Source organism: Fistularia commersonii, chromosome 34, assembly GCF_037954325.1.
Source record: "Fistularia commersonii isolate RoL2024-O1a breed Wild chromosome 34, RoL_Fcom_v1.0, whole genome shotgun sequence".
Classification (NCBI taxonomy): domain Eukaryota; kingdom Metazoa; phylum Chordata; class Actinopteri; order Syngnathiformes; family Fistulariidae; genus Fistularia; species Fistularia commersonii.
In genome coordinates, this window is record NC_141317.1 from 8,002,178 (window position 1) to 8,107,911 (window position 105,734).

Sequence of the window (105,734 nt, forward strand, 5' to 3'; positions counted from 1 at the left end):
ATGGTTTCATGATGCCCTTTCCTTCACCGGGTTCAACTGGGTATTTATAAGTGATTATTTCTGTTAATATTGACCCTTTCTGAGGCATCTTCTAGTGCTCATGGAGAAGAAAATCCAAACACAATGAGAAGGTTGGTGGTTCGATTCACAGCTCCTTTTGTCTGCATGCCGAAGTTTCCTTGGGCAAGACATTGAGCCACAAATTGCTGCTAATGGCCTGGTTAGCACTTTGCAAGACTGCCCTACAGCCATCAATGTGTGTAGGTGTGTGTGTGTGTGTGTGTGTGTGTGTGTGTGTGTGTGTGTGTGTGTGTGTTTGCGCGTGTGTGTGAATGCAATCTAGTGCAAAGTGTTCTCAATCTCAGTGTTCTTTTTTTATTTAGTTTTATGTTGCGAGGGCCACACATTGTAAGAAAATGTAATGTGATTATGAATTTTACACACCCCTCAGGATTTCATAGCAAAACTTATCTTAAATTAAGATGGAAAATATAAGTGTCAATATTAAAAGTTGAGACAGGAGACCTTAGAAGAGGTAATTAAATTCTAACATAATATGGCTGGGTTTCATCCCCTGAGATGAAGTGCGCCCATACATCAATTATTTTCAATCATGTTAAACCTCACCCATCCACACTCAAAGCCTTCAACCAGGCATTTACATTTTTCTTCATTTGCAAGGCCTTGAGGGCAGACATTATCCCACTCCTGGGAAAAGATGCTATGATGAAAATGGACTGTCAGACACATTAGAAGATATATAGCTTGTACAGATGAGAATCAATTTAACACGATGCAAAACTCAAGCCTCCAGGTTGTCTACTTATTGCTTGGTCTTTATATGTGATTAGCTTAATGATCATTTGATCTTGGTCAAATCATTTGTTATGGCAATATAGAGCAAAACTTTATTTTATACAGTATATTGCATTCATGTGACAGTAATGGGAGGGTTTACAAAACAAAAAGAAAAAAAAAGAAACAGCTGACAGATGAATAAAGGATCCAGGTCAGTCTAATTGGGGCAACATGAAGCGGTCGTGATACTTAGCAATTTAAGCAATGATAAAATCCTTAAGATCGCCGTCCAAGTCTCCCTCACATCCGCACACAAGTACAAATTAATCCATCTCTGATGAGACTAATAGATGAGCAGAATAATGTCATGAATTCCAAAAGACTTTGAAAACTGCGGACATTGTTGCTTTTTTTGGACTAATGCGCTTCCTTTGTATAAATACATTCAACAGGGATCCTACACGATTCTGCGTTCTGGAATTTTGGGACGTAATGGGTGACTGAGCAGAAGTAGTCCCACCAAAGAGCATACTATCCTCATTCTCTTTGATGTGCTCCCATAAAATATTTGGCAGAGCTGCTTGTAAATGCAGCTGTGAGCTGGAAACAGTGTGTAGAACAAAAATACAAAAATAATGTTCCTATCCAAATTTGGACCATAGACAACACGATGGCAGCGTTCCTTTGAAAATAAAGTGTCATCATCATATCAATACGAGCATAATTGCCTTCCTAACCTGATAAAAATCACATCATGATAACCCTCATTTTGTGAATGATTATCAAATCTGTGTTTGGATGCGACTGCATTAAACTGGTGCAATAAACCAATTTATAACTGTCACACAGCTGTGACGCGGTTTTCGCCGCCGCAGAGGCACAGTATCCTGCATGTTTGTTCATGTTTACCCAGTCATGTGTGTGCCCGTTTGCATGGATGCATTTAATCTGTTTTTTCAGTGCGTGTGACACGGGGATGAAGGGGAGGACCACTGGACTATCTGCCACAGCAGATGTCCAGATTGTGGTCATGTACACACGATTGTAGCCAGAGCCCCGTAGAAGGAACGGCGACAGCCTCTACGAAATCACTGAGATGTAGATTATTTCCATACATATGTCATAATATTCCAATTATAGTTCACTGATTGATGGAAAGCTGCGACAAAGAGACGAAATAAAGAGACGTGCGAAGATGGCAGGTTTACTGACACACTTTCGTACAGCAGCCACTTGCAAGGCACTCCATATACAGACACATACGTGCATCATTCATAATGTCAGAGCAGCATTGTAAGTTAATTTTAGCTCATTAAACCGAACCAAAGAATGTTGCAAAAGAGGACATGGAAATGATCATTTTTCACAGTTAAACACACACGTTGAACTCAATCACCGTCTCTGAGATAAAGGGCGAGTCTCGATGCACAAATGCTGGAATTCATACATAGAATAACGCTCCGCGGATTCATCATTTACTTAATTTTGATTTCTAACCACCCAATATCCACTAACAAACAAAAGTGTCCTTGCAAAAGGACAGCAGTGAATTGCCGATATTAACTCACTTTAGGCATAATCAGAGCCATTTTCGTGCAACAGTTACTCGCGTGGAATTATCGATCCGCCGAGCTTAGCGTGGCAACAAAGTTTGAAAGGACAGCACGGTAATTAGTCTGCTGAATAAACCTGAGACTGTAGAAAAGGAGAAAAAAAACATAATTTGCGTGTTTTGAATACTAATGCACGGACAAAGGTGACATATGTGCAATCGCGGGTCAATCATATTGGATATGATTCATTAGGCTAATTGCCATGTGAGGAAAACAAGCCCCTCCCTTCTCCGGGAACAGGAAGGTCACCTTGAGCCGTAAGGTAGACGGCTGTTTCAAGACAACAACAGATGCACCTAATTGTCACAAAATATGAGTTGTTTTCGACAGCAAACCCCTCCAAATAATATGGTATTATATCACGTGATCACCGGAATGGTTGACGCATTCCAGTGCGCGGAAAAATGTGCTTTCCATTTCATTTTGCAGTCACAGAATCAACTTCCACACGTTACATTTCTTCTTGTAAGCATTCAGTTTTTACACACCGCAATCGACAAAAGGAGAAAGTGAACGAAGCACAGATTCAGTAAAAGGTTTTCGTACATTTTAGATTTAAAGTCTGCCAGCTTCCATGATCCAAAATTGAGTTGATTTGTTTTCCTGATGGCTGAGCAGATAAATTGGATTATTGACTGAGGCGGTTCTCATGACCCGGTATTTGACTGAGGCTGGTATTTAGCTGTGTTATTCCGACACAATGGATCTGACTATGGCGCCCTGTATATTTGCACCCTGACTTTTCAGAGAGGAGGGAATTAAACTGCACGAATTTTGACAGATATTGACAGGAAAACCATAAATACTTAGAAGAGAGAGAGAGAGAGAGAGAGAGAGAAAGAGAGAGAATGTGAAAAGTTGGCAGGAAAAAGTGGGAGAAAAGGAAATAATCTAAATATCCTTCCAATGTTTGGTCTCACAAGAGTGGACTAAATTTGATGCTCTTCAATTAAAACCATTCCTGGGGGCACAAACACAAACACTGCTTCCTTACCTCCCTTGTCATTCTGGATAAAGTCAAATGCGGTAAAGTTTCGAATGATCGAGTTAATGGGTTTCTGTGCGGTTTTCGGGCTCTTGCCAGACAGTCGCCCTGAGAAGAAAACTTAAGATATTGTTGGGAAGATTATAAAATGGGATCTTTTTTTTCCCTCCCAAGGCATCGGCCTTCAATGGGGCGGCTGTGACTCGGTTGGTAGAGATCGGTGGTTCGATTCCTCCTGTCTGCATGCCGAAGCGTCTTCGGGCGAGACACTGAATTTTAAGTTGTTCCCGATATACTGCTTAGTATATTTGGACAAATATCTAACAATCTGGAAACCAAGGCACTGTGTTTGGACTGTTGCACTTCTCCTAGACAGAACGCTATACTTTTAATCGATCATCCATCAACACAGACTTTAGTTCACCCTATTTTGTGACACTTACACCCATAATTGGCTATTTTCTATCACTTAAGTGAAATACAAAATCAACTCACACATTGCCCACCTCTCCTCAAGGGCACATGAATTGAACAGTCACAGCACTTTAAGTTAAAGCATACGGCGTCCCTATTCTGAGAACTTTAAATTTCCCCCTTTCAAAAAAAGCCAGTTCTTTTGATGATGACTCAAAAAAAAAAAAGAGTGATCTTCTTTCCAGTGTTTGCTTCTGTCTTTTTCCAGACACTCGGGTTTTCAAACATCACCCATGCAACGCAAGTCACACCCAGCGAATTTGGTGTTGTGCTACGGTATCAAAGGAATCGATGACATTCAGCCCAAGGCGCAGGATGACATTAGCCGTTGTTCAGTTTACGAAGTCATCGCTTTGTAGGGGAGGAAGATCAGGGACGTGCAAAAAAAAAAAAAAAAAAAAAGGCAAGACTGTCATAAACTCTGACTTCGACCTCAACATCAGAAAGTGGTAGGAATTGAAATAGCATCCTGGTTCCACATCCCTCCCCGCATGCAGAAAACACGCTCTCATACAAAAATGTAAATATATATATAGGGACCAGAGCGGGAGATGTAAAGCGATGATCAGCAAGTACCAAGGGAAATGTATCTCTCAGATAGGCTCTCTCTGTCATCTTTTGTCCCATATTCTGAACAGATGAGGGCCGAAACTGCAATTTTTCTTTCTTTTTAAAAGAGTTCTCTTAACAATATGTGCACAAAATTACAAAACCCACCCCCCGGACACTGATTATGAAAACAGCTCAGGGCCACAACTTAACACTATAAAGTGGATTCCTCTCTATCATCCTCGCTGATCTCCGTGGAGTAAATAGCGTCCTGTGGGAATTCATTAGATTGCTTTCACTTTCACCTGAAAAGAGCCCTCCCTTTCACAACAGATTAAACACTGGGAGAGGAAGAGAACCCTCACGTTTAGCCGAGAGCCAACATCTTTGAATGTCCTCTGCTTTTCAGTCGCCGGGCATATAGATGCACCCGGGGTCGATCTCGTCTCTTCCCAACTGCTGTTTTCTTTTCAGTTCCTGTCCTTTTCGGGCACCATTATTTGTCAATCGTAACCAATGGAGCCCAATTCACTAGTGCAGCCAGCTTTGGCAAGGCTGATGCCACACTCCAGCATCAATAGCTTCTCTATGTCTCTTGAGAAAGCCCCCCTCTCTCTTTCTCTCTCTCTCTCTCTTTCTCTGTCCCTCTTCTCACTCGCTCCCGCTCTTTCTCCGTCTTTGAACAGAGCTCTCGTAGCTCTCAATGAGCTTCTTTCTCTTACCCCATCAGCGAAAATCTGCTATCTGAAGTACAAACATGCAGTTTCATGTGCAAAACAGCATGATCTGAGAGTGTTTGCGGGAACTCACACACACACAAACATATGCACACACACACACACACACACACGAGCGTGCATGTGTACATATATAGTACGTGTATATTTATCTTACATGTTTTTCTGGCACTATCATATAAAAAAGCTCCAGGCACAAGGAGGGCAGAGCATATGTGATGGCACTGGAGTGAAAGTAGTTGATGAATGTTTAATTACATCATCTGTTTGTTCAGAATCCACAGACTCGCGCTTTCTTCCCCTCTCCCCTCCATCGCCTTAATGAACTCGGGAAATTAAAAAATCAGTTTTAACCAAACTGGTTTGGTTAACTGACGGAGTGAAGAGCGAATATCACAGCGGTGAAGACTCAAGAGAAACAGCACCATTTTCTATCCCCCTCAGCATCGATTCCCCCTTGATTATCTGTGTTGAGCCGCTCTAGACTTTCCAAAGATTTCTCTCGCAGAGAAGTTGTTCTTATTTTTGCCTTTGCATTTCTGCCATCTTCCACTGCGAAGAGTGATGCGCAGAGTTCCCTTGATATGTCTCTGTAGGAGCTGGTCTATTCATTATTCACTGCATTAACCATCCTCTGGATTGAAATTACAAGCTTCAACCGCTCCGTTTTTGTATCTTTGCAAGCACAATCGTAATTTTGAGGACTGTGTGTGTGTTTTATTGTGTCTGTGTGTTGATGGGGCGTTGAGAAAGACAGTGATGGTTAATGCAATCAGCAATAGTGCTTTGTTATTCTTCTCTGATTCCCAAATTTCGGGACGGACCCCGGAGGACTCGCACAGAGCGATGGACTTCCTCGAGTTCCCCCCGGGACACGTTTTCTCTCCCGTTCCACAAAAGTGCACCGGAGCTGAGCGGTTTTCATGCATCTGAACGCCGGCAGAATCAATTGGCTGAGGATGTGGTCGGATTACGCCGACAGAGACGTGCTCCCGGTTTGTCCCAAAACTGCGCTCTTTGCAGGAGAATCGAGCTGTTTTGGGGCAAATAGTAGAAAAGCTTCAATCTCACGAGCCCGTCTTTTTTCATGCAAAAACTGCATGCAGGTGGAATGTCCTCCAAATACTCCCTGACCCTTTGAGGGTTTCTCCGGTCTTTTTGAAAAACTTGCTGATTTGTCATGGAGAGTGCAGCTCAGCACTAAAATGTATTTCGTACTTCTAGATGCAGCTTTCTATAGGGAGCATGACATCACTGGGTCATTGCAAGTTGGGAATGTGAAATTATTGGCCGGGGAATAGAGGTGGGAAAGGCCGTTTGAAAGATGATCATATCACTGTCAAACGTATATGCCGGATTCTATTCTTGCATTCCCACACACACACATACTGAGCTGTGTGTGCGTGTGTGTGCTGTTGTGTTTGGACAAATCAGGAATCGAACCGCAAATCTTCGAAGCGGAGACTCTCCGAAACTGTGATTTTGGTCTTTTATTAATGGAAGACAAAAAACAAGAAACAACAGTTATTCACTTCTGACAGAAAAGCTGTGTTTTGTGATCTTACCTAACCAGAGTCAATAGATATTTTGATTTTAATTTTTTTTGATTACATTTTTTTTATACACAGATAAAGAAAACAAGTATCACTTGGATAAATCACAATGTGTCTGTGATTTAACTGCTATGTTAAGTATATATTTTGCTATCTTCTAATTGTCTGTTTATATTTACATTCATATTTATTAACACTATAACTGCCACGCTGCTTTGACAAAAGAATTTCCCCTCTGGATACCAGTAAAGTTTATCTCATCTTATATTTTCCTCAGCTTCTCCTCCTTCTTTAGGAAAAAAAAGTGCAAAGTGAAGGGATGGTTTTTGTCCTGCAAAGAGAGAGAGAGAGAAAGAGAGAAAGAGAGAGAGAGGGAGGGAGAGAGAAAGAGAGAGAGAGAGAGGTGTCTTGATCCAGTAACAGCTGCCGTCGGGGCGCAATGACCTTTTGTCTCCCGGCGGTCAGGTGCGGAGGAAAGGGGCGGAGACTCGGCGCCCAAACGGCCGCTTCGCACCGGACCGGTCCCGGGCGACAAATGGCAGCGAGGCGGGGAGGGGAGAGCGTGTAGCCCGGGCTCGGTGTCCTCAGACGCGGCGAGAGCCGGCTCCATGCCCGCCTAAGAGCTCCGCAAGGTGTGGGGGCGGACAAGACGCGCTCTTCATCCGGACGCTGCGCGCTTTTCACCCGTGTGCAGGAGGAATGGGGGAACCCCGCTGACACCACGGAGGGATCCACGCCGAGACCGACCATGGCTGTGGACGGTGAGAGCGCTTCCACTTCCACTTCCACGGCGGCGTCCTCGCCTACCCACTCCGCGTGATAACGGGCACTTTACGGCGAGTTTACGGCGCTTTGCGTTTTTTTTTTTTTTTTTTTTTAGTCCGAGGTTGTGCGCCCCCCCCTCCCCCCCGCCGCCTATCCACCCACGGTGAATTCCACGGGAAAATATGCGCTATTATTGCAGAATTATTGTATGTGCTTCAACAACATTAATTGGAATAAAACTATTCAAAGCTCCACGTTGCTAAATTTGCACATTTTCCTGTAACTGGGGACAGCAATGGATGCATTTTTAGAATGTCACAATATGTGGAAAAAAAATTAAATGCAAGTTGCGTGTTTATTTGCATACTTTTACCTGCCAACCACTATCAATCAATATTGGTTTGATATCAGATGGTGCCTTTAAATCGCTGGCATTCAATGATGGACTCAAATCAGACCCATTGTGCTTTTATATCTGATGATAGACTCTTGTTTAAGCACGTGTTGCTATTAGAAACTATATTTTTCATGTCAATAATGAAATAATGGAACCAAATTTGACTTTTTCCAGAAGTCCAGCTTGTTTGCCAGACCTTTAACCCTGATTTTATTTCTTGCATATTTAAATGGCTGTGACAACATTCGAGTAGCATTACTTCAAATGTAACGTTCTTTGGCCAGATCTGGACTGGCTCCACACAGCTTTGGTAAAAAATGACTGATTTTTTTTTTTTTTTTTGGGGGACATTAGAAGTATCTTGGATCTCATATAGCTTTTGGGAACACAACTGTCCTGACATAGATGTGTGATAGGGGGGAAAAATATAGCAATTTGGAGTTGTTTGTACAGTTTTTGCCATTTTTCGTGTCCTCCTCTTGTGCTCGGATGATCGATGTTTGCTTCGGGTCAGCCGAACTCTCTAGTCTCTGCTCAAGGACAGCAATGTGCGAGTGCAACAGCGCAGAGCCAACTGTGTTTTCCATCTGTCTGCTGTCTACCGAGGCAGGTTAGAGCTTCATTAGGAAGGCTGCAGGTAGCACACCCATTCAGATATGCATGTGTTTCGAGGGCCACTTTGGACTTTTATTCATCCTTTAGTTTACTTATGTATTCACGATGCAGTCATTGTCTGGGTCAGCAAGGCAACAACAAAAGCCTCTATTATAATAAGCTACAGAATCAGCATTATCTTTGTCATTCAGCTCAGGTGTGAATAGCAAATTGTTTTTATGAAAAAAAAAAAAAAAAAAAATCAAAATCCTTTTCTTCATCCTCCCACTGAAAGTGCATCTTTTGACATGTAATAGCAGAGCTGATTGGCCGTACTTGCGCTGATTACCAATTGTCCGGGGATTGCTGCTTCATCGTCAGTTGGTCTTTCAGCTGCAATCCAATGACATTCATCTACACGCGTCAGGCTCCACTTTGTACCAGACCTTTTGGTCTCGTCGCATGCGAGATATAAATTTTCGTTAATGTTTCCAACTGCGCGGCAAGTCGTGCCTCGTAATTATGATCCCCGAGTGTTGGCGAGTTTATCAAATGCATCGTGCATTTGCGTTGATAGCTCAGGACATCTGGCAGTGTTTTCTATGTGAAAATGAGCTGCCGTACAAACGACGCACATCATTTAGAATCAAGGATATTTCCCAGAGGAGGGAGAAGCATGGCTCATCTCATATTCACACAAGGGAAAGCCATTAAGGCAACCAAGAGTGGTGTGTTTGCCCAATTTGGGCAGGCTTGGCTATCTTCAGCATGCAGGACATCCAAGGTTTTTAGCTTGTGCATGGAATTCCATAGAAGGAAGGCCACTTCTGTATCCCCCGAGACACGTGTAGAACAGACACACACACACATGCATACACTTCCACAAGAATTGCCCTATGGATCTGCCCGTGTGTGGAAAATAGGGGGGTATCGAATATGTGACAGGGTTCGGAGGGTCTGGGTGCATTTTATCACTAGTTCTTTAGTTACACCAGTGCTGTGCGCCACGGCGTCTTGATAAATTTCAAATAATCTGTGGTTTAGCGTGACACACACCTAGTGTGTGAAATGTTCACTACCTGTCATGATAACGCACACCTCGAAAAGGTTTCAGCAGTGGTGTAAGGTCCACTCCTCAACATCGAATTTCCTCCGATATTTTTCAGACCCGCTCCTCTAAAATGAGATATTTTCTGTTTCACAGCGAACGTTATACACGGTTCCTAACTGAAATGTCATTTCAGAAAATACGATGTTGCTCGGTATTAATCAGCTTCCAGACAATCTCCATTTAAGGTGGCATAGTTGTGAAATACGATCTAAATGCTGTGACATGAGAAGCCCGCTGCCGGCTTGTGTTTGGGCGATGTGATTGCGGTGAAATACAGCCGTATCGCAGCGAAACCGTAGTAAATGCTCACGGCGCTTGCCGTGGCGATGAGGTAGGGTCTTTGTTAAGGCGATGCAGCGTTATAAATCACACTGGATCCGTATGCTCTCCGGTTGCAATGTAAACGGTCCCCGACGTTAACCCTGCTTTATCGGCCGGTATTCTGCAAATGCAATCACGCTTTCAGATTTCACAAGCGAACATCTTGCTAACCACTCGAGATCGAGACCCTTTCATGCAGAAGTACAAATTTTAAGAAAATTCATATTTCCTTATTGTTCACATACGGCCTCCTACAGTCATGTCCTGAATAGTTTCTACATCACCGTGTGGGGTAAATAGCGGCCAGTTTAAAATAGCATATCATCCCAAAGTAAAACAGAACAAAACAGTGATGTCATCAAATAGCATTATTTACGTATCGTAAATCAGCCTTTACTTTATTTACTTGTTCAAAATGATTTCATCCAGGCTGTTGGCCTTGGGTGTTTTTTATTGAGTTAAAGCTAATAAAGGTTTACACTCTCGACTGTTGTTAACCCATTCTTGAAAACCCTCACCGTACTAATGCATCCAGTCATGTCTGGCAGTCTTGTACTCATTCAGCTGTGAAATAATTTCCCCCCTTCCAGTCGTGCACTCCTGCCGTGCCACAGGACTCCAAGCGTTATGTGTGTGTGTGTGTGAGAGTGTGTGTGTTGTTCTGCCCTTTTTTTTGGTTGGTATTTGTTTCGGCCTTGTGTGCTCAAACATCCATATGAGGCAGGAGAGCAGCCAGGCCACATGGGGTGAGACGGCGAGCAAATGGGGGTGTTGAGTGTTGCCTTTACACAGACAAACACCCTTTGTCGTCACCTCAGTGTGGCGTATGTCTCCTGCTGGCGACGGCGTCCATTTGGTGGATTCGAGGCTTGAAGCAAACTGGCTTTTGGCCCGCGATCGCTTATCGCGGTAATAATTGGTTGACCTTCAGTTACTGTGACACGGTGTGATTCCCGAGCAGTGTGTTAATGTTAGCATGTCAACAAGATGTTGAGCGTTTTCCCTCGTCCCCGATCCATTTCCTTCATTACAGCCGGCAGCGTGTCACCCGGTGTTTGCTACGGGGAATCCACTTCAACGCGCGTAACCCCGTCTCATCCATCACTAACTCTCTGATCCCCACCAGCTCTACAGCTGCACCTGGACTAAAAGCATATGGGTTCTAGAGAGAGAGAGAGAGAAATAAAGACAACGTGAGCGGAGTAAGAGAGCAGACCGAAAGCCTCCATAAGCTGGCTTGATGTGCAACAACTTTGACAACTGCCCATAATTTGCTTAAAGGATTTACTATGCTTGCCAAACCTAAGGTCATATTTTGATGGTTTCGGCCACCAGTTATGATAACATCCATAAAAGAAGACAGCGACACTACGGGGGGGATTGACCCCCTCCCCCCCCGGCCTGGTTTCTCATGCAATTGCAGCTCAAATACAATGAACTGCTTTGTGGTTCATCTCTTGTCGAAATGAGAAAAGATAGGATAGTGCTCATAAATTAGCTCACAAGATAATAACATTGTTTTGTTTTGGTTTTTTAAATCCAATGTTCAGAAAATGCACTGTGTCGCTGATATATCTTACCAGGGATATGAAATTACCCATGTTGAGGTCGAGGAGTTGCTCCGTATCCTCGATAAGCCCGGAGTCCTTATCGAGGAAATATCAATATTACAGCGGCAGAGATAGTAAGGAAACTTAAATATATAAATGACCAGAGAGTTTATCGAGGCGGGCTGGATGGGTGCACGGTAGTTGTTGCAAAAGCACCTTTCAAAGTACCCGTTCAATCACGAGACTGTCGCCGAACACGATGACGTCGAAGCGAACCTCGAGCCTGATTCGGAGCATCGGTAACAGAAAATCAGTCTGTAAACTCCCGTTGGTGTTTATGGACGAGGGTTTCAGTTGTAATTTAAATTTTTCACATTACTCGCTATTGCTTTCTTACTCTCAGGCGGTGAAGACATTATTATGACTATAACAATGAAAAAGGACCCAAGTTGCAATAAACAGGAATTGCCTCTAAAGGAGCTCATGCATTATAGCATATTTCACTTAAACTACTCTGTGAGAGGCTAATGCAAAGGTCAGTTTCATTTAGACTGAAACATCCATTACTCGGCCGATGTCGATGGAAAAACATTTCGCGTCGTTATTGACACAATGGATTTGTGACACGGCCTTCTCCGTCCGGGGCAAATCTTTTGACCGCCTACCGGAGCGCGGGGGGGGGATTTGCAGTCGAGCACGTACAGCCGATAGAGAGCGATGAAGGGGTGAAGGATGAGAGCAAAGTTCGGTATAAATCAACGGATTAACGTTAGTTTGGATTCTGTCTCGTCCCGTCAGTCCTCACCTTTGCACCTTTTTTGTATTTCCAAAAGCGATAAAGCCGCGCCGTACTTTACCGGCGCCCTTGTATCAGGTCCGACTACTTTCACCCCCCCCAGTGAATTAGAGTGTGCACGGGCCCATATCCAATTTCTCTCCTTTTAATTAGCCTTCTACACAGGAAGAAGGATCAGGCGAAAATGGCTGAAAGGGTGTGGAGAGATGAAGAGGAGAGATGTAATATTATTGAAGGATTGCACTAATTAGATATAATTTCATGCAGGGCTTGTAACCCTCATGTACCACCGTGTTGTTGGTGGTGGCTTAATACACATAAAGTCAATCTCACTTTCCTCCCCGCTGTATTGCTTCTACAGCTGCACCCTAAATCACTTTAACCAATGCGCTTGGTCTTAAAGATGAAGAATATATGTAGTTTATTTGAACCATAATAATGTTATTGAAATTGCAATGACTTAATTTGCCACTTGTAAATCTTATTCATCGACTCTCCCCCCCTATAACCATCTGTCGTGTGGAGATGGGAGTATAAAACGTGACAAGACCATGTTCCGCTAATATGTCGGTGCACCCCTATGCTCGCGCGATCTCGTCCTTGACCAGATGTCTCTCAGTCTGCTGTGTCAAGGAGAGGAGTCAAAGTCGGCCGCCGCCGCCGCTGCCGCCGTTCGCGATGCTTCCATTAGAAGCCTGTTAAACAAACAGTCTAATTAAGTGTGGCCTTGTGTGAGAGTGTAATCTTGGAGCTTTTCACTCTTTGTTAAAAGGCCGGCCTTCTCCTCCTTACAAAGTGCTCGGAGTCAGTCCGGTCTGCAGCGCAGATTGCCCATTAAACCAAATGGCCATTGGCTCCGGCCATGGCAGACGGAGTCGGGACTCGGAGAGCACAAGTCATGTTAATGCCCGCGAAAAGCAATTACATCGCCGCTCGCAGTCTAGTTGTGTGATCCTCCTGTCTAATCCGAACGTGAGCGACTGGATATTTGCGCGTGTGCTGATGATGTCGCGCGTGTCGCAGACTCGTCCCGTTCAATCGCGCCGATAGTTATTCCTTTCGCTTTCTCGTCCTCCCCGCTCCCGATCCCCGTCTCGCTCGTCTTATCTGACCCCGTGTCGCGTCGCATATTTTTAAACTGCCCTCCACGCAGGTCATTGTCTCCGTTCAATTTGCACATTACTTTTCTTTGTTACCTTCCTCATCCTGTGTTGTGTATTAGTTGTGCATTGTGGATCCACCACAACGGTAGGGTGCCGCACTGCACCCTCAATTAACTGTATCAGTAGACTTGAATAGGTGGAAAGAAAGGGTCGTTTGAATACAGACTTCTGCTCCTTTTGATAAATACTCTTTTAAACTTCCGGCACGATTTATTCCCCCCACTTTAGCGCAACTTCTCACGTCTTCGCAGCAGATGTCGTTCAGACATTTTCATTATTCCACGCTTTGCATGTGAAAATGGGTTGGCAATTACAGGGACGAAACTGATTTATGTCTTGAGAAGAAAAGTTCATCTGCGTTCGCGCAGAGGTGTCTTAACTTTTTCTCAGTATCGAGATGTGGGATTGATAGGTTTTTTTTTTTCGGTGTTTTCATCCCGAACACCTCCCACTAGAGCCGACTTAAAAAGAACCGCAAAACAAAGCTTTGAAAAACATTAGATAATCCAAAACACGTTCAATACCAAAAGTTTTTGGATTTCGTAACATCAGGTTGCTTCATCGCGTCAGTTTCCTCGGTTTGTGCTACATAAAGGTGAACAACGGAGTGCGAACATCGGTTGCAAATGTTTTTGCAAAATTAATTGAATATTTTAGGTTGACATGCTGTTTTGCTGCCAATGTAGAAAAACGTAACTTACCCGCTTCCGAAAGCAGGCACTCCAACAGAGTCCAACAGACTCTAATTTTTATGCAAATGGCTTTTTTTTGGCTTAATTTCCTTGTATTAAATGTTGTTTTCGTTTGTTATGTGTTTTCACCTAATTCCGTGTCGTCTTACGACACAGCGTTTTATCGTGACGCACTCACTCTAGAATAATATTTGCTTTTCTTCACCCTTTCGACACGATTTTTGCGTGAATCCTGTGAGATATGTGGCTGTTGTACCTTATCCTTAGATTAGGAGGGATTTGCCTGATAAGAGTAGGAAATCGAGGCGGTGGATTTGTATCGCCAAAGTATTGTATTGGACACGAAACCGGGACTGAAAAACAGAAAAGTCCTGTAGTGATACATTTACAAGCATGTCTTTCAGAGTCTGTACAAGCACCTGGGGCATTGTGAGACTTTACAGATCTTGACAGTTGCTTTAAAAAGTAAGGAGCTCTCAAACCATCTATTCCCTCTCATCCAGTTCTGCCTCGTCCTCCAATCCGGTTGTCACGTACGCTAAGGGACTTTGCCTCAGAAACAATTTGCCGTATTGAGATATAAATGACAGATTCCAAAGTGGGAGCCAGACTGAAATATCGTTGTGGGACGCAGCTGATGCTCGTGGGCTGTCAGTCAGGGTTAGTTGTGGGCGGGGTCTCCGCCATCGTCCCCGCATTTCAGCCTCGTCCTACATATTAGGTCACTGGTGCACTGCAGGCTTTAGGATTTAGCCGGCACAAACACACACACAGACATACTTGTACACTCACAGCCGCCGACCGTGACACTGAGAAAGATTTTCATCCGGGAATGAAATCTGACACGTCGTGCATTACATTTGCGAGAAGGTCTGTCTGTTGAATATGTTTTTTTTTTTTTTTTTTTGGGATGAGGGAGGCTTTTAAAACGGATAACAAAAGATGACACATATTCTCTTGAACTATAAAAACAGATTTTGAGGCTGCGGTGAAAAGGATAGTCGCCGCACTAAAAGACGCGAGTTTTGATGGACTAGATCAAGGGTTTTCTAACAAAGCTCTTCCCACTTGCACTCTCCTATCAAAAGAGAAAATGTGCGAAAATAAGCCATTGCATTAATATAATAAAGGCAATGGCACGGGAATGGAATAAGATGTTAAGATGTGAGATATTGAAAAGAGAATAAACACACTCACACACACACTAGTTTGGATAGCCTGAGTTCACTAATACTGGTGTGAGTGTTATTTTTGTGACGTGTGAGCTGCTGGGTGAGAATAAGGAAAAGGTCCAGTGGCGTGCAATTGAAGTGACAGCGATGATGAAAGTTGGTTTTGGCGTGGCAGCGTTTGAAGAGAATAACTCGTAAAATAGCGACAAACGTAATTAAAAGTGACAGTTTTAGCCGACACACAGCGGAAAACACACACACACACGCATACATCACACTTGATTAGTTGGTGGATTTGGAGGGAGAGGCCAGCTCGTGCTGCCTCCACGTCAATCTGCTGCTTAGGAAACATCTGGTATCATCAGAATCCAATGCCAGGAGAGGTCAGAATAAAGAGCAAATATGATGTGAAAACTTGTGTATTTCTTGGTGAGGATTCCGAAGCCCTAAATAACATAGCATTTGGTGTAAACCGCTGATGTTTTGATAGCACATAGTCTTTAAGTGAGTTTTTTCCGCCGCTCCATAACCACCTCTTTCTTGCTCAACCGTCCTCCCACCTTAATGTAGGTATCAAAAATATTGATATAGTTACGAAGGGAACTACTGCTGCAAAGGTCACCTGTCCAGTTGACTAAGATCAGGCACGCAGTTACCTCAACTTGAATTTCACCACATTTATCTGCATTTTGCAGCCATATGAACCGCACAGTTAGAATTGTGCAACGCTTTTACCACAAACCCCCCCCCCCCGGAATATCAAACAGTGTTACTCGCAGGCTCTGCAGTCGCACTACGAATTACCGCGAGGAAAGATCTTCAAATGGGCGCCTTAATTCACTTTCTTTATTCTGGCAGTTGTTTGAGATTCATTATGTAGACTGATGCTTGTCAGATGGTTTGTTTTGCAGAGAACCAGGCAGGCTCTTTCCTTGAGCCTTGTGTTTTTATGATAGATTTTAGGCCATAATGCTAAGAGACTGAACATTAGAATGGTATTGATCTTTTCATTTGCAAGTGATGGTGTTTAGCTTTTATGTGTGTGTGTACGTGCATTACAACAACACACTGCTTTTCCTTGCTACTTTATCCAAACCAGACTGTCTTTTTTTTTTTACCAGCAGCTGTCTGCTATTCAGCCTGACAGCTCGCCCTCAGGACACCGTGTGTGTGCAAGTCAGTTAATTGGCATGTCCATCGGACTGAAAGACCTGGACGGAGCGATAGCTCAGGAGTAGAGCTGATAATGTTGCAATTAGGGCTGCGAGAGACAGGCCTCCAATCAGCTTCGTTGTCGACTCGCAAACCCGAGACACCGGTAGGACTGCGAGTTGTAGAGAGACGGGAAGAGTGATAGATCTCCAAGTCAGAGCTCATTTCTTTCTGAAACGAGAGTTTCTGGAGCTGTAAGATGTGGTTCCCATGTATTTTTCCCCCTAATGAAGCAGCTTTTAATGAACATTTCTGTCAAACTGCACACAAAGAAGTGGAGAACTGGTAATGTTGCAAATGTGAGGCATCAGTCAGGTGCATGTTGGAATAATCTTACGATTACGGAGGATTTTATTTTCTGCGTCTGTGGCCGCAGTCCAATGCTTCAGTCGCTCGTCGCAGCTCTAGTACCAAAGCCTACTCCGTGGCCCGCTGCCACAAACATTGCATTTTCTACCTACCTTTCTTCCTCCCGGTTCCCGTGGAAAAGATTATAAGTAGCCTCCCGGATCACATCACACGGGACGACAACAAACGTTAAGAGCGTTAGCCGCCAGAAGTAGTAGCCCCGCATCACGGCGACCACTCCTGCTGCCCTTCATCATTCACGCGGCTTACAAATCTGCCTTTTACCATTCATTTTTATCATCTTCTCTGCTGGTCCTCGCGTGGAGGCAGGGATATTGTTAAGCAGATTATCTGCAAACTCTTCACAATGGTCTTCCCTGCACCTTTTTGTTTGCAAAGTGTGCGTTTTCGTGTGCGCGTTGGTGCGTTTTACAACATGTATGCATGAACAAAGTAGGGTGCATTTGTGCTAGTCAAAGCTTTGGACCGTCAATAGAGTATTGACCCCCCCCTACATACACACTCTACATCCCTTTTCTCTCATCAGATCACAGCGTGAGCTCAGCGCATCGATCTACAGACCACATGTGGCAATCACAGCTGTCGTCCGTTTCCACTTCGGACTGACCCGCCAATGTGAGAACATGTTTTCATTCAACCCCTACATTGGAGATTCAGCCGCTTTTATCACGCAAGACTGGTGACAAGGAATATGAACACATGAAAAAGACAAAAACAAAGCAAACCATGCTGAACCAGCAGAACGTGGTGGAGCCCTGCCGGATAGCTATGCATGCTATTGCAGAAGGTATTTGCATCGTGAATGCGATTATCCAGAATGTTACGCTTCTACGAAATGAACTTTCAAAACCTTTTTGTCTTTCTAGATAAATGCCCAAAGCCATTATTTATACATATATATATATCGCGGACATAATTTCGTATTAACCTGCTGATAATTCGTTCTTTAGCTTTCTGCAGCGTTTCCGTCTAAAATGGAGTACACACCCGAGTTTTTAGTACATTTTATCTCAGCATTTGTTAATCTACTCAGACTACTTTGACACTCGAGGGAGCATCTGTAAACAAACACTAAATATTTAAAGAGCCGTCTTGTCCAAGCTGGGAAGATATGTGATTCTGCTGCTTGAATATCCTGCATTGTTTTGGATTATTACAACGTGAGCACAAAAGATGGTCTGCATAGACGAGCAGCCGAGACGTTTTGGATCTATTCTCTTGAACTTTGAATTTGATGCATTTCATTCTGAGCTTAGCTTATCACTTATTTGATAGTTGTCTCGCCATCTATGCGTTACTGTAGAACTGCTGTATTGTGGCGATATCAATCACCTCCGTATGTTGTGCCGATACCTGCGCCGTAACAAAGTAAAACACAATGAACGTGTTGAGTTACGCCGCGCTAGCTGCGACCTTTGAATATAATTTTCCCCAATTTCATGCTCTGCCCCATCTGATGCCTCGAGCCATTTGGGATTGCTAGCCAGGCTCATTTAGACGGATTCGTTGAAGATGTTGTAAAAATAAATCGGCGCAGTGTTAACAATGGCAACCTCATCATTCGATTATCAAGGCCGACTTGCCGAATGACAATTAAATATATCGTAACTCAGATTGTGCAAACTTAAACAGGGAGTGCTTGTCCTTGAAAATCTGTCACCGTCACTCCTCCATCAGACAAAAACATTGATTTTGTAATCTTTTATTGCGAATTTTAATATGCAAAGGCATTTCGGCGCGCGTTGCTCTCCCATAAAGACCGCAGCAAAGTGATTAAATCACATTATGTTGCAGAGAAGCATCGCTGTTCGTGTACCCCTCATTATTGATTAAGCTCTATTGTGTTAGAGAATATATTAAAAAGAAGAGAAACAATATCTTTTTTTTTTTGCTTTTGAAATGGCCTGAATCTGTGGCTGGGAGTAGGATTCTTTGATTTGCCTCTGTCTGGTCCATTTCAGTGGAGGGTGGAGACAAGATGGATTGCACAACCTTGACAAGTGGTTGGCTGCTCCGCTGGCTCCACCTTATATTCAGTATAACCCTCCACTATATGTCTATATATATATATTTCTACATATATTTATACATATGAGATGATTAGAAGGAAGCCCCATCAGTTGACCCCAAGTTGCTTGGAAGAAAAGGAATGGAAGTCAAGTGATGTTTCAAACAATGAGAAGTCTTGGATCGGACGTGACTCCGAACATCCTCCCGTGGAGACGGCTTCGACCGTCTCCCTCTCCCCTCCTCTCATCTGACATTCATTCTAAATTATTGATCGTCCGAGAGATTTAATCTCTTGTACCATGTCATCATTCAGGGGCTTGGCTGTGAGGCGGAGAAACCGCAGACAATCCTCTGATCTCCCTAAACTCATCTGATCAGCATTTCTCTCCCTCCGTTTCCTCCTTCATTTGCACTTGCGATAAATATTAATACACTGCTCTGAATCTCAAATTTCAGCCTATTCTTTTTTTTTTTTTTTTTTTTTTTTGGGAGTTGCCATCTTGCCAATTTCTCTGTCTTTCTTCGCCCTCGTTCCCCCGGCCCATTCCCCCCCCCCATCTCCCTAAGAGGTCACGACCAAACCACACCCGATATCCCATCTTTTCCTCCCTGTCATTTCACCTCTTCCCTTATTTGTGTTGAACAAAAGCCCGGTTGAGTTTCTTTGAGCGGGAGTAGATATGACGGCCGGTGGCATCCACTTGAGGAGTTAGGTGGCCGGTGTGTGTGCGTGTGTGTGAGTGTGTGTGAGAGATAGAGGGAGGAAGCATGGCTGTGTTAGTATCCAAAGTGATCTGTAATTGCGTGTTCACTATCTTAGTGATAGATAATCAATAATCTGGGTTCTATGGAAGTGCAGTGGAGCTTAGGAAAGGAGAGTTGGAGATTAAAAGTCACTCTGCCCTCAAGGCTGGAACTGCCACTTGCCTTAAATACAGGGAGCACAGGTTGACCTAGAGCTTCTCTTTCGGAGCTGTGGATTTCCGCTGCTGTTTTCTCCGAGGCTGCGGATGTCCAGCGGAATCGTGGCTGAAACGCCGCCTTCCCCGACCTGTGCTCACCGCTCCGACTCGCCCTGCAGTTTGCGTGCAGATTTCGGTCCCCGTCCACGTTTTTGCATTTACGCCCTTCGTCGCTCTATTCGGATTTAATGGTCCACATAAAACGGGGGACGAGGATTATACATATCTGCGGATGTGCGGTTCCTCATACTGGCATCGTCGTATGTACGAGCGTGCCGGATTTCAGTAACGCATGCATTCATACTCAGAGACTTAGATGGCATTTCCCTTGTCCGGGTCCTTGATGGGAGTTGGTTTGCTGTTATCTTCAATCAGCCCGCGCCGTGGATGTCCATTGTTTACCCCCATTTCCCTATATGCGTTTCCCCGTGACAGTGATAGCTTGTGAAAGGTAAACCTCAGCCCCAGCCTTCGAAACAATGTCTCATGTCGGAGTGGATAATAGACTGCAATGCATCATAGTAAAAAAAAAAAAAGAAATAAATAAACAACCTGGATTGTGGGCTTTATATGTATCCTTCCAACAGCTCTTTCAAAAAAGGAGTCATTTCATGGCTCATTCCTGGGGTTGGGGCGAGGTCTGGTGATGTGGAAGAGTTGCAAATAGCCCGCTGCTTCACTTTCAACATGCTGAGAAACCAACAAACCTGGAGAACTAGTAGATGTACTGGATGAATTGATGTTGGCAGAATTAGTGGGTTTGGTTCTATATTTAGAACCCAGGTTTAATGTGTTATACAGGCATGAAATCACCTCGTGATGAAGTTTCACACTCTCGGAGATTACAGGGGAATGAACTTGAATTGGATTTTTTTTTTTTTTTTTTTTTTCTTACAAAACTTGGATGTCATATAGAAAAGACGTGTCGCGGCAGACGCGGGCAAACACCGTTCTGCGGAAATAAATTAGCGCATCCGTTTCTTATTCTTTCATACATTGGTAATCAAGCCCGCATTTTGGGAAAATCAGATTTCCACTAAAAAGCGACAACGTCTGACTGACCGAATTAGACATCCGCCCTTTTTTTTTTCATTTCAAGCAAACAAGATCTGTCCGGTAATGTCTCGTCGTGCTGATCCACCGTGGGATTTGGCTTGGAAGGACCTTCCACGGCGCTGCGCCGAAGAGCCTAATTACCTTTTCAAAAACCGAATACCTCCGAGACCCGGCGGCCTCTCTGCGCCGCAGATATGCTGCTCTGTCAAGGGGAGTTGATATGAGGTCACACTTCACTGGGCTGAGTTGTATTGACCTATCTACCCTCTGAGCCCACACACACACACACACACACACACCTGTCTAACAATTTGCCCTTGATTTTGGCACTCTTTACCTCTAACTCCAGCAGTTCTCTCTCCTTACCCACAACCTTTTCTCTCCCTACAAGACTGCGGTTAACGTTTATGTCCTCTGCCGTGTTGATTTGTTTTCTAAAATAGTCACTGTTACAAGACTTTTAACTTTTGTTCTGCTCGCCCTCATTTTCGGATAAAGTTACTTCGTCAAGTGACAAACAGGACGGTGGAGATTCGTTAAATGTCCTGGCTGATCAAATAAACGTCGAGACAGAAAAGTGACCGATTAAACCTCCGGCTGAATTTCCCAAGATGGGGCTTACTTGAGCACGCCGGACTCCGTAAAGATCCTCTCTGCCGGTCTCATTCAAAACGTATTTGCTCTTTCTTAAGGATTTGCAAATCTATAAGGAGCATCAAGCAGAATTAAAAGCTGCAAGGTCATCTCGAATGGGGTATCCCATTTGATGGTATGGATATTTAATCGCTTTGGCTGACCGTAAATCCCCGGCCGTTTTCCGAGCCGCGAGGTGAAGCTCGACGCTCTATTAATGCCTGCGGAACGAGTGCTTCGTCTTTGTTTTACGACGTGCGGAGTTGGTAAGGAGTGGCTGGATGGCAGAGATTGAGACATCAGTGGGGTTGAGAATTGCTGCAATTTTTCATCTTAAAAGTGATGTCTATGAAGTGCAGAGCAATGCCCGTGTAATAACTAGAAAGTTCTGTCTTTAACGCCTTGTGAAATGAAGTGATTTCATGGTTTATTAATGTGTCCATGCTATGCTCTTTTACCTTGGCACGGTCCGCTGCTAGTTTGCATGAATCAGGTTCTAAGTTACATCATCTCTCTCTCTATCTTTTTTTTTTTTTTCCCACTCTCTTCCACGCTCTCTTTTTCTGTTACTTGTGTGCTTTTTTTTTTTTTTTTCTCGTCTGCTTCTGTAGGATTGGCAGGTCTTTAGGGTTGCAAGGCGCTTAGCTTCCCACGATCCCTCCTCGTGTCTCCTCCCCCTCAGTCTGAGTGGCAGTAATTACATTTGGGCGAGGCTTGGTTTGACCCAAAAGATCCGCCGGCGCGGACGAGGCCAGACAGAAGCACCGAGGGGAAACAAGGGCGGCACAGCTGTATAAGATGATGTTAAATAGCAACACGTAAAAATGTGAAAAACAGGAAGGAGATGACTGACAAGAGAGCAGAGAATGTGGCATCCAAGGGGGAGAAGTGGCAGAAAAATGCGCACGTCCGTTATCACTCCCAGGACTTCTTTCTCATTCCCAGCCGTCTTTTGCATTCCTCCATCATAGCTATCTGAACTCGTTTGCTAGAAGGAGAATTTATGGTTCCCACAAGCCTCTGCTGCCACACCGCAAGCCTGACTGGCACAATTCTGAAATGGGAGGACACAACGGACTGGATTTCCCTTGTAGTTGGACAGAGTGATATATATGTGTATGTATGTATATATATATGTGTATATATATGTGTGTGTGTGTGTATATATGTATGTGTATATGTGTGTATATATGTGTATGTATATATGTGTATATATATGCATGTATATATATGTGCATGTATATATATGTGTGTACATATGTGTATATATGTATATATGTGTATATATATATACACTTATATGTATATGTATACATATATACACACATATATGTATGTGTATGTATATACATACATACATACATACATACATACATACATACATACATACATATATGTATGTTTTATTGTTATTATTTTTGTATTTTCTACTTTCAAATGTATTCATATTATACTGCTTTTGTAATAAACCACTACTCATTCACATGTCTGCACAACTACAGGTCTCCAATGAACGTACTGCATGTTTTTGTACTGTGGACCTTCTTGCTAGTGTGCTAATCACTTCACCACCTTTTATATTTATTATATGTTTCCAATAAAAAGGCAAAACACGGCAAAAACAAACAGACTGAAAAACAGTTTTTACCCCAGAGTGGTCATCGGTAAATTCGGCACAACCCTGATACCCCACATACAGTACAGTGCAATAAACCCCTTTTTTTCCGACTTTTTACTTTTTTTCTTTCTACATATTTATCTATTTATTCTTGTAGTTAATTATATTTTTTGATGTTTTTTTTTTTTTCAATATTTTTGGTCTTATATCTCCAATGGGAGGTGCTGCTATCATTGTATTATTGTGCTGTGTCTTGCTTTTTAAGGTTGTTTTTTTTTTTTTATTCCACTGAACGTGAGAGCTGCTATCTCTAAATTTCATTGCATTCTGTGTAATGACAAGAAAAGTCTTGAATCCGTGAAATAACTCCAAGTTTTGAAGCCTCCACAAATGCAGGCTCTCTGTTTTAAGAGCTAGAAAGGAAAGGGTGTTGGATCAAAAAAACTTTGTAGAGTTTTGAAAAAATCTGCGTTCCAAAAATGTTCCAAAAATGTTCCAAAAAGAAAAGATGATTTATTTTACATATAGCACAAAAATCTTGTTCTTGCAAGCATGATGTTTCAAGCAAAAACCTGGCTGAGAGATGTGTAAGTATCTTGTTTTTGCTCGAAACGTCATGCTTGCGAGAATATGTTTTTTGTTGCAGTATGTAAAATAAATATTCTTTTTGGAGCATTTTTGGTGTGTGCATTTTCATCAAAAGTAGTTGCTCTGTGGGGTTTTCAACATTGTTTAAGGGTGAGAACCTCAAACCGATGGAGAGAAGAAGTAGGGAGACCCTGCTTTATTGTATGAAATTACATTTCGTATCAAACTGATCCTATTCAAATAAAACACAGATTCATATATCCGTGTTTTTTATTATAAATATGTGCATGGTACGCTGAGCACGGTGGTTTTAACGCTGCCATTTATAAACACATTGATACCAATGCCATTTTCCACACTGTACACAGTGGCTATTTAAAGTGACATTTTTATTTCGGATATAAATGTGGAAAGCGAAAATAATTGAGGGCCTATTAGTGCCATGGCTATGTATAAACATACCCGTTATCTTGCATACAATACTGAGCTATTAAAATGATAAATATATTCAATTTTTTTGTTTGTTAAAGGCTATTCCGAAGCTATGAGTGAACTGGTGCCCAGTTCCTGTGTGTCGCTGAACGCTTGCATTTCAACCCAACAGATAATATCTTCTGACTCCCATTTATCCATTTGCTGCAATATGTTGGATTTATGTTAATTTTGTATTAAAAAAACATTTACATTTGGAGGGGACCCAAAATCACATTAGAAAATACACCTAACATGATCAGCAATATGACATTTTCATTTCCATTAAGATAAAATATAAGGAATAAGAAAATAGCATAGTTATGGTTCCATGTCTTGTTTGTTTTGTTTTTTGTTTTTTTCCAACTTACTGCAACTACAACTGTGACTCGAGCTCGCCACTAATATTGTATTTTCTTAATCCTGAAACTGTTCCCAGCGATGCGAAATCATGGACATATAATTGGCACTAAACTAAATGTAATCATCACCATCTGTGATATCATTTCACCGTGTGTGTGTGCGAGCGTGCGCAGAATATTGTTTTTTAGCATTCCTCTGAGCGTCGAAAATAGGGCGTAGCACCCTGCTGTGTGTGCCTCTGATGGACACTTCAGATGCTCTACTTAATCGTGCACAGGCCAGTATTTATACTGCGATCATCATGAGGGTTCACGTCAAGTAAACCAAAAAAAAGGGCGTTGCAGTTTTCCGTAGCGATTTCATGTAGCAATGCACGGCGTGTAGAGTTTGTAATAGCGGTTGAAAATACTACCGTGTTCTTTAAAATGTCAAACTCAAGATGTCTCCTGGAAAAGCTGTTGCGTCAAGTATTTTTAGATGGAAAGTGACGGATCAACGGAAGGATGAAGGAGTCGGGGAGTCATAATGTGCTAAGTGATCCAGGGCATCACAATGCATCAAGTCGCTGTTGTCTGTGGAGCGTCACTTAGAAATACTGATATTAAAAAAAGACCAGCGATGTTGTTGGGGAAATGCAGCTTGCAGCCAGCTGTGCATAGCAGAGCAGCGGCCCGGCCAGCGTTGTTGTCAATCACCCATAGACTCACAAAGGGCGGAGGAAGCAGCCCTGCTAGCTGCTATTTAGAAGTCATGTTTAGACAAAATGCGTTGGTGTTTTTGAGTTTCTCTAGCACCGACAGCGTGTTTTCAACCGTACCCACTGTAGATGTTATTTATAGAAAAAAAAAACGCTTATTTGCAGGAAGGGAGGTCAATGCAGGCCTTGTGGGTTGACAAGGCGGAAAACCCTGATATTAGTGTCTTGTAAGGTTTATTTTTAACCCAAGTCCAGACAGTCATTGTGTACAAGAGATCATTATAAAAGGAAACCTTATTAAATGGAACAGGAACCAGTTTACCTACTGTAAGTGCTTCTGGAAGAGTGATCTCCCATGAATCCAGAGCCTTCGTAACACTTGTATTGCGCCTTTTCTAAATAAACATATGCCTAAAGATTGATCAAAAGGCTACAGATACAGTAGATGCTCTTTGTGAGCCGCACTTTGTGTTTGAACTGGCAAGTGGTCTGCATGGAAATGAGAGAAAGATAGACAGAAGGTAGGGAGGAATAAAAAAATCAAATGATCACGCTGCAGATTTTGATTAATTTAACCTGAGACTAATCTGGCAGGAGAGAAACCTCCCAAAAAATCATGTGCTGTGTCTGTGAATACACTCAGCATAATTGGACGTCGCATTGGACTAGCGCGGCTACCCTCCGCCGCCCCCAAAACAGCCATCTGTTTCTGTTTGTATGAGAGTCAGTACACAAAGCATGTAATCTGGGGTGAATGTAGCCTGTTAAGCTCTTAGAGGATTATCAATCATTTATTTTGTTGTTTTTGCTGCTCCTGTTGCTTAGAGTAAACTATATTAAAAAAAAGAAAAAAAAAATCCTGCTTATCTCTTCCCGATTATTCTCTTCTGCTCCTCTCAGCGGCGTCCAACTTCAGTTTCTGCCGTGTCTCCCTGGAGCACACGATGTCTGCAGAGGAACTGAACTACCAGCTGCCGCGTCGGTCTGGAGGCAGCAACCTGACCTGGCACGACGGCCGCAGCCAGAAGACAACACACACGCGCACCGTAAAACTGCTGCAGCAGCCCGGCACCGAGGGCATCCAGGTATGAAGACGCGAACCGGAACCAGACTCTGAATTCGACGGCGTGGGTTTCCTCCGGGTGCTCCTGTTGCATCCCACAGTCCAAAAACATGCAGAATAATAAAAAAAAAATAAAAATTGCCCAGATGTGTGAGTGAATAAGACTGAATTGTTGTTTGTCTCTGGTCTGCAATTGGCTGGTGAACGGTCAAGGGTGAACGCCGACTCTCACCCAATGACAGCACAGATAGGCAGAATCCCTGTTACCTTAAGTGCAGGATAAGCGGTAGATAATGGATATATATATCCATCCATCTTCCACCGCTTATCCTGCACTCAGGGTCGCGGGGGATGCTGGAGCCTATCACAGCTGTCGTCGGGCGAGAGGCGGGGTTCACCCCGGACTGGTCGCCAGTAGATTGCAGGGCCACATATAGAGGTGGACAACATTCATTCAACTCACTCATTCGGGGCGATTGCCGCATGTTTTTGGACTATGGGGAGAAACTGGAGAACGCGGAAAAAACCCCAGACAGACACCGGGAGGCGTGGCGCAGCAGGTCAAGCAATAGCAGTCTTTGGAACCGAACATTCGATTCGTGGCTCTTCCTTGTGTGTGTTGTTGAGCGAGACGCTGAACCCCTAACTGCTACCCCTTGTGCCAGTGGACGGCAGCCTACTGCTCATGGTTCATCCATGATGGGTTAGTTGCAGAGATTAATAAAAGATAAATTATTATTAACGTGCAAACTCCACACAGAAAGCTACCCTTGTTGGAATCGAACGAGAGACGAGTCCTCTGTGCTGTGAGGCTGAAGTGCTGACCACTGTGCCACCCTGTGTGTGTGTGTGTGTGTGTGTGCGCGCTTTGTCTGAGTGCGTATACCATGTTCCGGTATCTGCTTGGGTTTCCTCCCAGAGACCCTGCAGCAGAAGCAGAATAGATAATGAATAAATGAATGAGGAAAAAAAAAAAAATTATTATATATATATATATATATATATATATATATATATATAATTTTTTGTCTTATGATATATATATATGTGTGTGTGTATCTGTGTGTATACCATGTTCCGGCATCTGCTCGGGTTTCCTCCCAGCAACCCTGAGTGCAGTAGAAGCGGAATAGATAATGAATAAATGAATGAGGAAAAAAAAAAAAATTATATATATATATATATGTGTGTGTGTGTGTGTACATACATATAGTTGGACTTTTAGTTTTATATCTATATATATATATATATATATATATATATACTGCTCAACAAAATAAAGGGAACACTTGAACAACACAATGTAACTCTAAGTCAATCACACTTGTGTGAAATCATAGTGTCCACTCAGGAAGCAACACAGATTCATTTTGACTTGTTTTAAGGACATTACATCAAAGTTGGATCAGCCTGGAGTTTGTTTTTACACTTTATTTTTGAGTGTGATTCCTAATCCAGACCTCCATGGGTTGATACAATTGATTTCCATTGATCATTTTTGTGTGATTTTGTTGTCAGCACATTCAACCGTGTAAAGAGCAAAGTATTTCATAAGAATATTTCATTCATTTAGATCTAGGATGTGTTTTTTAAGTGTTCCCTTTATTTTTTTGAGCAGTGTATATACTAACACACACAAACACACACATATGACTAGAAGTCCAACAATCAGTTAGATTTTAAAACAGTGTTTTGTTATGTCAAGGTATAAATTATCACTAATGCATGTAAATGCCTCAAAGAAAATGTTTTCCCCCTTGAGAGTGAGATAATTAAATCATCCAGAGTGAATTCACGCGTTGCTCATTAAAAAATTACAGTCAGTGTAGCCACTCTTTGCACATATGTGACAGGGACGTAAAGTGGTTCTGACGCGGGAGGGGAAACCACAACGGGGCGGACGAAAATAATAATAGTGCAGGCAGAGCGCGTTGCTACAAGGAAGCTAATTGTTTTTTCTTGTACATCTGGCCTCACCTGAGATTGCCGGAAATGTAGCCATAGAGGAGGCTTTTCGAGCCGTAGTGCGCCGCTCGTGGCATAACGGTGCTCGGATATTACAAGGAAGCACATATTGTGCACACGTAAATGTATGGTTCTCAGTTCGTTTTAGTCGAGCAAATAGTATGTGTCCGAATAATGCTTTTAGGAAACCATTCCTGCCGGCAGCCATCGGGCTGTAGAACTCTTCACTCTGAGTATCAGTTGGCTGTCGGTGGAGTCATAGTGTGCAATAATTCTCCGTATGTGCAATGGATCCATCGGCTTCTGTGCAATCTTTTTTTTTTTTTACAGTACAACAACCCCTACTGATACACAAAATTACCCCGTGTAATCATATATGTGTACTTGTAAATAAATATTTTGTTATTTATTTATTTTGATTTTTACTGTTTTTTTTTTAATTTTTTTTATTTTTATTATTATTCGCTTTTTTTTATTCTTTATTTTTATATCGAGTTCTATTTTGATTCTTCTCCACTTGACTCAGAAGCAGACGCTTTTATTGAAAAGCAATTTCCCCCTGGGGGGATCAATAAAATATTCTGATTTTGACTGTGGGTTTTTTTCCACGAAGCTTCAGTAGCCGGTACAAAACGGACACGCGTGAAATCTGTCAGGTGGGTTGGTGTGTCAACCGTGTAAACCTACGGCAAATCATGTTTACGTCCATATATTACGCTCGCGCAGCATCTGTGCCAAAAAAAGAGAAGCCAAAAAAAAAAGGGAATAAAATCTAGATTTAGTCCCCCTCCTGTGTTGGGCCAAAAAAGAAGTCCTCCAGGCACTCCAGTATCTTTTCCTTGTAACAGAAGAGATAAGACTGCCCAGCGGAGGTCATTCGTGTTGGACTCCCAACTGCCTTTAAGAAAGTTTGCAAAATTGGAGCTTTATGATGTGCATTTGCTCAGCGAGATTGTTCAATAATTCATAAAAGGGTGCCCCCTCAGCTACAATGGCTATAAAAGACTTTAATCAAAGACGAGTGGGAAGCTGTTTCCATGTGATTACGCAGAGGATGGATAATTAAACCTTCTCTATACTATGAGAAGTAAGGCTTATCATGTCTTTGTGGCAACAACCCTCTTCATACATTATTCAGAAACGGGGAGGGCCGTCCAGATCTCTCTCGTGTGTGTGTCCTTCTGTACGTTTGTTTATTCACACACGTGTAATTTACACAACCTGTGTTTTATGATCGTGCGAGTGTATATCGCGCATGTTACCGCGTGTTTGGCTCTCACCGGAGTGATGATTAGATTTGTCTCATTACATCGGTCACACAAAGGCTCCGATAGGTGGCCGGGAAAAATAAAACACGGCTCCTCGTCGGCCGTTCGACGAACCTAATGAAGCGCATTAAGCATTCCTATACATGTGCTTGTCTTGCACACACACAGTCACGGGTCAATGCGTCTGGGACCGTCGGGGGAGATTAGAATGAGGGACGGGGTTTGCAGGGCATCGGGGACGTCTCAGACGGATGTTCATTTTAATCACGAATATTTGCCGCGATGTATTTAGCGCCGACAGATGTGGAACTCAGAAATGCATGAAAAGGTACTCGTTGTAATTGTGGCATTATTTTCCTCATAATGGTTTTGCGAAAAAAAAAAAAAAAAAAAGAAAAGCGCCAACGGAAGACTTCAGTTCATTCCCCACGCAGTTTCTCATTTCTTCTCGGAATGAGATTGGCTGCCGTGGACGCAAAGTTCTGCTGTAAACACTTTTCTAAAGTTAAAAATTGAAATGATCCGTCTGGAAAAATACGATTCTCTTTGAAGTTTCACGCCAGTTAAGAAAACAAGACCGGAAACTTAATTGCAGGACTAAAATCATAACTGAACTAAAATGTTATATTTGTGCAAACTTTAACTGTAGAGGTGGAGAATCCGAGAAACCTCGCCTCAATCATTTTCGGGTCATTGTGCGAGGCAATGATAATTTATTATTGTGTCACTGTGACAATAGTTGCACCAGATCTGAAAAGACAGGAAACATTATCTTGGTGACTGATGACGGCACTTTTGTAGTGACGCCGCGGTGGAGATTAAAAGGCAGGGTTTGAAAGAGACAAAAATAACAGCTTCTCAGCAACAATGCAGAAAAGCCTCGGCCCTTTTCCTGCCACTCACTGATGTGCCGCTTTGTCTGAGACACATGTTTGACTCGCGGTGAATCGATAGGTTTATGAAAATCTCATACGCTCCTTTGTCCTTATTCATGGTGTCTCTGAGTTTTGAAGTACAGGCCCGCACTTCAATTTCAACTCGCCACTTCCAGATTCCCTCGGTCGTTTTTTCGAACAATCGCAAAGCCGACGCGTCCACGCGGGGCCCGGCGGAACAGATGGAGACCGGGAGGCGGCTTTATGGTGCAAGAGAAACTGCCTGTGACAAAAGAGGATTTGGTGTTAACAAGAGAGGAAGACGCGATCAAATAAAAGAGAGAGGTGTGAGGATCATGTGTCACGATCTGTCAGCGCCCGCGATTGGAGTGACGGTCTGAGGATCTGATGGCAAAGAAAGAGATGGAGGGGTACAGAATTAATGAAAATAATCGAGTCAGACAGGATGGCATGCAGGCGGTATATAGGAGATGTTAGGCTCCTGAGGGATGGAGTGAAAGCTAAAGGAGATGCGGAGAGGAGGAGGACAGGTGGGAGCTGCGGTACATGACCAGCATACTTAATAATCAGCTTCCATCGCCGATCAGGAGCCGTCTTATCGGTCACAAATGAATTTAAAGGAAGCCTTACGCTCGCTTCTGTTTTGGCTCTTTCCTGATACAGCTGCATAGAGCGGTGCAGCGTGCTCTCTCGCAAGCGTTGGAAAAAATATATCTAAAAAAAAAAAAAAAAAGCGCAAAAATTAAAGCGAGAGTCGAGGCAGATGCCGGATTGAAAAGGTGAAAACAGATGGAAAAGCGGAGGGAGCGTGAGCATCTGTCAGGAGGGCAGAAGATAAAATTCATGAGGAGCCGGTACATGGGTTTGACAGGCATGACAGAGCCGAGTCAGCAGGAATGGACAAATAAGCTGTTTGACGCCTTAAAAGTGATGAAGGAATGCATTGTGCGCTCCGTTTGCGGCCTGTCATCGCTATCGCTTTGTGCATCCCAGAATAGTAGGAAATTTGTATTGTCTTGCATCTCAAAGGGCAACACAGAAAAGAAAAACAATTCTGATTTCTCTTAAATATGTACTTGAAATAGTCATAGGTTGGCTTGGTTATGTATGAAAAAGATGCATTAGATCATAGTTACTGAATTTCAATAGAGTTTAAACATTTCATTCAGTCATTATTAACTTGCTGCGGAGCTCAAACATTCTTTGCCTCATTTCGGATTTCGGAGCGTTTGTGGCGGCAACGTGATGAAAACCTTGAGGATTGAGGAAGATGCATATTGTCATCGTGGCCAAACATTCAGCATTGCAAGAGCCGGTAAATCGGTGAACATGGCACAAGAAAGAAGATTCGGGTGAAGTGAATCCAGAGAGATACACATGACCGATGATAACCGGTTAACTGACGGGCGACACCGCGGCGCTTTCGGTCCCCGGTTGGATTCTGACTGATGGCCGTTCTGCATGGAGTCTCAATGTCCTCCCCCTGCCTGCACGGGTTTCCTCCCGCAGTCCAAAAGCGTGCAGGAGGTTCACCGGAGACCCTAAATTGCCAGAACGTGTGAATGATCGTCTGTCTGTATGTGGACGTTTGAATGACAGTGAATGGTTGTTTGTCTCTGTACGCGGCACGTGATGGACCGGCAGCCGGTTCCGGGCGAACCCGCCTCTCGCCCATCGACAGCTAAAATCGGCCCCGGCCCCCGCGGTAATGAATGATTGAATGGAAAAGTGACGCGAGCACGAATTTTGTTTATTTCCCCTTTGATCGGAGCCTCTGTACTCTAAATCATACCGATGTAAACCGACAGGCTGCTGGCCGTATTCGTTTTTAACGCGCCGCCTCATAAATGAAAAGGAATTTGTTTTCTCCTTTTTTAAAAAAAAAAAATCAATATTTAAGTTATTAAACAGATTTCAAGTTATTAAGGACTCAAAAAAAGGCTCACTCCCCCTGCCTTGCTTGTATACTACACGTCCCCACTTCCCCCTTTTCTAATCTTCCACTCTATCTCCCATCTATCCCATTATACTTCTGCTCCACATACAGCCTCCACTTTGCTTTTGCACCCCCCTTCATTCTGTATGTAATGAATGAGGGAGCTCCTCCCGCTGGACAGAAGTAGGTCTCGGCGGAGTGGGGGAGTTGTTAAAGAGTGAACGGGGTCGACAGAACTGGCCAGAGGAGATACCGTGATGGATAGATGTAAAACCGAGCCAGAGGAGCCAGGAATGAAAAGAAAGGAGGATGATGAGGAGCCATCATTCAAGCTTACTTCTCCTGATGAAGACCATAATTCACGAATCCCCCCCCGCCACACCTTCCTTAGATAATGTCTCCCTTCTTTCTTTGTCATTCTTGTCTTTGCACAGACCTCTCCATCAATCTTGCACTTTTTCATTTGTCTTCTCTGCTGTTAACCCATATATATTTTTTTTTTTTTGGCAGATACTTTAAATATGCTTTTAAAGTGCAGGAAGTCTGCAATACAGCTATTATTTGCAGCAAGATATTAATCATTTCACAAATTTGTTTTGGGATCCTATTATCAGCTGGAAGTTTTGTATCTGCCTTGTGTGACCGCAGTGATCACGTACACCTACATCCTTTATATATCGACCAAAGTCAATTTCCCCGGTTTAGAACGGCTCCAAGTGGTCCTGCAGAATGTGCTGATCCTCCGTTCTCCACATAGCTGCACCGAAATGTAAGATGTAGACCGATGCGTCTGCTCCTTGGTCAGCGGGACACAACCGCTCGCTCCGCTCTCGAACGATATTCTGCACGCATGAAACAGTCCTGCCTGTTTCCACCCTGATTTAGGACATAAATAACAACAGAAGCGATGATACTAAAAAAAAAACGAAAGCAGACCTACTTTTTCCACACCAGAAAATGACCGGAAATGTAATGTATTTTTCATAACTTGCCATTTATTTAGTAATGTAAATAGGGCCCTGGATTGTCATAAAGGCTGAATGCGCGATCTTGGATTATTAGGATTGTAGTGCAGATTTATTATTAATTCTATGCAAGCAAATGGATGAACCAACCTCTGTGTGCTTCACTTTGAAGTGCCAACACATTTGAAGTTGTGTTCGCGCCCCTGCCGGTCCCAGATGCACACCGGAGGAAAAAGAAAGAAAGCAATCACAATGCAATAAAAATAATAAATGCATGTTATAGTCACAGAGGACAATTCGGTGATAAAACTGCCAATCATCGATTCCGCGCGGCTTCATTTAGAAAGACAGGTTGCGGCACATTTATATCTCTTGTACCTATGAGTTTAAGCGGTTGACAAAATAACACAAAGGAATTGTTTTATAATCTACATACATATATTCTTCATAATCTGGTTTTCACGATAAGAATGTTATAATAACCACGGAGAAGCGCAAGCCAAAATACCCGCACCCAAGAAGCACTCTATTTATTAATTATCCGAGGCTGTTTCACTTTCTCGTGCTATATTTTTCAAAATAATATATATAGACAAGAACTGAAGCGTTCGTCGCATCCTCATTAGCAGATGTGCCGGTAAAGTACTATATATGTGATATTATGCTATTTCTTCTTGCTCCTACGAGAGCAAACGTTAGCTTCTGCGCGTCCCCACCTGCTCTCTCGATCTATTTACCTTGTTAAATCTACCTCTGTCAGTGATTATCCGAGGCTTGCGTCTCCCGCACCCCGGTAATTACTACGCGTAAATCAATATGATGATTGTAAAGACAATGGTGATTAAAACGGCACGTTTGGAGCCTCGTTGCAAGCGGAAGCAGCGGCCATTCAGAGATGAGGGAACTTTTTACATCATGGAGTGAGAGCCTCCATAGCCCGAGCGACAGATTCTTTAAAAATCTTGGCGTGAGCAGTATTTTGGGGTTATTCTAGTGCCTTCAGTGCAGCCCCAACAAATGCGAACTATGTGCATATTTACTAATTCAGCAATCACACCAGAGAATATAAATAGACTTGTTTTAATGAAGACCTTCAAGGCAGAGTACGCTCAGGAGGTGGACCAGGCACATCTTAGGATGAGGTCGAATGGTGATGAAATTGATTGCATTAAAGGAAGTGGATATAAAATTAGGTACTACTTGTGAATTTAAGTCTGGTCTTTGTATCCTCAATGGGGAAAAAAAAAAAAAAAAAGCGTGTTTTGAGTAACCGGTGTGTGTGTATTTACACGTACGGCATTCCCTTTTTCATAATCCCCTTTGAATGCTGAGAATTTGACAGCAGTCCTATTTTTTCGGTGTCGAAAGTTTGTCGAATCTCTTGTTGTGGAGTTGGCTCCGTGCAATGATTAAATGTGAGAACACAAACGCCAGCTAGACACAATGAACCGAGGAGATAATTGTGTGTTCTGTCGTTACTTGGCCGAAACTCTATCAGTATCCAAAGGCTTGCCTCGCATCTGACAGCTTGTCGGGTGCGAATTGGAGAGGAGAGCAAGGAATACACATGAGGATATTTGGTATCTTTGCAAGTAACTGAAATATAAGGAATCCTAAATGCGTCTAATGCTGTGCTGACAGAATAATGCTGCGGTCGGGGAAAATCGGGACCCCCCACCGGTCGCAACACTACCAGACCCTGTCAGTACCCACCAGGCTTGAAATAAGATATGTTTTAACAGTCGAGGGACTCCGAGAAAATTGCGCCTTTTTGAATTCTTTCAAAATTAGGTTTGAAAGGTTATTAGTACCGGGCGGCACGGGGCGCTTGGCAGTTAGAAAGTCCCCGGCGGTTTTCCTCCGGGATCCCCGTTTTCCTCCCGCGGTCCAAAAACATTCGGCAGGTTCGTCGGAGACCCCAAATTGCCCGGACGTGTGAACGAGAGAGTGAGCGGTCGTACGTCTCCGTATGTGGTGCCGCGATCGACCGGTCCCGCCTCTCGCTCGACAGCTGGGATTGGTTCCAACACCCGCAAGACCCCGAAGGTCTCAAATATCATCTATCCTACTTGAATGGATAAAAACAGATGATTTTGAAAATTCTTTTTTCCTCCTGTCCTCGTTTGAAAAAGTAATATGTGCATTTCCTTTGTGAAGCGTACAATTATTGAGACGTCGGAGACGCCGACGTTCAAACAAAGGGTTTTTCTCACATTATTTTCATGTCGAAGTGACAGGATGGAGTCTCATATGGAATGCACACTTGTTTTCCTCTCATTTGTTTCAGCTGCATCCAGGTGAAGCCTTTGCTGTTTATCACACCAGTCCGACGTTATCCAGTCTATCCAAGCCGGTGGTGCTGTGGACTCAGCAAGACGTGTGCAAGTGGCTTAAGAAACACTGCCCTCACAACTACTTGACTTATGTAGAAGCCTTCTCTCATCACGCAATCACAGGTACCATTCCTAGTAGCAATATTTGCTAAGTAAAGTGATATTTCACAGCGTCTCATTTCAAGGACTTCCATCTCGTGCTTCACTCTTAAGTAGAAATACAGTGGCGTGCTAGATGTTACGTGAGGAGAAAAAGCAAACCAAAAACCGATCTGGATTTTTCCCGAGGTGATTCTATGTACGCGTCTCGAACAACATGCATCATCTGAAAAGATTCTCCTTGTGTGATAGATTTTTGTGCGCAAGTTGCATCAGTCTGATGTATTACAGATATAGTTCTAATTAATCAGGATATTCATGAGTTTATATCTGTTTCACTGCATCGGTGGTGGTACCATCTGATAATCCTGTAAAATGGACCATCTGGCATAATGTGTTTGTATTAGGGCTTTTAAAAGTAACGTTTCTCTAGATAAATTAATCTGCATGATTAATTTGATTTAAAGATTTTAACGTAATTGCTAGAAACAACATGTTGGCTTCTCAATGGGAAGTTCGAGTGCAAAGACGGGAATGTTGAGTGAAAGGAAATAGTTGTCACTCTGATGGAAGGAGCGCTTCCTTAACGTTTGTATTAGGGCTTATAAAATTCTTAACAAGATGAATTAATCTGCATGAGTCATTTAAAAATTTTAACGTAATTGCAGAAACAATGCCAACTTCCCCCTCTTGATGTGAAGTTTGAGCGAGAAGACAGGATGGTCCAGTAACAGGAAGTAGCTTCTCAGTCTCTGCAGGAAGGAGTTTTCTTTTTCCCCAAGCGCTTCCTTAATGTTTGTATTTGGGCTTTTAAAAGTACCGCTTATCTAGATTAATAAATCTGCATGATTAATTTGACTTAAACAAAATTATCCAAAACAGCATTTAGGTGTCTCGATGGGAAGTGTAAGTGTGAAAACGGGACTGTCCAGTGACAGAAAGTAGTTGTTACTCTCTGGAGGAAGGAGTTTTGTTTTCACCCAAGCACTCCCCTAACGTTTCTATTGGGGCTTTTAAAAATACCGCTTATCTAGATTAATAAATCTGCATGATTAATTTGACTTAAACGTAATTACCCGAAACAGCATATCGGCGTTTCGATGAGAAGTTTAAGTGTGAAGACGGGACTGACGAGTGACAGGTAGTTGTGACTCTGCAGGAGGGAGTTTTCATTTTACCCCAGCACTTTCTTAATGTTTGTATTAGGGCTTTTAAAAGTAACATTTATCTAGATTAATTAATCTGCATGATTAATTTAGACTTAAACGTAATCACCCGAAACAGCATATCGGCGTCTCGATGGGAAGTTATAAGTGTGAAGACGGGACTGACGAGTGAGGAGTTTTCTTTGTATCCCAGAACTTCCTTAATGTTTGTATTAGAGCTTTTAAAAGTCACATTTATCTAGATCAATTAATCTGCATGATAAATTTGATTTCAACATTTTAACTTAATTACTCCAAACAACGTATCAGCCTCTTGATGAGAAATTTTAAGTGCGACGACAGGATGGTCGAGTAACAGGAAATAGCTGTCACTCTCTGGAGGAGGGAGTTTTCTTTTCACCCAAGCATTGTATTGGGGCCTTCAAAAGTAAAGCTTAATTAGATTAATTAATCTGCACGATTAATTTCATTGACACATTTTAACATAATTACTCGAAACAGCATATCGGCGTCTCGATGGGAAGTTTAAGTGTGAAGACGGGACTGTCCGGTGACAGAAAGTAGCTGTTACTCTCTGGAGAGAGGAGTTTTGTTTTCACCCAAGCACTTCCTGCCTGGAATAGGTGCGTGCGGCGTGGCTCGGTCGGTAGAGCTGGCGTCCGGCGTGTCCTGGGCCCGGCAGCTCCTGATGGTCAGGTTGGCACCCTGCACGGCAGCTCTGCAGCCCATCGAGCGTAAAGCGCTTGGAAACCGCTTTATAAGTAGAGACTATTTCCTCAAATTGTGAGCACTATACTTACAAATGATCAGTGCTTCCTCTGATCATATCTTTCAATTTCTGGCAATTCTGTCCACGGTGCTGTTTTTAATAAGCACAAAAGTGATGCTCCCCTGGAGTAACATATTTCAAACCATTGGCATAAAATGCTCACCAATTCTCACTCAAGTTTAATTTTAGGTCTGTGGTTCCACAGCTTAGCTTTTTCAACTGGAAACAGGTTTATACCCAAATCTCTCCAAAGGAGATTTAAAAAGCATCCATGTGTGGTAACGAAAGCACATCCTATTTTTGGTGAAGAAAAGCAAATCTGCGGAAAAAATGGTGGGTTATCACGTTTCAAGTTCAAACAACAGCCCTCTCCCACACAAAGAGACACACATGCGTGCTATCGCGCATACACCCCGCCAACCGCTAATGCAACGCGCAGACACGAGCATATTCTCACACAAAATCGCGCATGTTTCCTGGCACGTCCCGAGTCCTGACAGACAAGACAGTTGAGCGTCTCCTTTTTTTTTTTTTTTTTTTTTTTTTTTGTGTCAGGCGGCGAACAGATTGCTGTTCTGCGCGGCGTCGGGTCAACCGCTGTTCGTTCGCATTTGCATACACACTGAGAAATACATACACATTAGCTCCGGGGTTGACACGATTATAATTACAGCTTCTGTGATCAGATTTTTTTCATTTATGTATTCTAAAACTGGAAAAGAGAGAGGGAGGCTTAGATCCAATTATCTCTATGTATTCACTTGCAGATGTCCAGCTGGATTTCTTTTTGCTTAGGTTATTTGCTCCAGCCTTATTGTTTTATTTTATTTTTTATGAAAATGTTGCTGGAATATATCCTGTTGTTGTTGTTGTTGTTGTTGATATATGTGACGGAAATCAGAGAAAATAGATAAACGACATCCATAGACATTTTCCTGCCTTATGCACGTACGGACACATGTCGGGGTCTGAAATAGATTCTCCGTCTGTATCGTCTTTTTCCGGTGACCCAAAAGTAATCATGTCTCTCGCTGCCTCTCTGTCAGGGCATCATTCCGGTGAACAGGCTGCCTACGGGGATCAGAATAATTTGAGTGAAAAGGTTCACGCTATGATTTTGTACTTTAGTCATTTTTTTTTTTTTTTTGTTACCATAACACAGCATCCCAAAGGTATTAGATCAAATAGAAGGAAAAATGATATTCATACATTAACAATATGAACGATAAGTTCATCATCAATTATTAGTCGAATACCGGGAATAGTGCGTGTTGTGTAATTATAATCCCGTGTACAGATTATGGTTTTACATGATTAATGTTGCAATTTGTTCTACTTCTTGGAATTACGTTGTGGGCTCACAGCACTTTTTAAGTTAAATGCGCGTGGCATGTTATGAAAAGACTCATTCAAGCTTAATGATAAATGGGTTGTATTTATTCAGCTAATGCATCAAACTTTGTTTATAATCTCCAGAGGACGCACAAATTGCACAACGTGCGCTGATAATGGAGATCTCTGCAATGTAAAGCTCCTGCCTGCTTACCAGGAGGCGGTACGATGCTCGGAAAGAGACCAGTAACCTCTCGGCTCTCACACTGCATCAGCCATGACCCGGGGCTGACCATGTGTGTTTACGCTTCATTTTAGCGATGCTACCCAAAACAGATACGTTTCCAACTGTAATAGTGGGTGATGATAGTGAGTCATGGTAATACACACAAAACGCTGATCCAATTTCCGCAGTTTGCGATGTTACTCCCGAGAATCTGGTTTTCAGTTGCACCAGGTGTCCTTATGCATTTTGATGATATACATGCTTTCTGAGTTGTGATTGAAATTTTCAATAGTAGATTGAAGATTTAGGCTGCCGGGCGGTTGATACGCTGTCACCTGCTGTCCTCGGTTCAGTTGCAGATGTATCCCCACCAAGGCAAGTTAAACTGATTTCATTTCCCCGGTCGGATCTGATCATGAGGTAAAGAAAGCCAGACCGGCTCCTGATGTGATCCTGCAGACGGGATTGCGCTCCAGCTGTTTCTGCCAGAACTCCCCCACTTTGTTATCTAAACGGCACTATTCTGAATCCCATTTTAAAAATCAACATGAAAATAGAGAATAAACCATATGGACCACATGGTGAAATCAGGCGTCTTTTAATACAAAAATACGGAACGATACAAAAACACGTCAGAATGTGTTATTAGCATTAATCCATTTAAAAAGTGTTCTTGTCTACCTCCTCTCTGGAATGCCTCTCGGATTGTTTTACGAGTCATTATTGTCCCAGCCAGGACAGAAGTGCTTCCTATTTGCCAACAGACATTGTTAATAAGCAATTTATTTTGAAGCCAAATTGAGAGAGGCGATCTCCATTGAAGCAGCTTTTGTTTTTGTGTCTCTTTTCTTCCTTTGACAGCACTACTTTCCCTTTTCTGCAGGCAATTATTAAGAGCTGTATTACGTCTGTCTGTGGGGAATTGATTTGAACGCCATTCATCTGCTCTGTCTCGTTTACACACACACACACACACACACACACACAAAACACGGCAAGGGCATTGTTTAGCTAGGACGAACTTGTACTGCAGTTGGTAAGCACACATAGGAAAGAAAAGATGGAAAGAAAAGACTAGCAATGGGTGTATATATTCTTATATTCTGTCACAGGTGTGTATGTGTGCTAGTGATTTGTATGTGTAAAAAATTAAGAAATGACATATAGTGGTGAGGAGGTGGTGGTGGTTGGGGGGGGGGGTCAATGTCGGATTACTGTCGTAACATTTCCTTTAGTTGCTAGTTTCTGCATTAGTCCATTGGGTTGCACAGCAAGGAAAAGCAAATAGCTTTATTTTACCTCTCACGCTTTCGGCGCTCTATAATTTCTCACAATGCGATAAAAGAAAAAAAAAAAAAAACAATTTCTTCTTCCTGACTCGATTAAAATAAATTTCACAAAGAACTAGGAACCGTAAGTATCTCTATTTGTGGGGACACGGTCAAATATGGTCAAAGTACAGGTCAGCGGCGTCCCGATGTGTCAGACTTTGACGTTGATTTCAAAACAACCCGGGAGGTCGATGTCAGCACTGCGGACCGTATGAAATCCTTACATTAAATATATTCCATAGGCTCGAGGACGTACGCAGACACAGTCGAGTGGCAAATGAGAAAAACATCGGAACGGACAGAGCTGCATTTTAATTTGCGCGTGTGCTTTGGTCAGCGGATGACTCAAGTGAAACAAAGAGGTCAAACATCTGGAGGCCGCGGAGTCGTCCCACTCCGTAAAACTTCTGCAGGGAATTTTTAGACACATGAATAAATAAGGGGTGAAAATAAAGAGCAAATGAAGATGATTTTTTTTTAGAACCATTTGGAAAACTCCACTGTTTCACTGACTACTGGACATTTATATTTCATGGGCTTTAAAAAAAGGACAGAGCACATTGTACTTCTATTTTTTTTTAATTTTTCCTGCATTACCCTAGTTTCATTTTCCTTTTTGATTCTGTTATGTGCATTTTTTTTTTTTTCTACCGCTATCTTCCTACAGAATGTTAAAATACAACTATTTTAAGGTCCTATTATGTAAATCCTCACATAGTTAGGGTAGGAATTTGTTAAGGCTACGGAAAGGTTACATGATGTTTTCATTCAGGCAAAGCAGTGGTTTGGTTTTCATAAGAGAAAGGAAGAAATGAGAGTTGCAGCGTACGTGCACGCATTATTACAGCACCTTGTAGCACATTTACATACAATAGGATGGAGAGAGGAGGTGCAGGTGGTGCGTTGGTGAGCCGAGGGAGGAGATGGGAGTGGATTGAATGATTTGGGGGATGAATTGTATGAGTAATGAGTCTAATTATGATTTGGGCATCGCACAGAGCTGCTGCAGGTATGATGGATTCCTCCTCCTCCGCCGCGAAGGACGTAACTCCACCGTGTAGTAACGTGGATGTGTGAACGTTATTTCACCACGGCGTCGCTTATGTAGCCGCCGTATGGCCGTGAACGAGGGCGGCTGGAAATGCTGTTTGGTGCGGTTAATGGGACGTTAAATGTGTTTGTGTTCGTCCCCGATGTTGAATCTTGAGTAAAACCCAGCCACAGAAACGGATGGAGAAGAAGTGTGGCTCTACAAGCTTAAAGTACTAAATTATTCCACTGTTTTTAAACTGAATCTCATGTTGAAATACATTTTTCAACATTTAAATAGTCACTCTGGTAAATAGCCACAGTGCCATACTAACTTAAAAAAAATGGTTTATTATAATAATAATTATAATTATAATAATAATGACATGGGCGGAGAGGGGGATCGTGTTGATTATATCAGAATGGTGCATTGACTTGGATATATATTTTCATTTTTGCTATAATTGTCTCAAAAATGTGTAAAGCTATTTCTTATCCAGCTGCCTCTTAAACAAATGAATGCTCTTTCTTTTTTTTTTGTAAATAAGCAATCTTCTAACTGAGCTTCCAAACAAGGATTCTTTTTTTTTTCTTCAGAAATTCTTATCTGTAAGCTCAGAACTTCTGACTTGTGTGTACTTTAGTCATGGTTTTTTTTTTTTTTTTTTTTTTTTTTTTTATACGAATCAGTACTATTATCAGATAACATTACCAATGTTAAAGATGTGATACCAATCCTGTGTAAAGAGACAGTAAGTGATTTAAGGTCCTGACCCATCCACGGCTGCTCCCGACAGGACGGGCGCTGCTGCGTTTGAACGGGGAGAAGCTGCAAAGAATGGGAATCGTCCAGGAGACGCTGAGACAAGAGGTCCTTCAGCAAGTTCTCCAGCTGCAGGTTAGAGAAGAGGTCCGCAACCTGCAGCTTCTTAGCAGAAGTAAGTCACAGTGCTTGTGCGTTTATTTTGATATTTTTCTCGGTTTTGCGTATTTTTGTAGTTATTTATACAAAACTGAAATAGATGAGAAGATGCACCCGCTCTGAGGATGTTGGGGAAACCTCAGGGTAAATTGTTGCGAGGCAGTCGGAGACCACGTTCGCCTGCTGCGACATACATGAAGACGAACATCGTAGTGCAATTGTTTGTGGCTGTGGGTGATTTTCCCCGACGGGAGTTGTAAACGCGCTGCCCTTCCTCTGAATCATGGCCGCAGTAAACACTTTTATTATCCGGCCGTCAATAAACCGGCTCGGTCAATCACAGCTGGCATACATTGTTCGCTTGCGGTGGCGTGGCCTCTCAAGAAGCTGTTTTGGCTTCTGCGCGTAGTTGTTTTCCTGATGGGTTCAAAAGAAACATTCAGAGATTCCTTTATTTCCGTCGAACTGGCATAGAAATCTTCACCAGAGATTGTTGCAATACAGAGACTATTCCGAACAATTGTCCAAAGTCATTCGCAATTCTAGAGTTGCACATGCTCAATTCTCTGACCCTTTTTTTTTAAATTGAGTTTTCAGTCAAATAAAAGGAGCTTTGCAGCATTTTAAAGCAATTCAGCACGCTCTTCCCCAAGTTTCCGAGTCATTTCGCTCTTACGGAGCATTTCCAACAGCAGAGCCCAACATGTCTGAACTTTTAGTCCAAATTGGTCTCATTTACTTTCAAGCGCTTTGGACAGAAAGGCCATTTTGTTTTAGGCAGGGCAATTAGACATGCAATTAATTTGCTTTTAATGTCAGCTCATGATAGAAACAGATGCTACAAGTCATTTAATTTCTTTTACGTGAAGAGTTCACTTCACACACACCTGTCAACTCGTGACAGTGGCTTCGGGCGCGCTGTCCATTTTGAGCTGCTTTCAGTCCAGGGAATGTTTTGCTGGGCTTATGAAAGTAGATTTTCCAAGCTCTCAAACATGACACAGCAATATCTGCTGAAGATATGGCGTCGAAGGAGTGGATGGGGTCGTGTTAAAGCGCCCCTGAATAGGCCAGTCACATTTGTGTATGTTTTCAGATACTGATGCTAAAAGTAAACACAGTAATACCAGCTAAGGGTTTTTCCTGATCTACACTTTAACCCTGAAGGAACATTCTGTCGCCTCAGGACATTCGATTTCTATCCTGTGAATATGAGTGCGAAAGGGTGAATGAGATGCAGCGGGCTCTCTCATCTCCGTAATTTGTATCTCCCCTCGCCTCCGTCCCCGTGCCTCTGACCTGGAAATTGAACTCGCTGTGCCATCTGGAAGGATGTCTCATTTTCTAAAACGCATCTGGACAGTCGAGGGGCGAGGGGAAAAACGCTGGCGCGCTGGAGAATCTAGAAGCGAGGGTACACCGGTGAATCCGTCGCGGAGTTTATTTTAACGCACATCCCATTTTTATTCACACTTAATAAAAGCCTTAAAGTGTCGAGATGCCGATTTTTGATGAATTGACTGTATATAACGCCGCCAGTCGCTCATGTGCATAGCCTCGCTACAAAAGGCCTATTGTTGTCGGTAATCGACACGCTTGCGCGGAAACCTTGACAGGTGCTTGTGTGTACATAGAAACATCCCCCTTGTATTCATCAGCTCTGTTTGTGACTCAAATTAATCCAATACATGCACTGTCGCGCCGCCCCCTCACAGTTTGAGGGTTTCAGACTGCGTCCCTTAACGCCTTCCATTGTCATACGTGCAGAGATGTCACAATCACCTGACAGGAATATGAAATCACATAGCTTGGAATGAAAATTAAAAATGTAATTTATTCTCTTAATTATTATCTAAACCTTTTAAAAATAAGACTAACTTTTCTTTCATGACAGGTGCACAAAGTGCTCTTGTTAACTTAGATTGAACCGATTTGAAGTCTTTAAATTAGCCGAAAGAGCAGATATATAATTAAATTGCTGTCGTACATTTTTTTTTTTTATTTTCTAATACAGGAATGCAAAAGCAATTTGCCAGTTCAGCAACTTCTCAAAGCTGTAAGAACCAGCTAATTTGGTGGCCTTTTTTTAAAACACCTGAGGTTTGCAAGGTTTGTGGAATATTTTAGAGTTGAGGGAGGTCGGGCACGTTGAACGTATTTGAGGTAATAATGGGAGTTTATAATGTGATAGCCGAGGGGCGAGGAGACGAAAGCCCGCTGTTAAAACCGAACGGAAAAATAACCATTCATGCAACACATCTTTGCCGTCTCTCAGAAATTAATGTCTGTTAGACCGAGAATGTAAAGAACGTCACCGCGCCGCCACTTTTATCAATTGCCAGTATATAAGCGATCTCAGCCAACAGGTTAACCCTCGCGGTTCGGGGTGAAATGTCTCGCCGTTTACTGTCGGACCATCGTCCTCTCATCGGCGCCATCTCAGAATTTGCAAAACACATGTCAGTGTTCTGGTTTACTTCCAAACACCTGCAGAACGGATGTAATTCTCTGCTGTCTTGCTGTTGAATGAACGGTGCAGGAGTAAGTGAGGATGTGTGTGTGTGTGTGTGTGTGTGTGTGTGGGTGAAAGGATGAACCCGGTGAGAAAAATAAAGAGTTTAGCTTGTTTATGCACCTTCAGGCTGGGGTAACGCACATTTTCACAGATAAAGAGTTTGGAACGTCAACAGAAACTGCTTCTAATGGATGGAAAAAAGTCCTTGGATGATAAGGCATTACCTGTGTCTCAAAATAATGTGAATGTTTTTCAGAAATTAATAAGAGGCTCTGATATTTTCCGCACAATAATTAATTATCTCAATAAAAAGCAATTTTATGTTTTCAAATGACTGAGAAACCCACAAAACGGAATGACTCCTGTCCTGATACGACGTCACTCTTTAAAATGTCGCCCAGCATTGGAAGCTGTTGGCGTGAAGGAGAATGGGAAGAATCGGTGTGCTGCTCTCGGCCCCCAGAGGCCTCTCCTCCTCGTACCTGATATAACTCCTCTACGCTTCCATATACGGACAGAACCTTGGCTGAATATCTGAGATATCTGAGATCTCTGCCCCCGGCGTGAAACAACCAACGGCCATCAGCCTGTTGGATGGGCAAAGTCTGAATAGCCGTGGAAAAACCCACGCTCCTTGGCTATAAAATACACTTTCCTGTTTGAGACAAGACTTTCTGATTCCATGAGATAAGGTTTGTTTTCTTGTCTTCTGAGTTTGTCATAACAAATATACATTCTATTTACTGTTATAGGTTTACGCTACTTGTGACTTTGTGTTTCTTTGCTTCGTGCTCCATAGATAATCTTGGATGCCACTTTCCTCTATCCGTCTGCCAAAGCGGGGTTTATTTACCTACCTTAACTCTGATTTCCCGGGATTCCTATCGAGCTATTGTAATCTCAGGGTTTAAAATATGCCCCTGAAGCCGCCTTCAATACAATATCCAATTGAATCTACTTGAATCTCTTTTTGTTGCTGTGACTTTTTAGCCACAGGCAAATTTAGGAAAAAGTCACTTCTCTATCGTAAGATGATCTTTGTAGTCAGTATTTTGAGACATTTCTCTGTACAATGACTTACATTAACTGTTGGAATCGGTCGGGGGGAGAGAAAAAAAAAAAACACAACTTATCACACACTTATAGTTTTTTAACTTAAACTTTAGTTTTTTTCCCTCCACGCACGATTCTCCCGACACAATGGTGTCATGTCATCTCGCCTGTCTGGTCTGTTTTATCTCAAACACCGTCACTAAAAATGAAATATTGATTGCACGCTCGGTTTTGTAAAGAAGATGCGCTCAGATGATGTCTCTTTACCTCAGGCGTGAGCCTGAGGGGCGTACTTTGAATACAGAGAGCGGAGCGAATTCAGAAAAGATGGTAATAAAATAAGAGGACGGGGAGGCTGTGATTGCAGGTGAGATGCATTAACAGACGACCACATGCAGGGGACGAATGCAACCGATAACACGAGAGAAGAGGTTAATGGAAGAATACGGATAATAAAATGTTTGTCTGATCGAAGTGATACATGGCGGCTGTGTGACTTCACGCTCCATGCTATCCACATTGATCTCCGTGGCAGAAAGACCACGGATATCATTTTACACTCAAGGAAACACAGCCTCTGCTACCTCTGTTAAACTCCACTACTCTGTTAAAACTCTTCTATGAAAAAAAAGGGGAACGAAGTGAAAAAAGAAAATAAGAAAATGAAGAAAGAAAGTATTTTTCTCTGCGTTTTACAGGCTCAATAGAAAATGTGCACATGAATACAATGTGATATGTGATATGAGTGACTTTACTGTATATTACAATAGAATAGAATAAACCAGGGGTCAGGAACCTTTTTGACTGGGAGAGCCATAAAAGCCAAATATTTAGACAAATATAGAGACATATACTATTTTTAACGTATAATGAATCAAATCGGACTAACCTTTAATGCGACCTCTGGTGCTGCATGGATTTGTTCGAAGTGCCGATTTATGTTTGACCGTTTCATCTTCTCATTGCATATTAGACATAGCGCAGATCCAAATGCAAATTCCTCGGTCCACGCTGCCTGGAATGTGCGGTAATCATCGTCTTTTTTCTTTTTGCCATCTTTTCCGTTACAAGGGCTGACGCAGATAAAATAGTTGGCTCTCTGATAAAATTGATTTTACATCTTAACAATGACCCAGATGTGCCTGGAAGCCATTGGTTCCCGTCAAAACTAATTTCTGTTTACTATAAAATGACACAGTATTATGAAGAAAAATCACAAGTATTTTAAAATCAGTTCCAAACGGATTTTTTTTTTTTTTTTTTTCCCAAACTCAAAATTGTCTGGGAGCCATATGCCGTCACCGGAGGAGCCATAGGTTCCCGACCCCCTCGAATAGACGATACACTTTGACGCAGTTTCATTACGAAGAATGCAAAGTTTTGTCTCTTGTCTCTAGCTGGGCTTTTTAATTAACACTACACAACGTAACATCATTTCAATGATCAACATGCAAACAGAATACAGTAAAATGTGATAAAAAATACATATACGTGTTATATACGCCATGTGTGAGCATTTTATTCTGCCCCCTCCTGGTTTATTGCACATCAGTTGAAATGTATTGAAGACTTAAAAATACATCTTTCTTAATGAATCCTATAAGCAGCCCAAATATATTGGATTCTCTTAGAGGTTGAAGAATACACACAAAGTACATAATAGTCAGGTTCCAGCGTGTAATGAGATGAAGGCGAGATTTATGTGATTGATTATGACTTGACCATTATTATGGAAATTTTTTTCACAGAAAATCATGAAAGAACAAATTGACATAATGTCAATAAAAGCGATATCTTGCAGTAAAATCTACTCCCTCCATATCATTTTTCCCATAATATAAATGCATTTTACAGGCGCTGCTGTAAAAGCGCTATGGTTTGGTGCATTGTGAGGAAAAAAGGTTTTGAACAGTGGTAACACAGTCGTGGTGCCTCTGGGAAGAGTTTCAAACCGGGGCAAAGTAACACACCGCATTTGTATTTATAAGTTGTGAGCGGCCACAGAATTTGGGTCGGGGGTGGAGGGGTTATCTTTCTTTAAATTAAAGCATCGCACTTGGATGCAAAAATCCCGCTTGTATACACAGAGCCCCGTCACTTGTGTTTATATTTTATGGCACTTCACCTTCCATAGTTTGTGTATTTCTCATCAAGGCACGTAGTCGGTGTCGGGGAAAAGTTAGGGAACAAGTCTTCCGGAGCCCAAAGCCGTATAGCTTCTCGGGATGCAGGGGTTGCCGTAACATCTGGAAAGCTTTGAGGAGGGGGACTCAGATCAGAGCCAAGTGGGGGATCTAGGCTCATTATTATTTTCAGCCTGTGGCTGTTGGTTTATCTTTATAATGAATTGACAGCGCCTCCCTCCTTCTGAACACATCAAATTTTCATCAAAGTCAGTGTATGCTTTTGTGTGTAGCCATCTGCTAGTGGTATTTAGCGGAAACCAGATGACTGCGAATAGCCCCAGTGCAACCCTTCGCCCCCTGCCCGCCACAAAAGAACTGTTGTAAGAAAGCACCTTGTTTGTGTAGGAAGCAGCTTGATTACCTTGTAGCTCCGGTCATCCCGCCTATCCTGACCAGGCTTGACGCCATGTGGCGCCTACCAGCTGAACCGTGGATATGAATGGAGCGCCCTGCAACATACAGTGGTGAGATAAAGGAGCGTCATGTAATTCCTTGGTAGGACACGTTTTGCGCGCAACCGTTCCTCCACTTCCCGCCCTCCTCCGCTGCGTGTAGGCCGCGATGGCTCCCCTGGGAGCTCATTTAAAACGATTTCAATCAGAGAGACTTTCTGTGTGTCTGAACAAGCCTCGAGATATATTTTTTTTTTTTTTGCCTTTCCATCCCTCTACCTTCTAAGTTCCTTTTCACCCCCGGTGGCTCGGCACGTCTGTCTGAGGCTGCAGACAGGTGGCACGTCACCCTTCGCTATCAGCTCTGAGCTGAAATGCCAGGCAAGAAAAGTCTTCTCTCCCAGCTAGACTTGGTGCCGATTGAGGATGGAACAAATTGTGTAGCCATCAGGGAAACCACCTGGTTGCATCTGTGAAAAAAAGTATTTTTATTGCAAGCTGTCTCACTTTATTTTTATAGTTTATGTCCTTGGTCGTAAAACCATGGGTGTTTTCGGTGCTACATAAATGCCATGATATATAGCAACAGGTCCGTATAATAACATTCATAACCATAAACATGTTGCTGTAATGCTTATTTATGGACGTCAGCTGCCATGAGGTCCACAGAAGGATGTTCAAAGTGTTTTTATTTAAATCTGTGTGTTCCGTCACAAATCCATTCCACGAAGTACCTTTAATATGAGTTACCTTTCTAACGGCACGCATTGCGGAAATCTTAGTATTTTTAGTTAATCGGTAAATCCGATGACGTGCCGATTGAGTACAACATGTTACAGCACAAGTGACCAGTCTTGCTAGCTTTTCTGCAATCGAGGGAGTGCAGTTATGCATTGATTCAGACGCAATACAACTAACAGAGAGATTGCAATAAAGAAAGGTATGCTTGGCCAAACAAGAATTACTGGGGGCATTTTGAATAAAACTGCTGCTACGTTTTATTGTCTTTGTGTTTTTGGTTTGGTTTGTTTTTCTTTCACTTTGAATGAATCGTAATTGTATAATGTCTTTCCCCCCCTTTCTCTCTTTTCAGCCTCCTTTGGAAATTTCTCTTAGCTTCACCCCAGGGCCCATTTGGCAGCATCTTTTCTCATCCCCCATTACAATACATCTCCATGGAAGAGCTGCCGTCTTCAGATATGCCGGCCCAGAATGAGCGAGTGAAAGGGTTGGAGACAGGCCGACAGACGCGATGTCAACCGGTCTGGAGGATTCCCATTCAACGCGGCCTGTCTGTTATAAAGACTCTAGGACAGAGGCAAAGCCCCACTCAGGGCAGGGATGCCAACTGTAACATAATAATAGGATGCGAAATTCACAACCAGAGTGAAGATGTAGATCTGTCACTGAGATTTGCAATAGAAGAGGAAATGTCCCTTTGGATATCTGCCTCTTTTGGATTGGACTGATGTTGCCATTTAAACAAACTCTGTGGCTTGTACTCTATGTTTAACATAACCTTTACATGTACAATCTCTCTTTCTTGTGCTTAAGGTCAGTATATGAATAATTCTCAGCATAGTTTGTATCACCTGAATCTTTGAACCCAGAGATATTCAAACAGACACAGACGCGCATTTAAATCCTAGCGAGAACTATGGTAATGATAATGTGCCGAACAATGTTGTTCTGGAAACTAAATGTATTTTATCAATGCTCACACAATAGTCAATTCTGGTCAGGGGTGTTTCCCTCTCAGGTCCATAGTTCTGGCATTCTTGCTATGATGAATAGGGGGAAAAAAAAATTAAAAGTTGCATGTTATTGCCATAATCAGATCTTCAGTTTGGCAAGTCATCTGCATAATGTTGTGTGCATGTGTATTTGAGAGAGGAGGGTTTACACATTCACACACACACACTACACACACAATGCAAGAAATGTTGAATAAGATGCACTGTAAGTCTATTTGACATTCACACACATTTGCCAGTGTGTACCATGCGACTGTTGTATAAAGCAATACTTTTAAAAGAATTGCATTACAAAAAGGGGCAGTTAGAGATGAATAAGTAACACTAAAATGAGTTTAGAGATATGAATATGATTTGAAACCTGCATAATGATTGTCTGCTGAGGAAAATACACCTAGAGTGGCAGTACCCACCAGCCTCACCCTTTTTATTTGTGCATGTTATTACTAGATGTCATCCGCACATTACAAAGGAGAAGGGTGAACCTCGAAAGTATTCTACCCGGTACCTGTCCCTGGTGTGACACAGATTTCAAATGCTCCCAAATCCAACTGCAACGACAGCTATTCCAGTACAACGTTCCCAGCATGACTGATGCAAACACCGTTGACATCGCTGTAGAATGCCGCAGACAGCTATTCAAGAAAATAATTTTAAGGTTCCCCACAACATCCTTGTAGCTTTCCTCCAATGGTGATATGTTGACGGTTAAAAGAGAGAAAGTACATTGCTATTTTTGGATTCCCTGATGTGTTGTATACTGTAAATACACCTGGGGCTTGTTTTGTCCGATGATCGGTTGAACGTTTGTAATGCAAAAGGGGAAAAATGCTCCGTAGATTTATGGTGTGGAACATGATGAAAACTGGATTTTTAGAATAAACTAAATGAGTTGAAGCTATTTCATGATTTTTACATTTTGTTGCTTCACACGAAAAAATGTACTCTAAAATAGCGAAGTCTTCAAAAGTGTTTTGCCTCAAATTTTCCCTCAAAAGGAATCCAAAGTGTTCTTGGGGAACAACTGAGGCATAATTGTTTCAGACACCGGCTCATTTCCCACATCTTTTACACTGTTCATTACAGCTGCTTAGCAAACTACTTACAGACACCAAAATGCACAATGTGCTTGTCCTTCGCTTCAAGAGTCTAATAGGCATACTCACCGTTTATGATCTGTGATAGTCCCGGTCTTCCGCTGTTTGTACAGAATGTGATAACCTGCTTTCGCTGTGCATCTCAGAGGACATTAAAACCCCAAGCCAAAAAAGAAAAAAAAATGCTCTCAAAACAATTAGAAACTAATTCATTCACCACCAAAACGCCACTAAAATTAAAACCAACGAAACCAAAACTAAGAAAGGAAATGATTGAAGACTGTCTTATGTGTGGACCCCAGCCAACAGTGAGTATGCCTGCCTTAATTCAGAGGTTCCTGAAATATGAGGTCAGGCAACGCTGTCCAGTAAACAAAACACAGAGATGCTGCTGTCCAGCTCCATTGAAGTCAGCAGACGCATGCAAGAAAAACCTGACACTTGGATTTGTTTTTTTTACCTTTTCCCCTCTATTATATTATGCTTAAATTGCTCCTTGCCCAGAGATCCCACCTCTGTTTTTATATACAAAAATATCCGAAACCAATGCGCAAAAAAAAAACATCCTGAGAAAGTAAAAACAAAGCTAAGCTAAGTATAAATATACAATTTGAAGGTATTTCACATTAGCATAAATGCTCTGACCTATCATGTGGGACCATAACTCAATTTCTGGGAATGCAAATAAATTATGCATCCATTAAAGAGGGGCTCCATCTCTGGCGCACTCAAATAGCCGCACACCGGCTTCCAATTACCGCAAGACGCGAAGCATCTCACCTGTTAATAACAAGGCACATGTATGATAAACAGATCCAGTCAACATTGGCCCTCTCAACCCTGGCGGAGCATCAATCCGAGCAGCCTATGGTTGGCTAGAGCAGCAAATTAGGTGCTGCCTACCGTTGAGTGTCATCTCTTTCTTTCTGTGACATTTGGAACTTCTATTGAAAGCTTTTGTTTTGTCATTATGTGCTAAAACACCGAAACATGTCTCTTTCCAATCTGTTTTATCCCTATCTACTTGTGACTTTGATCAGCTGAATCTTGGCCCTCCATCGCTTGCTTTTGAGCAGCCCCCACGCAGCTGCTCCTCCGGAATAAACAATGTTGTGGCCAGTATCTAAGTGGTAATGTACAATATGAGGCTGCATCATTAGTCGATGTGCCTGTAGCGCTTGCTCACACAACACTGGAAAGATCTGAAGACAACAAATTCAAAGCATTTTTTTCAAGGATGCAGATATCTTCATGTGTCCAGTTTTTTGTTTGTCCAGTAAAATCATTTGGCAGCCCGTTTGCTCATCCAGTGGCAGATGTGTGAGGATATAAAACACTGGATAATGGATTAGTCATGGGTCAGACACTTCAGTTAATCAGGCGCCACTAAAGGGAAGGGGAGTGCAGACATCAACTATCAACTGGACAGACTTCGCAGGAAAGTGGTGGCTGTCAGTCTCCCACGGAAATACTCGGCATCCCTTTGCGTCTGAACCAGAATCAAGTCCCAATATGTGTTTAGTACCAACACATATGGCCTTCATATGTAAACCACCAACACACTGGAGAGTGACAAAGATGCAGCGAGGGCCCGCTTCGCCATGTGCAGGCGTGGATTGCATGAATGGCGTGACAACACTGTCCCCTACTGGCTCCTCGTGGATGACAAACCCAAGCTTAAAGGAAAGCGATTCCTGACAGCTAGACCAGACATTAACTGTTTACTGTGATAGATCTGTAAAATCACTATTTGTGGCATGGCATTTCTATCTTCGGTTGTAACCGTACATGTCTCTGTGGTTTAGATATTTCTGAAACAACGCTTGACTCTAACAAACAGTTTATGAATTGGGCCGATGAGCGCTTTGGTCAATCATGGTCTATCGATTACAGGGATGGCTTCTGCCCTGCTTTAAGCAAGACTAATAATCATTGCGATCAGCCATTGATTTACACATTTTGTCTCTTTTAGAGTCAAAATATACAGTAAGTTATCCCGTTTCAGCAACTGGTCGCCGAGCAAAGATGAGGCTCTCCTGCCCTCCGCTGGCAATAAAAGAAACATATTTACACCTCGATTACATCATGGTTTTTTAGGATAATTTCCACTAATAGGAAATATTGGGTCACGATGACTGGCACCAATGAAAGACTGAGACGAACCCACTTCAGTGGGCTGGCAAATGCTGTGAATGATTCGCGCAAGACGTGGGTTAAAACCAAATGCTTAGCATTTATTTTTAGCCGGGGGTTAACAGTGCACATAGCTTGGAGGTTGAAATAACAATTAAGCTAAGTGACGTTCGGCTGCCATTAAAACCAATTTGATTATTTAATGTCTCAATATTGACCTTGACTCCAGAGGATTATTGTTTGGGTTATTTTGAACGTTCACAATTTTTTTTAATTATTATTATTTTGGCAAAAATACTGATTTCAAAGAGAGTGATTGGCTGAAAGCATCGGGCTCCGTGAAGGTACCGGCGAGCAGGGTAGCCCGCTACAACCGGGACTAGAATCATTTTCTGGGTCTGATTCGGTCGCGTTAGCCGGTCCCCACCTACCGCCACCGCCAGGAGAGCCCGGCGAAATCACATTTATCACCAACCAGACCGAGATACTTCGAGGGGGCTGATTTTTTTTTTTTTTTAAAGGAAATCCCTGCGCCGTTTTCTCGCAACAGCGACTTTGACGAGGCGGAACGAAAAAAAGAGAGAGAGCGAGGGAGAGAGAAAATCTCGGTATTAATGCGCACGATGTGGAATATCGCGATAATAATAATAATAATAACGCGAGAGTTCGCAAGTTGCCTCAAGGCTGTAGTTCCAACTGTCAAAGGTGGAGTGGATACGCGCGTGACCCAACACACACTACTGTAATACTGTACACGGCCGCCGAGATAATGTCCGTATAAAACCCCGAAATAATCCCGAGGTAAGAAACCGAGGACTGTTCGGAACCCGACCGACGTTTCTGGTGTCTCGGCTCTTTTTTTTTATTATTTCTTCCTCCCCCTCCTTCGCGTCGTTTTCTTCGCCTCTAACCAACTGACGTCGAAATTATCGCCTATATATTTTTTCGTGCCTCCCTTTTAGCTCCAGCCAGCGCTAGGATTTTTTTCCCCCTTCTTTCCTCCTCCTTCGTAATAAAGTCGCCATTTTGCTTCACTGCCTATATAAACCATCCTGTTCTCTGTTTTTTAAATATTTTTTCATCTCAAGGGGAACGGGACCTACGTTTTTTTTTATTTCTGGCAATTTCCAGTGTTTTCCGTGGTGTTTGACAAGAAGGGGGGGGGGGTCGAAGAAGTGCCTCGTGGTTTTACATATTAATGCTGGAAAGGAGGGGGACGCGACAACCGGAGCTGGGAAAACGACGAAAGTAATTCGGATATCTTTTTTCATGAACAGGCGGATTTGTAATTTCCCTGCCCTGCTCTTTTCTTCCATCTCGTCGACGCCCGCAGAGCGGGAGGGGGGACAGGACGACGGCGCGGACCGGCGGCTTCTTCACCAGGCCCCCTTGCCCCGGTCTGACCGGCCGTTGACGCACAGCAGGTGTGAATGCCATGTAACACAACATTGGTGGAAAAACGCCCACTTTGGTGCCTGTCTCCTGACCCCCCTTCCTCCTCCTCCTCCTCCTCCTCCTCCGCCTTCACTTGGGTGACCCGGTGCCACCCCGGCCCTAGGCGCTGGGTGACCGCCCGAAAGCTCAGGTAGGTGTGGCCGATCAGTGGGGAGGGGGGGAAAGTGTAGTTTTTTTTTTCTTTCTTTCTTTCAACCTCATAAATAGAGAACTCTGTAACCCCTGTGTGGCTGACGCACACGGCGTGGCAGCGGTCCACGTGTGGGGCTTTTACTTACCTCCAGGTTGGGTTGTCAGCAGATTGTGTGAGGTGGTGGTGGTGATGTGTGTAGCTGTGTGTGTTCTAATGCATTGCTCTTGTTTACTTGTGTGTTCGATCTTTTTAAGGACCCCCCCCCCCCCCCCCCCCGCGCGCGCGCACACACACACACACACACACACACACACACACACACTACTGCCATCATGCTGCTAAATGCATATAATGAAGAATTAATTCAGCAAGCTGCATAAGTTCTGCGAACACTGCTTAAACAAATGTTGACACAGTTCACTATGTGAACTGTTGGTTCCCCCAATAGGAAGGTTGGCAGTTTGAATCCTGGTTGTACAGCACAGTGTCTTTCCCAGGTGTCCTTGGGCAAAGACACCTAATCCCAAGTTGATCGCAAAGGCCTGGTTAGCACCTTGCATCGCAGCTATGCAGCCATCTGTGTGTGGTGAATGGGTGAATGCTATCTAGTGCAAAGCGCTTGACACCGCAAGGTGTGAAAGTGCTATATAAGTTGAGACCATTTACTCTAAAATATTAATAGTAGCAATTAAACACGCAGCAACAGCAAAACCAAAACAATTTGAATGTACTGACATCCAACGGGACAATTTTGTCATCCGTGGCAGGATTTTTGAGGTTTCAGCCAAACCAATGGCCGCTTTGTGATCACCACAAGTAAGGGGGAAATTTGTCCGTGACTTTACCCAACACAACATTTCTTTAAGGTTTTATTGCATTTGCACCTATGTAAACATCTGGTGAAGTTCGACCACCCAGATCCCAAAACATCAGCCTTGACCGAAGAAACAGGAGGGTGTCATGTACTGTTGTGCACAATATATTGGCCACTTGCGCCATACAGTTTCTCACTATGCCTGGAATGTCAACATATATTAGCATCAAACTGGGTATATTATTGCTTAGCGAATGAGCCATCATCATTCAATGTACAGTCAATGGCATGGTGTGTCAACAGACACTGAGTGGCCCCGTCCAAGTGACCCATTGTGTTCTGCTGTAATTTGTTAAAGGAGTGACATAATTGTGTGCTAAGAGAAGATTGTGTCTATTTCTGAATGGTAATCAGTCTCACTTAGCATAATTAGCGATTGTCAGCTTTCATTCATTAGACGGTTCTGTCCTGGCAGGGAATTGTTGAGCATGCAGACATGTGACTTGCGATCGCTGATAGTTGATGAAATCCATAGCATATTACTACTATCTGGAGGCAAGAAACTTTGTTGCTGAGAGTCTGACCTTTTTATAAGGAGATGCAGACAACAGCTTTGTACCCTCACTTCTAGCCCATCTCTTTCTTGAACTCACCTTTAATCTAAAGGGTTGAACATGGAGTTAGTATGGAAGTGAAAGTATTGATTTGAAATGAAACATGGAAGGTCACACCCTCATAACCACTACAGCTGATGACTCTGCCTGCAGTTAAATAACCTTCAGACCAATAGGACGGATGGCCGACATAACAAAAAAAACCCGTAGATCAAGAAGACAGCATCATCACAGGGTATTGATGCAGTGGACATTGCTAATAATGTTTTGACAAGTAATGGATCAGGATTAATGAGCAGCCTCCAGATATTGATCTCTCTTGTTTGTTTGTACCCCTTCGAATACAACTGCAGACATGGAGAGCCCAAGTAGCCCCAGGCTTGGGAAGCAGTCGTCATCAGGACTGTCAAGGGTCCGGACGTCTAGGTTTGGGCATCTCCAGGACCCTGCTAGGACTATACCAGGCCCTGAAAACAACAACAGACATGGTAAGTGACATTTTTTGCAGTTTTCAATGGAAATATTGGAGCTGCTAAATGTTTCTGCACAAAATTTTAAATTAGGAGATTGTGGGAATCCACCATAGAAGCATGGAGGTTGCATCGATGGCTGTTTACATAGACCTAGGTTGTGTTTCTTTTGCTTAAAGAACACAGGTTTGGATTGTACCGTTTAGATTACTTGCTTCTAGTTTCTTGCATGCTGGGGATTGGATATTTGCTGTTCTTATGCATAAATATGCATGTGGTCTTCCAACATAAGTAATTTGTTTATTTGTATTAATTGAGAGATCTGTTTGCAAACCCACATTTTTTTTGCGCATACGAACATGATACGGTTTGAACTAAAATATATAGCTTGCCCATGGTTGAATAACAGAGACATTGAGATCAGACTACCTAGAATGTACTCAAAAATTGTCCTGACTGAATGTGGGTGAATCTTTCAGCTGTTCAAATTTGAATGTGACCTAAGCCACACTGAGGGAATATGTATTCAGTGGACATCCTCTGTTTAGGCAGAAATATGTAGCTCGTTCATGTGCCAACAACTTTGTATTATTAATATTATTATTATTATACTTAGACATGCATCTAAAAACTTGAGTGCTTTGGTTGGCCAGGAATGTGGCCAGGATTAGACCTATTATGTATTTATTTAATTACTTCTTTTGAAATTTGGCATACTTGGCATTTGAAGTGAATTGCCTTAACACATTTGGCTTTTGCAACTGGAATAATCAATCTGTATATTCATATGTCAAGAGGGAAAGTGAAATTACAAGCGTTCACGAGAGAATCATTTTGAGGCTGTAATGGCATGTGTTTACTCTCATTCAGCACAAAGATCTGTATCCTTTGAAATGAATCACACAAGCTGCATTTTAATGCCACGGACAAACAAAGTCATATTACTTCAAGATATGGGATTTTTTTTATACTTTTAACAACTTTTTCACACAGGCAGTTCTCGGCGTAACTTTTTTCTCGAGAATTTGGTCAACATACATTTCAAAAAAAGAATAGCGTTAGTTTTTTTGAATGAGTTATATTTTGCAAAGAAACAATGTCTCCTCAACCTCAATGTAATTCTACTCCTCACACCACAGCAGTGCTTGGAAACTACTGATTTTTTTCCTCAGACTGCCTTGCAGTGACAAAACCAAACAAACAAGTATTGCCAAGCATTGACATGGGTGAAACCCCAAGCCATCTGGATAGAGAATGAAGATTATGGAAACAGTCGAACTGGAGAATTATATTTCAATCCAATAAACCGGCAGATCATCATCATGATTTTGTTAATAGAGTCAGGCAGTCTTGGAAAAGTGGGGCTGCTCTAATATGACCCAGTTGTTTTGGTTGCTACAAAATAGCCTCTCTCTCTCTCTCTCTCTCTCTCTCTCTCTCTCTCTCTCTCTCTCTCTCTCTCTCTCTCTCTCTCTCTCTCTCTCTCTCTCTCTCTCTCTCTCTCTCTCTCTCTCTCTCCTCTCTCTCTCTCTCTCTCTCTCTCTCTCTCTCTCTCTCTCTCTCTCTCTCTCACAAACACACACACACACACACACAGCAAACTGGTACAAGACTAAGGTGCTTCAATTTGTTTTCATTCCATGTTAATAGTCTGCCCTCAAGGTTCGATTTTCATGCATGTGTGGGTGCGTGTAGAGTGAATGTCTGTGTATTGTACATACAGTTAAACATGTGCTTTCTTAAAGTGAACAGTAATACGCAAGTTATTCTGCCAGACAGCGTTGTAAAGGCAGGGGAGGATAGGCCAGACTAGCAAATCAATTTACTGTATTGCTTTTATTTCTATGTCACCGTCTGAGTATCTGCCTTACTGTGAACACTCTAAGGCTCTCAGTATGCGCTCCAACGCTTTATTGTGTTCAGTTTCCGGTTAATGTGTTTGTCTCTTTATTGTGGTACAATAATGTTTATTTGCATGACAGAGTTTTAATGGCAGTCTCTGAATGCATTATCTTTACTTTTTTTTTACACAGTTACTCTGTTAACATGAGTTGTTTTTAAATTAACTAGTGCAGTGTTTCTGTTGAACTTTGCTCAGTTGTTTTTGAGGAGGAAACACCTTTGGCATAGATTCAGTAATGAGTCATCTCAGTGTTTTGCATACAGCTGATGTAAAGCAATGACCAGTGACATTTGATCCTATTTCTTACAGAACTTTTGCAGATATCTCAAGACTACCTGGTTTTTGTTTGTCTATTTTGTCGTCGATTCCCACAGTGGACTTGCTTAACTTTTTGATAATTAAGAGTTTACCGTAGAAGGTAGAAATACCACAGCAATAATTGTCTGTTTGTATCTGAGCCAAGCTCAAGTTACAAATCTACATTTCATCATTTTAAAGTTGAAGAATCGCCTTTTTTGATTTTGAAAGGTGCTCTATTGTGATTTTTTTTTTTCCCGGGGTTTCCCTTGCCTTCATGGAATCTTTTGTCGGTAACATCGTAAATGGGGAGACATTAATGAGATTTTCTAAAAACAGAGCATATCTTCAGGGAAATAGAAGAGCGCCAACACACACAGGACCTATCACTGTTAAATGAATGGTCACAGTGGTAGTCCTTCTCTAAGAATTCATTAGATGTGTGTTATAATCCAATATTGGTGAATTTGGAAAGTAAATCAAGTGTAGTTGTTTTAGCAAAGGGTCGCACAATTGTATCTAGACATTGTTATGGAAATTACAGCTGTATCTATATCAAAGCGTAGCCTTTTTATACAGCACGTCATATTCTTAAATTTGGCCTCTTTTAGTTTATTAGTCATCAGTGACTGGCTTGATGAGAAGAAATGCTGGGGTGATAATCATAATGAGTCTGGCACTGGCCTGTGTGTCCTACGGGGGCTGTGAGCCTCAGTTTGGCCAAACAAAGACATCAATATCTAAGGCTCCCTGTGGAGGTTTTTCAGTGCTCATTCTATGCCACTTGTACACAGTGTCCTTTTCAGACTACCATTTACCACATAATCTGCCCCATTCCTGCTGGTCACTATTCATCCCTCTTTCCATGATGAATATTTAACTGCATGAAAAAATTGTTGGTTGCCAAAACAGATAACTTTAGAAGTATATGAAACCAAGTTGTTGGTTAAGCATCTGTTCACAGCCTTTAGGTCTATGCCACATTTAACCGTGAGATTGCAAATTTTTAATCTGAAGAACTTTGATACTGATGAAAATGGATTTCTCTCAAGCTATAAATCCCATTGCACATGTGGTCTCTGATCATGAACGTATGTCTCCATTACCAGTTGGTCACTGGCAATGGAGCCCAAAAATGAAATGTATAAAGCGTTGAGTATCGTGTACTACAGCAAATGTTGTGTATCAATTTATGGTGCGTATTATTACAAATTTGGATGTCGGTTAATTGGAGCGTTGCAGAAACTATTCTTCCTGGGGTCCAGAAAACAGTTCATATGTAAATGAATGAATATACCTGTCCGAAATCAATGGAACTTTTGCTTTAATAAAGAGTGGTCGGTTACCCGCAACTGCTACTGGTACCCAAAGAATAAAGTAAACAACAAGAGAGATTTTTTTAAATTTAATGCTACAGAATGGCTGCCACTGAAATTAACAAAAGTTCCTGGCCAAACAGCTGACCAAAATGCAGCGTGCATTTTTTTTTCTTTTTTTTAAATGCAAAACTTTCTGCGAAACAAGTCTCACCTAAATTCTGTTTGGCTGGAGTGAGATTTAGAGATACTCTAAATCATGTGCATTCATATATAAAGATCAGCCCTCTGTCACTGAAGAGTCATGCTGTGCTTTAACCCGTTCCAGAAAATACTGTCCATTCGTAATACATGTAAGAGGAGTTAGATCCTCTGTGATGGGAGGCGCTGCTTCTATAGTGATTTTGAAGCGGCATAGTAAGTGTATAGGATGATTCCATTTGTACACCCTTATTTATTTGTTTTGTAAATTCCGTGAAGATGGGTTAGATGTACCTTTAATTTTAGTCAGTATATACATCACCTAAAACAAAGCGTACACACAGGGCTGAAATTTTTTAATTGACAGCCAGCTACATTCACAGTGGGGCAGCATTGTCAGCCCACAGTTGCCATCTACTGGCAAAACAAATTTGCTTTGAGGGACATCAATCTTGCCTTCCTCTTATTTTCTCCTTCTCTGTCACACACTCCTTCATTTTTTTTCATTGTCCTTTTATCCATATGATAAATCCAGATTGTCAACCTTCTCCATTTCATCTTTTTTAAACTCACCTCTGCTTCCTCTGGTAATTATCATCATTGTTTCATCTTACTAATTCTACTGCTTCATATTCTGTGAAGGGGTCCTGGTCATCCAACCAATCCTTAGTGTGTTGATAGGTTGAGTTTCTCAAATTGGTGAAACACTGAAAAAATATCAGCAGAGATATAGATTGATGAGTCTTCCTTTTGAGATGACATTGAATCACTCAACCGAGTGCTGTGTTCCTTTTTTTTATTTTTGTTACACCTTCATTTGGCAAGCTAAAGGATGGCAGATGAGAAGGAGTATAGGGAAATGAAAGAAGAGGGAGAGATTGAGTTGGTGAGTCACTGCCTATAAAGAGGGCAACGCAAACAATCTGGAGCAGGCATTCTTTGTTTGGTTCACATATATTGCATGTGCTGTTGCATAAAGAAATTCCAAGCGCAGCGTGTGTCCCACAACATGCCTTAATATATGGTTTGCATTTAATTTCATGTGGCTTTAATTTTGAATTCAACATACTTAGGGAAGTCATCCAGCTGTTGTGATTGGGTGTCACTCAGTATTGGCTATTTACTAAAATGGGCATTGCATAATAAATTGGGTTTCAAATAATTGATAGGCATGGAACTGAGGAATATGGAAGTCCATCAAATTATTGTAGGAGTGAAGATGCCATTTTATATGTTTTTATTTTTCCAGTGTCTTATGATATCCCTCATGTGAAATCATCTATTTTTTACTTCATACAATTGTGCAATATAATAATGTGATTTGTTTATTGAGTGCAATGCTACTAATTAGTTTAAATGATCACTCACATACCGGCCTGATTTAGCTATTTATATGTTTGGTCAAAGATGTACACTGATAAGCTATATCCTTATAACCAGAGACCTGATAAGATGGGGTTTGTCTTTTGCCACCAAACAGTTATGGGCAATTGTGGCATGGACTCCCATCACAGGACATTGTAACATTGTCTCCTGTGACACAGACTTATACACAAAGGCACAGAACTAGCAATAAAACTGAACAATTTGAGTAAAAGTACATCTTCTGACTGATCAGGCATCATAGAATATTCCTCTCTGTCCCCTGCATCAGTTAGCCTTGGCCACACGTGACCCCGTCGCTGGTTAACCAGTTATCTTCTCTTGGATTCATTTTGGGAGGTGACGCTCTCTGAAGACCAGGATAGGCGATGAAGTTCAGCAGATGCATTTATCCATTCATCAACCCACCACATTTTAGCCCTTGAAAATTAATTAAAACCTTAAACTCATGTATTTTCAAAGTCTAATACATCAAATGGAGGGGAAAAAAAGTGTTCACTGACTGTCTTATATATTTCACCCACTCCCCTGTCAGTGGTCAGAATAAAATGTCTGTATGGTGTATATACAATACGCGAGAGATAAGCATAGGATTAGAGTTACAAAAAAGTATGCCGAGATGAGATAAGGATGTAGAGCAGTGGTCCCCATACTACGGCCCTGTAGTTTCCTCTCAAGATCCCAGAAAGGGTTAATTTTTGGTTACGTTTGGCTTTCTGGGAAACAATAAATGTTAACATTCAGACATCTCTGCGATCGTCACACTTTTTGTTACAAACTGGCCCGGCCCCCCGTCAGAGAAGGGAAAAGTTATTTGTCCCTTGCAGGAAAAAGTTTGGGGACCCCTGATATAGAGGGTAGAGAGACAGCGAGAGTGAAGCAAAAGTGAAACTGGCTTTTTAGTTACTTAGCATCTCCTAGGTAAAACCTGTAGCCTAGCTGCACCCCTCCTCTTACACATTGTTTGGATTCAGGGCCTACTGTGAGGGAATTACAGGGATACGATCAAAGTGAGGTGTGAATATAGTGGGAAGGGCTGTACCATGTATGTACATATGTAGTAGATAATATGATGATATGCCACTAAGCGGCGAAGGTGTGAAAGATGGAGACATTGCTAGAGGCAAGAGTCACCGAATAAGGCATTAGTCATGATAGCTCGTGTGCACTTGTGATGGCTACACCTAGGGGATGTTTTCTTGGCAATGTGTACACATATATCAGTTTCTCGATCTATTGTCTTTGAGATTGGAAAAGTGATGAGGATATGTCAGTGGAGAGTGGCATTTGTGTATGTGTGTTGTCTCTCAAAGCTATAGTATGTCTCAACCTACTGTGGGGACACAGACAAAGGCTCCTGTGTGTAGTTGTTGAGAAAAACAAATGACTGTTTGTGTGTATGTGTGCGTGTGTGTGTTTTTGTGCATGTGTGTGTGTGTGTGTGTGTGTGTGTGTGTGTGTGCGCACGTTTGTGTGTACGAGCATGTGTGCATCCTTGCACTTGGGGAGCTATTGCAGGCGTAGCTAGGAGAACTCTGAGGTTATTTGAGATCATTAGGCAGCTGCCAGCACTCCTGCGTCTCTTCTCTTCTCTTCTCTTCTCTTCTCTTCTCTTCTCTTCTCTTCTCTTCTCTTCTCTTCTCTTCTCTTCTCTTCTCTCAGATTTAGCCAGTGAGGAGAAACACTTGCAGACAGCTGGGAGCAAGTCATACTCTGACATTAGATGAACAGCTGTTTTATTCCCTTGGCTTGTGTCTGAGAACGGGGTTTTTGATTCGACACAATGGGCCTGCTTTGTTTCATTCTAAGATGATCCTTGCGACGGTGTTACTCACAAGCAAAGCGAGTAAAATACACTGAATATTTTTTGTGTGCACATTTCACACCTCACTAAAGATGTATCATTTTAGAAAGAGTGCAATAGCAGTGTGCAAATGCCTATTTTCATTATAACCTACTGAATGTGGGCCTAATTGTTCCGCTTGCTGGAAAGCGGCTTCTGATATTGATAACTAAGACAAGTGGATCCCATTCCCATAGCAACAAGAACACATCTTTTTTCCAGAGTAGAATTCATTAATTATGACTTTCTTTAACAAGACCTTTATTTTCTTAGACAGGAATTAGAATGCATGCTCAATTTCCTCTTGAGCACAAGAGCTGCACCAGTGGCTGCTTTACCTCACCAGCTGCTTCCCAAACCTCTAATCAAGAAATCCTCTGTTGCTTTAAGGATATTAATACACTCATATCCATGGACACAACACTCCTAGGTATAGTTATTTTGTGATTTGCATGCTTTTATGACTGTCTTTACTTTTATTGTCAAGATTTATTCCCAATTACCGCTGGTAACATTTTTCTAACCCTTTTTTAATGTTATATAACCTTAGATTTTTTGTCTTACTACGTTATCAGTGTTATTCTGAAGTAAAATATGACATACTATCTGGGATTTATTTGGTGGAATGGATCAGTCCATGGCTGTGCCTGTGGTCTTAAATGACATTTGATACTGTTTAATAAAGTAGGAAGGAATGCTATGTGCAGAAACTTTTGTATAGCTATTAAAAGTATCAATATGTTTGTACCTGAAACTATTCTTTTGTCAATATGAGATGTTTTTTGTGCATCAGTCACAGAATATCAATTCATTTGCTTGATTAAAAAAAAAAAAACAACCACCCTCCAACCATTTTTACAATCTGGCAGGCACACAATGTGCTCTGATCCAGTTTGGGAATGCTACAAATGGTCTGCACAATTCATGTGTGCATCCTGTCACTGCTTGTCAATGAGTCTGCAGGAGAAGAAAGGACTTGGCAGTCAAAGTGTCATGTTCTTCAGCATTGGAAAGTGAAACAAACTTAAAAGAGAGACTTTCCAAGACCATTGCCGCTTTCAACTTCACAACAAAGGAGTGTCATAACGACTTCAAATACACCCCATTGACATTTTTTTAGACCTGAAATGACTGGATGCATTATTTTGTCTAGTGTTTCATTGCGACCATCAGGTCTTGCCAGATCAATGCTGGGAAGTTAAGTGCACATTTTTGAGATATATCATTTTCTAGAGTGCAGCTGGGCTTGTACCTGCAGCAGAATCATTCGGTATTCTGCTTGGTAAGAGGTAGAAGTTATCCACCCCTGCAATTCTCTCATCTCTTCCTCAGTATCCTCTGATCCACTCTCCTCCCTTTCTTATCCCCATCCTTACATACACTCATCCTTGTCTCTTTGCAGCTTCCCTTGCTTGTAGCACTGCGTTAGGTAGAATTCACAAGCGAAATTGTAGCTTAGGAAAATACATAATATATCAGTGTACTGGCAGTCCTCAGATGTACACAAATGACACCAGAATGGTTGATGAAGCTAAAGGGAAGTGTTGAAGCTTTTGGACATTGCGTGAGAAAAGAGGAAAGAAGTAGCCTTGAGAAGCAGGGGGAGGGGGAAAGTTGAGACAGCTGAGGCAGTGGGTTTGCTGTGTGCTGTGTCAGAGGTTCACACCGGCACTAGTGATTTATAGCTGATTTATCTGGCTCAACAGAAGGCCTTTACCCAGTGCCACTTGCTTTCTCATTCCCTCACACATATGCCTGCATATGCCTGCTTTATTTTCTCACAACATGCACCCCCCTAATTGTGTGTGTATATTATATACTTTTTTCCACAGGTGATCAATAGGAACCAGTACTAAACTGATACGCTGGCTTTAGTAGTCTTTTTATACCCCCTTTTTCCCATCTCTGTGTTGTTTTGTACTTAGTCAGAAATGGTTTCTTGTCTCAATTTTTGCCAGGTCCATTGTTTGATGAGTCAGCAGAGGGGAAGAGGAAAGGGCGGCCTAAAGCAGATGTGCAAGAATTGAGAAGCATCCCGGTAAGTATCCATCTTTTGTTCGATGTTTGTTTAAATATTCCAGATTAATATGAAATATATTAGGATAGCTATTTCTTGCATTCAGTCAACTATGTTTTTTCACCCCTGAGCAGTCCCAATTGATAGTACAATGGAAAGAAGAGTTTAAACGCCACTCCAGGATTAAATGTCCGTGTTCAGGCTGTTGGTTAGAGTTTCCCAGCATCTATGGCGTCAAGTACCACTATCAACGCTGCCAGGGCGTGAGTTACAAATATCTGCTCTCTTTATCCATGTAGGAACATGTAGTATTTTTGAGAATTTACTTGCAACGTGATTACCATAAGATATTGAAGAAATTGCAATGGAAGTATCATGAATGCTCGTACTCTAATTATTTGGGGAAGAAACTCTACAAACCCTGTCTTCATGTCTGTGTTTTTGTATCAGGCCACTGTGGTTGAGAAGCAGAGTCATGCCTGTCCCTACTGTGAGGCAGTGTTTGCAACAAAGGTACGCCTGCAGAAGCACAAGCAGTGGAACCACCCAGACAGATATAGTTTGGAGCCCAAGGATGAGCAGACCAAACTTCAAAAGACTCCGGTCAAGTCCAGTACCACAAAAAGGTGCATGGGATTTACCAGATTGGCTTCCATTGTGGTTGTAGTAAATGCTAGTAATGACTGTCCTAAAATCTTCTGTCAATCTGTGACTTCAGACCAATGGAGAACAGTCCCCTCTCTCCAGTGTTCTTCAAAGTGAAAAAAACCCACGAGGTCTCCACCCCTTCTCAGAATGGGGAGCTAGCCCACCAGAGGACTGAGAGGAAACAGTACAGCCACGGTCAGCATCCGCTCCAGATGCACCAATCCCAGTCAGTCCAGCCTCAGGCTCAGCAGTCGCAGTCCCAAAGCACATCGTCCGATGCAGGGGGCAGTGAAAGTGAGGGGGGTAGCCCCCCTCCTTCTTATCCCGATGAAGACCCAGAGCGAATGAGGCATAGTAAGATTACAGCAGTTCTGAACGGACCATATTTACACTAAATTGCTCAGCATTTGTTTGACCTTTCTATGTCATGTGTTTTTCTCTTGAGCCAGGACGGAAGCAGAAAACACCTAAGAAATTCACTGGGGAGCAGCCTTCTATTTCTGGAACATTTGGATTGAAAGGTAAAGCCCAACATTTCCCTCAAAACAAAGTTTGTGTTGATAGCATGGCTTTTCTACAGGGCTTTTTAATATCATAAACTTGAGCTTTAGAAGTTGTTAGCTTATGTCAGACTGCTTGATTGAAGGGAATCTTTTCCTTGGAGAAGGAAAGTGTGACACAAGATGTCAAAGAAACATCTTCTGTTCTGTTCTGGAACTCTTTGTTTAGACAATACCTAAAGTTTGGATGGAGCATTATTCCTGATTGGAAGGCATCCACCGTCATCTGTCAGACATGGCAATGAAATATTATATACGGGCTTATATTGCTGTGAATAGAACTCGACCAGTGGGGTTTAGTGTTGATGTGAAGGCTGATTGAAGAGATAGAATGGAGTCTATACAGCTATCATTTGAATTGTCTATCAATTTATCAATACATGCATATGTGTGTCTGTCTGTGTGTATACGTATGTATGTATATATGTATAAATGTGTATGTATAGCAAAATGCCATTTGTAACACAGTTAATGGAATTGCACAAGTATTGATCAAGGGGGAATTTAAATTGTCATTTAAAACAATTATCACACTAGTATACTGAATTTTTATTACTGTGTGTCACAGGTATGACTAAGGCAGAGGAGAAGTTGAAGGCTACACGCGTGAAAAGACCAGAAGGGAGTGGATTTAGTGAAGAGACTCAGAGAAGACCAACATCAAATCAGTCCTCAAAGAAAGACCCAGCAACAACAAGTTCAGGTGAACATAACATTTGATACTTGGGAAAAAGATTTCAGTGTTCTGCTTTAATACACTCTCTTTGTGTAATGGAATGTAAGTCCTTTAAAAAAACATCCATCCATCCATCCATCCATCCATCCATCCATCCATCCATCCATCCATCCATCCATCCATCCATCCATCCATCCATCCATCCATCCATCCATCCATCCACCCACCCATCATCTTCTACCACTCATTTTGCATTCAGGGTGAAGGGGGGTGCTGGAGCCTACTTAAAAAAAAACATTTAAAGGAATAATTCCAAAACAAAACCAACAATAAACTTGTTCACTTTGTTCATTAATGCAATGTTCTATACTTTTTATACTACAGGGGTAGTACTAAACTGGATATGTAAACGTATCGTTGTTCATTGTTAGCCCATTGAGATCATACATTGGATTTGGTCATGTGATAAACAAGGAAATAAGTATTAATACTTGTATTATCATGCTTGGGTAAACACATCCTAGTGGAAAACTCTGTGGCCATTGTTTCTCTATTATATTTGCTTTGGGTTAGTTCTGGGTTAGGAGCAAGCAAATCGAATGTGTTTGATTTGCTTGCTCCTAACTACCACGACACTTCAATGTGCCTTTTCTGCTGAAAATTGAAAGGCGAAGAAGTAGTTACAGGAATTCTGGCCATTTAAGTTTTCAGGCAGTTCAAATGTTCAATGTACTGTAAACTCTAATACTTCAAAGAAACATGCTTTTAAATTTTCTCTACTTCTCAAAATGTTTTTTCCTTTTTGTTTTTTTTTGGCAGGGGGGAGGGGGACAATTGAAGTTAAGCTAATTGCATTTATCTAGTGGCCATTCACAAGCAGTCCTTTCAGTCTCCTCTTTGGAAAAGGGAGATTTTCTGTTGCACAATCAGTGACAAAAACAGAAAAGATATATCAGTTTTGGCCTTCACATTAGAGACGACACAACAAGGGTCAGTAGAAGACAAAAACATCTATTCCAATAAAAGTAAAAGTAGTTATCACAACAGCTACTTCAGTTTATTCTTTGAAAAATATTAGGTGACCAAAGCGACCACATCTACGCCAGAACACCAACTGGGCCTTTCCAGACCACTTAAAATTGATACATTTGAGGTTCTAGAATCAGCTTAGCAGGGATTATTTCATGGTATTTATGTATTCATTCCAAAATATATACCTCCTCCATTTAAATTTAAAGATGAAAAGCCACAATGATATTTCTACAGTTGAAAAATACTTTTAAGATTTGATTGACTGTAATATCTTACTGTTTCAAAGGACCCGTTTCTGACACTCAGTGGCAACGAGCTATTTCAGAGCGAGGAGAAGTGGTATGCCCCACCTGTTCCATCGTCACCAGGAAGACAATTCATGGCCTAAAGAAACACATGGAGATTTGTCAGAAGGTCAGTGAGCAATAAAGCCGTTGATCAAACTGGGAGCAAAATTGTCATCTTGCTTAAACCATGACAGTGAAAGTAGGGAAATTTGAAGGACTTCAATGCAAGTCATTATCGAAACAAAATTAACATGAAATGTCCGAATAAACCTGAGGTTCATGCTGTTTCACAAATATCATATTTCACATGGCTCTACCATGCCTGTACAATTATCAAGAAAGCACGGATCCTTAAATATTCAGTTTGCAACTATATTCAATTTACAACTTAAACTATAACGGTTTTGCATGCTGACAGGAGTTCTCCCAAATGCCATTTTACATTGAATCCTTTTCTGAAATGACAGCTATAATTTCAATGTTGGTTAGAACTCTGATTGCATTATTATCGGGCACTCCCAGTTGGGCTTCCAAACAACCATTTGGGAAATGTTTACTCCACAGACATTGATTGGAAGTAGAAATTTTATTCTGCAGTAGCTCTGTACAGTAATCAGTAACAGTTTCCTCATTTCCCTCAATGACAGTGCACAGTCATTTATTTGTATTGCACAATTTTGATCAGGACTTAGTGAGGTAAATGAGCTTTTCCTTCAGACAAGCTATTGTGAGTGGTGCAAATGGCCCAGGGTCTCCAGAGAGATATGTTCCCTTTACTTACCTTTATAGTTACTTGATCCAAAAGCCCCTGTGACTCTCTTGAAGTGACATTCTGCCATTAAGCATTGACAAAATCAACACATCAGAGTGACTCAGCATCAGAACAATCTGGTATATAGATCGGTACTGAGGAATGGCTTTTTCTGGTTCAAAATAGTGTTCTTGTGTTGTTTTGATCACAGGTGTCCACTAATGATAAACTCCATTAGGTTATCGATAAAAGGCGGCTGCATTGATTGAGTCAATAAAGAGAAACAGTGAGAGAAGTGGGCTCCTTCCTTTTATAGAAATGTTATCTGATCCTGTGTTTGGCCTTCTATCCTACAGCTCCAGGATGCTCTGAAGTGCCAGCAGTGCCATAAACAGTTTAGGTCCAAGGCTGGCCTCAATTACCACACCATGGCGGAACACAGTACGAAGGTATAGACTTCTCAACCCTAAATGTACCCTTCGTTTGATACATCTTTCTTCAAATTGTCTTAACAAGGTGCATGCATCATACAGCTCATTAATCCTTGGGGGAGAAAATATTCCAAGACCGTCTGTCAGTCATAATGTCAGACAAGACTTAAACAGCATATCATTATTGCTTTAGTGGAAGTGATATTAATTGATATTAATTATTGCAAAACTGAAACAACAGAAAACCAACTGAATGGAAAAAGTAATGGGGTTTAGTCAAGACTGTTAAATTATTATCTGTATTCCCTCACAATGTGGTTCACTTAATCACTCTGGAGCTTCTCAGAATGGAGAAAACATCTACATCCCTGCAAATTTTTGCCTGACATTTTTTCATTTTTCACTAGGCCATGTGAATTTTAATCCCTCCTCAACCCCCCATGAGAACCCAATTCAGTTTTGTCGTCTGATGGTGGCACAAATTGTGATCCAGATGACATTTTATATCTGTTTAGTTCGCAGTCAAGTCAGAAAGAGCAGATCAAATGTTGAAGATATAAAGGGACTCTTAATTCATGGCGTTAAAGACTGTTTTTTGAAGTTGATTCCCCAAATATTCTTTCCGGCTGTATTGGGATTCAGCAAATGCTTGCCAGCTGTCACAGAAAATATTTCCTGGAGGTCAATCTTACACTTCACAGTATGCGTGGAAATCAACCTTACACTACAAGCCGTGTCACATTTCACAGGGTTTATGATGGCTGTCCCGCATATAGTATACCCATATACATGGTAATTCTCTTTCTCATGGGCTACGCTGAGATGCATTTTGAATGATGCATATTCATCTCTAGCTGTGACTCTCCAAAAATGTTATCTTGGGGTTTGTAAAGGCTCATACATTTGAATTGATGATGGGTATTCTCTCCTTGAGGTGCTTACATTTTCTTTCTGTTGCTGTTTTAAGTCTGATAGCAAAGAGCTTCATTAAGATATTATCATGACACTCCTGCATTAGATTATTAGTACTGCTATTAGGTTTACTGAATAATTCAACATTACCCAAGAAGTATCATGAAAGATTAATGGCAATGTGTTGAGCAATTATAATGGCATACTGCAAATGGTTTAATGTGTTTGTGTGACTCATGCTCATAGTATATTCGAAAACATCATAGTATGTATGTGTTTTTTTTTTTGTTTTTTTTTTTGACTAACTACCTTGAATGTAATGGTAGTTTTCTTATGCAACCTTTGTCTGGCAATTTGAATAGTTCGACGCTGCCATTTGTTCTAAGGATGGATATGTTATGACAATTTTATTGCTGGCATTTCAGTCCTGCGGATTTGTGGCACTATGACTCGACAACGTTTTTACATTCTTGCATTACTTGTTAATTTTTTCATCAAACTGAGAGCCATCATTTATAATATTTTCAAACAAGTGTACTTGGTGATTAAAGTGGGCTTCACTGGGAGATATCCGTCAGTTTTGCCTCCTTCTTTTGCAGACAGTAGAAAAATACAGAGTACATGACATAGATATGTATACACACCGACACATAGACCCATTCTTTTTATAGTGAAAGCAGTGGCAACATATATAAAAGCATTTTAATAGAAATGTGGTTGAATTTTGCCGTGTGTGTGTGCTCCCCCATTTTTAATATGTATGCAACAGATCGTGTCACTGTGTACATTCTTTTATTTTGTTTATATTCTTTCTGTCAGGTATCTTTCATGTGCATGTGCACTGTGCACTTGTGCTGTCTTGGACTTCCCAAGCCCATTTAGTGGAAGGCTCATTGGATGAACCATTGTGTCATTTAAATGATCAAGGCATTAAAAGTTAAAATTTGACTAACTATGTTTCAGACCATTTCCAGGTATTCATATACCAGCTACGATGAAATATTCAATGATTAATTTTAATCTTTAAGGTTTTGTTATTGTTACATCCTTGACTGTCTGAATATTTGTGTTTATTCTTTTTGTGTCATGTGAACTTTTTTTCTTAAATTCTCACATTTTGAATTGATTTTTCTTAGATTTGTGGCACAGATATGTATTTGTGCCAACAATGTCTTAAATTGTGTTGAGATTGCAGCCACATGGCAAAGCCCCAGTGTAGTGTGGGAAACCACAACAGGCTAACAAGTTTGCGCCCTGAGTTTGAGGTCACTTTTGCTTCTACTAAGATTCTTGGGCTTGTTCTCTTTCTTTAATTTCTAATGCTGTTAGTTCACACCTTCTCTCTCAGTCATAGAAGCATTCAGAATACATGCTGATAATAGTTTTAGGGGTTCTACCCCTGCCATTGTAAATCAAAGGCTAAGCTAGTGGCTGTTCTTTTGCCTGTAGGCTCGAGTTTGATTTGACAAGTTAACTACTCACATTAACCCGACCTTGATGGAAAGCTTGGACTATGTCTCACTCTTTTCTGTTCTTTCTCTGTTCATTAATATTTCACTTATTACATGAAGTTTGCAGCTCTGGGATTTTTCACAAAGCCTATTTTTTTCAGTACTGTGTCCCCTTTTTTTCTTCCTGGTAGTCCCGCCATCTGTTGTTCTGGTCTTAGCTGGGGTTTGGCACCAGCCAACACTTGAGTGAGAACATTAGTTTGACAGTTGTCATAAATATGCGTTGAGTTACAGCCTCACCACAAAGTCATTTAATGAACCTGGCACAGTTTGAAACCCTGAGATGGAAAATGCATTTTCTTTAGCACTTCTTATAAATAATGCTTATGTGACTTTATGTTTGTTCCCCTTCAGCCCTCGTGGGGCGAAGGCCAGTCGGAGGACGAGCATGAGGAGAGAGAACGACTACGCCGAGTGCTTAAACAGATGGGACGAATCAAGTGTCCCAGTGAGGTATGCTCGTCATTCTTCGTGTCCTTTTTCCTTTTGTTTCTCTCATTCTTCAACACCAACCTTTATTTCCATTTGTTCAACTTTCCCTCCTTTCATGTCACATTTTCCTCTCACTTCATGTGCAAGTTTCCCTTTACCTTTCAGTTTTTATGCCTTGTTCCTTATATACTGCCGAAAACCACATCAACACTCTGCTTTCTATTACTTAATTATGAGAGAAGAAGATGTGCTCGGCCCTTTTTTATGTAATTCAGTTTTCACTTTATTTTTCAAGGTGAATTAAAAATTGGTCAATTGCCAGTTTTTAATGTTAATAACTGTCTCATTTGGTGTTACACAATTACACAAACACTGTTTGTACAAATGCGCACATGTATGCAGAGCTGTTCAGCCCATTTCTCTAGTCTGATGGGCTACCAGTGCCACTAGAAGCATTGTGGATGAGAGCTTTCTGATGATGAGAAACCTGTGTTTTTATGCCAGCACTGTGGAAAGTCGTATCGCTCCAAGACTGGCAGAGACTACCATGTACGCACTGAACACTCGCCGACCACCATGACAGCCACCACCACTACGACAGCAGCCAACATCAGCAAGGACAGTATCACTGACACCAACAACAACAACGGCAAACAGAGGGTAAGAGCATCCTAGATGGAAGAGACCTATCTGTTTTTGACCATAAATAAGGAGAACCCTCCTTCTCTCCAGGTTGTCTCTGAGTCTTCATCGGCAGGCAGGAAGGAGCAAAGGCAGCTTGAGAGGTATGAATGGCAGGAGCAAATGTCATTCAACCAGCCGAAGGAAAAGGAAAGAGAAGCCAAGGATAAGGACCAGGAAAAGGACAAGAACATTGTGCAAATCAAGGAAAAGTTATATAAAAATGAGGGCCTGGAAGAGGACTTTGAACGGACCCCTAGTGGCAGAGTGAGGCGCCGGTCGGCTCAGGTGGCAGTATTTCACCTGCAGGAGATCGCAGAGGATGAGCTTGCCAAAGACTGGGGCAACAAACGGCGTATCAAGGATGACCTGGTACCTGACAGCAAGAGGGTAATGACACTGGTTTCATAATGTATACCCTTAGTTGCCAACAAACTAAATATAAATGTTGAACCACCTTACATACAAGTAAATGTTTCAAAATGACCTCTCGGCCAGAGACCGATCGATAATCAATTGCACAGGCACAGAAAAACACACCAGCTGAAAGTGGTATGGCTAAATGATTAACAGGTCCCCATACTGTTTCTTGTGCTGACACAGTAAGATTAAAACCATTCAAATGACCAGAATCTCATTCCTGTCCCCCTCTCTTTCCTATGTTTAGTTAAACTATACCCGCCCTGGCCTCCCTAACTTCAGCCAAGAGTTGCTAGAGTCCTGGAAGAACCAAGTCAAGGAGAAGGGCTTCATCTGCTGCATCAATGAAGTAAGAGAACTTCAACTGAGGGCGGTGTTACAAACAGAAAATTAGTGAACACATTTATGGTGTCACTGGAGGCTTAGTCAACATCATGTTCTAAAATATGGAACCATTTTTATAACATAAATGTACGTTTTTTTTTTTTTGTCTAACACACTTTGGTTTTGTTGTTTTCAGAACTGTGAAGCTGTCTATTCCAGTGTGTCAGGACTGAAAGCCCACCTTGCTAACTGTAGCCAGGTAAAAACAAATTGACCAACCCTAAGCTCCCCCAGACTCATTAGTTACAGAGTATTACACATAGTCACACACGCACACACACACACACACTCACACTCACACACACACACATACACAGAATTCCCTCTCAGGTCTGTCCTCACCTGAACCAGACTTGTTTGTCTGATATATGTAATTATTTAAGTAGTAGTTGTGTGTGCGTGTGTTTATATATGCTTGCTTGGGTGTGTTTGTGTGAATGGATTGAAGTCGAATGTGGATCTATGATCTAAAGATGATAAAGAGATCGGAATCTGACTTTGAAAATAATTGTTTTTAAGTGGCCGTTGAAAATGTGTAGCAATTGTGCATGATGTAACATGCAAATGTACACAGCTCTGCTCTAAAATTAAGCTCTTCCAGCTAATTTTTTTTCCAGCTTTCCAGCTAGATTCTACAAAAACACATTAAGGGTAATAAATTCATTACTTTACAAGGGGAAACTGAATACATTGATGGAAAGACATAACTAGATGTCAAACAGCCTCATCAGTTGGCGCTATCAAAACCCAGTAGGACCCCGGGCTCCTGATCCACAACACAAAGAAGGCTACATTCACTGTACTTTATGTCTGACATGTATGTTAAGTCTTGCATACATTCTAAACCTAAACCTTGCTGAAGAAACGTCGTAGCAGGAGTCAGGAGACAGTATGAACCAATTATCTTCACATCATCTCTGCTGTCTAGTTGAGATGAAAAGACAGAAGAAAGTGAGAGATTTTGAAGTCTACAGATCTTAAGAAATGTCTTTTCATGGCTAAAAAAAATCTCTGGAAAGAAGCATGTGAAATTGTTACAAATTTGGTGTTAATTTGAAGGCAAAGAGGGGCAACATACTGATCTGTGTTTTTACTCTAAGATAGAGTGGCTAAATTGTGTGCGCCGTTCCTGTGTGCACATTCGGTCCATGTGGTTATTGATGTGTTTGTTGCAGGGTGGTGGAGAACTGGCAAAGTACACGTGTCTGATCTGTCAGAAGGAGTTTAGCTCAGAGAGTGGTGTCAAGTACCACATCAGCAAGACACACTCACAGGTAGGTCAGCTGTTCTGTTCTTTTGGCAGCAAGCTTTGAAATCGTTTTTCTTTCAGGACTATAATTTCCATTTTTTGCTTAATTCAAATTAAACAAAGCAATGCGCGTGTCTCGTAAACACATGGTTTAGAATTCTATCACTGTATTCGAGACCGCTCGATGATTCAAAGGCAGCTCTGAAATACTCACATGTAGAAACTAGAGTTGTAAAGTTCATTGTCAAAAAGCAAAATCAGGGTTAAGAGCAGGTTACAAAAAGCAATGCCTAAAGCAGAAGTCACTGAAATAAATGGGAAAAACACAGAAATATGGAGAAGCGTGAAGGCAGGACAAGTAATAAACAACATACAAAATTGACTTGTTGCATAGAGTTAGACAGGCGCACAGTGCGAGGGCAGCTGACGAAGGAGGAACGGAACTGGATCGACAAGGCCCCTTGTTTGGACACGGTGACACAGATGATGACAATGATCAAGGAAGAATTAACCCCAGCCAAAATACACGAAAAGGCTAACAAAATAGAAATTAAAGATGACCACATATAGAAACGATTCGAGGTACAATACAGGGAATAAAAGGAAAAAATTAAACGCTAAGAAAAAACAAAAATTACTACTTACTATGTATAGAATCAAATTTATATTCACTGTAAACTGAAAAGTTCCATGTAAAGTTTACAGTCGCAGACAGTTTGGAATTGAGATGCCTATGTTCTTTATAACAATCTTGGCAGTATATCATCCTGATCTCATTCACTTAATTATAGTTTACTAAACACAAGCACATCTTTGTTGAATCCATGTTCTGCTTTCCAGCTGGATTTTTTCAAAGTATTCTTTATAATAACCTTTTATGCAAACATGGCATGTGTCCTAGCAACGACAGGGTATACACCATGCAGTAAATTATTTGCTCCTTCTCCTGCTTGCCTGTTTGTTATTAAAAGTAACGGTTTTGTTTTTTTTGTTTTTTTTTTTGCTTTAGAATTGGTTTCGTGCAACAGCAAGCCAAGGGGTGTCCACAAGCAAGAGTAAAGCCCTTGAGGACAATGGGATTACAGCTGAGGTGAGGAATGGTGCCACCACTGGCAGGAAGAGGGGTCGCAAACCCAAAGAGCGCCCCTGTGTGGCCGAGCCTCTCCAAACAGAAACTGAAGCAGCCGCCACTCTTCAAAACTCACCCGCTGCCATAACCCCTTTCTCTGGCCCACCACAGTCACCCAACCAGGACCCTGACCTTACAGACGCTGTTAATCCAAACCTAGACAAACAGCTCAATGCTGCCTCTGCCGCACGACGAAGCAAACCCAAGAGGCTGTCATTGTCAGAATAGCTCCGCTTTTGTGATTCAGGGGCCAGAGACGTCGCTTGCTGTAAATTTTATGCCAGGAAGCTTAAACACGTTTCTAACTCCACGAGAACTTGGCACTGAGAAGACAACTACATCAACCATTAAGAAGTAAAACATTACTCGGTACAGACTTGTTTTGCAGCCCCACAGCTAATGTGTCTGCTGTCAAGAACAGTACTCATGTTACTGTAGTGTTTTATTTCTCCATTTCACTTTTGTCTCCCATTTAAGCGCACATTTAGTTTCTGCACTAACAGCAGGGGTATCAGCGGTAATCAGAGATAAAATTCTTGACTTAAACATGAATAGCATTTTCTTAACACAAATAATATTCTGAATAAACAAGTGTAATTCTCTACAGGAATTTATGTTGTACTTGAGAGGTTTTAAAAAGGATACTCTAATAGCATGGTAGTCATTTAATGATAGCTAGTGTTTTCACTTTTTTTCCCACAGATATACTGTACTATGTACATAAACTATATCTATATCTCTATACCTATATACTCAAAGCAATTATGCCATCTGTTATTTCAAAGGCCAACACACTCATTTGGATCAAGAGGAACCGGAAGTTCTACAGTGTGTGATTTAGTGCAATGGTGTTTTGAACTTGATTTTTGTTTTGTTCGAGAAAGCAAATGTCATATAAGCTATAATGTTGGTCAGTTGTTAATCATATTCCTCTCCTTTTTTCCTCTAACAGCTATGTGGCTATTTTTCCTGTCTATCTTTTTATTTTAACTACATCACGTGAAGGTAATCTGCTTTGAAATGTATAATTAAGTGTGAAAATGTATTTCCACGGTTCATTTATACTGACAGAAGTAAGCAGAAGACCCAAAAAGTGATTGTTTTGCGAACTTATTCCAGTAGAGGTTTTGACAAGATATTTTCTATAGCATTGTTTAATTGATTTTCGACACAAAAAAAAACTTGAACTATTCTGACTAAACTAGGACTGGCGAACCTAACTGTCTGACAGAAGGATGGGTTTTTTCTGAAGCTTGTTGCACCATTGCAGCACAATCAAATGAAAATCTTTTAAGAAAAAGGCCATATTTAGGCTACTACTTTAGCTTGAATCAAAGAGTTGAGAAGAGAATGAAAATACTATCTTTTATAGAGGTTGAGGAAAGAAATCTTTTATTAAACAGAAAAAAATGCAAATGAAGATTCGCTTATTGTAATGTATATGAATCAATTCCTGGATGCTCAAAGTTATTGCATTGCACTTTAATCCTCCTCATTCCCTTCTCGTATATTTGCACTCCAGGATTATTCCACCTAACCTTGTGGCTGTCAGGCACACAACCGGAATAAACTGAATAGTTTATTCCCAGGAAAATTAAACTAGAGAAATTCAAATTTTATTTTTACATGTGTAATGAGCAGCATGGTTAAATCATTCTTGTTCGTATATTTAATCCAATGTGACCATGAAATTTTGACTGAATACATGAAGCCATAAGTGGTCATGTTGAATATCGGAGCAACTCCGCCACTTAATCTGATGTTACTTTATCTTGAGATTTAAAGATATAATCCACTGTCATCAAATGATTTCATTTAAACGCTAAAATGTGTGCAATTAAGAGACTATATTTCACTTGGACTTGTTCATAGTATATACTTGAATCCACAGTTATATCAATGATTTGAGAAAATTAAATATCCATATAAGATATGCTTGCATAAACAAAAGATCATAAATCTATTTTCTATTCTCTCGTGTGTTTTACCTAGAAAGCACTCTTGCCACTTGCCACTCTACCTTAAGGACCTGTTCCAGCTAAGCAAGTCCACTAATCCATTTTGTCATTTCTTCCTTGAGGGCAAGTACTTTAGAATTTGCACCAAACAATTATTTAACGCCATCGTTTAAATCAAGCACTGATGTCAACTGAACATTTTCAACGTTTCATTGGGGAAAATTACCTGTGTGTCCCTTGTGACACGTGACCTTTTTATATCGTGAAGCAAAGATTTGAGCTGTAATTCCTCATTTTTAATCAGCTGATACGGTGGCTTTGAGGTGGGAATGATTATGCATGTGTCTGACTCTTTTAATGGGACAGACCTTTACCTTCTATCCAGGTTCAGCCAGTGGAGAAGATAAATTAGACAAGCACTGATCGGTCTGCGGACCATTTCAATATAAGTTGTCCAGACCTTGTGTGTCTATGTGTGGGTATGTATGTGTATGTGTGTGTGTGCGTGTGTGTGTGTGTGTGTTTATTACAGTTAGCACCTTTGTACAGTCTGGTACTCAACTTCGGTAACATTCTTTGTTGAGTGTTATGCCCTGGCACAGAATCTGTTCCTCATCATTCACTTGTTACTCATTGATAACATCCAATTGACCGCGTTTACCTGAGCGAAGCTTTGGTGTTGCAATATTATAGTTTAGCACTGCTTTTAACTGGGTATTTTATATTTTATCACACCCTTTACCCTCTGTCTTCCTATGATGTGGAAAACACATTTTTATCCTGCAGTATGAGCTAACTGCAACATGTGTAGAGAGTACAGCAATACACCATATCTAACTGGTTTTGTTGGCTTGATGATATTTTGGTATTGATGTGTCTTCTCGAAACTGTATGGATTTTCTCAATCCCCTACTTTTATTTGTTTGCGTTGGGAAAAAAAGGCTTTTTACATATAAGGAAATCTATTAAAAATGTTGAAAAAGATTTGTAGATCATAAAAAAAAACATTGTAGGCCTAGGTGTTGGCATACACTGTTATTTTATCCATTTTAATGATGCACATAAATTGAGCTTTTTCAGTACACAATGACAAACACATTGAGAGAGCGTCCTTTATAATTATTTACTCAATACAGGACAACGAGGTGTATGTATATGTGTTTGTTTCTGTATTTAGTGCACTTATTATACCATGAAATAGGCTTGAAATAGGAGTGTCGTTGGAGCTTTCTAGTTACCTGGACTGTGTGTGGTGTGACTTTTGTACCTGGAGAAACAGCAGGCTCAAGTGTCTTCCCTTTGTTAGCAATGTTTTAAAAACAAGACTAGTTCTTAGACAAATTCCCCCTAGACTGCCTCAGAATTTCACCCCTTTTATTTGGCAAAAGTGGTCGATTTTTGTATGCTACCTACTTAAACGCAGGAAATGGCATCCTTCTCTAATGCTGGGCCATCATGGTGAAACTTTTGAGAGATTCAAGAGATGATGATGTAGCTCATAACTGGTTATAATACATAGGTAACAGATGAAATACAATTCCTGATGTAATAAAGATTTCCATATCTGAAATTATGCTGTGTTGTACCTAACTTAGGAGGAAACGCACCTCCTTTGAGTCTGAACAAACTTTCTCCCAGACTTGTTGTAAAACATGTGCATTAGTATCCCTCAATTAATTAATAAAAGTTTGTTGACTAAATTGTGTCAGTAATACTTTAAAAAACTGCTTTCAAAATGATATGTGCTACAACAGCTAGATGTGACAACCATGCTTAACTTTTCTGTGTTCGCTGTCTCACTGATAGTGAGAAAGTAGCCATCAAAAAGGCATCTGTCTTTTTTAAACCCGACTTTTTGTATTGTTTGTCATGAATGAAATTAGAAATTAATATTTGGGACTTTTGTTTGCCCATTACCTTTTCCGACATGGGTGTTTCCTCATTTGTTTAACTAAGTAATCTGCGTTGCCTTTTGTAATGCTAAGAAATCCTATATATCATTTCAGGTGAATATAAAACACACAACCAGTCTTGTTTTTATGCATGCATGCATGAACTGTGAGTATTATATGACTTTATTAGTCAGCCTTCATTTTTAGACTCCACAAACTGGGTTGAGCCAATCATACTGCCAGTTATGGGAAAGGATATGCGGGATTACGGCTCGGAATTGACTGCGTTAGCTCTGAAGCGAAACAACGGAAGTCGGGCATTGTGGGTATTGTAGTCCTTTTCCACAACGATGCCCATGTAAGTGGGCCAGGGCTAGACCACCAAACGCCTCCAAATCCCAAGATGCCTCTGCGCGAAGCACTCAACACCTGATTGTCAATACACTAGCTATGTCCGTCGTTAGCAATGAAGATAGGCTCTCAAAGATGGAGAAAGAAGATAAAACCTCCAATTCTGTGCCTCACAGGTAATTCTTTTCGAATTCAGAGATGAGGATGCTTGGACACTGGTCGAAACAGGATTGTGTTTTCAGTCTTTAATCTGAAAATTTACCGGCAGTTGGTACAAGCATCATTACGGAAATGCGACCTGTCACACTATGTGGCATAATGGGTACAGTGCAAAAATACAAGGTACTATTATACTAGCTAATATTTATAATCCGTAATAATTGCCATAAAACAAGCTTTAAGAGTAGGAATAGTGACGTTGTAATGATCTTAATAGAATCTCAGTCGCCCTTTGCACTTGGCTCTTGCTTTTGTCATATTTTAACACGAGGTACCCTCTCATCTGCGCCCCAAACTGAAATATATAGATTGAAATTTATTCCGACTACTTTTTATCATAATAATTAATTTCAATTTGCTGGAACGGCGTTGAACACGTGATACGTTGCATTATAAGGAATTTTTATTGAACAAATAGACCCTTCCAGTGAAGGAAAGGAGCATGGCATGGTCCATGGTTGCTACTGTAACAATAGTTAACAGTTAGCGGTTGAGCTCCACCCAGTTTCTCCTCTTGTGAATCACCCAACGTGGAAATAGAAAGCCATAGAAGGAAGTCACTATTTCTCACAGCGAAATAACAACGTGGTTGGGGTGGGGAAAGTGTTCACATTTAGCAGCGAGTTGCTATAGCCACACAGCCACACCACGCTTCGATGTCATACCGTAGTTCGCCACAAGAGGGCGCTGTCGCCCGAAGTTCACTTTATTTCCAGCGGAAGACTTAATCAGACTGCAGTTGCACAATAACAGTTCAATTGGAAGTGTGTAATAACTTAGTTTTCTTTGGTATTTCATGAGGTTACTTGAGGACAAATACACCGATTAGGTTTACGAAGTCTCCCTATATGTGGCCCTGCGATTGACTGAAAGCAGTCGCCCACTGGGCTCCGGCCCCGCCTCAAACCCTGTGTGCAGGATAAGCAGTATGGAGAATTAGTGAATGCATTAAATAATCAAACCATCTAGAAAGCACAAGCATTGATTCTCATTGAACTCATGCGAAAAGCACAGTGAACAGGATACGTTTCTTGAATACGCAATTTGTCTGAACGGTTACGCACTAGATATTCATTCGAGTTATTTTGTCCACGCCAAGTAAGCCAGATACTGTTTCCTACTTTTAAAGATCGATAACAAAAAGCCTTATGATATCTGGCCCTCTTAAATTATTTTATACCTTTTTAGCATCTCAAGTTTGACTTTTAAACATTGTAAGATAACGACTAAAATTTGTATTACAAGGCCTACAACTTTTTCAAGTATTCCACTCAGTTGCAAAACATTCCTGTCCATCTTTGTTTTCTTTTCGAAATAGCACCAAAACCATTTCAGTTGTCTTGTTTAGAAAATGTCTTTCTTGCGGTCTCTCGAATACGGTTTAAAGCAACAGTGACAGTCCCAAAAGCACAGTTGGCTTCACAGAAAAACATTGAATTCCCTTGTTTCGCTCCCCTGTGGTTTAAGCAGGAAAATAAAGTGAAATGAGGCCTTGTCAAATCAGAACAAATATTTGAAGGATTATTGTATTTTGCACTTTGTATTTAGATACATCTTTCCCAAGTGGTGTGCTTCTTAAACTGTAGCCTCCACAAATTCGTTTTTTACCGATTTGAAGACAATTATCTTTTGTGATCCCCGAGAATAACGATTTGTTTGTTTGCCCAAGTTAAGGCTCTTGTGGCATGTGTGCGCAAATGTGTGTGTGTTTTGTATATCTGCATGCCCAGGGCTGTTCCTCAGAGCGTCAGCTGATAGTGGGGTTGAGTTCGTGTTGTATTTCATCATGGTGTTTATGAAGTAAGGGAGGGGACAGTTTGTGTGTGTGTGTATGTGTGTGTGTGTGCGTGTATACATATATGCCTGCCTGCATGTTTGTGTGTGCACACAGAGACATGTCAAGTCCCTGCAGGGGAAAAGCACATCTCCTTTCCCCTGCCCTTCTTCCCTTTCTCTACCTCCTAGAAACAGTTGAGGGATCTCTGTCGTGAGCCCAGAAAAGCGAGTCGAGACCGCCGATGGTTCATAACTACCTCTGTCTATTTTTGTCCTTTCCATTGGTCCTCCACGAATGCATTTTAAAGTCTGTGCTTCTCCCCTCTGGTCCCTTTTTCACCTTCAGCGACATATTGCAACACTGACTGTCAAAGACAGATGACCCGAGCTCAGCATGCATGTGTTTATACGCGAGCCAGTTGTAGGTAGGCCTGGCTTGAACCTGATGCTATTTATACTGCCTAATGAACATAATCTGGAGGGTAGGTTATCCTCTTACATGTGCTGGTTGGAGGGAGGAGTGGAGAGCGAGTGAAAGAGGAGGGAAAAGTTGTGCTGTAGTTTCAAACTGAGCACACCCTCGACCAAGCTGCAGTTTCTATTTTGTCCTTTGTTGCTCCACCGAAAGGGGGAAACTGAAAGCTAAACTGATGTTTAATGTTTCATTTCTAATGACACTTTAATGTTGCCCTGCCCTCTCTCACTCTTAACATGTTACATCAGAAGGTGCAAACATATATAAATACTAAATATATCTGAATTTTGCATATTAAATCGCACCCAGCGGAATACCTCTGGTGGAATCCTTTTTATTTTCTCCAGTTATGAGTTCTCTGCCGACTTACACAGGAGCTAGAATATCTGGTTGCTGGACCTTTAGATCTGATGGCAGGTAAGTTAATCTTTCATTTTTCATTATTTTCATGTATTCTTCTGCTCTGTGGTGCACGAAATAGTTTAGCGTTTGTCGATTCTTACTTCTTTGCTCGTCTCAAATGTGGATGAACAGGACTGTTAGCTTTAGTTTTTTTTGTAGTTCTTTGCCTTGAGGTTATAAATGTTTTGGCGTTGATTAGCAAAAGCTAACCGGTACTGCAGGTCACTCCTGGCCAACACTGCTATCACTGCGCTTTTGTGCTTCGTTCAAGATTGACTTTTATTGTGAAGATATGCGTTATCATCCCCGTATGCATTTGTTTTTGTCGTTGTCTTCCAAGGATATACAGTAACAGTCACTCCCCCACCTGCACAGCGCATATAGATTAGGTTAACCGGCGTCTAAGCTGTAATGCAGCTCAGGATGGCAGCACAAATCTTAGTGTCAGCCTAGTGATATATAGATGACCTACTGTCTCGTATCAGCTGGGACGGGTTACAGTTCCCTGGAACCATTCAATGAAGTGGCCCTCTGATTTTTCTGCAAATGATTATTAAGAAATGTAACTGTCGTCATACAAAGACTCTGTGAATAATTATTTTATTCAGAAGTTGTTTTTTTTTTAAAGTGATTAATTATTTTTTTTTCCATCAGGTATATTTGTTCTGTACGGCTAATTCAGGTTAATATGAAAGGCTCGCCATCTTCCATCGACAAACATATTCCTTGTTTTTATCCAATGAATAGCATAACATGGGGAATGAACAAGAAACAAAAACATATTACTCTTTCAAATAAAGCCAAATCGAGACTGTTTTTGTCATCATCATGTTCCAGCATGTGCTCCGTCATTCTCTATGTATTAATGAAAAAAACATTTCAACCTTTTTCCATTAATATTGTTTATATCATTTTAATCTGAAAAAGTATATTTCGACTAATTTCCACAAAGTAGAGAAACAAGTCTTAAAGCTTTCGGAAGTTAGTTAAGTAAAATATTGGTAGATGTGTTTGCCGCTGCGACTTTCCACGGCCACTTCTGACCATAAGGTCTTTAAAAAGGTCAGGATGCATACAAGCATCCTTTGGGATGCCACACCCTATCTCATTCTCACATATGTTTCCACACAGCATTGCATGCAATATCTGGACTATAATACTAAATGTGGATTTGAAGTGCATGATTCAGCATCTTGCTCTTGGCTAATCTATTATTGCACTCAAGTTTGGTTTGGCCTGATAATCCCGACGGAGTGCTGCTGTGTCTCATGCATGATCTGCATGTTGTCTCACTCAGCTCATTCCCTGACTGCATCATTGCTCAGGTGACCCTGGTGCGATAAGATAAATCTTTTCTTTATCTTGTGTGTGTACTTCACCTTTGGCCACTCTACCTACAGTTATATAGCCCCGTGCACTTTTCGAACGTGACAATTGACAGAGCAAGGGGAAAAATCGAGGTATATCTCAATCAAAGTATTCCAACTATAACAATGGCGTCTAGCATTTTACAATCCTCCCTCGGTGAAGTGTGGACGTCTCGGTTAATGCAGTAAGTGTTGTTAGCAACAGTTGCCCGGATAGGAAGATTCTCAAAGAAACCTCTTCTCAGTAAAGCTGCAAAGGCAGCATTTATTGTAATCATCCTTCTCGGTTGTTTGCTTTGTGCTGGTTTATATGTTCAACATTGCTGTAAGATTCGTATGTTTCCCAGATCATCTTTTGCGTCTGGTTGTAATTTTTCATCTCTAGTCTATCACAGATGCCTTAAACTAAACCCTTGTGAACAGCTAAAGGGAACTTTCCGAGAGAAAGCGACTTCTAGATGTCTTACGATATAGACCTGTTCTAAATCTTTATTTTACACACCCAACTGAATGTAGATGCTCATTCTTCGTCAGTGTCCCACAATTATGTTGTTCTCGCTACGAGGAACCTCGGTGCATAAAGTATTACATGTCGGCATTCGTTGCGGTTATTTGTCATAAAATCGTCAGACACAACACGACACAAGTTATTTGAATAGTTAATGCAAATACACCAGCTCCTTGCCTGAAGCAGTGCTTTCTGTAACACTGGCAAAGTCTTTTTGGTGGGTAAAATCAAACATTAACCTGCAACCAAAGATAGTGCCCTGTCTGCATGGGCTACCTGCTTCTAATGTGACTCAGAGTTTGTGTCTTTGTGTCATTGTTGCATCCCTAACCTTGGAATGTGTCTGTTTGTTCCCACGGACACACCGCCGCTTTTTTTGTGTCATAGGACTCCCTTGATCCCTTTTCTGGTGGTTGTTTGTACTGCCAGGTTATGGTTAACGCCTTTTGAAAAAAGAAAACAAAACAAATGTCCATTGTCTATCCGTGCGTGTGTGTGTAAACGCAACCCTGTACAAATGCACGATAATGAGAAGGAGCTTCATTGTCCACCTCTGTTTTGGGTTTATCAAAATGAAAATTAGCGGAGTCCGTCTCTGTATGTGTCTGCGATGGTTCTCAGTTGTATAGTACATGGTCAGTTGTTAGTCGTATCCTCGTCGTAACTTTGCAACTTGACGTGAGGTCAAACGCTTCAACAACTCCCTGTCCCTCACTTCTACTCAAACAATGTTTTGCAGATAGAACAATATTTTTTGTCTTGTTTTCATTGTGTGATTCCCTTGAATGTTGTACAGTGTTTCTCAAAGCTACTAGTTTTCCCAATGGAAAAAAGAAGGCAAGCATTTTGCAGTACATGAATACATTTAGTAAATTGTGTTTCCTGTTGTCTGTTGTGTGTGTCTTGCTTCGCAGTGGAGTTGGTGAAGGATCACTAGACCGCCTCCTCCCGTCCATCAGCACAGGCCTTTCACCCAGGAAAAGGACCACCAGCCAGTGTAAATCAGAACCCCCTCTCCTGCGTACCTCTAAGCGAACCATCTACACCGCCGGTCGCCCACCCTGGTACAACGAACATGGAGCTCAGTCCAAGGAGGCCTTCGTCATCGGTAAATAATTCAGTGAGCGCGATGTTAGAATGTACTTCTTCATTTCCTGTTTTTTTTTCTGGGCCTGATTAAATTTCATAACCGGCCTACATCCATTATTATACAAGGCCTTTGGTTGATATATTTAGCCTGGAAAACCTTTTTCGTCTAACTTTGCCGTATCGTCGAAGTTGCGCGACTTGCCACTCGGGTTATCAAGTCTGCCATCCGACTAATCCGTGATGTCAATGCCAAGGTGATTCATTCTTACTTATGAAATGAAGATTTTTGTCCCGGGTTTGGCATCAATGAAACCAAGGGGAGTTTCTCCAGTCTGTGTCGCTAGTATCGGAGCAACCCGTCCTTGTTTTTAATTTTACACACACTATTTGAATGGTTTTAAAAGTCAAAGTCATTCCCTTTTGTTTCACCTCTCAGTGACTTCCTGTGGTGAAATATTGCTCGAAGCGCAAGGGGTGGAGAAGGTTTGCCAAGATAGTCTGTTGCAAAATTGCATTTACCTAAGTCAATCCAAAACGTTTGTGCACTAGTAGGAAATCAGCTGCGATGCCTTTTTATACTGTTGGATATGCAGAGTAGCTGAAATCAGGAAAAAAATGTAAAAAATTGAATCCTGACCGATACGGTTCGGAGCATTAAGACTATTGGGCTGGTAGCTTGCCATACAGTTTTGGGTCGAGCCTCTAAGGAGCAACCTGACATAAAACAGGTTTTGTGTGCTTCATGTTTCATTTACATATCCTCTCTATGGCGTCTGTGAATCTTGTTCTTAAAAACAGGAAAGGAAGAAAAATAGATTTGAAAAAAAAAAATTGGATAGAAGGTAAAGGTCATTTTCATATGATAATTTATATTTCATTATATTTCTTATTCTTCCTCCTTTCCACTATTGTCTATTACTGTTATGTTTTTACTTGAAACTCTGGCACAACAATTTCCTTCGGGATTAATAAAGTTGTTCTCATCTCATCTCATCTCATAATCTGGGATAGCGAGGAAATAAGCAGGATAGTTCATTTTGTTAATCCTAGCTAAACAAATTCCCATAAAAAGGAAACAACGAAATACTAAGAAAATCAAAATTAGAAATTATTCACAGTGAAAATATGTTGTGATGGCATGATAAAACAATGAATATAAAAGTTTTTGAGTAGTAGTTGAAATAAAATAAAGATGGAATTCAGGTCACATTTTCCACTTCTATTTGTATATAGATTTTAAAGAGACTGATGTACAAATCTGTGTTCACTTCAAGTTATGGGTTAGTCATTTCTTCAAGCAGAGTGAGAAATAGGTTGGAAAAAAAAATCTTTTGAGAAGATAAACATTGTCTATCTCTATTAAGAAGTTAACCACTATCTTTATTACGAAAAGACCTTTTAACTCATGCAGGGGCCGGTTCTGCTTCAGAGAATTTTGGATTTGTGGGTTTGGTTTGCACAACAGGAATACCTTCGACCGTACCGAGGGTTGTTGTATAACTATGGTCTCTGTTTCTGCCTGCCTGCTTTTAAGTTGCACCCTGAAGCAATGTAATCATACTCAACAGAATGTCTTGTCTAGCCAGTAGCGCCGTAGTAGGTTGCCGACGGACAACAGATCAGCGTGTTTTAAAACGTGTCTGCAAAATCTTTATACCAATATTTTGTCTCAGGTCTTTGTGGGGGAAGTGCGTCGGGGAAGACAACTGTGGCACGAAAAATCATCGAAGCTCTAGATGTTCCATGGGTCGTACTTCTGTCCATGGACTCTTTTTACAAGGTATACATTGTCCTGCCGCGCTTTTCCAATGTTGACATAATATACAATTACAAGCTTTGCTCCAGATTCGTGTGGACACCCAAACTCCAGGTATGAGATTAGTCTGTAAGAAAAAAAAGAAAAGGAATTTTATCTTTATTTCATTCTTTCATGTTCACGATCAGAAAAGAATGACAGTTCAGTACAGAGAACAGAGTAGACCAAACCTCATACCCTGACCAAGTTAAAAGGAGCCAGACAGTTTGGCATATAAAGTCTGAGAAAAGAGGAATGATATGTGCAGTCGTCATTGAACTGGAGGGAATAGAAGAAAGGGCGGCCGCTCCCGCTTCTCCTTACAACTACCGGCTCTTTGGTTATGTAATCCTGTTACACTCTCCGTGGCAGTTGAGAGTAGGAGGGATTTTGCAGTGACTGGTTGCACTAGACCCCTGACAAAAGCCACATTTGCACAGTGGAGCACGAGAGAAAGCCAAAGATTTGTGTGGAACTGATCTCTTTTGAAATTGATATTCAGACTTCTTTTGTTGAAAAAGCACAGCCCAAATAGAACCTGGGCTAAAATTAAAAAAAAAGTAAAAATAAAAAAAAAAAACACTATCATTTTAGAAGGGTAATGTGCTCACTTGAGCAGGGAGGCATCTTGGTGTTGCTACTCTGAAACTGCCAAATTCCAGGTCCGGGGTTTTGTTGCTTAACCACCTGGTACAGACGTCACTGTCGCGCGTGATGTTCTACTAAATTTAGGCCCACTAGCTTCAACTGCTGTCGAACACAGAACTTTGCACAAGAGTTCCTGTAAGCTTATGTAAATCATGCATTACATACTCAGAGTGCAGTTTTGAAGTTTTGTCCCCATAAAATCAGATTGTAGTGAGACCCATTAACCACTTTAGATTATGGTCTAAAGCCCCCGTCAGTGGAAATCCTTTGGGTTTCTCCTCACTTTGGGTTTTCTGTAGCGCTCAGAATGCACCTAAATCACAACATGATCCCAGATCATGATATGAGCACAACACTCTTCTTATTTTATTCCTCAATATATTTACGTGTACAGCTCAACAAAAAGGTTAAACATGGAGATCGTGCTCAGAAAATGACATTTCCCTGTGTTTTTTCAGTATTATCGCAGCCAAAGTCATCTTAAATTGCCCCGATAATCATCCGCAGGTCCTGTCCTCAGAAGAACAGATACTGGCTGCCAGCAACGACTACAACTTCGACCACCCCGATGCTTTTGACTTTGATTTGCTGACACACACCGTGCGCAAATTGAAAAAGGGCAAGAGTGTGAAAATCCCCGTGTATGACTTTACAACCCATGGCAGGCAGAAGGAGTGGGTAAGAATGAACGCACGAGTTCAGACTCGCACAAATACTATTAGTCAATTAGACGCATGTCAGACTAATAGCTTATGCTGCTCTTTTCTTAACTTCACCAAAGGACTTTAACCCTAAAGTTCCTTTTCAAATCTACCAGATGATCACAGATGATTTGTCTTTCACAGTTGCAATGTACAACAAAATCATTTTGTTCGGGCAGCAGTGGTGAAGTAATGATATTGATGCCTGTACACCCTCATCCCCTCCTCATTTTTTAGAATATTTCGTGTATTTTTGTGAAACAAAAGATTGGCATGTTGAAATATTTTTGTCCAACCGTTGTACGAAAAGAAGAGAACGATCCTCCTGTTTTGCATCATGTTGCCGAATGAGTTTCTTTCTACCTTTTTCCTTTTTTTCTTAATTTGATTAGAGTTGAGTTCTTTTTTTTTCCGCTCCTTTATATGAATCAATAATGTTGTTTCATTGGATTTTTATCATAAACTTGAATGGAAGTGGGTCATGCCATGGATATTACTTTGCATCGTCACGATCAATGTATATGTCGCCTCGCAGAAAACTGTATATGGAGCCAGTGTTATCATCTTTGAAGGGATCATGGCGTTCGCAGATAAAGAGCTGTTGCAGGTAGGGCAAAGTTAACTGTTCTCCAGCCATTTCCGAATGATTAGTTATAATGATGCATTTTTTATGCGGGCACGGTCAAACCTGGTTTCCTGTGCCTGTGCCACTGTTTTGCATTTTGGTTTTTAGTTGAGTCACTTGCAACCAACATTATTGTCTCAAGCACCTGGTTGAGCAATGAATTGATATGTATGTTTTTTTAAACATTAGGGTGCTGATGTTGAAAATGAAACACGGGAGCTGCTCTGTGTATCTTGGAGTTTTCTCAGCACGTTACAAGGATATGTTGACGGCTAAATTAAATACTCTTCCGCTTCCTTATCGAAACAAGTTTAAAAAAAAACTTTTCATCTTGTGTTTTGTCCATCAGTGGGCAGGGATTCTTTAAATATCCATGTTTTACTGGATCTCTTGTAAAAAGTGATCTGAAAGTCTATTCACGAGTGGTATGATTTACATGTTTTTTTTTGTCTGTTTATGATGATTAAGGGTAAAAATGGTTCCTTTTACCAGAATTCATGAGTCAGTCTGCACAAAAACAGAACAGCCATTGAGCAGTTATACTTTAATAATAATAACAACATGCTTTTAATATGTACAAATGGCATTGCCACCCTACAGAGCATGACAGCTCTTCAGCTATTACCAAGAAAGCATTTTTAGTTTTCTATTTATCAGATGTCATCTTTGTGTGAATATACATTCAGCTATTCATTTGTCATTGTTCATTTCCTGTAAGTTGCTGGACATGAAGATCTTTGTGGATACAGACTCTGACATCCGGCTGGTGCGGCGGCTGAGGAGAGATATTACAGAAAGGGGGCGTGACATCGAGGGTGTCATCAAACAGTACAACAAGTTTGTCAAGCCAGCCTTCGAGCAGTACATTGAACCCACCATGCGGCTCGCTGACATCGTGGTGCCTCGTGGTACGCGCACGCTCCAGTCGCAAGGATCTGCAACACTGTGTCAAACACACAAGCGACAGAAAACCCATTAAACCGTACGATGGAACGTTGTCGCTTTGTTTCAGGCGGCGGTAACATGGTGGCCATCGATTTGATCGTGCAGCACGTCCACAGTCAGCTGGAAGAGGTGAGGGTGGGCGCTCTTGCGGATCCTGACAAAACACACACCGGTCACACACAGGAAATGCGTAATGTTAATTTTACTTGGAATAAACCAACAACGCTGTGCTATAAATGTACGTTTTTGATACTTACATTGCACATCAAACTGCATTGGTGAGATCTGCAATCATTAAGCCAGTCCACGTACTCCCTCCAGTGGTTAGAAAATGCACTTCACAGAGTGGGAAGGAGGGGATTATTGTGCATGATGGCAATGAGCTTATTGCGGATGTTCTCCCAGAAATAAAACACTGATAAATACTGTAATTCCGGTAGTTGTGGTCAAAGTAACTTCTGAGAGACATGAAAATTGAACCTTATCTACTTCTTTCTTTATTGTGATTGGGGTAATAAAAACCATTAGTCATTACTGTTTTTTTTTTTAAATTTAAATTATCTAAATTAAATTCAGATCATTGTATAAAGTGAGTCATTATTCTGATAAAGAAGTATTTGCCATTTCATGTACATCCCTGTTATGAATTCTCCCTCTGTGGCTCATCACAATCTTCAGAATGAATTTATGAATACTCAAGTAGTGTTTGCATATTTTATCCCTTCGGTGTTTGTTGTTCTACATGCACTAATCGCCACAAAAATCACCTTTTTGCTCAAATGGAGTTAGTTACCTGTATTAGACACACAAACACACAGTTGCTCATGCACCGCTGATGGACTGCTCTTCCACTCTTTCCCCGCCACACCCTCATCCAAAACCCCGCCACGGCTCACAGCGCGAGCTCAGCGTCAGGTAGAGTGGCCTTTATCCTGTCTCTCATTCTCTATCTGACTATCTGCCCTGTTCCCCCACCTACTACAGCTCTTTACCGGGAGGGAGAGGAAAAGATAAAAAAGCAAAAGCCAACTCCTACCTTCCGCCCCGCTCTGCTGGCTGCCACAAAACATCACGAAGCAGCACGCAAATATGACTGACTAGTGATCACTTCTGAAATGATGATGGTATTTAATCTGATGAAAAAAAAAAAAAAAAAGATTAAATACATAGAAAGAGGGCACCACGTATACGTCAAACAGTAAATAAACCGAATGTGTCTCTAACACGGGTGCACAGTTTAATTGCATTTCTTGCTGAATATCCACTTCGTATTGACTCATTTTCCCAATGGATTTCCTTACGATATCCTACCTTTGCATCTTTAATATGGAAAACTATTTGAAAGCTGCTGTTGTCAAAGTTTGGGCAAAGTGTGGAGCAGCCAGCATTAAATGTAAAGATGTTGGTTTCCCTCTCTCTGCCTTTTAGAGAAGTCACCCCCTTCCTGCGTTCTGTGTCTAAAAATACACCCGTGAGTCAAGTCACTGACCCCTCCTCTCAGTAGCAACATCAGAATCGGAGTGACAATATCAAAAAAAAAAAAAAAAAAAGCGAGAGGAAACTCTCGCCACAGCCATTGTCGACTATCGCACACTTCAGCCACAGCGAAAAGTTTCCAAAACCCTACTAGAAGGTGCTGAGTTTTTCCATTGAATGTTGGCCACACGATGAGACAGAAAGAGAGAGACAGAAAGAGAGAGAGAGAGAGAGAGGAAGTGAGCTCGACGTCTGTCCTTAGACACAGGATGTGAACTGAAATACCAACCTCTATACTTCTACACGGGCGAAAGAGTGACAGCCAAACCATAGCTCGTGCACCTCCCACGCGTACACACCGAAGAGCACATGTGCACATGTATTGATTTTAAAATATTAATTCCAAAAGTTCTCCGTTTGAGATCTGCGTAAGTATGTTTAACTAATCCTTGTTCTGTGATACGTGGAAAGGGATTACACCATAAAAGTGGGGAGATGTGATTCATACACTGATGCGTTTCAAGATATTGGGACATTTAAAGCCCCTGCTGTCACACTTTTCACTGTTAGATCCTCCCCTCATCCACCTTTATGTTTTGTCTCCTCTCATTTTCTCTTCTTATATGTTCTTCCTTGTATCCCCGTGTCCCCTCTATTGTTGTTGTGTTTCATCGAAAAATCTCCCCATAGAGGAAACTTCGCTGGGATATGTGAGCAGATTTGCTATGATTTCCTTTTCTTTTTTTTTTCTTTTGTTTTTTTTTTCCTTGCATCCGGCTACTGTGTATTCCAGTGGTATTGTTGGAGCTGTAGATGTTAGGACTCATAAACCATGACGACAGTCAGTAGGTCTGTCTCACGTGTTGAGTTTCCATCCACCTGTCTATTCACATTTTTGCTTTGCATAAAGCACAATCGAAGTGGAAAGGCCAAACGCCAGAAAAGCAATGCAGGAAGCTAATTAGAGATTAAATTGTTAGTGCACCTGAGTGATGACGGGTATTTATTTGGAAAAAGGAAAACAACACGTTTTCTCCCAGGGCCATCTTAGTACAATTAATCTGACATTTTTTAAAACCCGTTGAAACGCAAAATCAGCTGTTGACAACACAAGTAAACTTCCAGTGAATAGACACGCAAAAAAACCTCTCTTTCATTTTCATTTCCCTCCTAAAATATGCATCACAGCTGGATGGAGACTCACCCGCCTATTATTTGTAACTGCCTTTTTCTCCAGGTTAGATCCACATTAACAGCATTTTCCAACTCATGTTTGAATGGCGTTTGTGTCGGACGGCTTTATCAGCGATCCGACCATAGCGATAACAAGCATTCTTCCTATCTGCATCTCATTAACACATTATACTGTATGGGAAAAGTGTTTTTATATATTTTAAAATTGCCCGCTTTTCATTCTTTCTATGTCCAGGAACAGTTTAATAACTTTCCTGTCACCGTGGTCTCTGTGTTGTATTTTAAATTGAGGCCCCTGTGTGCTGTGCTGTTTTCCCCCATCTGCCTTTTCCCAGTGGTTACATATCAGCAAATTTGCTCTAACTACTATCATAAAAAACATAATGTGACTTTTTGCCCATTTTTACACAATTTGTATTTGTTGCGTGCGTGTCTGTTTGTGCGCGTGTCCCTGTAAAACGTTCACAATGCACATGTGTGCCCGCTTGCGTGTGACTTAGAGCACTGTGCAGTAAAGTGCTAATTGTATTCATGTTCATGTGTCTTTTATTCATGTCCATCTTCACTCTCTTCACTCCTCTCACTCCGCACTACCCCCGTCATATTATTTGTTGCCGTGGTTACAGGGCAGCTCTAGCTTCTGCACACCAAGCTCAACCCCTCCCCCAGACTCTCAGCGTTCTGGAAAGTACACCCCAGGTCAGGGGCATGCACACCATCATCAGGTAAAAGCAAGGAAACTGAATTCATTACAGCTTTGTCGTTTTTTTTTTTTTGTTGTTTTTTTTTTCTATAATGCAACGTCCCTGTGCGCGCAACGGCAGCCGCAGTACAAGTGTGTATCTTGTCTTCTCCACACCGCCACGTTTAGAAACAAAGAAACCAGCCGCGATGAGTTCATCTTTTACTCCAAGAGGCTGATGCGTCTGTTGATTGAGCGAGCGCTCTCCTTTCTACCCTCACAGGTGACCGTATAAAACGTCGCCGAGATAAAACGATATTTCGATCAAAAGTGCTTAGGGTGTTGTTTTTGAATAAAACTTTGTGTCCCGGTTGTTACACAGCCGGTTGGAACCGGGGTCGAAAAGTAATGTAGCGACTGAAATAAATACTCCTGCGTGCAGGAGTTCACAATAGGTGTCTTGTCTTATTCAAGTTCGAACGCCGGGATCGGCCATTTAAAAGTCGCCGCAGCCGTTAAAAAGCGTTTCCCGCTCGATGCTGTTTTAGCGCTCACTCTGATTTTTAATATTATCTCAGGTCCACGTTGTCCAGACCCCCCAGGGAGAGGATTATGAAGGCAAGACTTTCCACGGGAAGAGGGTGAGTGAACTCCATTTACTTTCATGTCTTCCCCGCCAACTTTTTTATTATTTGTAATACTATTCAGGAGAGTTCTCTCCACCTAAATTAATGCAATTAACCTCTCTTGGTTTTTTTTTTTTTTGTTTTCCCCTAGATTACAGGAGTGTCCATCTTACGAGCCGGGGAGACCATGGAGCCGGCGCTGAGGGCCGTATGCAAGGACGTCCGAATTGGCAAGATCCTCATCCAGACCAACCAGGACACGGGAGAGCCAGAGGTACTTTGGAAGGCAATTTCTGAAGGAAAATCAAGTCGGAATTTAAAATTGAATGACACCGTTAGTGCATCCGTGGCTGTGAATATCCCGGTGTTTGGCATTAATACGCTAAGCAGCACGCCCGCCTCGCGTTTCTATAAATTCCATAGAAAAGATAGAGAGGACAATGACCTTGGAGAAGTTTGGATTTAATAAAAGTAAAGACTACTAACAAGCAGCGTGCTTTAAGATGCTCTATTATTAATAGATGAATGTATCTCTAGCTTATTATTGCATTTATATTTTGGAAATCTTCTCTCTGGATGCCATTAGATTTTGTTTTAAATCTGTTTTAAATGTTTTTTTAGTATAAATGGCCATTCCTTATTTTCAACACGCTTGCTTTGTATTTGTCCCTGCAATAAGACCCCAGAGGCACTGGGATCAGTGTGTGTTACCACATCGGGTGTGGTACAAAGTGTTACGTGGTTGAGTTGTAACGTAAATCTGGTCTTTTCACCCACAGCTTCATTACCTTCGCCTCCCAAAAGATATAAGCGAAGATCACGTGATCCTCATGGACTGCACCGTGTCGACCGGAGCCGCCGCCATGATGGCCGTTCGGGTCCTCCTGGTCGGTGCGCCGCCTCGTCCTCGTTTGCCCGCCGCGGATAGAATTTCCCGCCCTGCTCGTTTCACATGAGGCCGTTCCGCTTTCAGGACCACGACGTGCAGGAGGACAAGATCCTGATGGTTTCTTTGTTAATGGCGGAAATGGGAGTTCACTCGGTGGCCTACGCATTCCCGCTGGTCAAGATCATCACAACGGCGGTCGACAAGAAGGTCAACGATCTCTTCCACATCATACCCGGTATCGGTAGGTCGAATCCTCAACTCGATTAAAACATAAACGCGTGATGTGTGTGTTTTTTTTAATCATCAGGGCTCAGCTTTGCCAAGGGAAACGTTTGACCTGTTTTTTATTCATGGAAAGTATATGGTAAACGACAGAGCTCAGAACGCGCTAGAAAACGTGTTTCCATTGACAGTATTCTTAATAGAGCATCGGCCTATCGGAAAGCAGCAAGTTGTTGAAGTCATTTTCCTCTTCCTTTGCTTTTTAATAAAGCTTAGCTGTTTCTTTGTTTCATTAAATCGTCGGGGTCGGGCGTCTTCCCTGTCTGTGTGTCCTACTCGCCATTTCCACACAAACCTCAGCAGTGCCATTGTTACAGAGCGACTGGTGTTTTGTAGGAAACTTCGGGGACAGATACTTTGGGACGGACGCGCCGCCCGACTGGAGCGACGAGGACATGGACGAGCCCAGTTACTGAACGAATCGGCGGCTGTCAAACAACTTTTGGGGGGGGGGGGACTCAGGACGGCGCCCTGAGAAGGACAATATCGGGCCTTCCTGTGCCTCCCTGAAGCTGAAACATGCATCCTTCACTGGCCAATCAATCTGAAACGGACATTTTTGGAGTAATATATTGTTTTAGGCAATGATATGCTGTTGTTAAACTTTGTTTTTTTATATGTATGTAACTGTTTGTTATTAAGTTATCTCAATATTTTATTATACAGTCCAAATAGTGAAAATTTCTGTATTTAAATGCATTGTTTTTTTTTAAAAAATGCTTTATCTCGCCTTGAGCCTCGTACTGCGGACGACACAACCGAATGTGAATTTGGAATGAGTTTTTAAAGAAAAACGAATCGCTCCCTTAAGATTATTTCCAACCTGCCTCCCCGGCAACTTTCAAAAAAAGTTGCAACCATTATGAACTCAACTTCCATCGCCACGAGCACTTTTCTGAAGGACCATTCAGTCAGGGATGTGTAGGTGTTTTGAGCTCGGCAGTTCATCCTTTTTCTTCTCGGTGGATTCTGACCTGACCAGTTGAAAAGTCTGTAGAAAACTGATTCATTACAAACCCAAAAGTAGGACTTTGTGGTGTATGCGGCGCCGCAGCACTCAAGTCCCGTCTATTTTTCGCTGCTATCACAAATGGGTCACCTGCGTCCATCCAGCACACGGCGGGGTGATCCCGGTCCACCGAACATTCACGTGTCAGAAGCGGAGGTCCCGACAGTGCCTCGTCCTTTTTACCCGATTCGAATTGAGATCGGCGGCTTGAATCGGGCGCCGGATCGATATCCGTCGATCGCGTGGGATGAAAAATGAATGTATGCGTGTCATACGGGAGGCTGCCGTCACGAAAAGACGACGACGTCCCTCTGTTCAATCACTACTTGTAGAGCCGTCATTTTCATTTTTGTGTTTTGGCATGTGAAAATCTTATTGAGTGAGAAAAAGGAAACGCATCACACTTTTCCATTTTGTCACCTGATACTGTAAGTTCTCCAACTGCTAGTGTTTCATAATGCACTGAGAGTCTATTGATTGTGTCTGCAGCCTCTGTGTTTGACATTGTCCAATTTCATGTTTACCACTCCCGCAGCATGTTTTATAAATATATATATATATATATTTAATAAAAGTGCAATACAACGTGTAAAAATGTTGCAGATTTGTATTTTAGATATGTCAGGTTTCACTCCCCCCTCCACCGATCCTCCGGCACAGCATGCTAAAAAAAATGAAGGTCTTGTAGTCAGTTCAACATTTTTTAAGATTTAATCTGTCCTTATCAAATATTTTAGCACAAGTCACTTGAAATGAACAGGAAGGCAATCGTGGTCATCCTCATGAAAAGTAACCTCGATGTCGTCCATCACTTTCCTTAATTATCACTGACAGCTGTCAAGATGTCAGCCCCGGTAAAGTGTGATTGACACGGTTTCGACGAGCCTGATGGACAATTACAAATCCGCAAAGCTATTAGATATTGACCCGCAAGAGGCGCGTTTTCTGAGGGAGAAGGTGCGAGAAGGACAGTCAAAAGACGCAGAGGAGCCGAGAATTTAAAGCGGCTCGGTCACAGGATTTTGGTTATTTGTTGCGCAATTTCATCCTATTTTTAACTTTGTGCATTTGACACAAGGGTGACAGAGTCGATTTGGGGGCAATCGTGAAAATTCCACATCATAGTAATTAAATTCAAACACACACAGGCAGACATGCACACAGCATTGATTGTATACACAGTACACAGTGAGAATTGCATTGAAATTCATATAATCTATTTTTAACAACAATGAAAACCTCATTTGGGTCTCTTAAATGACGATAACAGTGGAAAATTCACCAGCACTGACAAACAGGAAGGTGTGTGTATGCATGCATGCATGTATGTGTGTGTGTGTGTGTGTGTGTGTGTGTGTCTGCCTGCACTATAGCGCGCAATGAGGTAACAGCTTCGAGAAGACAGCAGGAGTGGCCGTTACAACTCAGCATCCTCATGTCACAGCGGCTCCAGGTACGGCTGCTCTTTTCTCAACTCCTCGTGTCGAACACGGGTGTTTCTGTGTCTTCCTGGTCTGGGTCTCTGGAGTCAGAGGGTCTCCACGTGGGTAAGGAATACAAGGTCTTTGACACACAACTCGTTTGAAAACTGTCATGCACTTTTTGTGATGTTTTGTTTGACAGATAGGATGGAAGAAAACTGGAATGTTGCTGAACTTTTGTGTTTGTGTGCTAGAAGTACTATCTGGCAAGGCAGTTCAATGGTTTGATAAAGAGAGTGAAGGTCTAACTCATGCGAGGAGAAGCTGGACCGGTAAAGTGCATCAACTTATTCATTTCTTCTCCAACCTTTCGCTTTCTCTGATTATTTGGGCTCTGCAGAAACAGTTTTAACATTTTTTTTCTGAATGACACAACTGCAAACCGGACAGTTTTAGAGAAATCTTGATATTTTCCAGAAAATATGATCATCTTTTTCAGTCTGAATTAAGAAAAATAATCCCACTGGAATAAACCATGTGGTGCTTACTTGTTTGTTTCACAATGTGATTGCTTATCGCCACGAACGCGGCACCAGATCTAGATTTATTTAAAAGTGCTGGAAATGATGTATATATGTACTCAAAGTTGCACCAAAAGAAATCACTAATCACTCTTGAACGAAATACTGAAGAGCAGTAAAATAAAGAAATAAATCAAATTAATTTAAGATAAAATTATGCATATATATTACAATATAATTCATAATCAAACCACTATTTCAGGTAATTTTTTTTTTTTTTTTTTCAGTAGATAGACATCAAATGGGTTTACGGGAAGGACTGTAACATCAATACTCACCTCTGAGAGTGCAGATGTACGGAGAGTCAGCATTCGGTTGCCATCACATCTACAAAGATGTGGTTCCTTTCTTGACGAGCACATTCTGCTCGCTTTGGTCCCCAAAAACCTCCCTTCCTCTTGAGTGGTTCTTTCTAGGACTGTCCAGCCTGAGAATGTTGATTTGGGGCTCAATCTCAGGTTCGTCAGCCCAAGAAATACTAACTCATATCAGCAGAAAAATGAGCAGGAACACACACACACACACTCCCAGACTGGCCATGCCCATGTCACCGTGTGTGTGCCTATGTTTGTGTGTGTGTTCATATTTTGAAAAAACACAAGTAGAACATATTTATGTTGCAGAGGGAGAAAGAAACGATGAGGAATGACCCCGGCGGGGCTCGGAGAGGTGACCAGCAGAGGGTGCAATGCACACAATAACCAGATGGTTACTGCTGTTGTGGAAGTGGACTTTGGACAGAAAAAGTGTAAGAAAAATATTTTTCTGCATATTAACATTCTTAACTCTCTCAATTCTAACTGTTGATTTCTGCTGTTATTCATTTTGTTATTTTTTATTATTTGTTATTTTTTTGTTATATATGTGCATAAAAAAATCGTAAATTTAAAGAAAGTCTATTGCAATGAGGCTTTTCGTGCAGGACTCAGAAATGTACCTGCACAAATATATATGCATGTTCTATTACTTTGAAAACAATTCTGATCATTGCAGGATGTTATTTTTGAATATACAACACACAGTTTGAAATGTTAAAAGAAAAAAAATAAAACTATTAAAAATCCCATTATGGGTGTATTTTGCAAAGATTCAGAATTTCTAAAAACTGGCAAATATGTCATGCATAGTGGTCGTTTTACACAAATATAAATTTGTAATTATGAAGTTTGTCATCATAAATATTGCTAGAAACTGATACAATCACACTTGGCTAAAATGCAGTGAGCAACAAAGGTATAAACTCTTTGATACAGCCAGAGCAGCCTTATTATAAAAATATATAAATACATTTTACATAACAGTATATTTATATAACAGCTTCAAATATTACGAAGTCATTTCAAGAGTTCATTTCTTGGAGTTTTTCTCAGGGCGGTTAACGCAGTTTCCATGCACATGCATTGTAATGTATCTTGTATCTACAATCTTGTGCTCTTCCTTTTTCTTTCCTATTGAACATAATATAATGGAATATAAGACACCATTATTGATTAAAACCATTCTCAATATCTGCGTCTCCTCGCTTACTGACATGTTTAACAGATCGGTTATTACATGAAATATGTATACATTTCATTATTATTATCATTATTGTTATTTTCATTTATCTTAGTATAAATAATCAGATGCAGAGTCATGGGAGGAAATACGCTGTCATTTCCTTTTCTGCTCTCTCATTGAGATTAATATAAAAAAAAAGAAAAGACACAAAATCATCATTTTAGTAAAGTGTATGTGCATGTTGTATTACGTGTAGAATAAAATTGGAAAAAAAAACTTCCTGGTTTAATCCCCTTTTACATCAAGTTAAAAAAAAATGAATAAATAAATTAAATGACAAATGAATATATTCACTGATAAATATAATTCAAAAAGGAAAAAATTAAAAATTGAATGGCTCGCACAGTTTTTTTATGATTTTGTATTGAATACAAAGAGAATGCGCGGGAGTTTTATTTTATATTATGTAGCCACATCAGTCCTGTCCTACAGAGGTCTGTACATTTGCAATCTATCATCGCATGACGTTGCTGAAGAAATGGTGACGTGCCCTTTCCCAAATCTACATTTAGCCGCTAAAGCTTTGGAAATTTTTGCATTTCATTTTGTAATTCACATCAGAATATGTGAGCTACCGTCTTGTTTTCTATTCCCCATGAAAAATTGATTTTTCACAAACGCACTTCCTGAGGAAAAAAAAAAAAAAAAAAAAGAGACGGCGTGAAAACGAACCGGCGCGCGTGACCCCTGGTGACTTCTCTTTCATCGGTGAGGGTCAAAGGTCACACTCGGCTCTCGGTGGAGAGATTAAACCCCGTCACCTAGGTAACATAATGTGCGACCAGGACGAACGGGGGTCACATCGATAAGCACGGATTCGTACACTAAACACATTTGTTTTATCCTCAGGAAGAAGAGGGGATTCATTCATTTAAAGGGATATTACAAAAAAAAAATCCATCAGTTATTATTCTACTCATTCAGATATTTATGTCTTTGTGTGTGTGTGTGTGTGTGTGTTTTGTGTGTGTTGTCCGCCCCGGGTTCAACGAAGGTGCCCCTGTCATTTTCGAAAAAAAACAAAAAAACGTACATTGCGCTTCGCTCTCGTTGTTGCAAAATTGACGGTACAACATTTGTGGCTGTTATATGATTACTCATTGTAAGATACATTGTTTTTTAAATGTCAACCAATCAATACAGACTTTCCCTATCAGTTTATCCGTCGATCTATATATTGGAACCGACGTGCTGCCTGCTGTTGAACAATTCTGTTCATTTTGCCGCGGTGGGATTATCAGTATCGAGTGACATAAAGATCACTTGAGATAATTAATCCAACACCATAAATATATTTCACATTTATCTTATTTATTTAGTTATTTATTTTCAATAGGGGTATTTATTATTGAAAAAAAAATCTAAATTATTTTATAAACATATTGATTGTGTATGTATTTATTGGTTACTATTCAACAATATATATTTTTTCTTTTTATTCATTTTTTTGTCTGTTAGCAATATAAGGTAGTTGATATAAGGATTTAAGAATGTGATCCAATGGCCTATCAGTGATGATCTCAGTGGAATAAATGACCTCATATGATAACTGCAGCTGGAAACGTTGCTTTATTAAGACTGAAAAAGTCCTTTCTTGCAGCGCACTGATGCCGGGATACATTCAGAGCGTCCACAGATGCTGCAGCTCGGGGCTCCAGACGATACATTTCATACAATTTCATATTTCCGTACAATAAACGCGACGATGTAAAACTTTGAACGGCGCGCTCCGAAACAACATGGCCACCGCTCTTCTTGAGCAACAATACCTTTCTCCGAGGCACTAACGGCAAACGGCCAAGTGCTTTAAATCGAATGAGCCGGCGTCGGCGGCGCGTAAAAAAAAAACAAAAAAAAAAACGGCACGTCCGACCTCTCCTCGGAGCATTGTTGTCAGAGCGTGTATGTTTACATTTCTCTTTGTGATTCGTACACCTGAGTGAGGACAAACCTCCAAAGGGCAGCTGAAGGGGTGACGTTTCGGGGGCCTGTAAGCGCTCTCATTGTTACAAGGGTTACAAGTGGATACGTGTGTGTGTGTGTGTGTGTGTTGCAGGGTTGAAAGGTGTGGTCCGGGCTCCGGGCTGGGGGTCAGTTAGTTCCAGGCCCCGAAGAGAGCGCAGCGGCGGCGGCCTTGGAACAGTGTGGGGGCGGTTCACTTCCCCTTTCCCTGCCTCACAGCTTCCTGTGAGTGCTTCAACCGTTAACCACACCCTCCTCCCCTGGCCTGCGCCCCCCTCGCACTGCTACCATCACCACACACCAAGCCCTAGAAAAACATGCACTCACACAATTCCCCTCTATTTCTCTTTTATTCCCCTGACACACACACACACACACACACACACTCTAACAATAGTCCCCTTCCCTCATAGTGTCGCCCCCGCCTCCCCAAACCCCGAGCACGCCAGGGCGATGATCTCCGTTTTCGCCCGACCTTTCGCAACCAAAACGTCGCCGATGTTGCGCCGACGTTAAATAGCGACTCCCGTTTTTGAAGAACGCCCCGACAGGTCCTCTCTCTCTGCTTAGCGAAAGCTGAGTCATCGGTGGAAGTTACGGTCAGGGGGTGAGTCTGCAACGTTCTGCCAAGACGCAGAAAACTCCCGATGCAAATTGTCACTTCGGCGGCAAAGTAAGAAAAGAAAGCAGAATAAATAAAGTGTCAGTTGCCACTTCCCGGCGTGCCGTGCGTTACCTACAATAACAACTGTAGTCCCGACAACATTGCGCTGCAGAGAAGAACAAAATCTTCTGTGTGTATGTGTGTGTATGTGTGTGTGTGTGTGGGCGTATGTAAACCTGTGGTCTGTGGAGGGACAGTAGAGATGTGTTACAGAGTGTGTATGGGTTTGTTGTGTGTGACAGCACAGTGGTGTTGCTGGTGGTGATGCTCAGCGGCGGGGGGGGGGGGGGGGGGGGGGGTGGTGAGGTTTACTCCTCCAAAGGGAGTCCTGTTCCCATAGGGGAGAGGAGGAGAGGGTGCACGGAGTCGGTGTGTGTGTGTGTGTGTGTGTGTGTGGGGGAGTGATTGTGGGGGCAGCTCGGCCATCTGGACCGTGAGGAGGCTGAAGAAAGGATGAGTGTGTGAGAGGGAGAGACGGAGTGATAGAGAAAGCACAAAGGAAGGGGGAGCGCGGACCGAGCCGGGAGGGAGATCATGAATTCAGGATGTGGGAGAAAAGATGGAGGTGCACGTGGAGGACCGGGGCGAGGAGGAGATGTTGACACGGTTCCACGTCGAAGCTCTTGCAGGGAAACAATGAGTGTGAGAACGGACGCCTGGGAGAAAGTCGTCTTCTTCAGACGTGACTTCTCCTAAGATTCCTGTCCGGACACGCTGGCGTGCAACGTTCACAGGACTTTAAAACCTTAGAAGAATTGATCTTAATTCATTTCATTTTAAACACACACACGCACACACACACACACACACAGGGGCTTTTTGTGAAACCACACACTGGCCTGGAGATGCTGAAACGCGATAGCACTGAAACGTATTCCCCGTCAAAAGAACCTTGTTATCGTTTATTTCTATCTTTTAGAACCACTTTCATGATATACTCGCAGAAATACATATTCTTCTATTTATTTCAATTACAAGGCATGTTTTATTGAAATTATTCTGAGCCTTTGTTTAATACACTATGTATATATATATATATGTTTTACTTTTCTAAAAGTAAACCTCATGCTCTGTGGTGTTATTATTATTATTATTATTAATATAAAACTCTATGCATATATATATATATGTTTTACTTTTCTAAAAGTAAACCTCATACTCTGTGGTGTTATTATTATTATTATTATTAATATAAAACTCTATGTATGTATATATATGTTTTACTTTTCTAAAAGTAAACCTCATGCTCTGTGGTGTTATTATTATTATTATTATTATTATTATTATTATTGTTTTTATTATCATTATTATTATTATTATTACTATTACTATTACTAATATTATCTAAACTGCTTGTCCTATGTCAGATAGAGTCTCTCATTCACATGGTCTCCCCTTTGGAGTAAAAC

The 105,734-nt window shown here is 41.5% G+C and overlaps 3 protein-coding genes and 2 long non-coding RNA genes across 13 annotated transcripts; 4 read left to right on the top strand and 1 right to left on the bottom strand.

Moving 5' to 3' along the window:
* The first annotated feature begins 7,073 nt into the window (after positions 1-7,073).
* On the top strand, positions 7,074-50,482 carry samd10b (sterile alpha motif domain containing 10b). Of its 2 annotated transcripts, XM_086141422.1 has the most exons (6): positions 7,074-7,470; positions 17,378-17,638; positions 26,150-26,334; positions 35,630-35,798; positions 42,425-42,565; positions 49,789-50,482. In XM_086141422.1, exons 2-6 carry the CDS (start codon positions 17,551-17,553, stop codon positions 49,809-49,811), a joined length of 606 nt encoding a protein of 201 aa, XP_085997548.1. In that variant the 5' UTR covers positions 7,074-7,470; positions 17,378-17,550; the 3' UTR covers positions 49,812-50,482. The 2 variants fall into 2 exon arrangements, with proteins under 2 accessions (XP_085997548.1, XP_085997549.1); XM_086141423.1 differs by lacking the exon at positions 17,378-17,638 and having other exon boundaries at positions 7,080-7,470.
* Positions 50,483-54,368: 3,886 nt separating this feature from the next.
* Positions 54,369-77,830, top strand: znf512b (zinc finger protein 512B). 4 transcript variants are annotated; one of them, XM_086141503.1, is made up of 19 exons: positions 54,369-54,480; positions 55,013-55,103; positions 55,238-55,264; positions 57,049-57,183; positions 66,067-66,146; positions 66,260-66,388; positions 66,576-66,751; positions 66,844-67,127; positions 67,223-67,294; positions 67,902-68,036; positions 69,328-69,455; positions 70,436-70,528; positions 73,288-73,386; positions 73,870-74,025; positions 74,098-74,436; positions 74,714-74,815; positions 74,987-75,049; positions 76,026-76,124; positions 77,109-77,830. In XM_086141503.1, the coding sequence occupies exons 4-19, from the start codon at positions 57,051-57,053 to the stop codon at positions 77,454-77,456; spliced, it is 2,436 nt and encodes an 811-aa protein (XP_085997629.1). In that variant the 5' UTR covers positions 54,369-54,480; positions 55,013-55,103; positions 55,238-55,264; positions 57,049-57,050; the 3' UTR covers positions 77,457-77,830. The 4 variants fall into 4 exon arrangements, with proteins under 4 accessions (XP_085997629.1, XP_085997632.1, XP_085997631.1 ...); XM_086141506.1 differs by lacking the exon at positions 66,260-66,388; XM_086141505.1 differs by lacking the exon at positions 55,238-55,264.
* A 3,683-nt stretch (positions 77,831-81,513) lies between these two features.
* Positions 81,514-98,732, top strand: uckl1b (uridine-cytidine kinase 1-like 1b). 4 transcript variants are annotated; one of them, XM_086141737.1, is made up of 15 exons: positions 81,514-81,605; positions 87,091-87,284; positions 88,939-89,045; positions 90,216-90,386; positions 90,945-91,016; positions 91,753-91,942; positions 92,047-92,108; positions 92,878-92,894; positions 95,276-95,374; positions 95,521-95,614; positions 95,910-95,972; positions 96,109-96,231; positions 96,737-96,844; positions 96,931-97,087; positions 97,465-98,732. In XM_086141737.1, the coding sequence occupies exons 1-15, from the start codon at positions 81,529-81,531 to the stop codon at positions 97,542-97,544; spliced, it is 1,614 nt and encodes a 537-aa protein (XP_085997863.1). In that variant the 5' UTR covers positions 81,514-81,528; the 3' UTR covers positions 97,545-98,732. The 4 variants fall into 4 exon arrangements, with proteins under 4 accessions (XP_085997863.1, XP_085997862.1, XP_085997865.1 ...); XM_086141736.1 differs by lacking the exon at positions 92,878-92,894 and adding an exon at positions 94,146-94,165; XM_086141739.1 differs by lacking the exon at positions 81,514-81,605 and adding an exon at positions 84,003-84,316.
* LOC147214472 (uncharacterized) lies at positions 91,574-93,406 on the bottom strand. Its single transcript, XR_015104376.1, has 5 exons — positions 93,291-93,406; positions 93,016-93,112; positions 92,237-92,315; positions 91,911-92,133; positions 91,574-91,809 (listed from the first exon to the last, which is right to left on the bottom strand). It is a non-coding gene; the product is annotated as an uncharacterized LOC147214472 (long non-coding RNA).
* An 817-nt stretch (positions 98,733-99,549) lies between the features above and the next one.
* LOC147214473 (uncharacterized) lies at positions 99,550-104,597 on the top strand. 2 transcript variants are annotated; one of them, XR_015104379.1, is made up of 4 exons: positions 99,550-99,684; positions 99,816-99,890; positions 100,763-100,887; positions 103,756-104,597. It is a non-coding gene; the product is annotated as an uncharacterized LOC147214473 (long non-coding RNA). The 2 variants fall into 2 exon arrangements; XR_015104380.1 differs by having other exon boundaries at positions 99,569-99,684; positions 99,813-99,890.
* The last annotated feature ends 1,137 nt before the right edge of the window (positions 104,598-105,734 follow it).

Coding starts and splice junctions, on each gene's coding strand:
- samd10b (XM_086141422.1), top strand. CDS start 17,551: ATGAAAAAGACAAAAACAAAGCAAACCATGCTGAACCAGCAGAACGTG. Junction 35,799..42,424: donor CTCTCATCACGCAATCACAG/GTACCATTCCTA, acceptor TGCTCCCGACAG/GACGGGCGCTGCTGCGTTTG. Junction 42,566..49,788: donor CCTGCAGCTTCTTAGCAGAA/GTAAGTCACAGT, acceptor CTCTCTTTTCAG/CCTCCTTTGGAAATTTCTCT.
- znf512b (XM_086141503.1), top strand. CDS start 57,051: ATGGAGAGCCCAAGTAGCCCCAGGCTTGGGAAGCAGTCGTCATCAGGA. Junction 74,026..74,097: donor ACAACAACGGCAAACAGAGG/GTAAGAGCATCC, acceptor CCTTCTCTCCAG/GTTGTCTCTGAGTCTTCATC. Junction 75,050..76,025: donor ACCTTGCTAACTGTAGCCAG/GTAAAAACAAAT, acceptor TGTTTGTTGCAG/GGTGGTGGAGAACTGGCAAA.
- uckl1b (XM_086141736.1), top strand. CDS start 81,529: ATGTCCGTCGTTAGCAATGAAGATAGGCTCTCAAAGATGGAGAAAGAA. Junction 91,017..91,752: donor CAGATAAAGAGCTGTTGCAG/GTAGGGCAAAGT, acceptor ATTTCCTGTAAG/TTGCTGGACATGAAGATCTT. Junction 96,232..96,736: donor AGGACACGGGAGAGCCAGAG/GTACTTTGGAAG, acceptor TTTCACCCACAG/CTTCATTACCTTCGCCTCCC.